The following is a 144,179-nucleotide window of genomic DNA, read 5'->3' as shown; positions in this document are numbered from 1 at the left end:
AGACCAGCCCAGGAAAACAGCAATTTTAAAATTACAAATCAAACCTCAACGTGATGTTTAAAACATTAGCCTGCATACAATACAAGAAGCCTCCAGTCAGCCTGTGTTTCTCACCATGCTAAGCATTTGATAAGCGGAAGTCTTGAATTAATAAATACATCTGAATGCAATCATCTCTGGGCCATTTATTTGTGAGGGTTAGTCCAAACCCACTCGCCTGCTGACCCCCAAAAGCCTAACGCATTTTTCTAGTAAGTCTGTCGGTACCATGAAAGAAGACACTCAGCGGGTTAAAATCAAAGAGAATGAGATGGTGTGTGAGAGCAGGATGCTGGAACACTGTTCTACTGCATCCTCCAGCGGGGTAGAACACCACGCCATCTCGACACTCTTTCCTCCTGTGTCCGGCCAGGTTTGCAAGGCAGAACACAGCAGAGGGGATTAGGGGGAGCAGGGTTGTTATCAAGCTTGGCTGCAGACCCGCTCACAGTATCTCCTGGATGATGTGGTTCTCAGGCTGAGGCGGATGCTACTGACCGCCGCTGGCACTGTTTTCCCGTATGTCCCTGTCGATGAGACCTCCACTTTGTTCAGATCTCAATGTGCTTCGCCTTAGAGATGGGATCATCACTGACTTCTGCTAACTCCTTACTAGAGGTGGCTGAATGACTTAGTGTGACCAATGCGACGTTGGTTGGAGATTGCTACAGTCTCTGAGACAATTTCTGCCTTCGTAAGGCCCACAAGCCTACTGCTATCTTTTCTCCTTTTGAACACTGTGATAGGAAAATGTGATATTTGAATATCCACAAACCTTTGGGTACCCATGAAGGGAAGATGAGCCAATCAGGGAAGTACTCAGCCTCCAGAAACTGGAGACCTCACCCATGCCCTGAACTGCCTCCCGCTAGGTGACTTGTTAATGAATTTATTGGATAAACTATTGTTGGGTTTTTGTTTTTTATAACAAGAATCACCCTAATAGAAGGGTCTTCCACAGAGAATTTCTTCCCCTCATTTTCACTTCCTCCTCTCCCCCATAAATACATGATGCCAAACATGAAGGCCAACGCCGAGAATCCCTGTACATCTTTGCTTCACAGATGCTATAAAGAAATTTAGGAGGGGTTACCTTGTTGGAAGAATCGACTGCGTTGGCTTCCTGTTGGCTCCTGTCAATTCCTTACGGTGTGTCTCTGCTTCTTTATCTTCCCAGCAGCCCCCGATCTTCTCGCTCACTTCTTTTGTTCAGGCCCAGACATACGGTAGGCGCTCTTCTCCCACTCTCACCTATTGAATTACCTGGGAAAAGAAAATCTCCAAATGTGTTCTAAAAAGCAAGTGACTCTTACTCTTATTGCAACTTCGGGGGGAGGGTTGTTGATATAACACTACTGTGCACTGTGTAAAGGTTATCCTTGTATTATTCAAATGCTGATTCCTGATCTTTTTGTTTTTGTTTAATACGTGACACTGGCTGACCTATATAGATCAGGCTGGCCTTGAACTCACTATCTGCCTCTGCAGCCCTAGTGTCAGGAGTAAAGATATGGGTCACCATGCCCTGCTTGAAATACTTTCCGTTGTGCTGGTTAACCTTTTATCTGCAGGGGAGACAGCTTAAGACCCAAGATAAAGTCCAAGAGTGCAGAACAGTGCCACGTACCACAGTTGCCAGTTAGAACATGGGAGGATGGCTGCCAGCCTGCAGCCTGGCCTCTTCCTGGTCTGTGTCTAATCAGAGTATCTGTGTCTTAAATGCCACCGCTCCACTCCACTGCTCTGATAGATGTGCTCATTAAGGTCGAGGGGAAGGATTTAAATACCACGGCTGAGCTCCTGTGCAATCACGCCATTTCTATTGATCACCTCATGCAAATCTATGACGTTTCCCAGGGAAGCGATCCCTTTACACGTACACATACACGCATGCCGAGTTCCACAGCTCAGCTCCTGTATGACTAGGAAAACTCACAAACCGGGTCATCCCTGTGCAATTACGCTTCTTCCCATTGCCGAGGGAGCTCGGGGGGTTCTGTCCAGTCATTTCATTACTAAATGATAAAAATAGAATCAAGACAATGGTTGGCAACACGAGAAACCAGAGGGCTGAGATGCAGAGAGCAAAGCCAAGGGGATATGGAACAGTCACGTGGTCTTTTGGGAAGATTATGTCTGTGGTCCTTTTGGGGAGCCCTGCAGATGTAATGGTTAATAGCAATTCTAGCAGTTAAAAACAAAACATACAAGCAGGATTAATATGGGCCTAGAAACAGTCACATTGAGATAAACTCTGAACTCCTTCGTAAAAGGCAGAGGTTTATCTCATATTAGGAATGGGCATAAATTATGTCACCTACGGAATTTAATGCATTGTCACCACAGTAGAGTAAAATCCCTGAGAACCCACACAACTGTTCTTGGCAGGGAAACTGTGGCTGCTGCTCCTTTGCTACCACACCTTTGTCACCCTTAAAGGAATTTAACAGCACTTGCCAAGCAGGACACTTCCTGTTTCTTTTTCCAATCGATCACGAAGAAGGGGAGGGGATAGCCCCTGCCCTCTGCACCACAGAGTATCCTTTGCATTCTCAAGAGCATGAAGAGTCGTGTAGATGTAACACCTGTCTAGAAAAACCATCGGTGGCTTGTCTGTCTAAAGTGAAACATCACAGATGAGCTGACTCAGCAGGTAAAGGTGCTGGAGACCAACCTCGGTCTCCTGAGTTCATTCCCTAAGCCCCACAGGACGGGAAGCGAGAACTGAATCCTGCAAGCTGTCCTCCAGCCTGCACGTGCAGATCCTCCTCTTCTCACACACTAAATAGCTAGATAAATAAATAAGTAGATTAAATGTTAAAAAAAAAAAGAAAGAAAAGAAAAGAACATGAACCCTGAGAGTCTCCAGTCCTGTACTGTGGACAGAGCCTCTGCGGCTCTCCTGTTTGCACGTTCCCATGTTCCATTTTGCCAGGCAGCCCCGTAAGCATCGGGCCTGCAGTCTGTCTCAGTGCCTTGGTGCTGTGTGACCTGGGGCAAACTCACCCAGAGTGTGTGCTGCATTCTTCTGTGGCCTCCGTTTATTTCACTGGCAGGAGTGTGAACAATGAGTTACTGTGTCAAGCCCTTCGAGCAGGTTCTAGTGCACAGTCAGGCTGTGGAGTCAAGAAACAAAACAGGGAAGGGACTGTTTTGTTACCCGGGGGTAAGGGACGCTGTATGACTCTGGTGTGTCCTGGGTGCTGAGTACAGTGCCTGGGCCCTGGGTGACCTCAAATGCAGAAGGGTTGACCCAGGCCACCACAAGTTTCTTTTCCTTAGGTTCTCTCTCTGGTTTCTTGCCTTCTTGTTCAAATTGCCTCCTTATGCAATCTGGCTTCTCTGTTTAATTAATGAGTCACGGAAAACTTTCACGCCAGCAAATTCTCTAGGAATATAGGTAACTGTTTACGGAGACCTTGCAGTTTAAGGATGTCAGCTCTTCCTGATGCAGCTGTGTGGTCCAGAAATAGCACTCAGCATCCATCTAGCTGTGAGAGAATGAGATGCTGTCTCAGTTAGCACATCAAGCTGGGCCACAGGGCACCAGGTTGGGAGCTCTTGGAAAAGCATTAAAGTCAGGGTTCCAAGGGACTCAGCAATTGTGTGGACTCCGATTTCCACTAAATACTGTTCTTCTGGGCTCATGCCTAACCTCACCCACCTGGCATTCTGGCATCTCTTCCTTCTTTGGGGGGAGGGGAGTTAAGTGTTAGTTCTTCCTAGAACGTTCTGAAGTTCAAAGGTTATAAATCGAACCTTATGAACACCGTTCATACATCCTCTTTTAAAGGAGGCTAAAACTTATACACAGCTTGGTCCCAGAAGAGCTTGGACATGCCTACAGGCACACAGGGCCCTTTGTAGCATAGGACTGAGTGTAGGGAGACAGGGGACAGGCATGAAACCCCCCCTTGCCGATGGGGTGGGCCATTTTTGTAAATTCACTTCGCCAGGAAAATGAAGGGACTAAAATGTGGAACACAGATCAAAGATATCTAGTCCATTTCATCTGACTTCCTCTTGTGCATAATTGAATTCTGAGCTTCAAAAGAAGCGAGCCTGTTTCTGCTAGAGACACTAGATTGCATTCTAGCTATGTCAATTTTCTTCCTGTAAAAAGCATAAAATACATTTGTCACAAATTCTATGACATTCAATCACATTAAGGTGATTGACATAAATATTTAAATCCAAAGTAACTGTGATACCGCCCACTTGGACGGCTGAACAAGCTGTGGACCTGTGATTTGCTTTTACAGCTTTTTGAGCCTTTTCCTTTCCAGGTTACAAAGGCTGTGGAAGGTTTGTTACTATTAGAATTTTATATTGCAAGATACATAGTGTAGTTAAGAAGCAGCACAAGACAAGCCAGCTGGCGGCTGAGGATTACGCATATGGCTTCCAGAGGGCAGCTGCAAAAGGTGTTGACATTGTACTCAGGGATTCTGAGGTATACACACACGCCTCCTCTCAAGACTTCATGACCACAGCATCTGTCCTTGCCAGTGTCTGGGAATGCCCTTCAATGCTGCGTTTGTATGCAGAGAAATGCCCTGAGAGTCAGTCTCTTGAGATACCAAGAAACATTTCATCAAAACACGAAAACACACACAGAGAGGCATACACACACAGAGAATACATTATTCCTCTGAAAAGCTTTTGCTCTTTGACAGACTCAGGCCCCTTCCCTCGAACCACCTTGGAACCTTGTCAGTTGAAAATACTTTCCCTCCAGCGGGTTAGGCATGGCCATTCCATGGCAGCTGACTTCCCTGAACATCTTTGCACAGGGCAGGAAGATAAAATCTGGGTACAGTATGATTTGTCTTGGTGGCAGCTCTGGGGGTTTGGGGACATAGGCCATTCCCCAATGACTGTCCTGCCTTGTAGAAGGTTATCAGGTGCATTTTCCCAACTGCTTCCCTCCCTGGGGATAAAGCCCAGGACTTCCCCTCTGGGCCCCTCCTTCCTGAACAGTTGCTGGATATAAAACCACTCTCCTGAGGCTTAGGGTTGTTCCTCTGCAGCAGACTCACCCACCACTTGTGTCCTGTCTTCTGTCCCTGAGGTCCTGAGTCCAGGGATACAGGATGCTGACCCCTTGCTGGTCTTGTTTGTGTAATGGTCTGTTGTAAGTCATGGGGAGCCCGGGTGTACTTGAGTTTTTCCATTACCAACTAAATCTCTGGAAACATGGCAAGCCAGCTAAATGGCGACTGCTAAATGAAGCAGCAACCTGAGGTCAGGGCTAACGGCACTTAGGAAGATCCTACAGTCGTCTTGGACTCGATGGCTACTGCAGTTCCAGGTGCCACTCTGCCTCTGCCACTCAAAGCACCATGAAACAGTAAAGGCCGGATGTCATCTCCTTGTTTGTTTATTAAGAAAACAGAACCTTTCTCAGAAATGCCCCAAGCTGACTTCCTTTTAATGTATAACTGAACTCCGAAAGAAGCCAGACAAGTTCTGTAAGAGATTCTAGATTCTGTAACTGGCCTGAACTAGACCAGACTGGTCACAACACCACCCCCAGGATGGTCTCCTTGTCACTGTAAAACAAACAGGAGTTCAGATGGTGGAAAGGAACAGGAGGATGAGTTGTGCAGGCAACAGGCCGCATCCACCACTCAACCCTGCTTTGCCAGCTGTGGCTGTGTGAGGAGGAGCACCAGTACTTCCACAATCTCTGTCTTTGCTTGCACCTCAATTCTACCTCATATTTGAACCAACCAGTGAGTGATTGGGGCATCTCAAAGATAATTTCCAGTTCTGGTGAAACCGAAAGGCCACAAGAGAATGATTAGACTCGTTGCAATCAGGGGCTACGAATGAACCAGCCCTTGAACTCTCTTTGTTTCCTTTATTTTGGAGATGAAATGTCAGACTTAGCACTAAGTGTTTAGAAGGGAAGGGTAGTAGGTGGACACAAGGCCTGCAGTGTGTTGGCTTCTGTGGAGCTCGGTCCACACTGTTTCCTGTGGGTAGGAGGAGACAATGGGTATTTGAGATCACTCGCCATGCTTGGTAGATTGATAGAAAGGCTGCCAGCCTATTTGGGCTAGATAGAAGCTGATGAGATGCCAGGATTGGACAGAGTCTTTCAGGGATGAGCCTGTAAGGACTTAGCCTTCCGTCTGTTCTTCCCTTCTTCGATGCTCAAGACCCCTCAAGAATCTGTTTTAAAATAATTCTCTTTAGGAAATCTTTTTGCAATTTTCTATAAGTAGATAAACTTTGTAGGAACCTACAGTCTCTTTTTCCTGTCTCTGCTGCATTCTTAATACTGGTTTGCTGAAACTGTATAGAATTATCTCATCCACTATGTCAGGAAACATTCAACGGCAACAGTATTTTCCTGAGAACTTGGCACATGGTGAGACGCTGAGGAGAAAGCATTCAACACACTTTTGAGAATAAGACATATTCAAGCCATGAATAATTTAACAACACAACCTTTGGTCTTACATCTTAATTTGAGCACGCAGAAGTTGAAAAATGTATTCATAGTTAAAGATATTAAAAAGAAGCATATTCTAGCTAAGAAAAACACCGCCTCTTCCATTACATGAATATAGCTTATTGCTTCACAATATAAACTCTGAAAAAAAATGAGATGAAAAAGACCAACAAGCTGAAAGATAAATGAGCTAAGGCATGAGCAGATAGCACACATGAAAGGCTGTTTAAATAGAGGCTGGAAGTTGTGTCTCAGTGGTAGAGAGCTTGTAGAGGGCTTTCATGGTTTTGATCTCCAGCAACACACACACACACACACACACACACACACACACACCCTTTTAGATGAAATGACATTTGACTTTGCCAATGATTTCTCAGATGCAAATTTAAAATATACAGAGATGTCATTCTCACTTTTCCTATTGGCACACATCCCAAAATTCAGCAACATACTTTGTCAGAGTAACTGGAGAACAGGACCCTGCAAGCATTCCTGAGTAAATAAAAATATGCGGTTCGTAGGGAGGACCTTGCGGTGACATCTGCCCTTTAGCTAATCTCTGATGGGGACTTTACCCTATAGGCATCTTCACATTTACAGGATGGCACAGAGGGGTGGCACACAGGTGCTTCTGTAACAGCATGATAGAAGAGACACGGGCAGGTCAGTAACAGCTGTACATCCTCACAGTGGCTGAAGAAGGGCGATACCTGCTATTTTGTGCTCCAGGCAAGTATCCAGAACAGACATCTCTGTGTAGAAAGAAACTTCAGAATAGCAAAGTATTCTGTCCATTACATCAGGGGTGTGTAGAATACGCCCTTGTTCAGGTTCATAACTTGTTTACCCTAAAGGCATCAGGATCTGGGAGAATGGAACCAATAAATGAGATGTACTAAAGGCTCATGTAATAGCTTTATTCAGAGCATCAGACAATTTATACTCTGAAGGTTAAAAATAATCACCGGAGTAAAGCATCCAACCTCAAGAGCAAGCCGCATGCAGCAGAAACATGGTTTTCCAGAGGCGTATGAAGAAATAACAATAGCCAGTTGTAACGAATAATCTAAAGCAAGCTCACTCCACCCTCTACACCTGGCCGGGGCACGAAAATACATTCCAAGAACAATTCTGTGGTTTGAGGAAAATGTTTCCTTATTTTCTTTGAGTTTTCTCACAAACACTCACAATTCTCCTCACACGACTCCATCCTTGGACTGTGTTCTGACCATCAGTGACTGAGGTAACGTGACAATCCGCTATCAAGAAAGCCAGGGATGCTGGAGAAGGGGGGCAGTGAGCAAAACAAATCATATGCCATTGTTACCTTAAAACCCCACAGACCAGAAATCTTGGCTGGATGGATTATGTGAGAGAAAGACCTAACGGCTTCCAAATTGGAAAGAAGCAAAGCAAATGACCCTTTGTAGATGGCATGATCATAGAAATAATAAAGCCCAAGACCTCATTAAAAACTGTTAGGACAATAAAGTTACAAAATACAAGACGAGTGTGCAAAGGCCAGGAGGATTTTTATACTTCAGTAATTGCCTAACTACAAAAGAAATCAAGAGAGCATTTCCATTCACAAGAGCTACAATTGGACTAAATACCTAGGAACAATTGCAACAAGGAGGTAAATGTGTTATACTTCAAAAACGGTAAAACATTAGCAAAAGATATTGAACAAGATGCAGAAATAACTAAGAGGCCTTTAAAATTAGAATTAATATATGTCCATCTGCCTATAGCAGTCAACAGATTCAGTACAGACCCCATGAATATGCCAGTGACATTCCTCAAGAAGTGGAAAAAAAGACACTCTTAAAATTCATATGGACCCATAATAGCCCATAAACTACAACAATAAAAAGTTCAGAGCAAAAAGAACAAAACCTGAGACATCACGACATCTGACCTCAAGACCTACAACAAAACTCTAGTAGCTGAAACAACATGGCATTGGCATTAAACCGAGCAGAATAGAGAATAAATCTACCTATTTACAGACAGTTGGAGAAAGGACTATCTCTTCAGTAAACAGTACTAGGGAAAGTGGATAGTCATAGGTCGAGGAGATACACTGGGCCACTACATCTCAATAAACAAACAAACAAACAAACAAAAAAAAAAAAAACAAAAACAAGAATCAACCTCAAAACAAAGGCTTCAAGGTTAGACTCCAAACTATGAATCCCCTAAAAGAGAACACAGGAAAAATGCTTCCGGAGCTTTTCTGAGTAAGATCAGCAAGCTCAAAGATAAATCATCAAAGATGAACTCATAATAAAAAAAAAAATAAATATGATACCCAAAGCAAGTCAACCAAAGCCAACCAAACTGAAAAACTGAAGAGTTCCTGAGCACAAGGATGGAGAGCTGACTCAGCAGGTGAAGTGCACGAGACAGTGAGACATCAAGGCTCTTGAGGCAGGACCTGACAATCTGCATTTTATCCTGGGCCCAACAAAGGAGAGAAGCTGGGCCTGCCAGTTGTCTGCTGATGTCCACAACTGCGCACACACACACACATAAATAATAAAAATGTCAGAAAAATTTCAGCGAGTTTTTGTATATCAAAGGCAAAAACAGAGTTGAGAAACAATTTATAGACTAGAAGCAGGTACTTGCAAACTATCTGACCAGGAATGACTAATCCACAACATACAGCAACTCAAGCGACTCAACAGATAAGCACACAAAGCCCAGATAATGTGAGCAAAAGGGGCAAATAATCCAAAAGAAGCTGACAGATAGCGACATGAGTTGGGCACACAAAGGCAAATTCTGCGTGACCTGATTCCTGTGGAATCTGAAAACGTAGACCTCATTAGACAGAGAGGGTAGAACAGCAGTGGCCAGAGCCTGGGGACAGTAGGGAGGGTGGGAAGGAACCAGCCACTAAGCATTGGGTTCTAGGATGAATAACTTACTTTGCTGTGTGGGTCGTGGTTGACAAAAATTAGATGGATACTCCAAAGATAGCTGTTAGGTAAAATCGTGGGTCTTCCCACCACACGAAATGATGAGAGAGATGCTGATTGCCTGCAACTGGTCCTCACACTCCATGCAGTTATTGACACATCATACAGTGGCCAAGAAACATGTGACATTGTATGCCAACTGAGAAGGAGAACATGTGGGTTGAAATAGTTAAAATCTGTGAATTATTGCTTATTTAAAATTAAATCAAAATTTTAGTCTTGTTTCCTATTTGCTATCAGAGCTATTAGCACTGGGTTGTGAATCAGGGGTATCTCTTTTTTTTCCTTTACTACATCTGTGAATTTAGGCAAACTTATTTTTTATTTGTTTACCTAAAAATTTGGATAAAGGGGTCTCCTTCCCTCTCTTCCTTCCTCTTCCTCTCTCTGGCTCTGTCTCTCTGTCTGTCTGTCTGTCTGTCTCTCTCTCTATCTCTATCTCCCTCTCTGTAACCCCCTTCCCTAATAAACCTCCCGCGTGGAAAAAAAAATTTGGATAAAGGGTCTTTTAGTGATGGCCAGACTGGACTGTGACCAGCAATGGTCCTGCAGCACCCTCCTAGTGCTGTGATTACAGAACATATGATTTAAGCGTGTGTCTTTAGCTCTTTGTGCAAAGAATTTGGTGAGTTAATACAGACTGAGAGAGCTAGCCCGAACAGCACTCTACATTGCTATAAGCTGTTGGTAAGACTGTCTTTAATAACAATTTAAAGAGCTATTGGCCCCACCCTGGTTATAAAACTTTCCAAATCGTTTTTGATATTTGTAAACTGTTTGGGTTTTGAAGGTAATAAAAGGAATGGAAGAGAAATAAAGTTAATAATCCCAGAGAGCCATGTCCTGGCTCATGTCACACAGACAAGCTAGATGCAGGGTCATACAGAGAATGTAATTGTTAAACTGTGGATAGTGGGAGTGTGCAGACTCTCCAAAGATGCAGAAGACAGCTGCAAACACAGCCCCTGAAGCATCGCTGGATGCAATCTCTCCGCATGTTCCCCAGACGCCCAGAAAATGGGAGTGGCCGTCGGGCTAGGAGTTCTAGGGAGAAACTTAAATGAACAAAGGTGATATGTCCCGTCATTGTGTTTTCATTTACACCCACCTCGTGATTCTTTTTTTCTTTTTGTCATCGTTGCAGAAACTACGCAATTAGCTGGGCACTCTCGGTAAATATGCCAGCCCCCCCCCTTTTTTGGATGGCTTGCATTGCCATCCTCTGATGGAAACGAATTTGTGGGTGACATTTTGATATCTGGATTATCAGTGAAAAACCAATTCCAAATAACACAAAGAAACAAGCTTAGCTGTTTTTTTCTTCTAATCAAAAGGAACCGTGAAGAAATTGTGCCCCCTGCTGATTTAATTTAATATTAACATCATCCACAAGACAGCTGAAGGAGAGCTCAGTATCCTCAAGGTCACAGTTGAAATTCACCCTCAGAAGCTAGGCAGCCTATGCCAGCGACTGGAAATCCTCCACAAAATTAAAAAACAAACAAACAAACAAAAAACCAGGAAAAAAACCAAAAAACTGAAAAGGAGGGGTGCCTCCTGCAAGCTTTGTCTCTGTGTTTCGTGTTGCACATACGGTTGGTGTCCGCTGCAAGAGCCAAAGGGCATTAGAACCCTGTCCTGAATCCAGAGAAATGCAAACGTCCCTTAGGCTGGAAGAGCAGCCAGAGACAGGCAGCCTGGAAACCATTTAACTGTGAGCCCATGACCCTTACACGCCTCCCTAGGGGCTCTGGTCTGGGACAGTACTGAAAACCAGGAACGCACCAATGGACTCCCCTCCTTTTTCTTCTGTGCAGCTCTCTCCCCCACCCCATCCCACTTCTGTCTTGATGGCTCTTTGCCTCTTCTTTGTCTCTCAGCTTTGGCTGTTTTATTTGTTAACTTAAGAGAGAGATAAAAAAGATTTCTTCATGTGTATCTGTGTGTACATATATTTACCATCTGCTGGCAGAAGAGAGAGGGGGGTGTCAAAAAACAGGTTGTTGGATTGCTTGGAACTGAAGTTACAAATGGTCCTGGGTAGCTGGACGTGGGCCCATGGGAACAGCACAGGTCCCCTTTAAGAACAAAGAGTGCTCTCAACCGTAGGGCCGTCTCTCCAGGCTTTTAGTTTACATTTCTAATTTGTAACTTGTGGCCAACACACTGCCACGAAATCCTACTAGCAAAGTTAACTGCCAAGAATTTGTGTATTTCTGGTCTTCCCTTTTCCGGGAGGATTTTTTTGCACGCAGAAAGCTGCAGTGTGACCTTGAGGAAGATAGCGGAGAAGGTGGGGGCGGGCTTTCTCTCACACAGAGGCCACGGGATAGACGCATAACAGCTTCCCCTCTGGGAAAAGAATGGGGTTCCTCCTCGGATCTGCAGCAGATGCAAAGATTTTGTTCTCGTGTCACTGAACAGCGTAACAGGTACTAGTGAATGATGTCTTTCCTCCTCTGCTCTAACAGTGATTTCATTCTCTTCAGGGTCACTTGATCTGTGATTCTGGTCGCCAGATTTGCCCCAAAAGGAGCCGTGCTCTTGAATATTATTTAAATATAAGTTTCCAAGTGTGGGGGGTGGGATACAAATGACCACCGTAGTCTTGATACTTGTTGTTCTGAAATTCGCCTTTAATTGGTCCTCCGTATTTTATCTGACAGACTTGTTGATTGACCGTGTTTCACACTGTTGGCTTTCGAGAGCATTCTACCCGTACCCTCTGATGGTTGAGCTCATCGGCCACTCGTCTCCGGCTCTCATCTCCCTCTAGCGGCCGCCAAGGATATCTCACTGAGCGGTCAACCGGCCCCAGATAGCGCTCTCGACCAGCATTTCCCTTACCGCACTCTCCTGGACGTATTCCTGGGCGGGGATAGGGAGAAGTATTGAAAATAGGACTTGCTAAAATCAAAGCTGCCTAAACGTATGTCTCTCCTTTGCAGAAGAAAGCGTAGATGTCCACAAAGCAGAGATGTGGTTTCGATTGCATCGGTTGAAAATGCAATGGGCAGGGGCTAAAGAGACGGCTCAGCAGTTAAGAGCATGCACTGAGAGGACCCGAGTTCGGTTCCCAGCTCCCATTTCCGGGGGTCTTACGACTACTGTAAATCCAGTTCCAGGGGAGCCAACTGCCCCCAGCTGGAGGGTGCACACACACACACACGCATAAATGAAAATAAATGCGTTCCGTACACTGATGCATCTCACCGTTAAAATTTGGCATTTCATGCTGAGGGGAAACTCGAGTCCTTCCTCCAGCTGACTCGGGATGGTTTGTCAAGAAGAATTTATTCAGGGGCTGGCCCGAGGTGGAAGGCCAAAGTCGAAGGGCTAGTCTGCCTGCTTCTGAGAATCAAGGGTAAAAAAAAAAAAGATGGGCAGGAGACAACGCCCCCACGCCCCCACGCTAGAGCAATCATCTGGCAGGCGTAAGGCACTGGGTTTGATCTCCTGTACTGAGAAAAGAAAAGAGGAAAGAATGCAGCTCCCAAGTTCGAGAAGGGTGGAGATTCTTATCGGTCATCGGCAAGAAGCCTGATAGTCAATAAGCAATGTTGAAATGAATTGACATTGGAATACGCTAGCGGTTGGAATCCAGCAGTCACTGAGACAAAGCCCATTTCTACACATGGAGAAGGAGCACCTGGCCTGGCAAGGAGATGGTGGCTGAGGGGTGTGGCTTCAACCTCCACCGCCGAACTGGACCTTGTAATTTCACTTCCCTTCTCAGTTATCTGATGACTAGAGCCGGGGAAGCTGAGGCCACGCTAGGGGAGGTGATGTGAGAGATTGCCTTACAATAAGCTGCTTCACATATTTAATAACAAGGGCCCTGTCTAGCCTGGTGGAATTAACCAGAACGTGGTGCCTGGAGTTCAGAGGTGACTTCAGATTGCATCTGGGTTCCTTGAAAGAAGGTTTCCAGTGTGTGTCCCGAGACTGCTTATTGACTGGCTGGACGGATGGATGGACAGATGGATAAATGGAGTGATAGACCTGTATCTGTCCCAGCCATCTCCACGTCAAAGGGCATACATCAGGTGGAAGACATTCATTAGCTTTAGAAAGATCAAAGCAAGCAGAGAACTAGATAAGACTCTCATGATGGGGAAAGCACGGTGAGATGATGGCTGGGAACAAGGATGACCATTGCTTTTCATCATCTCCTCGAGGTCACTTCCAGAACACAAAATCCAACTAAAAAGCAATCATCTTGCTTTGTAGCTTCAAGTGAGGTCCCCTAAGGAGTTGCAGCCTTTAACCTTAGAACCTTCTGTTTCTAAGCCTTTATACACACGCACATTGTTGAATTAAAATTCTGATGGGTGTTTCCTAAGCTGGCAGTTGCAGGTCATAAAGCTGCCTCCTACTTAAGTAAGCTCCCGAAACCCAGTCATTCTTTGAGTTCAATTATGAAAAGGTTGTGTGGAGCAAGAACCTGAAAGTTTTCCAAGGCACAGTTAATCTCATTATTTTGGAATTAAAATATATTGACTGTGTAAGACAGATTTTATTCCGGTCATTTAGACCCATTTTCCTTTCTTTGACCAGCAGACGCTTGTTTTGTTCTGTGTTAAGGCTGGTTTGCTTTAGACCAGATTGGGAGCTGTAGATAAGAACTTCTTGGCTTCATTAGCCTTTGTGTGCATTTCAGTCCTTCAAACCTTGTGGGAAGGGAGTCAAGGTAAACTAAAATCAGCAAGTGAAAATAAAAGACAACACAGATGTTCCCACCGTGAAAAGGCTCACTGGGAACACAGCTGTTTCAAAGACTTGTGGGTAAGAAAGACATCAGCAAAGCTTTGCGTATCACCTGTTACGTGAAGCCTAAAGCTTTGAAAGGAGACAGGAAGGGTGTGTGACTCCTTCACCTGAAAGTAATTGCTGTACCCCGCCTTGCTGAATCAAATAGTCACCTGAATAGGTTTAACATTAGGACCAGGAAAAGAATATACTCCTTTTCCTGAAACTCATTTTCCTTTTCCTATTTATTTAACTCCTGAGACATTTCATGCTTACTTTGCTTAACTATTTACGACATCCATTCTCCCTTAGATAATTAATATTTCCTTCTTTAGTCCCGCCCACAGCACATACATCACACTACCCTTATCTTATCTCCATGTGAGAAACTCATCAAACACACCTCCATACTTCCCTTTGAAGACGGTATCATACGGTGTGTAACTTGTCCTCCTGGTCATTGAACAGGTTACTTATAAAACGGTACGTGTTCTTTTTCGTTTCTTTCCCGACAAAATCCTCCATCTATACTGCTGACACATCAGCTGCTCAGATATCTGCAGGCGGATCTTTACTGCTTGGGCCGGAGAGAAGTTAGCAGCTGACTAACAAACAGGCATTTCTCCTTCGGGAAGCTGGCCATTGCATAACACGCCTGATTCATACCTGCTGCAACTCAAGTGTGTAATAATAGAGCAGCCACAAAGGCCGAGATGATGAAAGTCCAGACACAACCACAGTTTCTCTAGCTGTGCATACCAACAGAGAAATTATGACCCTGGCTAATCCAGTAGCTCTCAGCCATTCCACTCGTTCTAAGAAGGAAGAGTTTTCCTAACATGCCCTTTGGTGGAGAGACCATTGTGTGACTGACGCCTTTGTCCATCGTGTGCACCCTTTGCTCCTATCCTATCCTTCCCTTATAAGGTGCTCTGTGGTTGTATATTATAATTGACGCCCAGCAAAGACTTGTGAGCATCCCCTCCACACTAGGTATCATGCTAAGAGCCTGGAACTCAGCTCTGAAAATATTCCGGTGTATACAGATGTGACTCTCTTCTGGCATATCCTTCTATTTATTTAATTGAATTAATATAGGTAGATATTTTGAGGGGTCAGAATATAGGAGTATGAGCTGGTGAGGTGATGAGATGGCTCGGTTGCTAAAGGCACTCGTCACCAACCTGATGTCTTACTTCAGTTCAGTCCCTAGGATTCTCACGATGGATGGGGAGAATGGACTCCTGCAGGTTGTCCTCGGAGCTCACACACGGACACCCACACAACACACACACAAACACTAAGCAAACAAATACACAAATAAAAGTAATGAAAACTTTTGACAGCAAAACATAAGGCTAAATATGTGGGCTGTGGGGACTCGGCCTCAGGCTTGTCAGGGGAACCTGTATGAGTGTGAACTTGCACGAGCCTTTGTTCTGCATTTCTAAAACAGAGTTCACATATGGGCCTATTTTCCAGGGTAGCTCTGAAGATTAAATAATGTCCATGTGAGTTCTTGTCCCAGAAGCCTGAATGAGCAAGGGCTTAGGGAGAAGAAATTCTTATCAGTTAAAGCATCCCTCCCCCCTCGTATGTGCACACAGGCTCAGTTGGGTCTCTGCCAAGTGAGAGAGAGCCCTCCTTGAGCCATGAGCTGGGCTGAGCTTTTAAAAACGCTCTGGTGGGTGTTGAAAATGATGTGTGGCTCAATTTGCAGCAAGCTGTTGAGTGAGTAGTGAGTCAGGGAATGTCAAAGTTAAGGTTCTTCCTGGCCAATGGGATAAAGAGGATAATCTGGTGCTGCGACCTAAATTTCCCTGTCTTTAGGATGAAAAACGCCTGTAAAATGATGCTCAAATGCCATCAGAAAGTGCTAAGAACGCTGCATTACAGATGCACAACGGACATTGATTTATTTATATCAGAGAAGGCTGGCAGAAAAGGAACCAATTTTTATTTTGTGTCATTTCCCAAAGTCATTTCTCTACAGAATTCTGTTCTAAAAGTATCAGGTGGTGAATTGCCGGATGTTGTCTTATTTATTGCCTCACAATTGTCCTGCAGTAAAAGGCTGCATCCTAGGGCACCAGGTGAAGTTTTTCTGTCCTTAGCCCTTTGTCATAGTGTGACTGTGAATGAATTAATTACAGTTTCTTGTTGTGACCTGACAAGAAGGAACTTAAGAAAAGAAGGCTTTCTTTGGCTCGTGGGTAAGGGATAGAGTCCATCAGGGAAAGAAAGGAATGGCAAAGGGACCAGGTTGTGTCTTTGTCAGCAGGAGGTTGCTTGTTCACATCCACCAGATGAAGAAGCAAAGGAGAAAAATCATGACCTTCTCCATCTCCCCTTAGTCCACATGGGCCCCCAGGCCACAGCATAGTGATGCTCACATCCACTGTTTGTGTTCTTCCCTTAATCTTCCTTGGGATAGTCCTGATAGACACACCCAAAGGCACTTCAGCACTGTCCCAAGTGTTTCTTGTTAATTAAAAGAATAAAGGTGATGATGAAAATTAACCATTGCAATGGGCACGTCACCTGATCCTGCAGATGGAAAATGAAAGGTAGTACAGCTTCCGTAAATAGCTACGCAGAAAAGTCACAAAATGCAGGAAGTGGCAGAAACAGGTGATGATAATTAATAGTGCTTCAAGGTATTTCTTGTGCCACCGTAACTTCAAGGAAGTGGTTCTTAAGAGTCACATTTTTTGATTAGCAAATGTCTGAAGTGAAGTGATTCAATCTGTTTAATCACAGCCATTGACTGATGTGTAAAGTGTGTAAAAGGACAGGGCAGGAATAAAAGTAAGGAAGATGAAGATACAAAGGAAGATAATTCAGTGTGCAGGTACCAACAGCAAGGGCAACAGAAAGGGTGCTGATTAGTGAAATTGGACTTCTTTTTAACACACAAGTCTGAATCGCTAGTCAACCACCCAATTGGCAACCTTGCTCTCTTGATCTTGGGAAAGAGATCATAGCTTAAGAAATAAAGTGAGGAAATGTTATTGGATTATTGTGAAATATTTTGAGAAGAGCCATGTCTTGATATAGGTAGTGGAGGAAAACTTGAGTGAACCAATTCCTGAGTGAATGTGTATTATTGATACGAGCACAGACATGGCAAAGACCAAGGCCTCTGACCCACGGGGAACCCACGGGGAACTGGCTAAGGCCTTTCCCCTATGTAGGGCAGACTTGAAGCTGGCAAAGCCTCCTTTCTCTGGTCCAAGTACAAGTGTTCATGGTTGGTCAGTGTGAAAACCAGCAACTGCATCTTTCTCCTCCATTGTGTTTACAACCTCAAACTGCTCATCTATAGAGGTCTCTGGATGTAATAAACATGCTGAGGTTATGGTTAATGGAGGCACTGGGTGCTCCATCACTGTGTCCTCACTCCACTTGACCCTGACTTTTCCATACATGTGTCTGTGTGTCTGTCCTTTCGCCACCTCACTGTTCCAGTCAGGTTTCCAGATTGAAGCCGCACAGGTCCAGGCACCTTTACTCCGTTTCTATCATCTGTCCAACTTGGCATAACAATTGTTTTACAGTGTTTGGAATGTTAATTAACAAATGAATGAATGAATTGTTCATTTAATAGACAAATTAAATTGTCAGCCTGCAATCCAAACAAGTTAAAGTTGGGCCCAACTCATATAGTCAAAGCAAAGTAAAAATAACTGTATGAGTGAATCATAATTGAAACTGTGGAACTACAAAAGCCAGCAACGGAAGCTGCACAGACAAAAAGAAAGGACTGAGGACAAAGCCAACAGCCACCACTGACATAAAGCTACCTGGGCTAGAGAGAGCATGGAGTCGGGGAGATTAATGGACAGGTGTTTTCCATGAGGCAGTAAGGGAAGGAAAGTAGGAGTCAGTGATAGGAAATGATTCTGGGAAGTCAAGAAAGGTGACAGCCCTCCTGTCAGCTTGCTCTGGGAATGGACTGGCCGTGTCCTGAACTCCTGATGTCCCCCAATGGACAGTGCTGCTGCATACAATGAGCACACTTTGAGAGCTTAAATTTTAGTCTCAGGAAGCCAGAGAACTGATGAATTCTTTTGTTTTGAACACAGACCGCTTTTCAAACTTTTAATTGTGGAAAAATCAAATATGGCTAAAGGTAGAGAGGGCAGAATAATGAGCCTGGTGCATTTGTTGGCAGGCTTGAACCATTATCAGCTGTGTTGGTTTTGCTTTGCTTGTCCTTCCTTCCTCTCCCCTCCCACCCACCCACATTAGATTACTGTGGTGCCACTACCAGACACCATCTCATTTCACACAGAAATAGAGCTGTATGTCTCTCTGGAAGATGAGGGATCCACCTAAAAATTCACCTACAACGTCACTGAGAAATGAGAGCAACCATCTTTTATTAATATCATGAACAATTTTTGAATACTCCCTATTGTCTCTCAAGTACGTCTTGTCATTTCTATAGTCAAGTGACTATGGGAATCCACAAAAGTCTACAAGATGCAACTGGTTGGTCTATCCTCATAATACACTTTAACACACATCGCCTATGGCTGACTCGTGCAGAAGTCTATGGTTAAAGTTGTCTTTTGGAGTAAATCGGCAATATTATCTTTAAGTATAGATTTTAAATGACATATAAATATAGCTTTGAAATACAATTGGCATCAGAAATAAGAATATTTTCCCTCAGTAAGACCAATAATATTGCTTAAATACCTTCTGAATTAGACTTTTCTCTAAAAACATTTCTGTTTACAGTAGTCACACAAATAAGTGATTCATGGACATCTTAATGTCTTGCTAGTTAAATTCTTTTAAGGGTACTACATATGCCAATAAAGACATTGTTACAGTGCGTACACAAGCTCTCTAGGAGGGACAGAGACTCAATCAGGCCTAGACAAGACAGAGAAGAGAAGGGGAGGGGAGGGGAGGAGAGGGGAGGGGAGGGGAAGGGAGGGGAGAGGAGAGGAGAGGAAGAGGCAACAACGTTTTTAAAACCCAGTGGAGGTGCTGAAGACATACACGGCTCTGCACCTAAGAGCACTTGCTGCTCTTGCAGAAGAACCCAGCTTCAATTCCCAGCACACACACACACACACTGGGTAGCTCACAATTGCCAGTTCCAGTTCCAGGGAATCCAATGGCTTATTCCGACCTCTGTGGACACCCAAACGCACATAGAGATTGTCCTGGATATGCACTCGAGCTCACCACACACACATGCTCTCTCTCTCACACACACAACAACAACAACAAAAACTTGAAACAAAACTTTTAACTCATGCTTCCCTGGAAAGGAAAGGAAGACCAAATAAGTGGTGAAGCCGATCAGAGTTGGTAGACACATTACCCATGTTAACACATTCTCCCAGTAACTGCCTCATGTCATTATTGTTTTAGAGACCAGGGAACAGAGGAACACAGAGATTACATATCGCTCTCACCAGAGGAGTATAGAAGTACTATTGAAAGCTGGAGAGAATGGGATGCCATGAGAATCTGCCTTTTCCTGTGAGTAGAGAAGGGCACCAGGGCTCAGGTAACTATGGAGGCTCCGTTGGAGACCAAGTTCTTGGGAACCATGCAGATCTGGGGCCTGAAACATTTGGAGATAGCTGGTGCTCTCTGAGGAAAATGAGGCAATGATGTCACTCCCCACCCAGCCAATGGAAGAGCTGTGGCCTGAAAAAAGACCCATCTGAAAGGAAGGCACTGGAGCACAACCAGCCAAGCCTTGCCTGTGCCAGGGAAGATGAAAATGATTAATATTTGTGCTTGTTGAGACTTGCATGGCTTTGCAGGTACTAACCCAATGCTTTGGTTTCACTTTTACTTGGGTTAGTTTCCTAAATGCTGAGAATTGAACCCATGACTTTGCACATGCTAGGCAAATGCTCTGCACTGAGCTTTCTTTCTTTCTTTCTTTCCTTCTTTCTTTCTTTCTTTCTTTCTTTCTTTCTTTCTTTCTTTCTACCTTCCTTCCCTCCTTCCTTCCCTCCTTCCTTCCTTACTTCCTTCTTTCCTCCTCATCTCTCTATCCTTCTCCTTCTCCCTCTTCCTCTCTTTCTTTTCTCCTTGTGCTCCTCCTCCTTCTTGACCTCCTTCTTCTACTTTTTTCCTTCAGGACAAGGTTTCTGTCTGTGCCCAACTTGCTTTCCTTGGCACAGTGTCCTTTGGATTCATCCAAACAGCAGCAAATAACAGGAACTTGGAGCTCATTCCTTTTTGTGGGTATGAATAATGTTCCATTGTGAACACATGCTTCATTTCCTGCCAGTCAACACTTCCATTGATTCCAAGTCAGAACTGCTGGATCATATAGAAGGTTTGTTTGTTTGTTTGTTCCTTTGTTTTTTTCAAGACAGGGTTTCTCTGTGTAACAACCCTGGCTGTCCTGGAACTCACTCTGTAGACTAGGCTGGCCTCAGACTCAGAAATCTGCCTATCTCTGACTCCTGAGTGCTGGGATTAAAGGTGTGACCAACCACTGCCCAGCCCATCCTTGGTTTCTTAAAAAGGATTTCACTCTGAACACCAAGCTAGCTTTGAACTTGCTATGTATCCCAGGTTGGTCTCTAACTGGTGATCCTTCTACTTCAGCCTCGTGAATGCTGGTAATTACAGCACATCCATTTGCAATGCTTTTATGCCGTATTTGGCATATCCCCCTTGTATGCATTGCTAGATTTCATAAGGACAATGCCTTTCAAATGTGGAATGTCATTTGAAATAAAAGTATTTATCTTCCATACTATCTTCTTCTTCCTTTCTTGAGGCAGTCTCTTTCCTTCCCCAAGTCTCCCTCCCAATTTCACATCATATGTATATGTGTTGTTCTATATAGCTCCACAGAATCTAAGATTCACAAATGGGAGTAAATGTATGACATTTGTCTGTTTGAGTCTAGCTTGTTTGGTTGGACAAGATAAATCCAGTTTCCAGCAAATAACACAATTCCCTTGCTCTTTCCCGTTAAATATGTTATATCCGCTCATCCACTGACAGGCAACTTGGCTGATTCTGTAACTTGCTGAAGGTAAATAGTGCTGTAATAACCACGAACGTTTAAGTCTCTCTGGGGTGTGTTCACTTGGAGTACTTTAAGTATATATCCTCAAATTGTGTCTGCTGGCTCATACAGCAGTTCTTTTCTTTCTTCTTCTTTTTTTTTTTTTTTTGAGGAACTTCTATGCTGATTCCATAAGGATTAGACAAATAACAATTTCTGCAAGCAGTATATAAGGATTTTCCTCCCACATCCAGCATTTACTGTTATTTATTATTTCTATGATCGTTATCCTGTCTAGGGCAAGATGCAATCTCAATGCAGTTTTAATTTGCATTTCCTTGGTGGCTAAATGTGTTAAACATTTTTTTTCACATTATTTATTGGTCATTGATACTTCATCTTTTGAGAATTCTTTGCTCATTTCCCTCGTTTATTCACTGGTCTAGGGTATTGAGTTTTTGAATTCTCTATATGTTATTCACAGTATTATAATAATCCCTTTGCAGGTGTATAATTATTAAAGATTTTCTCCGTAGATTGTCTTTTCATTCAGTTTCTTTTTTGCATATGTATGTGTGATGGGTGTGCATGCATAACATGTGTCCATGTGTGAAGGCCTGAGGTTGACATCAGCTATCTTCTTGAGTGGCTTGCTTTCAGCTGGACCGAGAGCTTGCCAGTGTGGCTAATGCGGCTACTGAGCTTGCTCTGGTGGAAAGCATTTTGACTTATTTTCTTTCGGTATCAGAATGATGCTGATTTCACTGAATGGGCTTTGAAGATCTTTCTGTCTTTCAAGTATTTTGTGGAATTTCAGTAAAACTTGATGCCAATTCTTCTTAAATGTTCCATAAAGTCTGGCAATCAAGACATTCAGTTCTGGGCTTTGCTTTGTGGGAGATGGTTATCGTCATCATCATCATCGACTCTATCTCATTCATTATTGCTCTGTTCAGGCTTTCATTTCCTTCAAGTTCAATTTGAATAGGTTCTATATACTTAGAAGTATCTTCATTTCTTCTAGATTTTCCACCAACATATTGTTGCTCATAATAGTACCTTATTTTTCTTCTGTTTCTGTCAATTTTAAAGTTTCTCTAGGTTTCTTCACTGATTCATTGCACATTCAAGAGTATGTTGTTGAATTTACCTCTATTTATAAAATTTCTGAAGTCACTGTTGCTAATTTCAGGGTTTTATTCCTTGTGTTCAATGAAAATATGTGATGCAGCTCTTAGTTTCTGTTTCTCGAAGCAGTCAAGACTTGCTGTGCAATCTGGCATATACGATCCAGCCTAAAAGAGGATTTCCTGTGCCGATAGGAAGAATGTGTGTTCTGAAGCTGTTGGGTGAAGTGTTCTGTGAGCATCTATGAAGTCACATGTTTTAGCTCTGAAGATTATTAAACTTATTGTCTTAGTCGTATGTCCATGAGTGAGAGTGAGAGGTCGATGGAGTCTGACTTGCTCCAGAGTCATCAGAGGGCCAGCAGCAACTTCAGGAAGCAGCCAGGGGCCACAGCCCATCAACCCTGGTCCTAGAAAGTAGACAGGCAGCTGGTCCTGAGCAGCTAAGCCAGACCTTCGGGTTTAAGGTCTCACTAAAGCTCCAACAAAAGAGCAGAAGCCCTATAACCAAAGGAACAGGCACATAGTCCATCCTGAGGAAGATGGCTGAGTTAGGCCCCAAGAAACAGTTTTAAAGCTCTGCCTGTCCTTTAACACCGCCAAGGAGCAGGCAAGCAGTCTGTTTGGAAAAGATGGTCCACTTAGAGTCCAGAAATTCGATGGACAGATATGCTCACTGACTATTACTCAGGAATGTAGCTTGGAATACAGACCTGAGCAAGCTGGCCTTCTGGGGCCCTGCAGAGATACCAGCACAGCTCCCAGACATGGTAGACCCTTTCCTAAGTGCGCTAGTATGTTTTGGCCCCAATGAACCCTTAGATGCCGACAGGTTCCTGCCTCCACTACCAAGATACGCTGCATTGAACCTACCAGCTCTACCTAAGAAAGCTTCATGGCAGCTAGGAAAATGATCCACAGACTCCCTGAGTTCTTAGCAATTAAAAATCCATAGGCACTGCTGATGTGGGTTAGGCCCAGAAAAGTTACTTGGGTTCCATTTTGTTTTAAGCAAATAGTCTTATAACTAAATGGTCTTTTAACTAAAGAGGGAGATGACGTCCAAAATCTTTCAGTTTGTATCAGAACATTAACCTAAGAAAATTCAATTTTCATAAAACATTCGTTAAAACATGTAACACTTAAACAAGAAACAAAATTAAAAAATGAACTGAAGCAACCAGAGGCAAGACAGACTTCAAGAGGAACTACAAATATTATACAGAAAAGTATGTGATATGTAACAATTTTGGAAAATTGAATAATATAACTAAAAGACTAGTTGTAGAATTGTTAAGTTTATGTTCTGTAAAGAAGTCAGTGATTTTGAAACATGGCAATTTCACAAAAGTTCCTATTCATAGAAATTCCTCAGGCCGGCTTCTCTTAATTACTCCGACTTTAAAAGTCATAAATTAAACAACAGTAGAAAAACAGCCATCCTTAGAAATCTAAATATGCTCAAGGGAATTTGTAGTCAGCATCTATACTGTCGCCAGAACTTCTCCTGCTTGTGAGGTGAATGCTTATGAGGAGTCCAAAGACTACAGTCTACAAGACAATTAGGGTGATGAACAAAGAGTAAATGAGTTTCTAGGGACGTTCACAAAAAGGAGATGAAGCAACGACTGCAATTATCACACTGGTCCAGCAAGCAGTAAGCATCAGGTCATGCAGATGTTCCCATAATTCCAATGCAGAAGACAGGACAGGGCATCCCTGGATTGTTAGCCTGTACACACAGGTAAACCCTAGGTTCCACGGAGAGACCCTTCCTCAGTGAATAAGGCAGACAGCCATCAGCAGAGACTCCTGATGCTGTTGTCAGGCTTCCACACACAGCACACACACCACAGACACACACATACCACACACACCACACACACACACATACATACATCACATCACACCATACACACACACACACACGCACACATGAATTTGAAAAAGAAAAAAAGAGAAGTTACCAGGAGGAGCTTGCACTAGATGTTACAACTCCATGATAATCAAATCACCATCCCTCCAACTCTCCCACTGAAGATGCCGGAGTAGGCTGTACCTCGCCTAGCCATTGTTTGTTTCCTCTTTTTCCTTCACAGCCTCTGTGACAGTTCAACACTTGCCACTAGACCTTGTTCCCTCTGGATTACTGGGAAGTTTATCACAGGATGATGATAAGAGAAATCACATGCAAATCACAAGTCACTCTCTAAGTCACTCCTATGCAGTGTCTTTTGCTAACTGACAATACCCATATCACCTGGACTCGTCAAAAATGCGTGTTTGTAGGCCCCGAGTAGTCCAACTGACCCTGGTCTCAGGGAACGGGGCCCCCTATCTGTGTTAACGCTTAACTCCAGTGATTTCATAATATGGTAGAGTCTGAGACCCATTTTCTTGTCTGTTTCCCCCTTGGTAGCTCAGCTCCTCAGGATACGCAGGCAGGGCTGCCGCCATTAGCTGGATAGTGTTTTCTTTAGATTAGCCATGAGGGTGGGAGCTTGAAACTGGGAAACCAGGCAGCAGGCAGGGGAAATGCAGGCACAGGAAAGGAAGGATGAGCTCACTGGAGTGGGTCCATGTGCCCTCAAAGGCTGTGGTTTTCCAGCCTCCGAATACTGTGGCCCTTTAATGCAGTCCCTGATGTGATGGTGACCCTCAAGCATAAAACTATTATCCCTGCTACTATAACTATAATTTTTCTACTGTTATGAATCATAACCCAAATATCTGATATGCAGGATATTTGATATGTGACCACTGTAAGGGGTCATTCAGCAGCTGAAAGGGTTGGGTTGCGAGCTGCAGGTTGAAAACTGCTGTCTTGAGGAGTGACGCAGTTCCTGAAGCATGTCAGCCAAAGAGGTAAGCAGTCTCTTTAGACCAAATTTAAGTCTGTCATTGGAGTGGAGAACTAGGCACGGACCATCTCCCATTTCAGGGTGTTTGGTCTCCTCTCTTCCTCATCTGGCACCCCAAGACTACTCATGTCCATGGTATTCCATAAACTGTAGCTCAAATTGCTATGATGGTATTTTTGCTTTAGATTCCCACAAACTGAAGAGAATAGTGTTCATCATACTGGGTATCCTTTTCCCATATTTTATTTGTAGGTCTGTCCGGGCTTCAGTGATGCTGTTTCTTTTTAACTTCTTTTTAGTTAGTATTGAAAGTAATGCACTTTATTACGATTTTCATAGACATTAATCATCGCGCTTTGCTCATATTCATATTCCCTCGTTACCAGCTTCCGTCCTTTCTCCTGCTTCCTGCTGCTCCTCTTCCTCCGCACAAATGGTACAGCTTCTGCTTTCACTTTATCCACACTTTACATAACACTGTAGCACCTCCATGGCCCCGTGTTCTTGAAAGCATGTATTGCTATGCGTTGGTGTCTGGGGTGGGGGCTGATTTAAGGGTACCCTATGCCTGCCACAGAGAGCACCATTTTCAAGTGCCCATATTAAATAACATGTTTACATATAGCCTATACACACCCTTCTGTGTACTTTGACCATCTCTAGATTACAAGAGATAACTAATTCAGTGTAGCTTCTATGTAAACAGCTATTACATGAATTATTTGGGGATGACAACAAGACAGAAACCCATGCACATTCAGAGCGCTTCCCCCTCCTCCAAGTGTAGTACTGTTTGAATTTGCAATTTTGTCGGATGCACAGATGCAGAGCATGTACAAAACGACAACCGCACTGCTAAAATCCCGTGTGTGTGTCTGCGTGAGCATGTACGTGCCGGCTTTCTGTGAGAATATCAGCTATTCAAATTCCTATACTATACCAAACATGATGCAGAAACTTATTTGGGTCTTTGGTGTGTGTCTTAGCATGGGTAGCAGGTCACAGCGCTTCCCTTCCCCGGAATGAAGAGAAGTGGCTCCCAGTCTGACACACACTTCACAGAACATCCCCCGTGTTTCCAGGAGTCACCAGGCTTTAGGAAAACTGGTGGATTTTACTGGAGGCATCACGTAATTATTCCACTCCAGTCACTAGGCTTTTCTTTACCTTCCTGACAAGGTCCAGCAGAAACGGGTTAGGTGCCTGTGCCAGCCACAAACCACTCCAGCAATTTCAGCAGTGTTTTAAATACCTGTGAGGAACAGTGGGATTTTTTTTTGGACTGACCTGGAGAAGACACAGAGAGTTTTCTTCTTGCAGACCTTGTAGATGCCGCACATCTATTGGTACCAGTAAGCTGCAGGGCATGGCTGCATTGCTAAACTGTGGGTCTCTGACTCTCAGTACTCTGTTTTGTTTTTTGTTTTTCTCCTATTTAAGAATAACGTCAAGAAAACTCCCTATTGTGCTATCACAGAGTAAGTTGTTCTACATAAAAACTAATAATTAGGGATGAATCAAGCACCAGAAGAAGGGAGTGGGTGGAGCTTAACCAAATCTCAGTTTCATGAGAATGGGAAATTTAAAAGAAGGCACTGTTTTTATTTTTTAAAGCAGGGTCTTTATTTCAAAAGTGAAGGCTTTAGCTTCTAAGCTAAGTTGCAGTCCTACAATTTCAACGTGAATACTTTCAGCATAAATATGTTCAGAGATTATTTGTAAATATTAGTGACTAATTCTTACATCATAGTGTTCCTACTTATCCTTGTTAAGCTGGTCTGTATACTGCAGGCAAAAACAACTGGAGTGAGTAATTCTGGTCTCCCTGACTCCTTAGGAGCCTTCTGTGTGGCCACACCTAACCATGGGAGCCTGGAAATGCCAGTTTTACTAGTCTCAGTACAAATTACCCACACCTGAGACCTACCATCTCAATTTGTTATCTCTTGCCTCTGTTCCTGTGCACCTATTATTTTTCCTTTCTTGTAAACAATATGAATTCTCCGCCTCCTTCTGACCCCTGTATCCTAAACACACTCTTGCAGAACCTGTCCCGACTGTGCCCCAAACGTGGAATTCTGGAGGTCCAAACTCCAGTGGGAAGACTTGCCGTGCACTGGCCCAAGCTCAGATCATTTTTTCTGATCTCTGCTACTCCTCTGAATGAAACGCTTAGCCTTCTTGTCTCACCTCAGACGTGGTACGTGGGAAGACTGGTCTGGACTGCAGCTAATGTCCAATGGCTGGTCCTCTGCTGTTTCCTTTTCACCCTGTCCTCATATGAACTTCTCAGTGGAGGCTCTACAGTCTACGAAGCGCTTCATGCCGCCACTGTTCATAGTCTTTCACACTCAGATCTTTTAGCACCTGAAGGGATACCAGAGAAGACTTGTAAACTTCATCTCAGGAGTGAAGGTGTTTATGATTAACTGCTTGCCTCAACAAATTCGAATGAATGAAACCAGAACCAAGGGCTGAGCCTGGAGCGTATGAAAAAGATTTCGAAGCCCCGAATCAGAGCTCTCAAGCTAAGAAACGGTTGGGCCCTTCTGCTTTCATTTCCCATGGTTGAAAGCACAAAATGTTCTGGCTTTGTCCTTCCTCCGTGTGAAACGCCATTCTAGGGACTGATTCGGAAAATGATCAACATCCATATAGTTATCAAGCACTGCTCCGGTCATCTGAAAGAGGTTAGGAAGAGGTGCCTCAAGCATGACGTTTAGAGACACCAAAAATGGCAATCAGTAACCAAGATGAATATTTTAATGGAATAATATAAAAGTAAAAGCTGACATAAAAGTTCCATGACCAAAAACCCAAACCAAAACAAAACAAAATAAAAAAACATAAGGAAGGAACGTGGGGGGAAAACACTGAAAATTGTTTGAAAAATTACATGGATGACGTTTTCAGCCTGCCAAAATGAGGCCTATGTGCTGCTCATCTTTTCTTTTAATTCCTGGATGCTGTCTAAGCTACCAATTTATTCACGGGATAAACGGTGCATTAATGGCTTTATTACTGGGCAATTCTCAGCAGCCATTGAAAAACTCCTGTTTTTGAAAAACTCATGCTCTTAAACTTTTATTTAAAGACAAAGAACTCAGCACCTCTCGGGAGGTCACAGGTGGGCTTTTCTCCCACTTCCTCTCTCTTTACCGTGGCACCACCGCTCCTAAGTTCCGGTGGCCCTGTTCCACGCTTCTGGAGTTAGTTACAAGGAATGGCTTGGAGCTGAGCAGATTCCTCTGACCAGCTTGGTGTCAGCTACAATACTAGCATTTCACCCGAGGCCTCTGACAGGCTTCTCTTAGGAAAGTACTGTGGAATCTGTTTGGGGCTAAGTGTCAAGTTTAGCTTTTTTTAATTTCTCTTATCTGTGTCCCTAAACTCAACATGTTATGGGTTACAGAGTTTTAACCTGAATATGACCTGGCTTCCACCAGAAGGCCAGGAGAATGAATGAGCAACAAAATTTTAGAACACAGTCCAACAACGGAAGACTACCTGTATTGATTGACCTTAGATGACTTGTATAATATTACAAAAATGCCTTAGGAGCATTTCCATAGTATCAGTCTACACCAGGAGTGACGAATCCAAACTTGCTTAGCAGGACAACTCTGTCATCATTCTTTGTGGGTAGCAAACACCTAGTTAGTTAGTCTTACAGAACATAATAACCGCCTGCATGCTTTGGCTTTCATTGGTCGAAATAAGCTCTGACTTTTCATAGATCAAAACTTTACTTAATTAGTCGCAAGCTCTCGTATCATGGTATGTTTGGCATTTGACCATTTTTGCTACAGTTGCACATGTAAAAGGCAGATTAAAATTTAGTGCATTCCCAAGCATCATATCTGCAGTCTCAAATCTACAAAGGCTTATTATTACATATTTATCACTAGCTATGGAGTTATTAGCTACTTAATGCAAACTTTGTAACCAACAGCGAATACTTTATAACTGACAGTAAATATTCAGTTTGTGTGTTAAATGGTCTTTAAAATTACACCATGTTCTTATAATAACTATAGCTAACATTCCCCACATACTATTTTATCTACTTCATTGACATAGATCATTGGTTTCTAATCATTAATGAACACTGTACAGACTAAGAGATGAAGTGTGGAGTCTAGTTCAGACTCTTAATTGGCTTTTCCCCTGATCATTTTTGTATATATACACAAAATAATGTGATTATAGACTAAATGTTTCATACACACACTTTTGGGTCACTGACTCTTAATATATTTACAGGGAGGAAGAAGCATATGCCACTAACAGTTTATGCCCATCCCAGACACACTGGCTTATATAAAGTTCATGTGCAAATCTGTGCTCTCCAACAGAAAACTCTGTGGCTATATAATATATTAATATTAACATAAATTAATATGTAATATAGTTTTGTATTGTGTATAATAATAAAAGCTGTTTATAAGGAGTTGAAAGGTCTCATGAAGTGGTTCTAACTCTCACGTTTGTCTAGGCTTCAATTATGGTATCATTTGTAATATAATTATTAGTGTCTGCCCAACTTTATAGTCAATGTCTTCTTCAAAGATTTTGGATGTATATCATTATCTTCTTGAGGCTAGTACAATAATTGGTACATACAAGAAATTCATTAAATGTTTGTTGACTGAATGAATTCAAAAGTAACCCAGGAGTACAAAGTATAATTACCGCAAAAATTATAGGACAGGCTTTTTATTATCAAGGATCTGAAACAATCATACCATTTCTTGACAAAGACTCTCTTGTTTCCCAAACTATACTCCTGTTCCTTAAGTGTCTCTATGAACTTGAGCTACAGTGAAGAAAGCTTTGACTTAAGATCTGAATGTGAAATGACAAATACTGCATAAGATGCCATTTAAAGCATCACAGAAACTATTCAAAATAAGTCTTTGAAAGATGCCTAATTTCAGGTTTTGGCAGAATTCCACAGCAAATCAATACCTTCAGCAAAGTGGCTAGATAAAAAAAATAAACTAAAAAAAATAACAGATCTTCTGGAGATATCTACATCCCTGATCTCAAGCTGTACTATAGAGCAATAGTAATAAAAACTGCATGGTACTGGCATAGAAAAAGACTGGTGGATCAATGGAAATGAATCGAAGATCCAGAAATAACCCACATACCTACGGATACTTGATTTTTGACAAAGAAGGCAAAACCATACAATGGAAAAACGATAGCACCTTCAACAAATGGTGTTGGTCTAATTGGATGTCTACATGTAGAAAAATGAAAATTGATTCATATGTATCACACTATATAAAACTAAAGTCTAAGTGGATCAAAGATCTCAACATAAAACCAGACATACTGGACCTGTTATAAGAAAAAGTGGGAAAGAGCCTTGAGCTCATTGGCACGGGACACAACTTCCTGAACAGAACACCAACAGCACAGGCTCTAAGAGCAACAATCAATAAGTGGGACCTCATGAAACTAAAATTCTTCTGTAAAGCAAAGGACACTGTCATCAAAATAAAACGACAGTCTACAGACTGGGAAAGAATCTTCACCAACCCTATACCTGACAGAGGGCTAATATCCAGATTATATAAAGAGCTCAAGAAGTTAAACACTAACAAACCAAATAATCCAATTAAAAAATGGGGTACAGAGCTAAACAGAGAATTCTCAATAGAGGAATATCAAATGACAGAGAAACACTTAAAGAAATGCTCAACATCCGTAGTCATCAGGGAAATATAAATCAAAATGACTCTGAGATTTCACCTTCCATGCATCAGAATGGCTAAGATCAAAAACTCAAGTGACAACACGTGCTGGAGAGGATGTGGAGAAAGGGGAGCCCTTCTGCACTGCTGGTGGGATTGTAAACTTGTACAACCACTTTGGAAATCAATCTGGTGCTTTCTCAGAAAATTAGGAATAGTGCTACCTCAAGATCCAGCTATACCACTCCTAGGCATATATCTGAAATATACAACAAGGACATTTGCTCAACCATATTTGTAGCAGGTTTATTGGTAACAGCCAGAATCTAGAAACAAACTAGATGTCCTCAACTGAGGAATGGATACAGAAATTGTGTATCCATTAACTCAGGAATTAAAAATAAGGAAATCATGAAATTTGCAGGCAAATGGTGGGAACTAGAAAAGAGCATCCTGAATGATGTAACCCAGAAGCAGAAAGACACACATGGTATATATTCACTTGTAAGGGAATATTAGACATATAATATAGGATAAGTATACTAAAATCTATACCCCATGAAGAAGCTAAACAAGAAGGGCCCTAGGGAAGATTCTTAATCTTCATTCAGAAGGCTAACAGGATAGACATCCGAAGTGGGAGAAAACAGGGAACAAGACAGGAGCCCACCACAGATGGTCGCTGAAAGACTCTACTAATAGGGTATCAAAGCAGATGCTGAGACTCATAGCCAATCTTTGGGTAGAGTGCAGGAAATCTTATGAAAGAAAGGCAAATAGTAAGACCTGGAGAGGACAGGAGCTCCACACAGAGACCAAAAAGGCCAAAAATCTGGGCCCAGAAGGCCCTGCAGAGATCAATACTCCAGCCAAGGACCATGCATGGAGAGGACCTAAAACCCCTGCACAGATGTAGCCCATAGACAGCCCAGTCTCCAAGTGGGTTTCCTAGTAAGGGGAACAGGAGCTGTCTCTGACATGAGCTCAGTGGCTGGCTCTTTGATCACCCCCCCCCACCAAGGGGAGCAGCCTTGCCAGGCCACAGAGGAAGGCAATGTAGTCTGTCATAATGGGACCTGATAGGCTAGGGTCAGATAGAAGGGGAGGAGGACCTACCCTATCAGTGAACTAGGAGAGAAGCATAGAGGGAGAAGAGGAAGTGGGGGTGGGACTGGAAGGAAATGAGGGAGGGGGCTACAGCCAGGATACAAAGTGAATAAATTGTAAATAATTTTTTTAAAGAAGAATGTTTTAATTCGACACTGACAGGTGTTTTGAGGGTCCTGTGAATGCACTGCTCATCACTCACAGCTAGCTCTGCAAGTGTCCAAGGGGGTCCACTGCCTTCCTCTAGGCCTTCTTTCAGCCAACAAAGTGAACAGCTGATGACAATAGGTGCAGAGTCACTGAGCAGGTGGGCAGGAGGTGTGACATGATCCAACTGTCCATGCCAGGCAGAAAACATTCCACCTTGGACCATTTTCTCCTCACTGGTCAAAGTTTGCACACACTCAGTCCTCTCATACTGTGAGGAAAAATCACAGACCGCAGCACGTCTACTTAAAATCAGGTGGCTGGGAGAGTGGGTTTAGTGCCATCAAGGCCATTTGAAGTCACACAGGTGGCTATGTTTTTTATTAAAGCTATGTTTTTAAAGTCAGCCTATTTCTGAATGCTGTTTTATGAGTTTGAACATAGTTGGTTTTGTAATTCATATACATTGAGTCCTTCAGGGGAATCTGTATCTTCATACGCAAGAAATGCCACCTTCCCTAGAAAGGCACATCAGCATGTAACAGCTTTGCTTTGTATCTGAGGTGAGTCCCATGCTAGCGTCTTCTACAAGAATGCCTTGTTTTCATTTAAATCTCGGACAATATCATTCTCTCTATCAATGGCCTATTACAAGACTGGTCATTATGTTGTACCTGTTTGTCATTTTTAAGTCCAGAGTAACCTTCTACTCTGCTCTTGTCTTTATTATAACTTGTATTTTGTATCTTGTACAAACTTTCGTAAAAGCCAATCCCAACTTTTGGCAAGTTTTACAATAAAATTTTTTGTCATGATCTAAGCACAGTTCAGTTCAAAAGGGCAGGCAATGTTGTCCCAAAGGTGATGACACAGAAACCAGATCCACCCTTACAAGCATGCCGGCACTCTTAATCATGGAATAATGATTCTCGTGAGGGAGACTTTCATGAATCACCCTGGAGCCAGCCTCTTCCTCTTAGACTTCCACATTAGCCTTGGTATAGGATACAAGGGAATGTGCAGCCAGACAGGAGAGGGACCGTGGACACAAGCAGGTGTCTACAAGATTTGTCACATACACCTGGAGAAAGATCACCTATAGTAATAACTAATGAAAACGATGGTTAAAATATTAACATTTATGGTTGACTTTTTCATGGACTCTAGTAAAAACCAGTTAGATGCATACCCCTAAAACAATAGTTAATTTGCCTCTGACCATTCCACTGTTGCAGGGAAGTAGGCAAATTGACATGATTATGAATGCAAAAGTGAAATACAGAGTAAGCTAAGAAACCTGAGTTCCTCACATGAGAAACCTCCTTATCTTCCCCTCCCGACTTACAACACACTACTTGCAAAGAAAATAATGATTTACTCAACAAACGTTGAGAATAAAAGTGACTAACTGAAAAAACGTAAAAAATGGAGTGGTTAATTCCAAACATCTGTGACTGATCAATCCAAGATGCAGATGCCATAGCTTACAGCCCGATGCCAGCCTCCTTCTTCCTCTTCCCCAAGTCCTGCCCTTACAACCCTCCCCCATTCCCCCTCTCCCTTTTCTCAGAGAAGGGAAAGCCCCCCCAAGGGGTATCAACCCACCCTGACACCTCAAGTCACCAACAGTAGTAAGAACATCCTCTCTCTGGGGCCAGGCAAGGCAGCCCAGCTAGGGAGAAGGGATCCAGTGGCAGGCAACAGAGTCAGAGACAACCCTACTCCCGTTGTTAGGGGACCCGCATGATAGTCATGCTGTACATCTGCCACATTAACATGTAAGGACACAATCATTTAAAACTACAACTGGTCCAGTTTATAGACCCTAAAGGATTATATATATATATTATATATATATATATTTTACCTAACTCAAAAATACAACATGTTAAATGATAAGCCACAGCATAGGAGTAACACTTTTAAGAGATAGATATGATATAGGCCTACTATCCCAAATCCAGAAAGAACTCTTAAAATTCAACAATAAGAAAAATAATGACCCAGGGAAGTTTAAACCAGCAGCAGTCTTGACTAGCATGTTTTAGGTCCAAGTATATCCTGGAAAAGGAGGCAAGGAATTAACCGGGAAAATAGGCAATAAATAAATAAGTTCTTCACCAGAAAAACAAAAAACAAAAAAACAAAAAAAAAAACCAACCTATTAAAGGGGAAAAAAAGTATGCTTAAGATATTTCATAACACATGTCCTCAGAGACAAGCAACTTAAAGCAGCAATGAGATAGTGCCATAAAACCTTTAAGAATGATAAAATGTAGAACATAATACCACCAGAAGCACCAAAAATGATTGGACAACAGGAGCTCTTCGTTACTGGTGGCAATGCCATGATCCCGTCACTACAAAGTAAATTTGGGAGTTCTCACAAAGCTAACTGCTCAGACCAGCAATCATATTTCTTGATATTTACTACAAGAACATGAAAAGTTACATCCATATAAAAACATGAACGCAGATATTAACAAACAGTCATGATTGCCCAAAAGTCCATCAGTAGGTGAATGGTGCTCCATCCAAACAACAGGATACAAGTCAGTGGTTAAGAGGAATTAGCCATCAAGCCATGGGGAACCATGGAAGAGGTCTTAAACACACACTCACTGAAATAGCCCTATCTAAAAAGGCACCGTATGAGCCCAGCCGATGGAACATTCTGCAGAAGGTATAATCATGGAGGCAGCGAAAAGATCAATAGTCGCCAGGCATTTCGGGAAGAGAAGGGTGAGCCAGATGTATCACAAGGGCTCCTGGCACTGGATCATTCTGTATGATAAGGCAATGGTGACTGCGTGACCACGGGGTTTATATAACGCCCAGAGTGAACCCTAACAAACTAGAACTTTTAAGTACGAATCTGTTAAAAACGATGAAAGCCATGAAGCAGGGCAGCTTTTATATGGATCCTCTATGATTTCTGCTCAGTGTTCCTCCATGAACCTGAAATTGCTCTAAAAAGTGAAGTCTGTCTGTAAGGATATTTAAAATAAAATTTTTACAGGCGACTTCAAAGAAACCGAGTATCAAGAATAACACCAATAGTACAATTTTGTTTAGACGATCATTAAGCCTCTTAAAAATTTGTTTTAATTTGTTTGTTTGTTTTTCAAGACAGGGTTTCTCTGTGTCACCCTGGCTGTCCTGAAACTCACTCTGCAGACCAGGCTGGCCTGGAATTCAGAGACTCACTTGCCTCTGCCTCCTGCGTGTTGGGATTAAAGGTGTGTGGTGGTGGCGAGCTGCCAGTGCCGCCGCCGCTGCCGTCACCACCAGCACTACTACTACTCTTCTAGTATGTTTTATTTTTAATGTGTGTGTGTGTGCACATGCCTGTGAGTGAATATGTGCATGTGAATACAGGTACTCTCATAGTTGCAGGCAGTGTGAGCTGGGACATCAACATGGATCTTAGACACTGATCTACCTGTGCTCCCCAGTTTTGAGGCAGAGTGTCAGGCTGCTCACCTGTGCTCAGGTGATCCTTCTGCCTTAATTTCTCAAGCAGCACTAGGCCAAGCTAGCAAATGCTCCTGAGGTCCTAATGCTGGAACTGTAAGAGGTTTGGAACTGCATAGAGCGAAGGGCATGGTATTAGCAACATGCTTTAAGCCCGGGAATCTATGGCAGGCCCCTGAGGATTTACAGTCATTAATTTCTATTATTGTCACAGTGTCTGATCATGAGCCCTTAATCTGATTATCTTTCCTGCTATCCTAACCCCCCCATCTCACAAGGAGAGCACGTTAATTCCTTCTACGAATCAGTAAGTGCTAACACAGAAAGTTATCTAGGTTTTATTTTACTATTAAATAAACTTAAATGCATAAATAATTAATTATTCCTATAGCAATTTTCATTGTCAAAATTCAAATTATAGTCCATCAATCTGCAGCCAACAGTACTTCAGGGGTACAAGTAATGCCTCAATTACTCCCTAACTGGAAAGTTTCTCTCTGCAAAGCAAATTTTTTTATTTGTATTGTGTGTGTGTGTGTATGTGTATTTATTTGTAATGTGTGTGTGTGTTTATTTGTATTGTGTGTGTGTGTGTATTTATTTGTAATGTGTGTGTGTTTATTTGTAATGTGTGTGTGTGTGTGTGTGTATGCATGCATGTGTGTGCACACAGGAGTGCCTGTGTCCTCCAAGGAGGCATCAAATCATAGCACCACCATAACATCTTAAGGATGCCATAATATGCTATGTTATGTAAGTAACAAGGCAGCCAATCTTCTAAGGAGTAGTTAATATACATTACGCATGTTACCTTTTAAATTATTAATAATCATTTTACTAGATCAATTCACTAGAAGAGTTATATCATTTTCTTCAGTATAGCAAAGCTACTTCAAAAGGGTGCTTTAAGCCATGGATAGAAAATTTCTAATATCAACTTAGTAATGCAATGTGTAGTTTCTTACTGCAGCTAGGTAATATAACGCTTTTTGGGAATGAAATTAAAGATCAAGCTGTGGATAATAGAAAATAGAAAATAGCCTAGAGCAATAATTCACTTTCTTTTTCTTACTGTGGAGAGAACAATAACCATGCAATTCCCCCAACTTTCTCCATAACTGTTAGAAAATAAATTAATAATAATAAAAAAGTTATTTTACCAGGTGGAAGATGAGTAGAACTTTTAAGAAGATACTGAGAAAATGCAAAATTTTCCATATTCTGTACAACTCTGAGTCAGGTACAAACTAAAGATCATCTATACAGTTTTATTTAATCCTCTGGTATTTGGTTAGATATTATTAGCTATATTTTACATATAAAGAAACAGACCCAGAAGGGTTTAATGACTTGTTCCAGGTTTCACCTAAGTGGCAAAGCTCGGAGTTGAGTCTCTCTCAGTTAAAAAAAAAAAAAAATGCCTTCAGTTTTCTTTTAAGAGATATCAGTGAGTTTTCTGGTTTTGGATAACAGGTAAGCTCAATACTTGATTTTCTATGCTCTGATATTTCTGTTGAGTATATACTAAGGATGAGGAAGATGTGAAAAAAATTCATGCTAATGGGAAGAATATGAAGGAATCACAACAGATAAATTTCAATAACATCTGATAAGATGAATGCAGGTCTTTACATGGTTGAACCACAAAAATTGCATGAGAAGAGCTGTTGTGAAAGAAGCATTGAGCTTTTTGTCCATAGTCTACAAATCAGAGACCGATGGGCTATCAGAGGGAGAAGCTAGCTGAAGAAAAGAGGACCCAGAAAAGCTTTTACTTTGTGTAACCCGTCACTTCCTGGCTAACATCCTCAGCCATAAAATTAACTTTCACTTTTCATAACTCTTTAAAAACAATTATGTGAGGATGAGGGTTAGTATATGCAGTGGTTTGAATGAGATGTCTTCCCATAGTCTCCATCATTTGAATAGTTTGTGGCACTGTTTGGGGAGGCTTAGGTGAGGCCTCGTTGGAGGTGTGTCACTAGAAGTGGGCTTTGAGGGTTTAAAGACCTGCACTATTTTGAGTTTACTCCTCAGCGTCGTGTTTGTAGTTCAAGATCTAAGCTCTCAGCTGCTCCTGACACTGTGGTTTCCCTCTTCCATAGTGGGCTCTAACCCTCTGGAACTTTAAGTCAGTTAGATTTTCTTTGATAAGTTGTTGTTGGGTTTGATCTGAAGCTGCTATGTGTTCAAATGTTGGTTGCTTGCCCCCTCCCCACCCCTGGGATCCTGTCCTTTGAGCAGATTCTCATGTATTCAGGATGATGTTGTGTGAACCTTGCCTTCCAAATTATCCCTGATCGGATAATAAAAGTGGCTGACAACCTATAGCTGGGCAGGAAACACAAGGTGGGACTTCCTGGTAGGGGGAGGGGAACTCTGGGAAGAAGAAAGAGGAAGGCCGTTTCGCCAGGAGGCATTAAGGGAGACGGACCTGATTATGGGCCTGGGAATATAGCTGGACATGTGGCTGGATGAGGCAAGGTGGACTGGTTAGCTTAGATGAGCTAGTTGAGAGTTCGACCAGCTAAGGCCCAAGCTTTGAAATTTTTTAAAGGTTTTGGTGTCTTTATATTTTTATGGTCTAAAGACTGCCCTGGGGCTTAGGTCTTTCTTTACCAGGAGACATAAGCCATTGGTCTTCAACATGTTGGTTGTGGCATTTTGTCACAGTGATAGAAAAGTAACGTGTGTGTGTGTGTGTGTGTGTGGTTGCCTCATTCTAGCATTGGGAAACCCTTGGTGTGGCAGTCTTACCCACTCATGTGAAGTGTATCTTAACAGTCAGCACACCCTGCATGACTACACAGCCTTTGTCTTATATTGGTTTACTCAAACATGAACATCAGACATAAGTTACACAGCTCTGAGACATAAAGAACTGAACACACACACCGACTATCTGGCCCTAGAAGAAACAAAGGCAAGTAAGTTAACAAGAACATTCTTGCAAAATTCTCCAATTCTGTGTAATGGATGCATGATTGTACACCATTATCCGGAGTCATCAAATTACCCTTTATAAGGATGAATGTATTATATGTAAATAATGTTCAATTATGTTTAATCCTGATCTTTCTGACTCATTCTACTTAATACAGAGTGATATAAGCTGACATCAAATTATTGACCTTGTAACCAAGGAAATAACTGATAATCTCAGAAGTCCCTTCTGTGGCTGTGTCCATAAAACAAGCCATTTTTTCCTTCTATTTATGTTTTCAGAATGCACGTTTGCATGTGTCCATGTCTAGTATTTTCTATAGTACATTGTAAACAGCAAGCACATTATCACTAGAGGAGTAAAAAATCTTCAGAAAAAAAAAAAGAATGTTAGGGGGGAAAAAGCTGGCAATGGTGGCACACACCTTTAATCCCAGCACTTGGGAGGCAGAGGCAGGTGGATCTCTATAAGTGTGAGGCCAGCCTAGTCTAGAAAGCAATGTTAGAAGAAAACAAAACAAAACAACAACAACAACAAAAACCTGGGCCAGAGAGACAGCTCAGCTTGTAAAGTACTTGGTGTGCTTTGGTGTGCAGGATAAAGACTGTAGTTCAGATCCTACAGCTCAGTTCAGAAACTACAATGAAGCCCAGCAGTTATAGAGACCACCCATAATCCCAGCTCCTGGGAGGCAGAGACGGGAGATCCTCTGTATAGCAGAGCGGGCCCCAAACTACTTAGAATGGCAAGTTCTAAAACCAGCGACTGTTGTGTATGTTTGGGTTTATGATGTGTAAGCATGTTTCTGTTAAAATTCCAAGTTGGGGATTCCAGTTTGTCCACACCTGTTATGTGTCTCCTGCAGAGGGTGGTCTTTGCCAGCTGGAATTCGTTGAATCCTGAGGACTTTGAGAGGTGTAACTATGACAGCCCAGAGGAAGAAGGCGCAGCTGCTTGGAGGAGGACTGCTTGCTGCTGGTTCATTCTGCTGCTGAATTTGCTGTTTGCTGATTTGCTGCTTACCTGGACTTCTGGATTTCTGGACGATTGATATTACCCTCAAAAGAATCCTACGACCCTATCCAGTGGGAGGTAGCAGAGAGAACTCTGTCCCCTGTTGCCACTAACCTTCTTTCCCTCCTACCCAGTGGTAGGGGTTTGGAAGGAAAGTAGAGGCATTTAATAACCCTAAATAAAGTTGGTTTGTTTAAAAAAAAAAATCAAGGTCTATAAGTGAGGGACCATGCTTCTTGCTGGAGCTTAAGCAAGGAAAACTATTGGTATTGATTTCAGGTCTCCAACCCTCCATACATGCACAGACACACACACGCACACATGTGCCTACACACATGAAGGACATGCCTACACACATTACCACACATGCATTACAAATGTAAAAAAATATGTTAAAAGTAATCAAGTCTGGTTGTTACAGACCTGTAATCCCAGCTACTAAAAAGGCTGAGATCATTGCAAGCAAGGGAAAATCAGTGAGATTCTGCATAATTTTTTTAAGCTTTAAAAAAAAAAGAAAGAAAAGAAAAGGAAAGAAAAGAAAAAAGCCAGGAATGGCAATGCACACTTTTAAGTTTAGCAGAAGCCAGCAGCTGACAGGTTGATATGAATTTGAGGCCAGCATGACCTACATAAATGAAGTCCAGGTCAGCCAGAGCTGCAAAATGAGACACTGTCTCAAGAAAAACAAAAACAAAACCAAAACAAAGCAGTAAGTAAAAGGCTGGGAAAGTGGCTCAGTGGTAGTGTTTACCCATTATGCATGAAGCCCTGATTTTAATCTCTAGAAAGAAATACAATGATAAGGCATGGTCATCCATGCTTCTAACCACAGGACTTGGGAGGCTCAGGCAGAAGAATCCCAGGTTTAAGCCTAACCTGGGTTACAGAGGAAGACTCTATGTCAAAACAAACAAGACACAGAAACCTAGAACCAAGGCCTATGCTAAGCTCTGTGGGTACTCAAGTGAGAAGAATTATTTGGCATGGCTCTAGACTTTAAGGACCATCTCAGCAATGTAGAAAAGTGAAGGGCTTTCTAGGGAAGCCATGTAATCATCATCATCATCCAAGGAGGGCAAGAGAGATGGCTTAGTGGGTAAAGGTCCGTCTAACTGAGCCTGATGACCAGAGTTTAATCCCTGGGACACCCATAGTGGAAAGAGGGAACCACGTCCTAGTGGGCTTCCTCTGACATCCACTCATGCATCCTGGCACATGCCCAAGCATACCTTCACACAAAACAAATATAAACGGGGAGGGGGCATGCTCGTCAGATTGAATTTATATGTTTATGTGTGCCCCCACACATGCATATGTAACAGTAACAAAGGAAGAGAAGCCATGAATTACTTTAATTAAAATTAAAAAGCATACATACATACATATGATATACATAAAGCTGGGATGTTGCTTTAGTCAGTAAAGTATTTTCTGTGCGAACCTGACCTTAGGTCCTTAGAAACCATGTATAAAGCCAGGCACAGCAACGCCTGTCTATAATCTCATCACCAGGAAGGCAAAGATAGGCAGATCTCTGGAGGTAGCTGCCCAGCCAACTTAGCTAAATCAATAAGCTTCAGCTTCAACGAGAGACCTTGTCTCACAAAATAATATGAAGCTGGGGCTGGGAGATGGCTCCTCAGTTAGAGTGCTTCTCAGGGCAAGCCAGAAGACCAAAGTTCGGATCCCCTCATTTCATGTGTCAGGTGGGCTGGAAGGCTTGCCTGGAATTCCAGCCCGGGGAACACGGAGATAGGAGATACCACCAGCTTGCTGGTTATGAGAGTAGCAACATCAAAAACATCTAGGTTTAACTGGGAGATCCTACCTCAGTGAATAAAGTGGCAGAAAGATAGAAAAGTTTCCTGACAGCAACTCCAGGCCTCTACGTGCGCATGCACACACTTGAGCACATAAACACATGAAAAGAAGAAAAGAACAAAAATGAACAAACAGGGTGAAGAGTGACCAAAGGAGACACTTAAAGTCAGCCTCTGGTCTTCACACGCTTGTGCATATGCCTGCATGCACAACTGCAAGCACACATGCATATACACACAGTCATATAGCATGACACACAGAAAGACAATAGAAAGGCAAGAAGGTTCACCTTTAAAATTAGAACCATTCAATGTTTCAGGGCTATTGCAGTCCGAGACTGGCATAAATTTACATCATATCGCATCTAATTTAAGTGCTTATTGCGTTTCTTATATTCACCTGTAACAATCAACATTTCAGTTCAGAGAACAAAAACTAGAGTTTTTAAGCAGAAAGGTTTTTTGTTGTTGTTGTTATTTTTTTTTCTTTTTCCAAGATAGGGTTTCTCTGTACGTCCTTGGCTATATCCTAGGCTTGCTTTGTAGATCAGGCTGGCCTCAAACTCTTGGATATCCATCTGCCTCTGCCCCTCTGAGAGCTGGGATTAAAGGCGTGCACTACCACTCAAGGCTGAAGCGGAATGGGTTTAAGAGAGGAAATTATGTGCGGACATAAAGGCATTAGGCCAGAGGAAGAGGAGTCGAGGATCCCCCATTCTGCTTTCTTGTCGATGGTGCTATTGCGCAGTGGCCCAGAGGTCAGGAAGTACCGCAGGCAGTTTTGCTGCTGCTGGTGGAGTCAAAGCTGCCACCCGTTAAAGGGGCAAAGGATTCGTGAGAAAACATGGGATCCAACCTCTACCCAGTGAAGTCAGCCTGAGCTGTTGTGTTATCCTTTTCCTCCAAAAAAAACCCCACATTCCCTCATCTCTTGATGACCAAAAGATTAAGTATATTGAAGACCCAGAACTCTGGCCTCAAGTGCTGCTGGGAATGGGCTTTGTTGAGCATTACTCTTGCTGTAGATGAATTAAGAATAGTGTAAGGAAAGACTGAGAAGCGATGCGGAGTCAATAAACAATATCCCACACAGTCTAGCTACCATCCAGGGACTGTCATAAAAAAAAAATACAGAGCAAAATCAACACATGTCATTCACATTTGCATAGTGAAGTTGACCTTCCCACAAACTAGGTGTGTCCAACTCTCAGCCCACAGTCTACATGTGGTCCAGGATATCCATGAATGGGGCCCGCCAAAGTTTAAAATGCGTTTTACACGAGTTTTGTGCTATAATTTGTGACTCACTTGTGTGGTTGTAAGGTATGAACTTTGTAAAACTCACCCCACAATGTCACACAGCACAGAGGAGACATGCATGTTCTCACCGCATGTTCACATGCATGGCTTCAGTTTTACTGTGGTGAGGTGAGCTGCTTCTAGCATATTTTCTTCCAAGTGCACTGCAGACCAGTAGATGTCACATGTGTTTGTGGTGACTCAGGAAGTAAGACAGAGATCCCCAACAGTGTTTGAACCCACCATTGCAAACAGCTGGCATGTAATGCAGACATTTGGAAGACGTAAGTATCCTCCCTTGGTTATTAAGGGCACTTTCCCATCTCAGCGCACTTCAGTCACATCCTGAGGGCTTTACCATCTACTGTTCTCTTCACGCTGCATGAGCAGCTGCCTGTGAAAGAACCCAAACCTTGCCCTCTACATTCCTGTCAATTAATTTTCATAGTAGAAGAAAAAAAAAATAGTCCTTGGGCTGGAGGGATGGTTCAGCAATTAAGAGCAGGTACTGCTCTCTCAAAGGATCCAACTTTAGTCCCCGGGATCCATGCCAAATGATAGCTCCCAGGTGATCTGACACCTACTTCTGGCTTCTCAAGATGCTGCCCCCATGCATATGTACCCACCTTCAGAGACAGACACACATACATAGGGTTCAAATATTTTAAACATTAAAATAATCACTTATCTTATTTTTGTATTGCATCATGGCTTCTATAATGTCCCAAAAGAAAGCAGAAGACCAAGAAGAAAAAAAAAAGTTACACGTGAAAGGAGATTATTCAGTGAGCTGATGACTACGTTTTGTTGTTGTTGTTGGGGTAAGCCATAGGCATTCTATTTAATTTGCAGAGAATTTGTGCAAGTTTTCGGAGGATGTAACCTGAAAAGGTATACAAAAACATGCTACCAAATTTGGTTTGTAGTAGGGATTGTGCCAGGAGAATCAAACAGCAAAACAAGACAAAGAGTCCATCTGCTCATTAAAATTGTTTAAGCTCATAAAAGTTCCTTTGTTACATTGTAATATATTTAGTGGCAAGAGAAACTGAAATCATTTTCTGTTTACCAAACAATGTACAGAGAACGTGGCAGATACACTATGCTCTGGAAAAGGGTAGAGTCTTCTAAAATCAATGTGGCAGTCTGACCAGCCAGAGAAACTAAAGAAACTTGAGAAATCTATCCTTCTCGCTCTGGAAACTTTGGTTCCTCTGCTCATGACCTGTTGACTGAATTTAGCTGGAGGCCAGTTGGCCAGAGGGCTCACTTTCTCTCTCTATTTCCAAAAGAAAACAGTGAATGAGATTTTGGTCTTGGAAGATTGCTTGGCAATTGGAGAGGGTCTTCTTCCTGGGTTAAGAGATGACACTACCTCACATAGCAGAGCAAGCTAGCCAGAGAGTTCACTTATCTACCAAAGCCACTCAACATGACCCATATGACATTGATTCAGGAGGGGCAAACCCCACCGGCCCAAAGTTCCCACCTCCAAACACCATTAGTATGTGCCCTCAGGGCTTACATTCCAAACAACATAGGGATTTGAAAGCTCCACTGAAGGCACAGAGCTGATAAGATGTGCTCCATATGGTTCAGCATTTCAGGATACGTATCACAAGTGTGCAGCCCGTCAGCCGGCATTTGAATACAGCTCTCACCGGCACTGTGATGAGGTGGAACATTTGATATCACGGAGATGCGGCATGCAGGAAGGGCAGGTATAGCGGTAATCTGAGGGCAGCTCGGGCCACGTAACTGTGCCTTCACAACCTCCCACCTGATGAAAGAACACTGCTGTGCCTGTCCTTGCTTATAAGATGGTGGGTCAGATTACACCCAGCTCACTGTGAGCAGCTTTAGTTCACAGAAATAATCATTTCCCATTCTCCGCCAGATGCACAAAGGCACAGCAAAGCCCAGGCATAATCATGGATCTGTTTCTTGATAACATGGCTAGGTCACGGCTTTTACCTAAGGATTGCACCTTGGTTCTAAATTGAGGGCTTTCAGACGCCACCCCCAGAGCTGTTTTTAAGTCATTCACTTCAAGCACCATTTAATCTGTCGGCTCCTCAATCTGAAACAGCAAAGTAGTGCCTTGCACTGCAATTCATGGTACTTGTGAAGGCTCTTCTTGCTTCTGACCCCAGTCAGAACTGGCAGGTTAATAGCCTACCTGCTAAATGGAAAAGAAAAGAAAACAAAAACAAATAAGCAAACAAACAAACCTGGCAACACCTTCAAATGTGTGTTGTTACAAAAGCTAACAAGACGTCAGCCATCTGGTGTCTCTTTAATAGTGATGGTTGGCAGACAGCAGCTATTTTCGTACTCTGGAGGGAGTGTCTGTACCTTCTGTAGGTCAGTGGATTGCTGTAAACATTACTAAAGTCACGACCCTTGGATTCACCATTTATTTTCCCTCCTACATCTGGCATACATTTTCCTTTGCCAAAGAAGCCATGGTATTTGCTACCTCCTCCTCCTCACGGGATCACACCACGGTGACGCTATCCACACAGTGGACCACGGAGACATGTGTCACAATGAGACAAACGAGGCTGCTGTGGTAGACTCTTACTGTAGAGGGATGGCTGGCATTGTTCTGAGCTGACATAGCAACACAGCTTATGCTGCAGGCGTAAAATGGACTCTCTTGAGAATGAAGGAAAATGTCTAACGTATTGATAGCTGTCAGCTCCCAGGATTCTGTTGATTTGCTAATCAACTGACGGCACCTGCAACAGCTCCTGAACCTGGAGCCACACAATGAGTTAATAATGAAGTGTCGCTCTCCAAGACTCCACTATTTCTGTGCTCAGGTAGAGTTAAATGGGAACATGACAAAAACTCATTGAGTCTTTCAGACCTTGGAGGGCAACAGCTGACAAATATCAGGTAATATGGTGCTCATTTACTTGTGGGATATTGTTTCAACTGGGAGAAAATGTCCTAGCTTTGGCTTGGTCCTTCGTACCATTCTTCTCCTAGTTTCTTGAGAAGGGACCTGAGAAAGACAGTGTGTTTAATTAAGCTGTTCAGGTGATAACTGGGAAGGGGTGTATGTGTGTGTGTGTGGGGGGAGATCAATGAGCCCCAGTGGGATGGACTCAGGCCAGAATTCCATTTATCACCTGGCCTCTACAACCCTCAAATACTCACAATGCAGCACTTTGCAAGATCCCTAACCTTTTATAACTAATGTTGCAACAGTCACATAGAAAACTATGGAGGTTGTGGACTTAAGTTTTACCTCTGCAACCCAAAGGAATAAACATTGGATCTTGTTTCAGGTCTGCAACTACGAAGTGTATGAAAGCATCTGGAGTTTCTTGTCCTACTCTGAACCAAGAATTTAAAACATGAGCTAATTTTCTTCCTGTATGCTCAGTAGTACAATAAGGAACAGCCTTATCACTGATCTTCACATTCCTCATTTGCATCACAATAGTACATTTCAGTAGTTTTGGTTTGCCAAATGCTCGACTTTAATTGCAATCTCATTGGTGATGACTGTGGGTCAGAACTTAGCTATGTGCCTCGTGAAAATAGTATCACATTTCTCACTGAACATGAAGTTCCTGCTCCCTAGGAACTCAACTAGGACAGATAGCTAATTCCATATAATCTTTAGAGCCATTTACTGGTCATGTTCAGTGCTGCTATGATGGCTACTACTGCAGCTGTCTGCATCCACAAGATTGATGTAGCCAGCGGAGCCCACAGGCTGGCTGTCGCCAACGTGTCTGGAAGAACCCGTTGTTTTAACTTGACTAGTACAAGGAGATGCATATGTGTGCTTTGCCTTCTTTCAATTATTGCCTTGTGATGACAAACGTTAAAGCTGTCAGAGAAATACAGCTCACAAAGAAATCTAAGAAATGTAAATTCAGTTTTCCAGTCTCTGCAGCGCTGAAGGAGAGCAGAGAACACATCAGCTGGAGTGGATTCATCGTGCCCATCAATGTCTACATGTGAAATCTAGAGGTGTAGCTCAGGGACAGAGCTCTCACTGAGCATGAATGAGGCCTCAGGTTTGATGCCCATCACTGGGAGAGAGAGAGAAAAAAAAAGGAAACTCTGTATGGACAGGTAATACTCTTAACTATGTAATATGCCTGTGGAATGCATTGTCCAGGATGCCCAGATTGAGTACATTACAACGTAAGCCACAAGGTGAGGCACAAACCTGTTAGCATAATGCTTTCATATCACGCAAGAGCCGTCATCTGCCCACTCCCTCGTTTCCAAATAGCTAGGTGATCGTTATTCTCGAAAGACTGGTTCGTGGGATCCTTCCTTCACAGGGAGGGGAGTCTCCTCAGTTAAAACTACTGGATTGCAGGAGACAAAAGAATCCTTACTAGTGCCTTCCTTTCCCTCCTGGCAAAGAGGAAGGGGAAAATTCTGAACTAAGAAAAGGAGCCAAGAGCTGGCGTCTCTAAAACAGGAAGGAAGGTGAGGGGGAAGGGAGGGAAGCCGGAGGGGAGAATTCAGACAGCTGGGGTTAAATTCTAAAGAGGAAAGAGCTGAACAACTCAGTGTGTGAGGTGCCCCATCCCGATGAGATGGACGAGCGTGAAACATTTGTCCCCATAGTCAATATATAGCGCCTGAATTGGTGTGGTATCAATTAGATAGCGCAACAAAATTAAGTTCTACCTCCAGTTTTTCTTTTTTTTTCATACATAGGGTAGTGGCACAGCACATACAGAATAAATCTGTAAATTAAGATTTTCTTTTGAAAGGGGTTCACCTTATTTTTTATTTTAAAAAGCCCAAAGCTTAGCTGTGCCTAAGATATGTGTACAAAACTGAAAACCAAACCAAACTAAATTTTGCTAAATTCTGGTGCATTTGTTAGGAATAATCCCTCTACACTGTCACACAGAAAAACAGTCTCACAACTGACAGGCCATCTCTGCCTGTCACCATCAGCACTGTCTCTTCTGTCTAGGGCTCATTAACACAGTCACCTCAGAAGTGGGAGAGCCTAGAGCAGACAGACACCAGCCTGGTTAGCAGCTTGCAGCCTGGGGAGCAGCTTACAGCCTGCTGAAGCCCACAGACACAAGCCAATGGCCCTGCTAACTTCAGCTTTTATCTCAAGGTGGTGAACCCAGGGGCATGAGTAAGCAACCCCGCCACCAAGTGTCCCCAGAAGGACAGCTGTATGATTCGGCTATGATGTCTGGTTTCTTTCTTCCTGCTCTTCAGGAGATGGAACTGACTGGAGAATCACTGAAAGCCTTAAAAGCCTCTGATGAATACCCACTCAGGCTTGTAGGACTCCTCCTGAGGACACTCCTTCCTGTCCCTCCTGAAGCAGCGGCCCACACCCACAGACAGCAGAATCCACTAGCAAGAACCATGACACTGGGAGAGTCTGTGTTTCAAGATGTGACCAAACATCATCTGTTCTAAAACATGTCCAGATGCCTGGAATGTGGAATAGACACATGAATGAATGAGTGATGCTGAACCTGAAGCTAGCAGCCAGCCAGTGTGTGTCAGGAAACAGATACAAGAGCGAGAGGCAGGGTGTTGGACTATAGTCATTTCCTGTGCTGGGAAGCTGGCTGCTTCAGGTGTTTGTAGCCAAATATTTGAATGGGCAAGTATTTAATAAATTTTCTATTATCTGCTTGAGTATGTTTCCGGGAAAGAGGTTTTACCACAGGGAGGGGCAACTCGTGCTCACCGGGCGTCTGCTGCAGGCAGGTGACTGTTCTGTGATGATTCTGAAACTATCAAAGCCTGTCATGTCAGCATTCACAATCGTCTCCCATAAACCTACACAAAGGACTGAGTGATTTAAATATGAGATTTGGAGAGCCTCTTCAAAATGATTTAAAATGAGGATGTTTTGTGTCTGCAAGAAAACTGAATTGACTTTTCAATAACAAAAACTGTGTGCTCCAGTAATCCTAGCACTCTGGAGGCAGAGGACAGTGGGCAGTGAGTTCATGGCCAGCCTAGCCTATGTAACAGGACCCTGTCTTAAAAATAAACAAATGAATACACACAAAAATAATAAGCTTTGAACCAGAAACTCAGAGACCTCAGACCTAGTTTCATGGCTTTTCTGTGTAACAAGTTGGCAAGAGAAAATAAATTAGAACAGAAACAAATAAGCTGATTAACAAAAAAGAATCACTTTTCCCACAGCATAGTATATTTATTGTGCTGAAATCTCATAGCAGGGAATGAAGGGGTCCGGGAAGCCAGTACAGAATGCTCACAAAGATTTACACATCTCTAGTCATTACACACTGGCAAAAAAAAAAAACAAAGTGTTGATCCTCTTGGACCACACCACTGTATGTGCTGCTAACTTTCTGTAATGTTCGTGACTGCATGCCTTTGGGGAAAAATGTAATCTCAATGCACAATAAATATAATTTACAAAATATTGCAAAAGTCTGTACAAACAGCAGACATCCTATACATGCAGTTTTGACAGGTTGGAAGGGTTAGAAACATCCATGCGATTTTTGTCACATTTGCTCTTTCCATATGATCCCTCTGTGACATCCCATAACAAATCAATCTGGGTGAAAAAAAGAAATGTGGAACAAGGTCTCTTCTTCAGTTTTCCCATCGTCTGATTCTATTACATGAAATACGTCTTTTGTAAACACCAAATTTTACTTGAGAGATCCAACTTGGGTCTCAATTTTCCCATCTTGCATTTATAAATAACACATTGTAACAGCGAGCACTGAATTTAGCCATCATTAGCACCAAGGAGTCAAGGTATTGCACCAAAATGCATTTACACTTCATTTCTACTTAGTACGATTTTTGCAACGTCATCACCAGGGAAGCAAGCATCAGTCAGAATTAGACACATCGAAAGAGGTGGGTAACATCACAGAGATGCTTAGTGGGCGCTATTTGTAAATAAAGAAAGTAAATTTGAAAGTTAAAATCTGCATTAAAGGACTCCTTGATTTTTTTAAGTAAAATTTATTTCATTTTAAATGTTCTTTCCAACAGAAGAGGTAGGTGTATGTCCACATATGAAAAATCAGCAACAGCCACAAATCAAAACAGGGAAAGCCTGATAAAAACAATATGCCCTTAAGAGTTCTAACTGCATGTGAATGTGATGTTACTAACAAAGACATGAGTTGTTTCATGTTTCAATCATACAACAATCTTAATTCTCATAATACATTTCTGCTAATAATAGGAGTATTCAAAGGCTACCTTCCTCATCACAAAATAAAAAAAAAAAATGTTTCCCACAGTGATTTGTGCCATAAGTCATGGTGGCCTTCAGGTCACAATTTTACTGTTATCCTTTCTTATTTTTACCAACACCATCATCATCAAGCCTCTAAGATTCTACAGAGATTTAGCAGAGCTTTCAAATTTAATTACAGCCAAAAGGGAATATTCTGACTAGAGGTGGAGATATTAGACCACAAGGGTCAACAAATGAGTCCAAATTCAAATATATACATGGTTCTGTCTCTGGACGAGAAAACGTCAGGTAACTGATTTGTAACCAGTAGGAAACTAGTGATTTCTGCAAAAAAAAAAAAAAAAAAAAAAAAGTGTTTTTCTTTTCATAAGACTGTGTTTCTGTGATCATCTAAAATTCAGACTGAAAAAGGAGAGCGTGTGATAGGTGACATTTCAGGAGGACGTGAGCAGGGAGAGGGGCTCCAAGGTCACATTGGGATTGCTTTGGTCTGGACAACATCAAGGCTAATAAAAAATGTTTAAAATAAAAACTTCATAAATAAAACATCTGGGTACCATATATTGAAAGGTTTCCTCAGTCAGAAGGTGCAGACAGGCCACATCTGCCTTTCTCCCCACCCCAGACCCTCTGCTTCTGTTGCCCCTGAAATTTTATATGACTCAGGTGTTTCCTCACTGTCAACCAGTTAAGGCCCAGTTCCAGTTACTCTCCTTTTGGCTTTCCGTTTTTCTGGGGTTTCCCATTTTCTAACACTAGCTGCTTTTCTGACTTGTTCACACCGTTTGCTGAAATACCATTCATGGCCGTCTTTCCAGTTTCTGACTGCTTGGGCTCATTGTATGTCCGGGTGTAGAAGTTGAGGAAGAGGAATATGAAGCTGATCGCATAGGCGATAAGACACCAGTGCATCCACTTGGGGAAGGGACAGTCGGTGTAGAGAGACAGTGCTGTGTGCCCAATGGTCACATGGAACTGAACCTGAAAAAGAGAAGCCACAGTGCAGAGATTTAGTCCGAGTAATAAGAGACGTCCAACGCCAGCACCATGCCTTCTACAGAGCGGGTGCTCTGCCCAAATTGTGCTCTACTGTTTGAAAGGTTCGTAGTCTGCCTCTCTCGCTGAGATCACAGTTCAAGTGCTACCTGCTTAGCAAGGGCATTCTGGTGATTCCTGTCGCAAGGCTTTCGTTGTTTTGGTTTTGGTTTTGGTTTTTTGAGACAGGGTTTCTCTGTGTGATAGTCCTGGCTCTGCTCGACTCAATGTGTATACCAGGCTGGACTCAAACTCATGGAGATCTGCCTGCCTCTGCCTCCCGTGTGCTAGGATCAAAGGCATGGGCCACCACACCCGACTTGTGGTCTGTTTTTAAAGTGGTGTGATAGCTATCTGAAGCCAACTTCTGTTATCTGTTGACTTGCCAATTGTTCATCTCTTCATTAGACTATAGGTCCTGGAGACAGGGCTCTGCCTTGCTCATTGGCCATTTCTGAGTCCCTGGCACAGAATTTGGACATTTGAATACTTGCTTGAAGGAGAGGGAACCAATGGCCACTAAAAGAGTGGCAAGTCAACATCTCAATGAACACTGTTCTTTAAAAACTTACATTCCAATTAAAGTCAGTAAATGCAAAAAGAATCACCTTCAATTTTATGAATTCTCAGGAAGAGAAAATTCAAAATGTGAAAGTGTTCAAAAATAAACTTAAATTCTGCTGTACTAGTTGCAAAATAGTCTGAGGCACAAAATCACAACTTCTGTGGCACTAGCAAAGGTTAACTTTTTGCAAGACTTGTGTATTATTTAAGTGTCTGGAAAAAGACTGACTCAAAAATTTAAGTTCAGCATCCTGTCTATAATGGGCAACCACACAGTTTCTTTGAGAAAGAAAGAATATATATATGGGTAATGCTACCTTTCTCAAATATATATTATATATAATATATAGTTATATATAGTTATAGATATATATATATGCCCCATATATATTAGTAAATATTAAGACAATTCATTCTGCACTCTTCAATTTACATTAACTTTTACAATTCCCATGGCAAAAATCCAAATTTTTAGAACTTCTGATTTCACAATGGTCCTTAGAACCTGTACCACCGAAAAAGGGAGTGTACAGGGTGTGACTGAGGATGATGTAGCTCAAAGCCCAGGGGCAAACCCCAACGAAAGAGATTAAATAATTTATACAATCTGGGCCACCTCTTCAAATCTCTTGGGACCACTTAGCTCTCACGGAGAGGAATGAGTTCTACAAACTACATCATGAGCTTCCACAGATGCTGGAAGAGTCTCTTGGAGCATTTCTTTACTAATGAATCCTTCACACCCAGCGTTCCCCCAAGGTTGTGGTTCCTGTTTGGTTAGGCAGCTATCTATGTAGCAACTCAAGGCAGAGATGGATATTTCTAAATGCGATCCCACTGATAAAAGTTGTGTGTACACTATGATTAAACCATATTAGAATACTTTCTGAAGCTTGGCGATTAGGCACCAGCCTCGTATTTGCATTTTGAGTTTGATTACGGGCCACACCCAAGCTGTGAACAGTGCTTTGCTGCATGCGCCCGGGTGCAGTGAGAAGTACTACAGGGAGGAGCTGCTGAGAACTGTCTGCCGGGAACACTGCTGGTTCTAATCCTCGGCTCCTCTCTTCAAGCACTGAGTTTTACAGAAGCAGAAAGAGCTCTCTATCTTGTGCTCAATCCCTTCCCCCACCCCTACCCTTCCTTGGCTCTGCGTTTCCTTTGCTCCATCCACGTATGGGGTCTGTGAACAAGGACCATGGGGAAACTGGGAATGTAAGCAAGAACAAGAAGAGAGAATAAAACGTTAGAAAAACAATAGTCACTCATGGAAAGTACTTGTCCAGGCATACATGCATCTATGTACTTCGCGGCACCGTTACATTTTAACCATCCTTTTCACAGGTAGTTTTTTATAGACTTTCTCTCAGAGGGACAGGTTCTGCACCAAGTCTTTCAGGGCGCTATAAAGCAAGTAGCTATGGCCACTCTGCTCACGAGTGATTAGGCAGAACCAAGCCAGTCTCAACACTGTACCTTGCTTTAAAGTAGATTCTGTGGTGGAAAACAACCTAAAGCAACTTGGCACTTGGCACAAATAATGACTTTCAAATATTTTAAGTATTTTGATTTTTACGTCGACGACAACCAGAAGTAGCCTTTTGAAACATTTAACTCACCAGCTGTAGCATGGTCAGGTATCTCTTCCACCAAAGGTATTTCTGGATCCAGGGGCCGAGTGCAGTCAGCCCATAGTAAGAGTACATGATCACGTGGATGAAGGAGTTCATCTGGGCCCCAAAGAACGCTGCCGAGAAATAAGAAGCAATTTGCAAAGAAAGTGTTACCAAGCAGTGATGACACTGAGATTAAAGAGTGATCCCACTGATAAAACTATGTTTACACTATGATTAAAGCATATTAGAATACGCTCTACATCACTTTCTATTCTGGTCTCAAATAAGAGTCAAAGTAACACTAAGAGAAAAGCCTCTCAAATTAAGCTTGATAACTTTTGCAATTTAGTCTTGATGGTTTCTTTTTAAAAACGTATAAATAAAAATGTGTATTGCTAAAATGCAAAGGGTTTTAGAAGTGGTAAATCCTTAAATGGGAGACGCCAGTGAGCTCTAGCAAACAATGTAAAATGGCTGCTGCCTCCTCTTTTCCCCTAGTTTGATCCTACTTAACAGTAATTCCTTAGAAAGAGGCTATGGTGCATCTAAGTGTTATGGGGACTTGTGCATTACATTATCGTCTCTAGAGACACCAGTGTACATATCAGTGGCAAAATAATACTCATTTCTTACGTGTACATAGTTTTCAACATGACAGCATTACATACATCAACCCACTTGGTTCATACAGATCCCAGAGACATCAAATTCAACAGTCAAATTCAACAGCATCCTTTCCCTTTAGAATACTAAAGTGTGTATACAATAACGCATTTCATCACGATGGGAGCTGAGGGCTCAGTTTAGATTTGCTAATTAGTAAATATTTTAAACTCAGAGTTTAACTTTGCTAGCAAATCAGGAGTGCGAAATGTGTAGGTTGCAACAGTGACATGATGCCACCCTGTGTCCAGAGGAAAAGGGCTATTTCCCGCTCAGCCTGTATCTCACCCTTACTAGAGGAGAGCAAAGCTCTGCCCAGCTGCGACTTCTGAGCCTCTTTAGCACTAATGAGGCCACGCAAAAGTTCACTCAAATAAGAAGCGGTGAGGTCACGCAGGGTCTGCGTCAGAGCGAGACTAAGCTGAGGACTTGGACTGAAAACGAGGCATCATGTCTCAGCTCCGACCGAGCCAGAACTGCCCATCAGTACCTTTCCCCACTCACTAAGTATTGTTTTCTGGCTTATTGGTTTGTGTTCACCTTGGGGGCAGGTCTTCGCAGACCAAAAAGTTCCATTCTTCACAGATAAAAAGGTGAAGTTATTAACAAGTGAGATGACCATGAGTGGAGATGATGATTAACGGTGAAAGCAAGCCGAATGGCGACTCTCCCCAGTGTGCTTGGGCATTCCTCACCTTGGCCCCCTGCCACCCACTTGATGCCAATCCACCACAGCGTGAACATGGTGCAGTGGTGGTACACGTGAAGGAAAGAAACCTGGTTGTTCTTCTTTCTCAGGATAAAGAACACCGTGTCCAAATACTCAACTCCTTTCGATACAAAGTACCACCACAGAGCAGCGGCTATCTGTGAAAGGGAAGAAGAGGCACGCTGTGAAACAAAATCACGCCGCTGTGTGGGCTGTCCCTCTGTGGTCCAAGTGCAGAACACAGCACACAAAATGCAGGAGGTGTTCAGTTATTCCCCGCTAAGCAGGCTTGAGAGCCGACTACGTACTCGCCAGGAAACAAACCCAAAGCTCTCCCTACTTAGAGTCAAGCCGTGCCCAACTGCTGAGCGCGGACCTGGCCCCAGTCGCCGCTGTGCCTTGAATATTGTAGAGAGACCAGCACATCTGTTTGATATTTCAGCAGTTCTGACAGAGCCTAAGTTTACATAAGAGCTAGATTCTTAACATCCCCCCTGCCCCCCCCCCCCGCTTTCCTTAACTGTACAACAAGGTATCTAATCAGTGCAGCCTGTGGTAGCCAAGTCTTTAAAGTGATCAATTAAAACAACAACAAATATTTCCTAGGTCACAATTATAATCCTGTTTACACAAGTAAGTCTTTTCTCAGGCTCTAATTAAGACACCAGATGGTACAAAAAGATTATGTGACATGCTTGAGGATTAAGGATCCAGGAAGAGGTGACCTCTGTATATGTTTTAAATCATTCCTCAAGGATCTGACTGTAACAATGAACAAAATGTAACTTTTGTACAGTAAGCATGTTCTAGAATTATCACAGATAAAACTAAAATAAAATAAATGAGTGCCCAACTGAGTGTATTTATAAACCTTTCTATGACAGAAGGCTAAGATCCCTTCTTCATTTTATACCTGCTCCTAACGCCTATGACTTTTTGTTGGTGTGTTTTGGGTCTTTGCTTTAAAAAAAAAATCATTTTGTAAGTGCTGGTATCATAACCAGTGGTTCATGGCAACCTAAAGCTCTTACCTGGTTATTGCCAGTTCTAGAACCAGGCCTCACTTAGAATAAGCATTCCCTAACATTGCAATTTTAAAATATAGAGGAAGAAAAATAGAGAGGCCAGAAACAAAAGAAAGTCTTGTGTTTGTCAGATGACAAGCATGTAGTCATTCTGAGCAATACTGTTATACACCACAAAATTAGCGGAAAATCTGCTCGACTTACAGACAGTAACACTGTATCTACATTGCTATGTTACTGTAAGATGACGTAACTATGCATTTTAGCATAGTAAACTGGAGGAGCAAAGAGACAGTCTTCTTTTCTCCTCCACGAGGACCTCTAAGCTAGCCCAGTTCACATACAATGATATTGCTGCTTCGTCTGTAAGCTGCACTAGACGTCTGCGAATGTAGGTACATCAAAACGAGGAGTGACACACTGTGGCATATGCAGTGCCAACCAGGAAAGAGCCTTCGAGTGAAATGTTCGCTTCACCACGTTCACCCTTAGACGGCCAAAGGGGGCAGAGGGAATGCAATTTGCTCAATTATCAGATTTTTGTTGTTGTTGTTGTTCTAGGCAAGTTTTCATAACGGATCATTTTTTACTGAAAGAGTGTTTTTGACTTTGACTACCTTGGATATCCACTCACTGAAGTGGGCGCAGTCCATGTGCCAGGAGCGTGGATTCACAACCAGCAGGCTGGTAATGTCGAAGCTTTACCCTGATTACATGGACACACTGCCTCACCCAAAAAGTGTGCTCCTGAGAGATGGCAGGTCCAGCCCTTCTCCTTTCCCTATCTTTATCAGGGAGCCAGCTCTCCAGTAAGGAGACTCTTTGGCAATAGTTATCAGAGGAAAATCTTTTCTCATATCCTGTGAATCTGAATGAAGCAACCTCATTCACTCTCTCAGCCACACCCTGGGTTTTATTTCCTTAAGTTCTTCTTGACATGTTGACTGCCTGCCTCCTTGCCCTCACCACCTCACCTTTGCACCTAAGACTTAGTCTGTCTTCTTACTTTTATGGTCCAGACCCTGCCATTCTATACATAGAATGCAGGCTCAACATACGTGCACTGAGAGAATCAAGCCAATGGGGCACATGGGTGACTTTTCACCAGTCTTATTAAAAAAATAAGGAAATGACATGGACATGAAGTACTAGGTACCTTAGAACAATCTGCTTATGGGTCTTGGTGAATATTTATATTTCCTAAAGTTAATGCTAAAAAGTTATTTTCTCAATAGATGCTATTACATAAATATAGCATTATTACACACATACATAAAACAGACACATGGGACATACAAAGCATGCATATGTATGTAAATTGGCTTTGTTGTGTATAATTTTTATAGAAATCATAGATTTAAGAGTTGGCTAAATACTTAACAATTTGCTATTTTCTTCCACTTAGGTAAAATGATAATTTTACAATGTAGGTGACTGGAAAAGGTAGCCTTATATTATCTTTTACAAATTTAATCAAGACCAACTGTATACCCATACAGATTATCTTGTGCCTTCCTAAATATTATGTAATTAAAACATTTTCCTCAAATAAGTTAGTTTCTTTCTGAGTTTCTAGGTTTGACACAAGAGTTTAAAAACAGAATTGGAGACACAGTCCCACTGTGCAGCTATGACTGGTCTGGAACTTACTATAGAACTGGGTTGGGTTGGTCTTGAACTCACAGAGATTTGCCTGCCTCTCTTTCCCCAGTACTATAATTAAAGTCATGTACTACCATTCCTGGCAAAAATAAAAAAATAAGGTATGGACTTTTTATTTTATTTTATATTTTGGTTTTTTAAGACAGGGATTCTCTGTGTAGCCTAGGCTGCCCTGAAACTCACTCAGTAGACCAGGCTGGCCTCAGATCTGCCTGGGTCTCCCCAATGCTGGGATTAAAGGCGTTCAGCACCACTTCTCTGGTGGAATGAACTATTTTTAAAGTACTGTATACTAGAAATTCAATCATGTCCATTCTTACGACACCAAATAAGAGAGCACAGTGGAAGTAGAAAACAGATTTTTTTTTTTCAATCGTGTGTTCCAAAGGAAGGAAGCGTTTTCTCTTCCCCACTCAACACTGTATCGATTATGGACTGAGAGTCCATAAAGCTGAACTATAGCAATCAACTGGACTCACTGGGATACTTACCCTGACTTCATTAACGTTATTGGAGTAATCCACTGTCTGGCAAATATAGCTGTACCCTGCGTTGTATGATCCCATGAATAGCTGGGGACAAAAGGATTAACATTTGTAGTAAAGGTTTAGTAGTCACAGAACTGAAAATTTCACAGTAAATTTGAATACAGTCTTCCAAAGTATTTTAAAAGCAGCTATTTTCTTAAAAAAAAAAACAAAAAAAAAACATTTCAACTGCATTAAACATACTTAAAGCTATTTTCTTTTCCTTCCTTCCTTCCTTCCTTCCTTCCTTCCTTCCTTCCTTCCTTCCTTCCGGTACTGGGGATCAAACTCAGGACCTCACAAATACTGGGCAAACATTGTATGGCTGCAGCTACATCCTGAGCCCTGAATCAACATGTGCTCTAAAATAAAATACACGGTGTGGTGGCTTTACTATAATCTCAGTAAGGACCAAATAAAAAGCGAGCATACTCTTTTCAGCAAGACATCAACTCCATCAAATACATAATATATTTTTATTATTTACAGACCAGTTTATTAGTTCCTATAATTAAACTCGCATAGGCAAGACCTTACATATCTAGCATAGTGCATCATTCCTATGGAAAAAGGAAAAATACACTTAATGTTTCTAAGCCAATATGGATGCTGATCCTATACAATGCTAACTCAGTAGCAGAGAAATTTTAACTGCCATTGTGCTTGCTAGTTTTATGCATTCTTGACACAAGCTAGAGTCATTTGAGAAGAGGGAATGTCAATTCAGAAAATGCCATCAGACTGCCCTGGGGACAGTTTTGCCACCCCTGGGCAGTTTGTCTTGAGTGCTTTTTTTTTTTTTTTTTAAGGCTGGATGATCAGACCACGGGAGAGCAAGCCAATAAGCATTGTTCCTCAGTGGTTTCTGCCTCAGATCCTGCCTTCAGGTTCCTGCCTTGAGTTCCTGCCCTGACTTCTTGCCTGGGAGTGTAAGATGAAATAAACTGTTTGGATTCTGAGCCAAGAGTTGCCTTGCCTTAACTGATTTATGTCTTGATGTGAAGTGGTGTGTACCCTGCAAACTGAGTAAAGTTGTCCAAATAAAGCAAATCCAAGTGTCTGTGAAAGGAGATTCCATAGGCTAAGTTGTTGTTGTGAGGCTTTTCTGAAGAGTTAATTTTCTTAGTACCCGTGGCAAGTAATCAGCTCATACAGAATTTTAGTAAATGCTTAAACTTTAGCAACTTAAAATGACTGTGGCCATTCCGGCCTCCAGGACTGTCTTTCAAAACATTCTGGAGAATTTGCAAATGTCCAAAAAAGCATGGTGATTAGGAGCCACACCTGCAGGACAGTCAACTCCTTTCCGCTCCGACACAGAACACAGCAAATTACACAGGGCGATTTAACGTAAAATTCAGACTTACAGGTATTTTGATCAGGCCTGAAACTGATGAAGAAGGGTTCTGGGTGACTCCTACGGCTCACTAAAGGGCGGAGATATGCCAACCATCCCAAAAGCTCACCTCTCTCACCTTTAATCATAGCCTTCCTTGCTCGGCAGCTATGTCTCCACAACAAAACAGTTGCTAAGAGTATGCTGAGAATCCATTCTATGATGCTTCAAAGTCCCAGATAAATAGCTATCCTACACATCGTCTCCTACTTCCATTATCTAGAAAGTTTGACGGTTAAAAAATGTTCTGGATACAGAAATTGTGGTACATCTACACAATAGAATATTACTCAGCAATTAAAAACAAAGAAATCATTAAATTTGCAGGTAAAAGGTAGGAAGTAGAAAAGATCATCCTGAGTGAGGTATCCCAGAAGCAGAAAGACACACATGGTATATACTCACTCATAAGTGGATATTAGACATATAATATAGGATAAACATACTAAAATCTATACACCCAAGGAAACTAATCAGGAAGGAGGACTCTGGCTAAGATGCTCAAATCCCATTCAGAAAGGCAAAGAGGATGGACATCGGAGGAGGGAGAAAACAGGGAACAGAGTAGGAGCCTACCACAGAGGGCCTCTGAAAGGCTCTACCCTGTAAGGTATTGAGGCAGATGCTGAGACTCATAGCCAAACCTTGGGCAGAGTACAGGGAAGCTTATGAAAGAAGTGGGAGATAATATGACCTGGAGAGGACAGGAGCTCCACAAGGAGAGCAACAGATCCAAAAAGTCTGGGCACAGGGGTCTTTTCTGAAATTGAATACCCCAGCCAAGGACCACTCATGGAGATGGCCTGGAACCCCTGTACGGAGGTAGCCTATGGCAGTTCAGGGTCCAAGTGGCCTCCATAGTAATGGGGACAGGGACTGTCTCTGACATGAACTGATTGGCCTGCTCTTTGATCACCTCCCCCTAAGGGGGGAGCAGCCTTACCAGGCCACAGAATAAGACAATGCAGCCAGTCCTGATGAGACCTAATAGACTAGCATCAGAGGGAAGGGGAGGAGAACCTCCCTTATCACTGGACTGGGAGAGGGAAGAGGGAGGGTGGGATTGGGAGAGGAGGAGGGAGGGATTTACAGGGGGGATTCAAAGTGAATAAACTGTAATTAATAAAAGTAAAACAAATTAAATAAAAAATAATTGAAAAAAAAGTTCTCTTAGGGTAGCCATCCTGAGGTGCAAGGCTGCAAACAGCAGTTTCGTGGGGTCTCAGTTTTAAATTGTTTCCAAATATCCTGGGGAATCATGATGGTGACATTAATGAACCTACCTCTCTGAAGATGAAAAGGTTAAGCAAAACCATGCCAAAATTATAGATGATGAGCACTGAGCGCATTTGAAATGGCTCCCGGTCTTTCATCCACTTTGGGCCCAGCCACACAAACAGGAGATAGAGCGTGCTTATGCTTAGCGTTGGCCATGGAGACTGCATCAGCGGCCAGTCTTCTACTCGTTTATCTACGGAGAGAGCAAAGCGACATGAAATTTACCGAACAATGCACATTTTACAAAACAAAAATTTTCTTAGGAATCAAAAGGTCCTAATTTTATAATCAGAGTAAGCACAGATCACTGTCCCCGTGAACATACACGGTATACAAAAACAAATACAGACACAACTGACTCCTACAGTTATCATTGGAAAAAATCATTTCTTATGTCACATGACATGTTTTATAGGGAATCAAAGAAACAAAGACAAGAAATGCACTGAAAATATGAAATAAGCTTGAGTTGAAAGTGAAATAAAGACTTCTTACCTTAAAAACATAACTATTTCCAGGAAATGCTAGTTTTCTGTATTAAGATGTGAAATTTATCAGGCAGTGTGGCACTGCTTTTTCTATATCCACCCCTAACACAAGTACAAATCAGACTAATGAGGTTTGGGGTAAAGGAGGTCATGAGTTAGAATAATTCTAGAAACGGGAGTTACCATGCAGCCATACTTGAGGAATTAAGGTAATCTCTATACAATCTTACTTTCTCCTAAACAGTAGCCATATTCAAGATTGTTTACTACTTTCCCATGGATAGTGTGTATCAATTTTACTATCTATGAAAAACTGATTTTATGCTTAACTTCACTTAATTCACATATGTGTAAAAACTTATAATGGAACAAGTCATTTCACTTAAAGTAAATTGATTGTCCACATTATTTAAATAGGCAACCATCAATTAATTTTATAATTTAATATTTTAAAGATGAGAACATTGATTAAATAAGAAGTTATAATAAAATAATGGATCAAGAAAATTCTATTTATTTATAAAGTATATTAAGATTAAAGTTTACATTTATAATGTTAAGTAGCATTTCATTTTTTATAATCAAATGCCTACTTTTATGCTTGGAAATACAAAACACATTTAACATTGTATTTTCAGCATAAATAGTTTATATATATATACAGTTAATAAAGAAAAATAGTCCTTTAGCCAGTTCCTAGAATCCATCCTAATTTAATGTACTGTTATTTACAGTAACTTCTATTAAAACTGACTTGTTTACTAAAACTATATATGCAAAATGGCTCTGGATTAGATCACTACATACTAGAATACTGTTTTAAAACATACTAATCAGGCTGGGGGTGTCTCTCAGAAGAGAAAGCTTGTGTGTGTGAGAGAGAGTGAATGTGTGTATACATATATGTGCACACGTATCTATACATAAAAATAAGCACACACTAATCTATTTCTATAGACTGTCAGCTGAAAAATAAGATGCAGAATATTATTAGGTTTCATCAAATACTCTTTCAAGTCAGGAAGTGCCATAATTACTCCGGTTTCAGTGAAATAACTTGATAAAAAAGGGAGATGAGAAGGGGGACAGTCAGGCAGAAGGACTGTGAGTTTGAGGCCAGTCTACTAAATTGTGAGAGATATCCCGTCTCAACAAAACAAAGAAGGGGCATTCTTCTCTAGGGTCTACCTGGATAGTTATCCCATTCCAGAGGTCATTACAGAAAACTAGAATAGACCAAAATGTAGAGTTGTATAACCCAGTCCCAAAGGACACATGCACAACACAACTCCTGCACCTGAGACTCAGGAATCATTGCAAGAGAATGGGGTAGAAAGACTGTAAAAGCTGGGAGATTATGTCTCCTAGAAATGTCAGAAGCTATACCCGTAAAGTCTCACCAATATGACTGCCCAACGATGACCTGAATAAGGGTGATACCAAGGGACGTGATAACATGGACAGGGGCAAAACCTGTGAGGAGGCCTGTAACACTACACGATGCACTGCAGACAACGAAGGGATTTTGAGAGCGGGGAGGAGAACCTTCCCCAGGAAGAGCACACCAACTGGTTATCCAATACCAAATGATCAGCCCTGAAAACATATGCATACAAGGAATAGACACACACCACCTCTAACAACAACAGTTAAGGAAAAAGCGATGGCTGTGAATTTGAAAGCCAGAGAGAGGACAGTACATGTGAGAGTTTGGAGAGAGGAAGGAGAAGAGAGAAATGATATAATTACATACAATCTCAAGTAATAAAAAGCATATTAGAAACCAAAAGAGGAAGGAGAGATCATTAATTTAAGAAAAGTGTATGTGGAAAAAAAACCCGCAAACAGATTTTATTTCCTACTTTACAAAGGAGGTCTACTGCTCATGGTAATAATGATTATATTGATCAAATCGAATACAATATAAAACTCTTAAGCCACATTGACTTGTGCTGGCATTTGTCAAAGGCCACGTGACTGTCATGTTTGCTTGTGGCTTAGAAAATATGTTATCCTTCAATGGTAATTACCTTCCTCTAATTGCAACTTTTCCCTGACAGAAGCCCCCATATAACACAGGATGCTCATCAACACAGGTCTTGTCTGAAGTAGACAAACTCCTGAAGCCTAAAGTCTTGTTCTAAGTCACAGCAGAGTATTGGGTCCTGTTCTCCACAAATGCTTGGGCAAATGCTGACCTTTCTGGTGGAAGTCAAGAGCCAAAGCATTGTTAATGGGACAGTCAGCATGGCGAAGAAAGAAAGATGAATGTCTGAAACCCAGGATTATGTCTCAACTTTTATCTCACCACACAGACGATTCCTACTGACTTCAAAGAAAGTTCTGAGCAACAAGCGCACGCGCGTGCGTGTACACACACACACACAGAGACACAAAACAGAGAAACAGGTTCAGGGGCTGCAGGGACGGCTCAGTCTATGCAGCACTTGCCACACAAGTATGAGGATCTGAATTTGATCCCTAGAATTCTTGCAAATCTGGGAGTGGCACACTTATAATCCAAGTGCTGGGGAAGCAGAGGTAGGAGGACTGCTGGAGCTTGCTGGACCGACAGTCTAGCCCCATCTGTGACCTCCACATCTAGTGAGAGATGCTGTCTCAAAAACTGAGGTGCCAAGAAATTAAGCAAGACACACAGCATCAACCTTTGCCTACCACACACGAATACCACACACGAATACATATACGCACATTACCTTCTACACAGAGACACATACAGAAGAAAGAAAATTGGAAAAGAAAACCAGGTTCTTGAATTTGCCAGAAATTAATAGCAAGAAATGTATTTCTTCAATTTTTGAGACAGAAAAGTAGGGGTTCTCACTCTGCTGTCCGGCCTGGGCTTGAACATGTTAGCTCGGGTGACACTCCTGGTCTAGGCCTCCCAAACAGTAGCTAGAACTATGGATGTCCCGCTAAGTGTAGCTTGCTGGTACACAGTCTCATTCTCTCACTCAGCAAAGAGAGGATTATCAAGGCCAGGCAGAGGGAGACGTAAGAGAGAAGCTGAGGGCTCTACAGCGTCAAACACCGAGGGAGGCCTACAGCGTCAAACACCGAGGGAGGCTGAGACACAATTAGGAAACCAGAGGACAAGAGGAAACAACAGGTAGCATACAGGAGCAGCCAGTGAATGACAGCTCCAGCCCTGGCCCTGTTACAGTGCACAGTCCCCTTCATTTCCTTCACCTACAAGCGGGGGGGAGAGGAGGGTGGACTAGTTCAGTGATTCTCCAGCTCTAACGAAACAGCAGCAAGCTCCAGGAGTAGCTGACATGATCACTGGCACGTTGGTCTCTGCTGCAATCATTTCCGGGGACTATGCATTTTCTTCTGTGAGGCTTAGGATGCTCCATATTCTTATGTGTCACTTCAAAAGAGTGTGTACGTTTTGTTTTGTTTTGTTTTGTTTTGTTTTGTTTCGTTTATTCCCTTTGGGACAAGGTCTCACTGGCCTGGAACCCATGATTCTCTTACCTCAACTTCTTGGGTTTGAAATGAACAGGCCTGTGTCATCATGCCTCATTCTTAAAGGTTATGATGGTTTTCATCTGTAACACATTTACTACTTCATGAAGCTCCTGGTGAGCTGAACCAATCTGTTTAAAGATGCCAGTTTAGACAATAAGCACATAATTTTACCTATACTAAAAACTCATACCACGTTGTCAAAGTTTTCAAAATGTTTGTTAATTGTATAAAAACAAAAGGAGGTATGTCTATCTGAAATGAGTATTTATTTATTTGTTTGTTTATTTATTTATTTATTTATTGTGGCACTGGCTCACAGTGTGTCCCTGGCTAGTCTGGACCTCCCTATGTGGAGCAGGATGGCATTAAACTCACAGAGATCCACCTGTCTCTACCTCCCCAGTGCTAGAATTAAAGATGTTTGCCACCACAGCCAGCAAATGGGATTTCTTGAACATACCACTGACACACTTTTGTCTCTGATTTAATCTTTACCTTTATGGTCACACAGCACTGAAACCAAAAAACTCTACCTTTGTGGCTATTGTGTGCGTGCGTGCATGTGTGTGTGTGTGTGTGTGTGTGTGTGTGTGTGTGTGTGGAGGTGCAGATCACTTGGTCAGTGACCTATCAAAGTTCACCATTTATAGGAGAAAGGGGCAGCCCTGAAAACTCATCTTCTTTGCTGCAGAATGAGAGTCCAAGTTGAGCAACACAACAGGAAGATGGACAAGACACGGCTCAACCACAGACATCTGAACTTTTACTCAGTAAATAAAAGTGCGCCAGGTAGACAGGTAGGTTTCTGAGGATGGAAACAGAGAAACTGACCAACAGCTGCCTCAGTTGATTGACAAGACCCTGGTAGCCATGAAGGATAGCGACTGTAGGGGAAAGGAGTTGTCAGGAAGCACGGACACCACGTCAGGACCCCCTCCACTGGAGACATAAGGAGCAAGTGCTGTTCAATGTGTTGATTCCCAGGCCCACCCCACGCTCTGAACTGACGCCACAGCAGCTGGCCGAGAAAGTGTGTTCACAGTGCTTCCACGGATTCTGGCATGGCTCCACCATGCATGAGGCGATGGAATCCCAGGCTCCCGGTATTGCTCCGGACAGGAGACAAGAGGAAAGTCACCAAGGTAACTTCTGTAGATCCAGAGACAATCATAGAGGAAGGAGGGAAAGGGGAAAGCAAAAGTCGGGATTCCTGCCTTATTTCCGGCCAGGAATATTTCCCAGTGGGAGAGTCGGACAGTGTAGACTATACCAGCAAGAAGAGAAGGTCCAGGAAGTTAGCAGGAAACGCTAAACACCCCTGTGAGAGGTCTATCGCTGTGTAAGGTCCATTCTCGTGTGAGGTCCATCCCTATGTGACAACATCCCTGTGAGAGGTCCATCCCTGTGTGAGGTTCATCCTTGTGTGACAACATCCCTGTGTGAGAAGTCCATCCCTGTGTGAGGTCTATCCTTGTGGGAGGTCCATCCCTGTGTGACAACATCCCTGTGCTAGAAGTCCATCCCTGTATGAGGTCTATCCCTGTGTGACAACTTCCCTGTGGGAGGTCCATCCCTCTTTGTGGTCCTGAGGTAGGGCTGCAGGAGGCTCTGGGGCTGCAGAGGAACTGCCAGGGCAGGAGATAGGGGGAGGAGCCACTGACCGTGAGAATCACATCAGAGACTAAGGTCACAAGCAAGTGCACAGAGAGTGAGGGAAAGAACTGAAATGAAATGCCTGGAGTCACACAGGGAGAGAGGGCAAAATGGCAACAAATCAGCCACGGAGGTGGGGGAGAGAAAAGAGCCAGACAGTTGCATTCCCTCCATCCCTTCCTTTCTTCCTTTCTTCTTTTCTTTCTTTCTTTCTTTCTTTCTTTCTTTCTTTCTTTCTTTCTTTCTTTCTTTCTTTCTTTCTTCTTTCTCTTCCTTTCTTTCTCTCTCTTTCTTCCTTTTTTCCTTCCTTCCTTCCTTCCTTCCTTCCTTCCTTCCTTCCTTCCTTCCTTCCTTCCTTCCTTCTTTCCTTGCTTTCTTTTTTTTCTTTTGAACTCATTACCTCAATGCTTGATAAGGGAAGCTTCTATGCATTAAAGTGTTCCCAGCCTGTAAGGATTCTACAAAGTCCCTCCTTCCTTTTCACACGTCATGCCATGTGTGTGAAGGTCAGAGGATGACGCTCTGAAGTCAGTTCTCTCCTCCCACCTTTATACACAGGATCTGGGGATTGAACTCGGGTTGTCCAGCCTGCACAGCAAGCCCCTTTACCTGATGAGCCATTCTTCCAGACCTCTCTGGCTTAATTTTCAAATTATGCTGAAAGGCCACTTTCAAAATCTTTTTTTACAGGCAACATAAAACAAATGTTAATAAAGAATAAAATACTGGTAATCCAGTAGTTTTTTAAGTAGCTCAGGTAATCTGCACTTATAAACAAGTTATCACAATGAATCCTTGGAAAACCTTAATGGTCTACTTCTTCTCTGAAAGGCTGATCCGAAGTTGTTGGGTTGTTTTGTTTGTGTTTGTTTGTTTGTTTGTTTGTTTCTTGTAGCTCAGGATTTCCACTACCCAAAATGAACTTTTTTTTTTCTAGTAAAATTCTATCACACACAGCCCAGAAAAAAAAAATGGTAAAAATTAAACCTTTTTAGAATGTCCAGATTCCTAGAATTGATGGCATCAGGATTGCAGGGAGGAAAGAGTCATGGGTGATGCCTTGGGAAGGCTCACAAAATATTTGGGCAAATGATAAGACTTACATCAAGAAGAACTGGATCCTAGGGTGTGGCACATTCCCATAGTCCCAGCTAATCAAGATGCTAAGGCAAGAAAATGACACATTCCCTGCCAACCTGGATAGCATAAGCAACAAAGAGAGCTTCAGAGTGGTGGAGGGAGGGAGTATCGGGTTACAGCCATGCACCTCCATGCCTGGTCCATTATTTGTTTTCCAAAGTAATAACTTCAGCTCATTTAACGCTTCTACTTTTTCTACAGTATTGAACAGTGTGAGACCATAAAGGTAAGTAGCAATACTCTCTTCCTTTTTCTATTAAAGTGTGGTCCATAAACCAGTGAAATGCCATCACCTGGGACTGGCAGAAAACAGAATCTCACGCCTTAGCCCAGAGCATTAACTCAGAATCCTCATCCTGCCAAAACACAGCCCCAGATTTGTTAGATTTAGTTGTTGATTCTACCTGGAGAAACCAGCCACTTTCTCTTTTCTTCTGACAGCATCTACATCTGTGTCATCTGCCATTATCAAAAGACAAATACAAGTCTAATGACCACTAACCAGACTAGCCTTGGGAGCTCGCTTGATGTCAGAACCACATCCTCAGCAGTACTCTCAAAAACACTACATCCTTCTCCGGGAACTAAAACACACAGCTGTAAGTGAGCTCAGTGTATGGACCAGGCTGGCTTCAGGCTCACAGAGCTCAGCCTGCCTTTGCCTGCTGAGCATCGGGATTAAAGGCGTGTGCCACCACTCCTGGCTGAACTCCAGGATTTTGGTTTTTGCTTTTTATTATATCTGTTTCCGCTAATATTCTAAGTGATGATGTGGATTGTCGATTTCTCTTTACAGAAAAAGAAAGGCTACATTCACTATACAGAATCACAGTGATAAAAAAAAAGAATCACAGTCATGTTGAAATCTCTCCCAAAGGCTGATTTCAAGTCTTTTCCTTAAGAAGGCTTTGTGTCTTCATCTACCTCTTAATGAACAATCTTCTCTTTGTGAAGAAGAGTGAACAAAGTCTTCCCTTAAGGCCTCTTCTAGTGTATGGCCTAACACACGATTCTCAATGTACAAAGTCAGTCACATAAGAGATCCTGAGGTGAACCTAGGAAGGGGCTCTCAATACTTGAACAGAAGAGGACAAGGATCTGAGAGGCACTCAAGAAATCAAGAACAGGTTCCGCACGGGGCGGTGAGGTGGGACCGAGGATCCTCAGAACCTCTTCCCCTTCCATAAGGGGAACTTCTGTTTTAACTCTTAATGCCCTGAAGAGTGGAGACAGAAAATGCACCATTTGAATGAACAGTGAGGGAAAATCGGTTTTCACAGAGCATAGTGGTAGACACAGACCTAGAGTGGGACAGAGAAAGCAGCAGGAGGTCAGTGCAGTTGGCAGCCTAGGAGGAAGGATCATCTGGTAACCAGAGGGGGCAGATGACCTTCAGAGTACTTCAGACTGGCCTCCTAACCCAGTTGTGTACCAGTCACCTGGGGGGGGGGAGGGGAAAATGGAGAAAAAAGCTAAAGCGCAGAGAGAAAAGTATTTCGGTTGTGAGTCTAAAACAGCTGTCATAGTAAAACTTAAGGGGAGAAAAGGAGAAAAGCACACAGTTTCCTGCAGAATGCAGACAAAAAAAAAAAGTGGCTTTAGAAGTTGCAAAGGACAAAACAAAAGACTGTAGGGAGAGCTGATCACTGTGAGATACCCGCCAAAGGCTGCTTAGACTGAGTTTTAACTTGGGAGGGTTAAGTTTTTGATGTATAAGCTCTGGGGAAAGTCAGTTTGCTCCCTGAGAAGATGAGGATGACAATAGCACCCAAGCCAAAGAACGTAAGTATTAAACAAATGTGACGGTAAGGTCAACACACTGGCATTGCCTGACATTCAATAAGCAGCCACCAACCACTCAGTAGTCGTGATAACGAATAGGTAGGCAGTGCTGCCTTACAGAAACGAAACCATCACAGGAAAAGGATCTTCCTTCCATCCCGGTTCTGAGATTCTGGTTGTGTGGCTCTAAGCCATTCTTCATCTCCAGACAGTTAAATAATACCTAACCTGAAGGGATACTATGAGGAACGGATATACGGGGCTCAAGAAGCACAACTGCAGCCTCACAAAGTCCTGAGTTGCCGCAGTAGCTTCTCCATGGATGGCAGTTTACGGTTTGCCGGAGATGTCTGACTCAGAGTTTCAAAACTAGCACGTCCATTAAAGCCAGTTTAAGAGAAAAGGAAACATATCGTGGGAAAAGCATTTGTGTCCTCGGAGAGATCTGAAAACAAAAATGGTGTTGTGTATCTTGAACGTCAAGGCCAGAAGACGGACAAGCAGTTCCCTCCTTTCCCTGTTCCGTGGGGTCTCCTTGGATGAGTCTGGGGGCTACCAGCCCAGGCAACACTGAGCATTGCCAGTGATCTCAAAGCTTTAAGGAAACCACAGCGACGCTTCCCCCATGTTAAAGGGCTTGCAGCATTTGCATGCGCATGTGCACATGCATGGTCCATGCGTGCGGGGGAGGACGCACTTTGGCTTTAACAGTTCTATGAACTAAGTACTCACTGGGTAAAATACTATCCTGTCCTGAATTTTCACTAATTAACAGTAGTTGGTAGCTCTTGTCTCTCGCCATTTGGCAAATAAGTTCGTAATCCCTTTGAACATAATTTTTAACAGTTCTAAGTACTCTACCTTATGGAAGACAACTTCATCTCAGGATACATGTTTTATATCTTAAATATATATTCCCATATGTACTGTCAAGCGTATAGATTTATCTAAGAAAATACTTCTTAGTTTCTGTTTAAAAAAATAAGTATGCATCTTTTTCTTACATATATGTCTGTAACAGTGCACACATGCCTGGTGTCTACAGAGACCAGAAGCAGGCATTGGAGCCACTGGAACTGGAATCACAGATGTCTATGAGCTGCCATGTAGGTGCTAGGAACTGAACTTCAGCTCTCTGAAGGAGCAACAAGGCTCTTTACTGCTGAGCACCTCCAGCCCACTAGTTTAATTTTATAGACTAGCTTAACAGTGTCATTTGCTTTTCTGTTACCCGTGTTAGTACTATGATTTAGGTCAGATTTAGTATCTTACAGAAATACAAATTTAGTACTGCTAAATAGGTAAGGTGGCAGTGAAAAAAGATAAACTAAAAACTTGCATGGGTAAGAGGCCATGAAGACCTTTCTCTTGACGGGTGTGATGATGTCACGAACATCAATCAGGCTAAGAATGAAACAACACATTACCTCATTTCTATGAGCCCCAGGGACGTGTAAGCATAGAGAAGAAAATAAAATGTTTCTGGCCAATATTCTAGTATTTCTGTAAAGCTACAGCAAAATGAAAAGCCAAAACTTTCTGCCTCCTTGCTCTCTGCTTGCTAGCCAAGCAGGCATTTCTTTAAGTCAGTCAGCCCCCCCCCACCCATAATCTCTTTATAAAGCTATTTTATATTAGGCGAAAAACAAGCATTTGTTTTGCCAGCCAATACTGAAGTAAGGCCAAGTTTCAGAATGCCATTATATTAATTTTTACAGTAAGTAGAACCCTGCCTGTTTATTAGCCTATATTAATTATACATAATAATGGTTTCATTTCTGTTTTTTTCATACATGCATATGATATGCTTTAATCACAGTTTCCCCATTCCCTTTCTAGCACCTACTTCTCACTTCCACAGAACCCTTTCCACTTCTATAATGTCTTGCTTCTTTTGTTTTACTTTGTTCTTTTAAGTGTCCCAACGAATTTTCCTGGGTGTGAAACATGAAATTTACCATGGTAATTGTGTTACGTATACATGCTGGTGTTAGCAAGCATGCTCATAATGTCATACAGCCAATCTCCACAGCTAGTTTCTCATTGCAAAACGGAAACTTCATACCTCTCAAACACCATTTCCCCAGTCCCTTTCCAGCCCTGGCAAGAAATCACTGCTTTGATTTCTGTTTCTATTAATTACTTTAGCAAGCCCATGTGAGTGGGGTGACATATCTTTGTTCTCTTGTGTTGGAACTCAATGCCCCTTGGAATCACCCACAAATAGTGCCAAAATTTCCTTCCAAACAGAAAAACATTCTTTTATCTCCACGTTCCGCATTCAGCAGCTCATTCATCATTGGTATATTACAGTTGTTCCTACCTCTTGGCTGTGGTACAGTGCAACTATCAACACAGAATGACCAGTGTGAAATGCTTTAATACACGTATGTGTGCCTGAGTTTGCATTTGATAAATAAAAAAGAAAACAGAAATGCTGACTCCTTCAAACGTTCCAATTCAGAATTGCAAAAGCTTGTCTGAGTTCATCAGAGCTTGTCGTGATTTCTTCAGGGGACTGATGAATTTCGTCTTATAAATCCCAAGGTATACATGAAACATGATCACAAACAAAATACCATACTAAGATATTTGCTTAGCAATGGCAATCTTCTGTAGGAAAATGACAGAAGAGTTTTTAAATAAATATAGTGATTCATTGAGGCACAGACTTACATCAAAATCATTTAGTTTCTTTTGTTTTTCCCTTCCTGTGAGACATACATATGTTAGCAGTTTTATAAATAGTTTAAGCCATACTTCCAATTTTTTTGGAAATTATCAAATACAAAATACATATCTTTGAAAGGTTTAGTATTGATATAGAAAATTAAGTATTTTTCTAAAATAAAAATAAAGCTAATAATAATGAGTTTTGGCTTATATTTGTTATTGTTCTATGAAAATTTGAGAAAAAACAGATTACATTGAGGATCTCACAGTAGATGTCATGTACTCTGTAGTTAAATTTTCATATGGTACAGGTAGCAATGAGAGACCTGAAGGATGGCAGTGGTTAGGCAGATTTGCTGCTCTTGTATAGGAACCAAGTTGATTTCCAGCACCTAGATGGGTGGGTAGGTCACAACCACCTGTAACTCCAGCTCCAAGTGCTCTAGCGCCCCCTTCTGGCTGCCAAAGGTATACTTACACACGAACACAAACACATGCTCACTCAGAGACACACATACACAAGTAAAAATCAAATCCTTTAAAAAAAGAAAAAAGACAGAAAGAAATGATGTTAACTTGTCCAGAGTACATAAGAAGCCATCTTTAGAAGCTGCACACCACATGATAGAATTACTATGCAACTGAGATCACTTTATATTTTTTTCTGTTACTAGCCCTGTTTTTGGCAAATTAGCTCACTCTGTTATTCGTGCAATGCTGAGATACTTAAACAACTGTGGTTATGTGGCATCACACACAGAGCTGTTTCAGGCAGTTGCCGGTGACCTTTATTTCTCTACTCCTCTACCTGGCAGAACAAGCGAGGCAAAGCAAAAATGACTAATTACAAATCTACTGTTTTTACTAATGCGGATGTACTGAAAAGGTTTTGGAAAGCAATGAAGTAATAAAAAAAATTTTAAATTAATAACTGAGATATATGTCTCTGAAATTGCTCTCTATTCAAAGAACAGAAAAGTAGCATTTACACAGAACTATGGATCCAGATGGGCGTGGTGACACATGTTTTCAATCACTACTCTCAGGAGGCAGAGGCAAGTAGATTTCTCTGAGTTCAAGGCCAGCCTGAACTCTACATAATACAACTTTGGAGCCAGGAAGATCCTAAAAGATTATTACTTAATTCAGTGGACTTAATTCAGTCCTCTAGATTTATAGGTGAAAATGCTGAGGACATTGGGGGGAAAGGCTTGTCCAAACTCTCATTATACTCAGCACCGGTGGCCTCATGACTGAAGCTGGATCAGCTGAATCTCAGACCCTAAGTCTTTCCACTCACGGTGTCATGCTACCCTTAACTCCCACATCACAATGTTTCTGCATGTGCAATGGGAAGAAAAGAACAATTATCTGACTGTGTATCTCTGCTGTGTGCTACTAAATGATTTGATAGTTAATTCATTAGATTTAGTAGGCATCGACTGAAATTATGACTGATGAAAGTAATTTAAAAAAAAAAACTTTCTGCAGGGCTGGGGGTGAAAGTCAATGGTAGAGTGCTTGCTTGGCATGTGTGAGGGCCTGAAGCTTGATGCCCACCTCCTCACACACATACAGAGTGTGGGGAAGAGGGCACACTGCCTGCAATTTAGTGTTATCTACAACTTTATTACCAGTAGATATCACTAATCAAAACTACGTGAGATTGCCAGGTGTGGTGGGAACTGACTGTAGTGTTGGCACTCGGGAAACTGAGGCAGGAGAATCACAAGCTCAAGGATTGGACTACATCACTGACACTGTCTCTCAAAGATGAAAACCAAAGCTAAAATAAGGGGGTCCTCTCTTGCCACTGTGTTAAGAGCAAGAGAGACATTCTCTTGGGCATGTTGATGGGAAAGCATAAAATGAAGAGGCAGCTCATGAGGATGGTGTACATCATTCAGGACTAGAGTCATTTAAAAAAATGGCACAAGCTAACAGGCAAGTGATTGCTAAAAACAAGGTTCCATGTCAGAACCCACAGCTGCTCCAGCCTCCCATGTGGGCAACGGTTTGGGAAGCAGAGTTCTATGGTGTCTGGAGAGGTAAACGGAGGGAAATGAGCACGAGAATGCTGAAAGGAGAAAGGGAAGTGGGCAAGCATTCTTTTCACTCCGGGATAAGGACATTCCCAAGCTGGCTACAGCTACAGGCCTGTGTGTGGAGAAATACCTCCTGAGCACATTAGAAAGCTAATCTAGAAACAGATTCTAGAAGCTATGTTTTTCTCGTCTTCTCTGAGTGTCAAGACCCATATGATTTTTAAATTGTAGACTGATACAGAAAAACTTTGGTTTATTTATAGACAAAATGTTGTACTAGCTGAAAAAAAAACATGCATGGAAATTGAGGAATGATATACTTCATTAGATAACTTCTCTTCACAGAAACATATGCTTAATACAAGAGCAGGGGCTCAGACGAAAAGTCATACTTATGTTAAATCATTCATATTATTTATGAGGTATGTAACATGACTAGTACTAGTGCCACGTGACATTATTAAATCTCTTAAAAACACACTGAATTTTAAAAAGGATGACCAAGAACTTTGTACCTTAGAAGATCACAAAGCCATTGTCTAAGACTTTTATATTCTTAAAACCTGTCTCCCTAAGTGAAAGAATCTAATCACAAAAAACCGTCCTGACACCATTCTAAAAACTGTGCTAGGATCTGTCCAGGAGGGGTGTTCTGCTACAGGCTGTGCATGGAGAGTGCACAGGAGTATCAGGCATTTCAGTTTAAGTGTGTGCTGTCTCAAGTAGGACAGTGATAAAGGAAAACTATCAACATACCAAAACCCCTAAAGTTGTCTGGCCTTCACTGAAGCTTCACAGAGGGTATGACACAAGACTTCAGTAACAACACTGACTACGGGAGATTCTAGAAGCTGGCCATATTCCACACTTTTGTTTTCATGCCAGTGTGCATGCCTGTATTCACAGTACTTGGGAAATGAAAGCATAAAAATCATGAGGCTAGCCTTGGCTACATGGTGAGTTCAGAGCTGGCCTGATTCGTGCATCAAGACCCTGCCTTAAACCCTAACCCTTGCTGAGAAAGAGAGAGAGAGAGAGAGAGAGAGAGAGAGAGAGAGAGAACGAGTGTTCTCTCACATATGCATATCTCCCATCTAATCCAAACATAAAGCCTACTTTAGAAATTAGCACAGATGAAAACTGCACATTAACTGTGTCAAATAAAATGAATATCAACATGCCATAAGACATTTTAAAAGCCTGTGTTCCTCCCCTGCAGCCTGGGAAGCCATAGGATAAACCTCCTCTGACTCCAGCTTATTATGGCTGAATCAAGCATCCCTGCCCACAAGTCCAGATGACTCACTGGTCCTTTCGAAGTCCTGGTTTCCCTGGTTCAGTCGGCACCTGCTCCCTTTGCCTCTGCCACCTTCACCCCAGCCTACCAACTCAAACATTCTCTGACTGTCCTCACTGCTGGCCTAAGGAGCCTGTGGAAAATTGCTTAAAAAAAAAAATTATCAGAAAACCGAGCCAATTGGTTCAGCTGCTTTCGCCACTCATGATTGACACATAGGGTGGGGACACTGAGATAACAGCAGACAAGGACCCCAATTGTCCTGGGGCCCTCAAACAAGGATCTCAAGAGGGGCAGAATGGCAATGACTCCCTTAGACTTCATAAGCGTCAACCTAGTGGCCTATTGTCTCTGTCCCTGACCTTTATTTCCCATGGCAAGTACATGTTGGCCTAAACAGCCATGTAAGTTCAGTGACAACACAAGCCTGGCTTCTAAAGTCTGTCATCATCTTTTAGGAGACACCCTCCCTCCTACACTACTGGCCGCATTCCCTTTTTCCTTCTGCCTCTTCAAGAGCAAATTCATGAAGCTAGATCAGTCCGAACTTCAGTGACACATAAGCATGGATCCATGTTCCATGAAGAAACCAGGTAGCCAGAAGAAAAATGGCAGAAACAGATAAAGTGGACAATGTAGCCCTTACCAGAGGAGAGAGATTAGTTGAATATTTCAGTTGAACGTTTTAGTTGAATGTTGCAGTTTTTACATATGAGTTTAATTAGTTATACTTTTTGAATCTAATCATTTTCACAAATATGAAGTAAAATCAAGAAGAAACAAACGCAGGGGCATCTGGAGCTCCAACTCCAAGATGGGCAACTGAAATGAAGTGTCCCATCAGCCCATGCTTTCCTCTGGTATAAGCAACAGTAACGTCATTGTTGCAAGCATCTAAATGTTTAGGAAAGTCAAATTTATTTTCATTGTTCTTTTCTAAAAGTGAGGTCTTTTAGATCTTAAATTCTATATAAAAAGTGTAAGTGATACAAGGAAAGTGACTTGTTCCTGGGAGCACAAAAGTTCATTATTTGCTAGATATGGCTGCTGTTGAAAAGTCTGGTTTGTAGCTCTCCCTTTGGCTGTGTTTTATTAAATAGCACTCTGTGATAGAAGAGTTCAAAGTTATATTTTTCCAGAAGCTATTTGTTCTAAGGAGAAAAAAAAAAGTCTTAGGTTGTCAAACATACTCTACAAACCTGTAGCCTTCTTAATAAAATAATGCAAAATAGGATTACTTTCCTTTGCTCATGTAGGAACCTCAAGGAGAGAAAAATCCATGGAGCTAGTAAAAAGAAGAGAAGTCACTGCACACCTACAGTGAGCCACTCAGGGCATGGCGCCTAGCTCAGCTTGCTCTTCCTGAATAATTTCATCCTTTCATCACACTCTGCAACATTTCTCAAGAGCACCTCTGTCTCCCACCCATTTTTATGTCCCTCTTTCCAAACATCTGACTCACCCACTTTTCTTCAACATCCCTGAATAAGCCTCCCTTTCTACCCTGCAGCCCCCCTTCAACATCCATGGGAGAAGTAAGTGCTCTTTGAAGAGGAGCAGAAGGAACATGGAGCACACAGAATGAGGGGAGTGAGCACGGGAGCTCCAGGTGTATTAAAAACAGACAGACAGACAAACAAACAAACACAAACTTGAACAATGCTGCAGCAAGGCCGAACAGGCTCCAGCCACCCAGCCTGGAGTGGGTTAAGAAGCAGCTCTCCCTGCATAAGACAGCTCATCACAGAGACAAGGAAGCAGTCTCGGGTTTCGTAAGTGGATAGTCAAGAGCATGGATGAATACCTTCCCACTGACCTGCTACTAAGAGGTCACTTGAGTGTCCCTATGTATACTCATTTCTCAAACCTGGCCCATGACAGCAGAGGAGCAAGCTTTCACACGAGTGAACACACAAAACTTCCAACTCCATTCAGGATCTTTTTCTGATGAACCAGGAAAGGAAGCTGTGTTCTAGCTGTGCTCTCCACTTTTCTTTCTGTGGCTGTGGAGCTGAGAACTCGCTTGGATGGGAAGGAGCTGAGAGACAGGACTGAGAACTCCTAGGTGTGGCTCTGGGTGCAAGGCAGCTGGAAGGCCTCGACCACATCACCACCTGCCCGCGAGCTTGTCTGATGTTCTGCACAGTTGTGTAAGGGGAAGCTCTGATGCAATGTTCGGAGCGGTATCACAGAGATGAAGGGAAGGGTGCTTCTTCCCTGGGCATTGCAGGTATCAGTGAGATAGCACTAAAGACAAACCCAAGGAGGAGCCGTCCCATTGCAGCTGCCTCGAACACATCTCCAGCTGCCCTGCTTGGGAGCTACTGCCTCTCCTGGCATCAAATGTGTGATCTCAGGAGACACACCGGGGTTTTCTAAACAAACCAATGAAACCTATGTGTAAAAAAGAAAAAATCATTTGTCTCACACAGAGACAACTCCAGCAAGCATTTTGTCCACAGCACAGACCTCAAAAAGCCTACTGTATTCATGCCTTAGCCCACTGTCTTGTTTGCCCTAGCAACAAAGACTACAAGAAGAAACTTTTCACTTCTAAAGAAGACAGCTATCATAGCCTATATTGTTAACATCTCCTGCCAGAATACAGGACCACGCTGCAAACACACAACAGAAATTTAAATCATAAATCCACTCCTAGAATCCTTTAAACGTAATGTTTAAGATTTTGAAAACTTTTTAAAGCAACAACAACAAAAAAAAAAAAAAAGGAAACGAAGAAACGGTAAACCGTGAACATTTATGGCACAATTAACCTGAGAACATTTATGTTACAATTACTTCTGCTAGGAAAACTACGCGACGGTCCTGCTCTGAAAACTGAACAGCTAAAGGGAAAGTTTCAGCTCACTGTACTTACGCAGGCTTCGGGGCCAACCTCTAGGTGCTGCTGCGGAGACCCCCTTCCCAAAGATTGCCTCCCCTCCCCTCCCCTCCCCCTGACGGCACTGCACTGCGCAAAGCCATCGCAGACGCTCGCCGACCGCATTTGCTACTGGAGAGCAACAACAACAAAAAACAAAACAAATACAAACAAACAAACAAACCCAAAAACTAACGTTCTTCGGGGAGCTAAATAATGCTATTTTACTTTTTAGTCCAAATTTTACTACAAAGAGGTTAGCTAAACGGAAGAAGATATGGGTGTTTTGTGAAAGCCTTCATGAAGTAGCAGAGACAGGTACTGGTCGGAGTCCTCCTCTGTCTCCAGGCCTCACTCTCTCTACAAGGAGTACCAGAACCTAAGAGAAGTCCTAGGCGAGCTCGGGAACTGCGGGCGTCAGGGCGGGGTGGTTCTTTGGCTACACTGGCAGCATCTGGTAAGTCAGCTCCCGCATCCAAGGGGCTGAAGAGATGGGAGTGTAGGGGGAGGAAGGAGGACGCCTTAACGCTGGCATCCCATTAACCAGTGCACAGCCGTTGCGCCCACGCCGCCGTGTCTGCGGGGACCCCGGGCGCCCCCAATAGCCTCAGGGTACCGGGTAGGGGGCGCAGGGCCTTGCCGGGCGCTGAGGCCGGGGGCTGGCGTCTGCGCCGTGGGCAGCCCACCGGAGCACCCAGCGAAGATGGGTGAGGCCCCTCGCCTGTACCTGCGATGGACCAGGTCCAGCGGTAGAACTCCACGGTGTCGTTGAGAGCCGTGGACACCGCGTTCAGGACGCTGCCGGGCTCCGAGTCCAGCAGCCCCATAGTGGCGCGGAGAGGTGCGAGCAGCGGGCGAGAGGAGAGGCCCCGGGGGACGGCGGGCGGCTGCGGCGAGGACCCTGCTGGCAGGCGGCGTCTCCTCCTCCTCCCGGCGCGCCGCGGCTGGGGATGCGGGCGGCGAGCAGTGGCGAGCAGCCGAGACAAGAAGCCGGAGGGCGGAGGAGGAGGAGGAGGAGGAGGAGGAGGACCCGCCACGAGCGCCCAGCGCTGCTCCTCTCTGTCGCCGCGCGCTGCCGCAGCTCCAATCCCCTCGCCCGCATCACGTGGCCGCGCGGGGCGGGGCGGTGCCTCCTCTCGCCCGGGGCGCGGGGATGCTGCGGTCGCGAGTGGTGGCCGGCCTGCGCAGGCGCGCTGAGGCCTGCCCCCGGCCGCCACCTGGCCCACAGGAACGCCGGAGGGGGACACCTCGTGCCCAGTCCACCTCCCCGCGCCTGTGTCCTCCTTCCCTGCCCGCCTGCCCACGGTCACCTCTGCTCTGCCGGATGCAACGTGGGAAACCGGGAGGGGAAAAAAGAACGGGGGGGGGGCAGTTTGTGGACAAAGATGAAGTCGGGGAGGCGTTTCTGGTCCTTGCCTGTCATTCACCTCCATTTCACTTGTGCTTTTTTGCTGTCTTCGCCTTTGGCACGTGTTTGTCGCCCAGACAAGGAAATGCAGGTGGCTTTGCTCTAAAGGAATGTCATTTGTCTTCTGCAGCGGCCAAGGAGAGCAGTCTGTGGTCACCCCATAAATAACACTAGCGGGTAGTTAAATCCTTGCAAGTATTGGAACAGTAGACTCAACACGCATGGACCGGTCAAGGCGATGTAATTGTGCCAGATATTAGGCTGCCGGTAGTTTAGAGACAGGGGAGCCCTTAAGAATAGGTTAAAAAGTATGTTTGGAGCCGAAGACCTTCAGGTCAATCTGAAAGAATGGTGCTGAGGAGACAAAGGGCAATTGACTTGAAAGAAGAAAGCCATCCCTGTGAAAAGTAACCAAATAACATTTTTTACCCTGTATTATTTTAGGGTTAGTGAGTGGTCCAATAACACTTTCATCTGCTCTTTAATTAGACGTGCTCTTCTTCACTTGCTGATTTAGAGTGTTTATTTTAAAGGTCACTGAGTCAAATGCCTGACACTGTTTGACATGAGTAGTACCTGAGCCCTAACTCAGTGCTATATATAGCAAGTCGTAAGTATTTATGGTTACAAAGTTATAACTTACACCTTTCAGAGTGTAATAGGAGTTATTTAAGTAGAAAGAGCTTGGGGAGAAAAGGTAATGAAAAGTCGTGGCTTTGTTGTGTAACTCAGGCCACCCATAGCCTTCTTTAAATGCTCTATTCTGAAATCAACCAAACGATATATGATTTATTAATTTGTCAAGTCTGCTTGGCAAACATATGTCTATTCCTAGTTATGATTCTATTAACTATAAAGAATTCTAGTCAAGTCCCATTTTTTTTTTTTGGTAGCCCAACTGTTAGTTTTTCATTTGCTTGTAGTATTGATTGCTGCCTCTCTATTGTCTTGGAGTCATGGGTATTTTTAGGGAGAACAGACTCCTACCTTTACCTCACAAATCCTCACAGTCTTTGCTTATTTGATATAATGTGAAATTGTTAAAGCAGCTTTATTCCAGAGTTTCGTTGATGCCTCTCTTCTACGGTGGAGGACAATTTAAGTTCCTTATTCACTAGGGGGCGCCTGTCTCACAAGGAAATCTTCGAAACGCCCTGATCAATGTCAAGGGCGAAGTAGCAACTATGCTTTATCTCTTTGTCTGCCTTACTTCAGAGCAGTGTAATTTTTATTTATACTTATGAACTGTTCAAGAAGAAGCATACAAGCATACAAGAAGAAACAAAGTCTTAGGACGTATCCACTCTTGAGCTCTACTACCTAGAGTGAAGATTATAGTCATTACTTAATTCACACGTGGTTTACAGGTACCAATGATTGTACAGAACCAAAGCTTGCTGCTATGGTTTGAGTAGATCTCTCAAAGTTCATTCGTTGGACCTTAAACCCCAATACAGCAAGGTAGAGAGGTGAAGCCTACAAGCAGTTGTGTGAGTCATGAAGGCTCTGCCTTCATGAATAGATTAAGTTACAAAGCATTTTAAATTGTGAGTTTGGTCTCTCACAGCAAACACTTCTTAGTTGTCTATTTTTTAAAAAAACTATTTTATTTCATGTGTATTAGTGTTCTGCCTGCATGTATGTCTGCGTGAGGGTGTTGAATCCCCTAGGACCGGAGTTACAGACAGCTGTGAGCTGCCAGGTGGGACCTGGGAATTGAACGGGTCTTCTGGAAGAGCAGTCAGTGTTCTTAACCAATGATCCATCTCTCCAGCCCTAGTTGTCTACTTTTTTCCATGGAGGTTGGGGGTGGACCTCATTGGTTCTTGATGGTAGGCTTCCTAGTTTTCAGGTCTGTAATAAATCTGTGTTCTCTACAAGTTATTCAGTCTTTGATATTCTTTTATAGCAGCATGAACCAGACTAAGACAGAAAATAATGAGAACTGGGGCTATGGTTATTTCAGATACCTGGAAATATGGAAATGGCTTTGGAGTAGGGTAATGGGTAGAGACTAGAAGAGCTTCAAGGATTAGCTACAAAAAAAACCTAGAATTCCCAGGAACAGTTAGAGCTGCTGTGATGCAGAAGAGAGAATTTGGGGAAGAATGGCTGAAATATCTTTATACCTAAATGGTCACCAGCAGCAGAAATACAGACAACATAGGCCATTCTGATGACACATCAGATGGAAATAAAGAGCAAAGCACTGGAAACCGAAGCTAAGTGAAATTGGCTAAATGTGCTCATGCCCAGGGATGCATGGGGGTAGGGGGAGGACAGATTAGGAGTGATGCGCTGGGATATATGTATGGTAGAAGAATTTTTAAGTCAAAGGATGGTGGCAGTTTTTTTTTAATTGGTTTTGGTTAGATATTAGAGACCTTGACACTCTCCTGACTTAAAAACATGTAATCATCCCAAAAGCTGCACGTGACTCCATCTCAATTCCCACTGAGGCCTTCTGGGACTAGGACTTTTAGAAGGAACCTGGGTCTGCCTGGAAGTCTGGTTCAAGGCTGTCTGTTTGTTTGTTTTGTCGGTTTGTTTTGGTTTTTGGACAGATACAAGTAAATTTCCTAGGAGCAGCAAGAGCACACAGCTTTAAAAATTTTTTTGTTATTTATTCTCTGGTGAAACCAAATTTCACCAGAGCAAGAGATACACTGTGTGTCCAAAACAAAGAATGACACAGGGACATGGTGACTCCTGGCAGCAAACCAGACAAAAGGAAAGCAATCTGGAGAAAGGTAACTCTCTCATGATTGATTAACTCCCATGACTTAGTGGTATGACTTTATCAAATTACAAGTCTCATTTCTGCTAAGGACGTCAAACTCAGAATGTATCTGATAGTGTTCCTTCAACTAAAGGAAAGTTGGATAAATAGAAGTGTATTTATCCTTCACACAGGTATTTGTAACAGTTTTACTTATAATCACTGCATGCTGCAAACAGCCACAGTGCCCTTTAAGAGTTAAATAAATAAATAACTACAGACTGCCACAAGAGAATGTAGTTATGTTACAAGATACTGAGAACTACTATCAAGTGAAGGGTTCCCCTGGTTCTTCTTAAAAGAAAGAATTCAGAGAAGACACAGACAATTTCAGCAGCAGCTTATTTAACAAAGCAGGGCAAAGAGAATAGTACATGCCATGCAAAGATGAGAACAGACTGACCTCAAGCGCATTGTAAAATTTTAAGAAGAATTTTGTATGAGTATTTCTGAAGTGGGTAGCATATTTACTGGGGTAAGATGACCTTTTCCTCTTTGCCCAAATCTTGGTGCATTATCATACTTTTAAGGTGATTCTTCCCATAATCCTCTTTAAATGCCACAGTGAGATAGGGATGCGAAACAACCATGTAAATATTATAATAATGTCAGGGTCTTTGGGAGATGCTAATTCTTCATTAGTGTGCATGTATGTCAAATTTGAAAGTTCCCCGGTGCCTTTATTTTTACTATTTCAAGAAGAACCTAATTTCAGGTTCAAGGATATTTAGCCAGAATGAGACATTCTGTTGATAGACAAATCTGTCTAGATGTATCTGAAATTACCTTTCATTCCTTCACATCTTAGTTAGTTAGTTAGTTAGTTAGTTAGTACTTATTTGTTTTTCAAGACAAGGTTTTTCTGTGTGGTCCTGCCTGTCCTGAAACTGCTCAGGCTGTTCCTTGAACTCAGAGATCTGCCCGCCTCTGCCTCCCAAGTGCTACCAGATCCACATCTAATTTCTCATCTAACCGGAAACATAGTCATCAATATACAACCTTTCTTGGTTACCTCATACCTAACTCTTTGTCTTCCTTATCTCAGAAGAACCTCACGGAATGGGGTCAGAGTATAATTTGCTGGCCGAAACGAATACTCAGTTAGATTAAGGCAAAATGGTCTTTGCCATCAGTTAGCCTGAACAAGCTGATGATAAGACCCTATCGATGCAGACAACACATACTTAATGAAATAGGACATGGAGAAAGCAAGTAGGCATTCCACAGCAAGCTCCACCCCACCCCTACTGGCCAGCATTCACAGTGCTGGAAGACGCTACTCACGATAGCAGAGTGGAAAAGTGATCACCAATCTGTGAGCCCTGTGAACTATGACAGCAACCTGTCTGCAAGATATGTCCCCTGGCATAATAATGGCAGGAAATGTTATTGGGGTAACAAGATAACTTCTAAAATTGGATTTAAAGCACCTGGATTTAAAGATATTACTCATATTTGACAATTTTAATGAGGCCAGAAACCTGAGACTAGATAGCTCATAAGCTGTAGGGGAATCCCTACTACATTTTTTTTTCTGATAAATGAACACAGCAATAAAACCACTCTTAACGATGTATTGCTGTACCCATAGAAAAGTGCATTGATGAACCCTCCTCAGAAACACCTTTTTGTTCAGTAGACAGTAATTAGTGTAGAGACCCATGAATAGGCAATGTGTAGAGGGTGAGAGATCTTGGATCACTCTGCCCTACATTGGATATCTTCATCATCCCTCTTCCCTCAAAGCTCAGGAAAATAGAAAGATTGTAAGAGCCAGAGGTGGTGGACAACTTCAAGAGGGTTAAGAGTATGATCAAAATATAGTTTTTGAAATTCTCATAAAATAAACAACAACAACAACAAAAAAAAACATTTTAAAATTCAAAGACAAACTGACTGCCTACAGGCAGCATCTTCTGTTTCCCACAGTGGAATGACCCAATAGTTCTGGTACATTTGTAGCTTTACACTAGAACTCAATAGTAAAGTAAGTGGATGTCACATGGTAGAAGGCAAGTTTCTTAATAAAGAAGTAAATTTGTGGGGAAGCATAAGAAGGAGGCTGGAATGATCACGTGACACTAGATTAAAATTGGCCCAGCAGTACAAATTTATTTAGAGATTCACATAGACATTAATGATTGTGCATAGGTGCACCTGTCATGTGAGGGCTGAGGGTTTAGCTGGGGGTAGAATATAGAGTACAAAAAGCATGCATGATGCTCTGACTTTTATCCTTAGCACTGAAAATGTGCTAAGTGTTTGAAAATTTTTAAAAAATTGTGGGACTTTTTAATATCGATGCCATGCTTTAATACTGTGGATTAACACGAGGTCTTGGGGATGAACCAGAAAGAATCAGTTGTGTTTTAGTAGTGATGTACTTGTGTTTTGAACTGACAAGAGGTTAGTTGCTCTGGCTAGGTTTTGTTAAGTTGGCACAAACTAGACAGAAGGAACCTAAACTGAGGAATTGTCTTTATCAGATTGGCCCATGGGCGTGTCTGCAGGACATTTTCTTGATTACTGATTGATGTGGGAGGGCCCAGCCCACTGTGGGTGGTGTCACCCCTGGGCAATTGGGCCTGGGGTGTGTAAGAAATCCAATTGAGCAAGCTGTAGAAAACTAGCCAGAAAGCAATATTCCTCCACGGTCTCTGCTCCAGTTCCTGCCTCCAAGTTCCTGCCTTGAGTTCCTGCCCCAACTTCCCCCAGTAATGGAGTGTGACCTGAATAGTATGATGAAATAATACCTTTCCCTTTATAACTTGTTTTTAGTCAGTGTTTCGTGACAACAAAAGAGAAGCAAACTGTGACTGATCATCATGTAACACCAAGTAAATCATCAAGTATAAGCTCTATATCTTTTCAGTAATTGTGATAAAGTTGTCATACTTGATAATACAGAAACTGAAGATGGGCTATATGGACACTTTATTTTATTCTTGCAAAATCTACATGTATCTTAAGCTCTTCTAACTGATAAATATTTTAAATAGTAAATAAAAAGTGAAAATATGAAATTTTGGGGTAATTTTGAGTCTGGTAATTTATTCTGAAGAAATAACTATTATATCTTAATGTAGGTTTGATAATGCTATCTATTGGAATAACACACTGAGATGTTTAGATGATATCAGCAATAAGAAGTAGTATGCATTCTCAATAAATTTTGCTACTGGAATTTTGTTATGATTCATAACTGTTAATATTTTATTTAAAACTGGCTCTGAGTAAGGCACAATCCTCAAAGAACTGACAGTCTTGTTGAAATAAGCAAAAGAGTAGCTACCATAAAGGGCAAGAATTTAATAATAAAAAACTCTGAGTTTGCTATTTGACATCATAAAAATAGTTAATCCCACTGCCTAGGCCTGTAACATTGAATAAATGTAGCAAAAATGATGATATCGATAACATTACCCTCTACAACAATATTGATGAGGCCAAAGGAGTGATGGACTAAAACAAAAGTATCTCCCAATTTGGGTGGAGGATATTCCTGGTTTATTGGAAAATGTAGTGTCTGACATGCATGTTAAATATTAAATAGTTGGTTACTAAATAAATACCCATCCAGTTTCTGTGTATGTAGAGCTTGGAGTACATGCCAGGCTGTCCTTCTCCTGAGGATTCTTAGAGGGAAAGAATGAGTAATATTTCAATATAATGACATAAGTATAATCAGTGGCCTTGTGTGTAGAGGTTAGAACTCACAATGTAGCCATTGTGAGGAGGGAGGAATCATGTATGACTTTCCAAAACAATGGTCAATGTGATCAGTGGTTTATGTATCCTAGTTTCATTTCTGTTGCTTATGATTAAAATACCCCAGCTAAGGTAAATTTAAGATAGAAAGAGTTTACTCAAATTACAATTCAAGTTTGTCACTGCAGGGGAGCAGAGCAGGAACTTGAAGCACCCACAGTCAAGAGCAGAAAGAAATATATCCCTGCATGCCTACTTGTGCTCACCCCTCCATATTCTACACAGCCAGAACCCAAACACGAAGAGTGGTGCCCACAGTGGGCGACGTCTTCTTCCCACACCAATCAATATAATTAAGACAATCCCCCACAGACATGATCACAGGCCAACTTCAACCCGACCTTCATTGAGACTCTCTTCCCAGGAGATTCTAGAGTGAGTCAAGTTAGCAATTAGAACTAACCATCACAGTGCAGGATAACATCTCACACAGTGGAGACATTATGACCCAATCTTTGGGAAGGGAAAGTTGGAGTTAGAAGCGATCAAGACACATTGTATATATGTATAAATTATCAACAAATAAATGCAAGATATTCTAAAACAACAATCTCAAAAGTGACAAATAGAATGTGTACTTATCTCAACAACACTGAACATAGAATAAGAAGTAATGAAAGGTTGCTGGGTGTTAAGACGAAAGCTGGAATATTGGTGGGAGAGAGGATAAAGACCTGCGGAAATCATGCTGAGGAGTGTGGGCCATTTCTGTATATAATTGGTATAAAAGATAACGAACGCAAGTGTGCTCATTATGTATTTTAGAAAACAGTTCTTGATATGATTAAACTATGCATTTCATGGGTCAACACTCTCAACATGCAGACCAGGAACCTTGTGAGTGATATAAGAAAGAGATAATTAGGCTGCAAACAGGGGCAGTAGATGTTGAAGAGTAAGGTTTGAGCAGAGTTTAAGGACGGAATTTTAAGAACTGAGCCTGAGTGCACAGAAGGAGGACTCTACCTCTTCAAACCCTGTTCAAAACTACACACACACACACACACACACACACACACACACACACACTGCCATAGACGTACTGATAAATATTCATCTGGGCTTGGGGATAAGAGGCCTCAGAGGCTTCATTTACAGCATTTTCCAGTTTCTATGATTAAATGCTCTTTCTACAGCTAAGACCAGGAACATTTCATCAGTGAATGTAGAGCGGAAAGGAGATGCTCACAGTTGGCATCCATGAGCTAGCAAAAGGCTGCCCTAGCATGCTGCTGCCGCCCTGACCCTTCACTCAGTGTAACTATTCCCACAGAGTACATTGTCTCTATGTTGCACTACTTTGTAACAGCCCACCATCATCTGCTTGGATTTCTCCCATGAATCTCTGTCCTCTATGCCAGTTCATTCCAATCTCACACTAAATGCTACAGGCAAACACTAGTTCTGCCACACGACGCCTTTTACAACTTTTTTGCTTCCCATGGAGTAATTGATGTGACCTATCAGTGCCCAGTGAAAATTCTTTGGAAAAAGAAAAGCAAAATTTTGTAACTTGCATTGTCTTTACCACAAGACACAAAGAATTAAGTTGCAGTGGTTTAACAATGCCATACTTCACACATGATCACAAACTTTTTTTCTAGCTATGAATTTGAAGAAGGTGGAAGAAATACCATGTCTTCATTATCTACTGAGAAAATCACTTTGTTGAGAATTGAAATCAGTATCAGTGGTCAAGTTTGTCTGGGAGAGCTGGCAACTCAGTACACACATTCACAAAGTTTTATTGCAATGCAAATTAGATTCAGCCACAGTCCATATATTATTAGAAATATTTTTTTGGAAAGAGCAATCTAAGCCATTTTCCAATAAGAAGTGACATGTGAGTTACTGTTAGATCATAAAATTGTATACTTTCAGCAAGTTTCGGATAGGTTGCATTTACTTACTCCTTTGTGACTTATAATAAATAAGAGAACATACATTTTGAGCACATGTTATTGGATTGTAGCTAGAGAAGTGTTCATATTTTACACATGGGAGTCTATTTTCAAACATTATGGGCAAAGATCACAGGACAGTACTGTGGCATCGTAGAAAGCGTCCTTCACCAGGAACTGCAAGGCACCTTGGTTCTGTTTATATCTAGTATGTGTGGGCACAGGCAAGTCACAGGCTTAGTCTCTCCGCCTCATAAGTGAAGATAATGCGCTCTCTACTTTGCACAGTTGTGTGGGACTTAAATTTATTTGAATTTAAGTTTATTTAAAGAATTATATTTTTACTACTGTAATAGTTCACCACCATAGGTTACATTAAAATTGATAATTTTTAGAGATAAATTATATGTTTTCATTAATAATTGAACTAAATAACCACATATAATGCTCTAAAACATACTTAAAATGTACAAAAAAAAAGCCATTGAAAACTATTTCTTTCCATGTGGAAAAGTTACACCTGTCTAAGTATTCTACAGTATATTTTTGTGTTGAAACCACACCTTCAATCATAATGATATAAAATAATTGTACAGATTTGGTCACTACAAATGTAACTTGGGTTACTTAAATTGTTTGTTGCCTTTTATAATTTTCTTAAATAACATCTTTCATTGGATGTAGGGGTAGCATTATTTCTCTTTCTTTTCCATTACATATAGCTCAGAATTATCTGACAAGTACTTCTCCCCCCTTTGCTATGCCATGCATTCTACTCAAACATGGAGAATTTATAATTCCTTCAACAAGTGTCCTTAAAAGGAGTCTCCTTGAAATGTTACATGGCGATTTCCAGTTCCCCCCCCACACACACACACAAAGAACACCTCCCACAGTCGCCTTGGTCTGCACCAGCATTGATGATGTTGACAGTACAATCACATGTTCACATTTGGAGAAATTACTAGTGAAGGAAAGAAAGAAGGCCAAGTGGGGTTGATTCCTATACTGTGACAAGAGCTATTGATGGGTAGCAATGGCATCTGAGGCATCTTTGTGCTGTCATCCTAAGACCCATCTTCCAACAAGTAAATGTTCAAGACAGATGACAAGTGTTGAATAAAGAAATAGACTGCTAGGTAATTTAAAACATGGAAGTGGCCACTGGAGTAATTTGTATCTTTATTTAGATAACTGACTACTGTGAAAAACTAGGTCGACAGAAGTTAATTTATCATGTGCATCAACAGTTTTTCAAACAAAGCCAAGTGGACAGGCTCTTCCACCTTGCCTTGCCATTCATTTAATTCTTGAAATACTGCTCTTGCCATGAGGACATTCAAAGTCCAACTCATCTTTCTTCCTCTAGCACATTCCTGAGACGCCTGAGTGCATCTCAGTCACTTCCTGTCCTACCGGGCTCCTAGAAAATCTGGCTAGTCTTGGGGCTGCCCTGATCCAGATCCTTCCTCATATCTATGAAAGTGCAACCCAGGGCCCAGTCTTACACAAGCATGCCATCCCATAAATTAGTGTACACACTGATCTCCACTATTCATTAGCTGGTGCTCAGTTATGCACACCAAGGCCTAAAATAATTAAACATAAACCTTCATGGCTAACTGCACTTGGGCCCCAAAAAATACTTTTTCAAAATTCCTGTCCTGTGTCTTTTAAAAACAAACAACCCCCACCCCCCCACACACATTCAGGGAAGCATAGGGATCCTGCCAGTGTTGGCATGGACAATGGATTCTGCTCAGAGAGCTGGAGTGGTAAAAAGGCTGGGTAAAAGGAAAGACCAAAAAAATAACAAGTTGAGTTTTGCTCCTCACAGCCATTCCCAGGAGTGAAAACTCACATTCTTGCTTCTTCTCAGGTATCAGTTCATGGATCTGAAAACTTCACCAATAAATGCGATACTTGCAGTGATTGCACACAGGCGGCCACGAATACTTGCCGCATTAGAAATTGTGTTTGTTGGACATCTGAATTGTAACTCATCCAGTGAGAATGTCATTGCTGTAGACTGTACTTACCGGGTTTTAAAATTTTTTTTTTGAAGATTTAGTTTAAAAAAGACTATAAGAAAGTTTACTGTTTTATTTTGGTTATATGTCAAAATAATGTTTTGTCCGTACAGGAATAAAACATTAAAATTATGAATTGCTCAGTGACTTCACTATACTTTTACTTTCTAAACATAGGTAAAGTTTTAACATAAAATATTTTAAAATGGACATATGTCCTGCACTATTCTTTATTAGACAAAACCAGTACAAACATATGATGAACTATGATCTACAAAAGTTAGATATTTTGAAGAGTGAGTTATAAGTTTAAGTCTAGATAATTTAAATTACAGTTTTCATGTGCATCGATTTGTGTGTGATTCTTCATTTTAATAGCTCACTTTAAAGAAAAATTATTTTTTTAGAAGAAAAGTGTAAAATAAATTTAATCATTTAATTTTTCTGAAGACATATTTAGAGTAAATTTATTTGTGTTGATAGTCATAAATTATGTGAAAATCCTTCTTTAAAATTTGCATTCATTTTGTTTTGTTTTGTTTATGGGGAGATAGGGTCTAACTTTGCAGCTAGCATCCAACTCACCATGGAACTTAAGCAAGCCTCCAACTCACAGGAATCCTGCCATGTTAACCTCTCAAGTGCTGGTACCACAGACATGAACCAGCAGATCCAGTAAAAACCTCACTTATGGAGACATAATAAGTGATAATTTTCTCAGGAAAATAAGAACAAATTTATGAAGAAACTCAATTTGTAAATATGTTTGTAAATTATATGCTTTCATGTTATTGATCTTGCAGATACTGCTGGCTCATTAACAAAACAGCTAAAGTGTTGAGAAATAATAACATTTGAGTGTGTCTTATATCTTGCCAAATATCAGAACATAAAAATTATAGCTTTAAACTTATACTTTAATTTGACTAATATTTAACAGTTTGGTCTCAGTAGGAGGAAAGGGCATATTTTATAGCTATTTAGTCTGACATTTAAATATTTCAACAAGTAGAATGTGGAATTCTTTTTGTACTCTTCTTATGGACCTCACAAATGTTGGCATCCTACCTTTTTCAGTCACAAAGTGGACCGAAGTTACCAGAAAGTTCTCAGCTAAACAGACTCTTCTTCACGGCAAGCCATCATATCAGAAGCCTCTGAAGTGTCTTCTGGAGTTCTGTCACAGATAATATCTCCATGACCTTTGAAGGTCTGTGTGAATCTCCCTAGCCTGGGTGGAAAATAATGAACCTGAGAAATAAGCGGAGAAGAAAATGAGTCCGGTAACATCCTTGCAAGCATGGTTCACACCTCAGCTTTTTCCGGGGTGAATTAGATAGTCTGAAAGTTGCTGAGACAGATTTTTGAACAAGTGGAAAGCATCTGCAGTGTGCTCAATGTGACACTCGTGGTGCCAACTTTTGGGAGAAACTGGGTCAAAGGGTGGAGTTAGAACTGATGTCCTTCAAAAGGAGCAAGTGCCAACTGAACTACAACAGGAGAGGGCCTCCTGGAAATTCACAGGAGAGTAGATCACTTGCCTACTAGGCTGGTTCACACATTATTTTATTGGTGCTGGAATATGCACCACCATGTCCAGAAGGGATACATATGTGAATTTTACTTACTGGCCTACAAACCAACATGTACCACCATAAAATACATCAGTCCATCAGGAACAAGTATGTGAATCTTGCCTACCTGCTATAAACCAACCACCTCTGTACACTGATAGCTATTTTCAGTTACCAAATATATAGATTTAAATAATATTTGCACCAGAAATAGTAAAAAAATGGACTGAGAAACAATGTCCAATTGTTTTGATTTTTTGTTTTTGTTTTTGTTTTTTTTCTTAGAGGGAAACTAAAGTGCCAGCGTCTTGCTTTTGCAAACTGCTTTGTGGTGATCAAGGTGTGTTACCATAAACAGTCCCATTGGATCCTAATACTAGTTTACAAAGTAGGCAATATAATTTTCTCATCTATTTTTTTTCCCAGATAGGAGACTGTAGAGGGTTTTTAATCTAGCAATATGGCCACTCTGACTGGAATACACACACACACACACACACACACACACACACACACACACACACGTCTTTTAATCCCAAGAGACAGAGGCAAGAAGATCTCTAAACTCAAGGCCAGTCTGGTATAGAGCAAGTTTCAGATAAAGAAAAGCTTAAATCCAGGATGGTGATACACGCCTTTAACCCCAGCACTCTAGAGACAGAGGCATGCAGATCTCTGAGTCCTAGTCAGTGCTGTTTAGGCAGTTTGGTTGAGTCAGTGAGTTGAGAGGCAGTGCAGTGAAGTTGAATCCATGGCAGTCCAGTTTGTGGAATTCGAAGGCAGTTTTACTGGGAGAGATTTACAGAGGGCAGGTTGAAGAGAGAACAAGCTAGACACTGGTGAAGACAGAATGAACCAGAGGATGAGAAGGTGCCGTAAGATTAGAACAGGTTGCTAGAGTTAGTTTGAGGCCAAGCAGAGCAATTCAGTGAGAAACTGAGAGAAGTCAGGTTGAATCAGACATCTTGGAGAGGAGTTTGAGCTAGAACAGCTGAGTGGAACCAGCCAGCCAGAGGTCAGAAAGAACTAGAAAGGGTAAGCTTAATCAGCAGTAAGTCTTTAACATTCTAGGCTTAGATTAGATTGTACAGAAGCTAGAAGCATCCAGGACTAGGCCTACGTTAGCAGACAGAGACAGTAACAATTACACCAGGAGAATAAAAGATAACTTTTTACAGGAGACTTGCCCTCTGTGAGGTTTCCTCCCTAGGACCAATTGCTCATCTGCTGTTATTATCATTTTTTTTGGGGGGTGTCATGTAATGAGATTCCCTGATATGATGTACTTCATTTTCAAATGACTGAAGCCCAGAGTTTAATTTAATTCATTTGTTTAATTATTTGTTTGGGTTTTTCGTTTGTTAGTTTTTCAAGACAAGGTTTCTCTGTGTAACACTGACTGTCCTGGATCTCTGTAGATTAGCTGGCCCTGAACTCAGAGATCTGCTTGCCTCCTTCACCTTTCTGAGTGCTGTGATTAAAGGCGTGCAGCATCACTTCCGTCACAGCCCAGAACTTTAAATCACCCAAATTAAATATCAAAACCATTAAGGTATGATTCCAAAATAATTGTTTCAAAATCTCACAGAGTTTATTCAGTGTGCACTGGTTGCCTTTCGAGTCCCTATTACTCCACCTTTCTCTCTTGATTTTTACAAATCAGATAAATGTCACAATTTACCAGCATCTGTTTTTCTTCCATCCACATCTACCTTGTACTTCTCTATGGCCTTGGTGGGGAAAGGGACTATTAGCTTTTCTCATCCTTGCTGGTTTTTTTTGTTTTTGTTTTTTTTTTTTCAAAGAAAGCCCCCCTGGCTGCCCACCCTAGAAACATCTGTGGTTCTGACTAGCCAGGCTACAGGAGATTCCCTGACAAGCTTGCCCTGTCAGATAAAGCAGGGAGTGAGCCTCTGATAGATGCCTCAGGCTCTGTGCTGTGTGTCCATGATACAAGCTGGTCAGAGCTGTTATACAAGAGGCTAATGTGGGTGACTTCTAGCCTACACTCTGTGTGTTTTGCTGCATCTGAGCACAGGGCAAATAAATCCTCAGGAAGCTTTCTCTGCAATGAAAGGAATCCAGCAAAAGAAAAATGTCAGGAAATTAAATCACATTTTATTATTTAGGAAGGAAACTCCAAACCACAACACAGTAGAATGAACTGGTGATTTTTTTTTTTTTTTCTAGCCAACATAAGAAAGGATTTGGGCTCTTACAATTCAAAAGCAAGTTATGTCAGGCCCCCAAATAGAAGAGACAAAAGACCATTTTCTTTCTGGTGACACTGTCTTTAACGCCAAGGGTGTGGGTGGCTTTATGTGACTTCAAGCTTGTCACTGCTGAGTTCATGTGCAGATTTTCTTGTGCATCAGGATGGCACAGACTTGGCTATAACCTGGGTTGAGGCTTTCACAGGGTTCTGCCTGCCTGAGCATGTCTGGAGAAACTGTAATACCAGCCTCAGAGAGCACATGGGACAGGCTTGAGCTTCGCATACTGATTGGGCCACTAGGCATTTTGGATAAATTGTGAAAGACCATGGTGGATTTATAACTGAAGGAAGGCTCTTGAGTCTCCTCTAAGGATGGGAGAAGGGAAATACAGGCACCTCAGCAGAGTATCCTTATGTACCAGAAGGGAAAACAGATTCATGGAGAGCTTTGTGCCTGGTTCTCACTCAAAGCCCAGTCCCACCTACAGTCTGGGTAAAATGAGGATGAGAACTACAAGGGCAATCACTGAGCATTCCTTAGATCAGAGGTTCTTTCAGTTTTGGAGAGTCAAATGACCCCTTCACAGAGGTCATATATCAAATATCCTGCATACCAGATATTTACATTGTGATTCATAACTGTAACAAAATTACAGTAGCAACAAAAACAATTTTATGGTTGAGGGTTACCACAACATGAAGAACTGTATTAAAGGATCACAACATTTGGAAGGTGAGAACCACCACCAGAGACCATCAAAGTACACAAAAAGATGCTCCAAGTGTTTGTATGAAAAGAGGAGGAAGGACAGAGGGGGGTGTTTAAAGAATAGTTCAACCTAATAAAGCATATTTGGACAAGGAATACATTCTGGGATGGGACATTTTGTATCAAAGATGGGCTCAGAATGTCTCACCATGAGACAGAGATCAACTGTATGTCTAGCCAAAAAAAAGGTAGTGACAAACAGAAGCAACCTGATTGGCTGCAATTCCCCTGTTTTTCATAGGGTCATGGTCTAATACACTGGAAGCCAATAATTGGCTAGATCTCAAGTAATGACACACTTGCTTGGTTTGTTTGCTGTCCAGTCAGGTTTCAGCTCTCTTTGTAGTGATACTGGTTAGACTCCCTTTACCATTCAAGCATGAAGACTTGTTGAGGCAAATGTGCTTCAGTACTTCGGTTTACTTGTGATGGTTGCCTACCTATCATGGGTCACCAAGCTTGTTGCTGTACATTTTAAGCTACTTGTGGAGGGTGGTAAAGTTCTTTGTAGTTGGTGTGTTAGCAGTAGGGTTTACTGATGATGGGATGCTTACAGGACCGCCGCCTGGCAGAACAGTGGTGGCCCTTGGAGGAGAAGGGGTATCTCTAGGGCAGGCTCATTACTGGGGCTAGATTTGTTTCTGATCACAAGTGAGAAACATCCTGAGGGTGTGAGTGACAGTCTTAGGAGCAAAGAACCAGCCTTGCAGCCTAAGTAAACAAGAAAAACACATTCTAATATCTGGGTAGTCTTCCTGTGATCTTAAATGTAAAAACAACCTAGAGGGACTTTGGGCTATTTGCATTTCACTACTGTTTTCCTGGTTATTGTAAAGCTAGACACAGGTTCATGACCCAACAAAACAGAGGATGCTATTGGCAGTTAACCAGTATTTGGTCAAAATAATGTCGCCTTATTAGGTTTTTACAGTGTCCTTAGCTTTACAACTACTATTATCACTGCTGCTTGTCCCGCCGCAGCCACCACGGTCGCTTTCATTTGTATTCGGCACATAACAAAGCAATGAGAAAAATAGACTCTGGCCCTGTTCTTACTGAAGTGATAGTCTGCCGTACAGGGTGGATAAACAGACATTAATTGAACATTTTGTGACAGCTACTTCTTCTAAACTAAGTGACGTTTAGTGGTTTGGGCAAGGCAGTAAAAAAGTTGAAGAATAAGGATCTCATACTCAAAGTACATGTAGTTAGGGGAAACAGTCTATAAAGATAAATAAATCAACAAGATTACTATAGATAGTAACCTAAAAAAATCTATGAAGCATAGGGATGAGATGAACACTTAGGAGAAAATTGTGGAGGGCTTGTATTAGTGCACTCATTAAAAACATGACATTGGTGGTGGGGTCATGGGACACTAGAGAGCATCTATGCTTGGTAAAGGCTCATGATGGCTTGTAACTCCAGCTCCAAGGGGATAACATGCTACTGTGAGTGCCTGTACTTATGTGCAACCCTCCTAAAGTACACATAATTTAAAATAAATATTTTTTAGAAAGAAAAGACAAACATTTGAACCTAAAAAGATGAACTAAGGGAAACTCCTAAATGTCTAAAGACCTGTGGGTAAGTGTTTGGGCAGAAACTGCAACAAAATGAAAGCACCCTTGGGCTGGAAACTATCCTATTGTGTTGAAGGAAGTGAGGCAGCCAGTGAGCTAGAAGCTATCTAGGGAGAAGAAAGTGAAATGAAGTTGGTTTGAAGAATTGGAAAGGGCTACCTGGGATTGGAATGTAGATCAGAGGTCAAGTGCTTGCTCAATATATTCAAATATCTAAACTCCTGCCTACACAGGGTGGGGTGGGGGGCCAAACTGGGAGACATCAGTGTGGATTTGGTCTCCTCTTCTCTATTGAAGGATTCCCTTCTTCAGATCGGCTATCTAGCAACTACTGCCTTTCCAAAGGCTCATGGGAAACAAAGTTCTCTTGGCTTGTATCTCACACTAAGGGCTATTTTATGATAACTTTATATATGCACATACAACCTGTGATATAACAGAATCTCAATAATAATGACGCAACAAAGGAGAAGATAGGTCTTTCAGACTCAGTGTGGTCCAAGGAGCAATAGAGTGAGATGATGAAAAGAACCACAGTATTATGTAGGAAACACAATTCCACTATGGGAACACTTGTGAAAAGTTCCAAAAGCTTTTAGAAATAGTGAAGGAATATAACCCAATGGCTAAAATTGAAAAGAATAACTGTGCCAAGTGATGGAATGAATATGGAGAGATTGTAACTGCCATACAAGGCTGGCTGGAGGAATGTACAATATAATAACTTTGAAAAAAAATTTGAAGCTATATCTACCACATGATGGAGCTTCTCCATTCCTAGCTAATTGTGCCATAGAAAGTCAACTATATGAATTCTTTTAACAGCTTTATAAGTAACAGCTCCAAACTGAAAAAAAAATAAAACAAACAAACAAAAAAACCCAAGTGTGGACAATCATGGAAATGGATTAGCAAACTGTGTTACTATCATAAAGTGGAATAATATTGACAATAAAATGGAGTGTACATCAGTACACATAACCCCATGAGTGAATCTCAAAATCAGCACGAACTCAGACAAAATAAAGCAAAAATAAAACATTATTGTACGATTCCATCTACCATAAATTATTCAAAATGCAAGCTGATGCATTTTAAGCAGATCCATGTGTTCCTGGGGCACAGGTGGAGAGATATGCGTGAGGGAGGAATAGTCAAGGGCCCAAGAAAAATTTGGAGAATGTCAAGATAGTCACTTCTTTGTAATCAAATGTAAACATTTAGCAAAATATGTAATTTAAATATGAATGTTTATTGCATATACCACCTGTATAAAACTATTCTTTTAATCATGGCTGTTTTAGATATTCATTTCTTCAAGAGTGTACTACAGAATTGATATATATTCTTCTTCATTGCTGAGGTAGCAATATTTAACCTATGGCTTTTTTTTTTTATGTAGTTAAGCCTTTGACCTCTGCCCTTGCACTCTCCCCACTCACCACATATTCACAGGACACAGCTGTGCACTTGTGTCTTCCTGCTACAAAATGCTATAAAGGACTCTAACACTCTGAGTGGTGATTTCCGTGGGTGAGTCTGCTCTTTATTAGGCCTTTCCACTTGCAGACTTTGTGGTGTGTCAGTGCTAAATATCTACGAGAATTTATTCTGAAAAGTGCCCTTTTGACATTATTCAGTCCTCTCATAGAGCTGGTAGCTCAGGAATCCCAGAAAAAAAAAAAAAAAAAAGGTAGTGACGTAGACAAGTATTAAGGCTTGAAGCTAAGCATCCAAGACCTTTTTCAAGACCTTGAGCCAAATATGTAAAGATAAGGTAGTGAGGAGACTAGACACCAAGGTGCTCCCCTGAAGAAAAGGCATGCAAATGAAGAGTTGATAGCCTATGCTTGTAATCCCTACATTTGGGGAAATAAAAACTGGGACTCCCAGGGGCTGCCTGGTTAGCCTGTCTAGCCTAATTGTCAAGTAGCAGCCCAATTGAGAGAACCTGTGTTAAGAGAAAGGGAATGATATTTGTGGCTGGCCTCTAGCCTAACACACACACACACACACCACACAAACACACAAGGCTTAAAAGGGAGACAGAGCTGATAGATACAACAGGAAAGACATCAAAAACTTTAAAAACCTGACTTATTCTTTTAGAGGGTCATTTGAAAGAGGACAGAGTAAATCTAAAGGAGGTAAATTGTGAAGGCATTATTATGTTGTATGTCAAGGAGAACCCAAATTGTTTAAGAGTAATGACAGGAGAAATGTGCAACCGAGTGGTAGAGTATTCGCCTAGTATCCATGAGAGGCCAATTCTAAACATCAACTCCACATTAAAATAAATGGGGTTGCATTGAGTCAAGAAACATAATGAAAATATCAGTATAAGCTTAGGACACAATGAAGACATAATGTGGTTGCATGTGTGGGTTGGTGGTCATGAGTGATGCCTTGGGTTTGATCTTTAGCACTGTAAAATAAAGGGAAAGGGAGGGTTAAAAGTGTCATTAAAACTGGAAGCAGAGGTCATTTAGCATTGTTTGGTTTTGCTTTGTTAGTTGTTCCACAGCCTTTTAGTACAGCCTCCAGTATCTCTTTACAGCACATATCCATTAAATGCTAAACCTTACTTCGATGCTTATTAATAATCACCAATTTGTCAGGAATGTCTGTGAGGGAGATTCTAGATCGGGTTGATCAAGGTGAGAAAACTTACATGTAGGTGGCACCATTTCACGGGCTGGGCTCCTGGACTGAATGGAAGGGACAATGGCTGGCGGAACCATTATTCTCCTCTCTCTCTCTCTCTCTCTCTCTGTTTTCTGACAGTGGTCAGACTACTCTCAAATTCTTGCTGCCAAGACTTCCATGATGGACTATGCCCTAAATTTCGAGCCAAATAAACCCTTCCTTAAATGGTTTTCCTTGGGGATTTTGTAACAGTAATGGTAAAGTGACCAACAATACTTCCGTAGGGATGGGCTGCAGCTTAGTAGTAGAGCTCCTGCTTAGCATACTCAAGGCTCTGGGATTTGATCCCTAGCATTGCCAACAAAATTTCAATGCAATAAATATCACAGAGAGACAGTCTGTTTGCCAACACTAGGCTAATTTTTCCATTCAACCTAGACATAATTCCTTCTGGACTGAATTATATTTTCCCCAAACACAATCCTCAATGTGATTACTTTTAGCAGTAAGGCCGGTAAAGAGGTAATTAAGATGGAATGAAGTCATAAGGGTGGAGTTCTAATCCAAGAGGATTAGTGTCCTTACAGAAAGTTGATTTGTCTCTGCCCTCACACAGGAAACAAACAGCAACAAAAAACAAAAAAAACAAAAAAACAAAAAAACGCCTGTGTGGACAGAGGAGTGACACCTCCTTCATTCTAAGGGAAGAGGCTTCCCAGGAAACTATCCCTGTTGGTATCTCACCTTGGGCTTCCAGCCTCCAGACTGAGAAAAACGCATTTTCTGTTTAGGCCACACGTTCTCTGGAATACTGTTCTGGCAACAAAGCTCCTGAGTTCATGCTCTATCATGAAGATGCAAGACGGTCTGTCTGGTTCACCTGAAATGTGAGCATTCTAAGTAAACCAGAAAGGGACATCATCTCACTGCTCCACAGCATTTTGTCTGCTGTTTTCCTTTCTCTCCTTGTTCTGCTTTCAGTTCCCTGCAGACAAGCTGCTGGGGTCTAGGTAAAATGCAGAATGGAAAGGTGATGCTGTGCAATCAGCATGTTCCAATGCAAGGCAGATTAGTTATTCCGGTTATCTTCCATTTCTCCGCTCTGAAGTTTTGGCAGGGACATTGCAGCTATTAGTGTTTGGACCTGTCTGGGGGTGTCTTTGTAAATTGGGCATTGGAATTTAAAACAAAAACAAAAACAAAAAAAAACAAAAAACAAAACAAACAAACAAAAAAAAAAAAAAAAACCAACTACTTGTATCCATCAGAGAATGATGTCTGTTTTTATAACTAAATGAAGATTTGTGAAATAGACTCTGTAACTAGGCTTCAAAGCATTTTATCTCAACTTCCTGTGGACACACTCACCTCTGGGTTCATGTGTGAAGACACTTTCCATCAGAGATCAGAGACCATTTACTTCTATAAGCCAGATAATAAGTCCATTATTAGAGACCTCTGCCTCGTTAGCTTTTCTAGTTTCCGTATTTTACCAGTTTAGGATGATACCTTTCTTTATTTTCTTTATTCTTTCATTTTTATCCAATTTTGTATCTTTATATTTAAACTAGATACTTGACATGGTTGTTTCAGCCACTATGGAAACGGAACGAAGATGAGGATTGCTTCAGACCGGGAGTTTGAGACCTACATAGAGACAGCCATCTCAAAACAAAATGGAATGAAACAAAATAACAACAAAATCTCCAAATTGGATTTTTTGCAGGTAATGAATTGTGATCTGCTTTTTTTCTGAGATTATTTTTTGATCATGCACATTTAATAAAATTATTGTTATAGCTGGATTTCAATCTACTGTTTTGATGTTTTTTTTTCCTGCTTCTTTAAATTTTATTTTGTATTATTTTTGGATTGTCTACTATTTCATTCTTTTGCTCACCTGTAGCAATAACTTTTTGTTTGCTTGTTAGTTTTTGTCATTTTTTGCTTTTAGTGATATTAGTAATGCTATAGATATATAATATGGATCAAATTATCTTGATGTGTAGATATGTGTGCATACTTGTAGATATTCTATCTGAAGAACTTTAACTGTATCCTGTATTCTAGTACTACTAGTGATAAGTTCTTTCATCTTTGTGTGTGTGTGTGAAAATATCTTTATTTTCTCCTGATAATGAAGAATACTTTTGATGGATGTAGAATTTGTCTAGGCTGGCTTTTTTTTTTCTTTTTTCTTTTCAGTTTTCTCCTATATTTTTCATTGATTCTGACAAGAAGTCTGCTGTCATCCTTATGATTGTTTTCCTATATGTAATTGTCTTTTATCCTTCAGTTGCTTTTAAGATTTTTTTCTTTCAATACCCAATTTCAAACAATTATGTACCTATAACATTAATAGAATTTTATGTTTGAGGTATTCTGGAAGTTATTCAATTTGTTCGTTTATAGTTTTGATCACAGTTGAACAAACTGTGATCAGCTTTTCAGTTTTCTCTCCTTTCCTTTAAAAGTTCCAATTTTACGTTCATCAGACCATTTTGTTTCACAACCCACCAATGCTTTTGTTCACTTTTATCTCTATGTTTAATTTTACGTATTTTAAAATAAAGATTTCTTTTTATTGTTTTTAGGTGTGTGTGTGTGTGTGTCGCACTAGCGCACGTGTTCTCCGTGGTATACACACACGAGCATGGGTGCCTCAGAGCACCAGAACCCCACTGGAGCTGGAGCTCCAGAAGACTGTGAGCACCATGTGGGGCTTCAGGAAAAGCAAGAAGTGCTCTCAGCTGCCGAGCCAGCTCTCCAGTTTTTACATTGTGTTTACAAGCCTACTGATTTTTTTTTCCTTTCCCCAACAAATTGGCTGCTAACCCTATATAATGTTAATGGATAATTCGTTTCTACACATTTATTTATTTATTTTCTCACACACTCTTTCTCCTTAACATGCTTTTGGAATGCATGAAATACAGTAAAAATTACCATCGGTATCATTTCTGTGGCTGTTTTAATTGACCCCACCCCCCAACACACACACACACACACTTAACAGTTAAATTTTCTTGTTTTTAGAGTTTGGTGGGTTTTTTGGTTGGTTGGTTTTGGTTTTTTGTTTGTTTCAATTAGATAGCAGACAGTGTAAAGACGACGCTGTTGAGTTTTCTTGTATTTCTGTAAATATTGCTGAACTGTGTTCCGGTCTGTAGTTAAATTGCATGGAGATAGTCGTATCTTTTTAAGGTTTGCTTTTATGCTTGACCAAAGAAAGCTTTAGTTTAAAGACTAACTTTGCATTAAACCTTCTATCTCCTTGGGTCCCACATCCATAAATATAACCAACTGTTGATGAAAAAAAAATTTTTTTTACTTGCATCTGTCATCTGTATTGAACAGACTTTTCTTGTCGATATTCCCTAAGTAATACATCTATCCATATAATATCTACATTGAACCATATAATACATCTGTATTGATGTAGAGATGACCCAGGAAGCCAGGACTCGTGGCACAAGCCTTTAATCCCAGAACTCTGGAGGCGGAGGCAGGTGGATCTCTATGCGTTCAAGTACAACCTGGCTGGCACAGGGAGTTCCAGGGCAGCAAGAGATACACAGTAAGGCCCTGCCTCGAAAACAAAAGCAAACAAGCCTCCCTCCCCGCAAGAAAACAAATGTATATAGGAGTAAAGCATAAATTATGGATAAAGACCAGGCCACTTTGTTTTAAATAGCATGGTCTTCCTACACCCACGGATTTGGGTACCAGCAAGGGCTGACAGAGACAAGGCATCTCATGCTGCCTGAAGAATTCTGGCCCCGCGTAGCTTATTACACATAGCAAAACCGATCGTCAAACCCGACCATTCGTTATCCGCCCTCTTCTTCTTTTTCGCCACAGCCACTCACAGGGTAGCAGTGAGGAAGGCTAGAGAAGCTTTTCCCCTTGGAGCAGCTCAGCTCGTAACTGGGACAGCAGCACAGGGAGGCGGGGTGGGGAGCGATGAGCTCAGCTCGGGTAGTCTTAACAGCCAGGGGATCAGAGTCCTAACAAAGGAAAAGGCGGGTCTCGGGTTGAAGACCAGGCCGCTTGCAGGTGGGTGTGCCCCACCTCAACGTAGGAGGCGTGGCGGCGCAAGGAGCCAGCCAATCAGGACTGACGCCGCCACGTGACGAGCCGTAGCCAATAGGAGGAGGCCGTGGAGGCAGCGGGGAAATTCAAACGTGGTTCCGGACAGGGGTTAGGGTTCCGCTGTTTTTGTCTGCAGCTTGGCCTTCGGAGGTGAGGGCGTTGCGGGAGTGGCGGCTGCCGGCGGGAGGCTGCCGGGAGGTGAGGGCGGCGGCGGGCGGGCGCTGGGGACCCCGGGCCAGGCGGGCCGGAGCGCAGGGTGGAGGGTGCGGCCTGCGGGACCCCGGCTGGAGGTGGGAGAGCGGGGCCCGGAAGTGAGCGGAGTTCCGGGCAGGACTGGCTGCTGCACAGCGCAGCGCCGCGCCTGTGCTTGCCTGGGAGCTGGGCGGAGGTGGGGGACCCCCTGCTGCCATCCTGCAGCTCGGCCTCCGAGTACGCTCCGCGGTGGCGAAGACCTTGAGTTACCGCGTTGTGGAGAGTCGCAGTCCCGAGTGACAGGAAGGCAGACCGCAGTCTGTAGGCCTGCGGTACCAAAACACCGTCATGCAAATGAGCCGAGCGTGTGCTCAGTGCTGTCTACAGTGCCTTAGTCCTTGCGTTGGAGTGATAAAATCGCAGATGATGGTTTTGTTAGGGACAAAGTCCGTTATCAGTAGGAGGACTTTTTCTGCTTGCACAGCACTCTCAATGTCAATATTTACGCAGGCAGAGTAGGTGACCAAAGGGACAGTCATTACCAAACATTCCTTATGTCTCCTTTATCACTGCCAGAAGCACAGAACCCCAGGCCCCCTCCTTTTAGTGATGAACTCTTCAGACAGCCTAGAGAAAATAACTCTGGGCAAAAATGAAAGGAAGACATTCAGTGAAATGAAGTTTTAAAGGGCATCAGCTGGACATGGTGCTGCATATATTTACTCCTCGAACTTGGGAGGTGAAACAAGACCAGACAGCAGCCACCTAGAGAGATCAAGGCCATCATAGGCCGTTTGACACCCTTACTCAAAACACAAACAAAACTCATGGGAAGCAAATTTTTGGGGGGAGGTTGGGAGGAGTTCATGACAGTTTTTTTGTGCAGCCCTGGCTGTCCTCCAACTCGCAGCTATCCCCTTGAGTCTGCCTCCCAAGTGTTGCGATCAAAGATGTGCACCACCAAGCCTATCGGAAAGCAATTTTTATGTGTGCTGTGTCGTTCAGTGGAACCTCATTGTTATTATATTGGGAAGAATAGATGTGTTTGGCTCACTGGAACTTTTCTGATAAGTTACAAAGCTATGTCTCTCGCGGTTTTTGTTGTTTTGGCTTGATGTGGGCGCCCCACTAACACTTACCTAATATCAATTACATTTAGACGTGTTTCCAAAAGTAATGTTTTGTCTTCATTCTGAAAGATGAGTTATAATTTAGAAATGGAGGCTGAAGAATTAAATGGCAGAAATTTGACAATTGACTCCATAATGAACAAAGTGAGAGATATTAAAAATAAGATAAATGAAGACCTTACGGATGAGCTAAGCTTGAGTAAAGTCTGTGCTGATCCCACAGGTGAGTTTTTCTTTTCTTTAAAAAAAAAAAAAATTAAGTGCCTCTAAGGTAAAAGCAAGAGATATTAACCACCATGTGTTGCCTAATGGAGATTTTCCCCCCCTCAGTAATTGATGGTTATCCATTAGGACTGTACTTCATACTTTAACTTGTTTGTCTGGATATATTACAAACTGTTCTGCTGTGTGGAGATAGACAGACAGACAGACAGACAGACATGGGCATGGTAGCTTATACCTGTAATCCCACACTTGGGAATCTGAGACAGAAAGATCTCAAGTTTATGGCCAGTGTGGGAAACACAGTAAGAAGGAAAAACGACAGAAAAGAATCATTGTTTACCTGTGTGCTCACAGGTAGTCTCCCTAAGTCTTTTGTTACTTGTGACTGCCACTGAGTTATGTTGGCTGATTGTTAGCTGATCTGCCTGGCATCTATCCATACACATGTAAAGTTTTTTGCTTTTGTTTTTCCTTTTCCTTTTTTTGTTGTGAACTGAGGAAGGCTCACCAATCTTACTGAAGATTTAATTATTTAATTAATTAATTGGTTTTTTTTTTTTTGTTTTGTTTTGTTTTGTTTTGTGTTTTTTTTTTGGAGACAGGGTTTCTCTGTGTAGCCTTGGCTGTCCTGGACTCGCTTTGAAGACCGGGCTGGCCTCAAACTCACAAAAATACACCTGCTTCTCTTTCCCAGAGTACTTGGATTATAGGTGGGCACCACCATGACTGGCTTTCTTTTCTTTTCTTTTCTATTTTATTTTATGTGTGAATGTTTTACCTACATGTGTAAGTGTATACCGCTTTCATGCTTGGTGCCCTTCAAGGTCAGAACAGCCATGGGGTCCCCTGGAACTGCAGTTATGGATGGTTGTGAGCCACCTGGGGGGGGCTAGGAATGGAACCTGGGTCCTCTGCAAGAGCAGCAAATGCGTAACTGCTGAGGCACCTCTCAAGTCCCCTCAAGTTATAGTTAATTTTAACACCAACGCTAGGTTTGAAGGATCTTACTGTTTGTCTTGTAGCTATAGCACCCACCTTTCTGTGTTGACACTGTTTTAGCCAGGGCTCGAAATTATTCCCAAACAGGTGTTTACTCTTACCTCTTCAGGTCTTTACATGTCTCTGTCTGTGGCCTTGCTAATAGGCTTGTTTCAGATAGCTACTTTCTAAGATTGGAGTGTGGCCCCTATTTTCTTTCTTGTATTGTTCACACAACCCTATCTCACTTTATGTATAATTTAGTCGTGTATTTGGTTATTGTTCTGTTGTCCACTAGAATGATGTTTCTGTGAGGGCAGAGTTTCCCGTCTGTTGTTATATCCAGTTCTTAGAATGTAGACTGGTATGAAGTTGCCACTTACTGGATGATGTGATTGAGTGAAAATCCCCATAATGCTAGTTTTATAAGAAGCATTAGCTTACAAGCTAGTCTTTTCTTAGTTTCACATGGTTGATATTTGAATGGTGGGTCAGGAAAAAATTGACAACAGTGTTTGAATGTTTAATGAAATTTAATTCAAAAGCAAATGTGCAATAAATCCAAGGTGTTTCTGCCTGTGTCACCCACATTGCATTGCTCAGCTGCTCAGGGACTGTGGTTCCAAGCAGACAGTACTTTGTACTATACACAGTGCCCTATTGCTCGGTGCCAGCAAACTCTGCCTGTAAAACCTTGGCTTAGATTTTAGATGATTGCATAGTATAAGTTTTCAGATTTTACTGTACATACAGAGCTTCTTGCTCTTATGGAAATGGAATTTTTTAATGATAAAAAAACAAAACTTTTAATATTTTCCTACTGTTATTTCCTAAGTAGAAGATTGGTGCTCATGATTCTTTCTTAAAAACAAAACAAAAACAAAATCAAACAAACAAAAAGACAGCACTAAATAAGTTCAGTAAGTTGTGAAAATTATGTTTGGAGGACTTAACCCAGGACTGTGTATACTAGGCAAAGCAGACATGCTTGTCATGCCTTGAAACTCAACAGCCAGAAGGCAGAGCATCAGATTCAAGGTCATTCTTAGCTATGTATATGTATTGAATTGAAGACCACTCTTGGCTACTTGGTCCTGTTACAAACACAAAACAAAATGACCTGTAGTTTTTTGTTTGTTTGGTTGGTTTTGTCTTGTTTGTTTTGAGACAGGGTTTCTTTATGTAGTCCTGGCTGTTCTGGAACTTCTGTGTAGACCAGGGTGATCTCAAACTCATGGTGATCCACCTACCGCTGCCTCCTCAGTGCTGGGCTTAAGGTGTGAAACACCTTGCCTAGCTTGAAGCTTATTCTTGCTGTTACTATGTATGGTGGAATTTCACAGCGAGAAAGCTGATGCCCACAACAAGTCCTGTAGGTTCTGAAGGCATGATTGGTAAGATTAGGAAATTAGCAGAGTATTTAAGAGAAATGTAGGTAACTTGGAAGAAGAAAGCCATCTTGGTTTTTTTACTTTTGTATTTCTTTGGTTGTATTATAACTAAGTTTGAGATACATGGAACTAATGTTGGATATTATTACTGTTACCCAGCAAATGTTATGACTAGCCTAACACATAACACTTCTAAAAAATGTTAATGATTAGATGATTGATAGAGAATTTTCCAGTGTGAATTCTTAGTCACAAATAGTGAGAGATAAGAACTGGTGAGATGGCTCAGTTAAGAGAACTGGCAAAAGACGCATGTTCAAATTCTAGCAACCATATTGTAGTTCACAACTGTTTCTGTCATATGTTTGTAGTTACATAGTTTAGACGTTCCTAAAAAGATAGCCAAAGATCTTCTGGCTTGCATGTTGTACAGACATACATGAAAGCAAAATACTTGTACAATAAACTAACAATAAAATAATTAGAAAATAGATAAAATCAGGAACATATAATTAAAATAACATTGCTTATGTACACTGACAGTATTGTAAACACTTAACTGTAATTTGAGGAAAATGCAATTTGTCATGTTGTTTATTTCTCTGTTGTGATTTTTTTTCAAATTTATTCATTTAATTAGAAACTGTTAACCAAATTATGATGGTGGCGAACACCCCAGAGAACTGGTTGAATTTCTTGCTGAAACTAGAGAAAACCAGCGCCCCCCTCAATGATGTTCTTTTAAATAAGCTGATTGGTCGGTATAGTCAAGCAATTGAAGCGCTTCCTCCAGATAAATATGGCCAGAATGAGAGCTTTGCTCGAATCCAAGTGAGACTTGCTGAATTAAAAGCGTAAGTATTAGAATTGAAACTATACATAAGCAACTATATATGTACTATATTACAAAGAAAGAAGGTAAAAACATGTAATTCATATTTTTTAACCCAATACTTTTTAATGTAAACATTTTTCTGTGGGCATAGATGCCTCAAAGTTACAGTTTTGGTTTTTTTGTTTGTTTGTTTGTTTGTTTGTTTGTTTTCACATAAAAAGGGAATATTCCACATCCTTGGAAAGAGAAGTTATTAAGTGTAGGTGGTTGTGTCCTTGATTTTTTTTTTTTTTTAAGTTTGGGTCTAATCTTTTGTTGCAGCATCCAAGAGCCTGATGATGCGCAGGACTACTTTCAAATGGCCAGAGAAAACTGCAAGAAGTTTGCTTTTGTGCATGTGTCTTTTGCACAGTTTGAACTGTCGCAAGGTAATCCGAAAACAGCAAGTTTACCTTTTAAGTGAAAGCACGTCCTATTGTAGCATTAATACTGGGTCATCGATTTGAAGTGAAAAAACAAAAATATTACGGTTGGTGAGATGAGAACATGGAACAGAGGTGCGATACAGCAGAAGTCCAGAGTCTTCAGTGAGCCATCTTTATTCTTATAAGGAATGTTCTGTGGAGATAAGTGCAGACTTTCTTTGTGTCCTTCACTCAGGAAACATCTGAAGGAAAGCTTTTTCGTTGAGTATTTGTAGAATAAAGGATGAGCATTTTAGCTGGAACTTAGTTCGTGGCACTGGAGGATGTGTTTGCTGTACCACTGAGCTGCGGTTCTCCTTGTTCACCAGTGCAAGACCATTCCTTCTTGCTTACGTGGTTCCTCATAGTCTGCCTTTTGATATAGATCATCTTTTTTCTGAGTCATCTTTAACCGAGCTAATCCTTATTCCCCCTGCACCTCCTTCCCCACCTCATTTTCTGGGAATCTTCAGCTATATCCTTAGAGTACCCTCTGGCCAAATGTTCCTCCCCTGACCCCTGCTTATTTGCGCTGATGCCATGTACTAACCAGTTAAACATTACCACAGCTAGCAGCATCCTGAGTTGACCAGTGGGATTCCTAAATTCTAGTGATTTAAATCTGTAGTCTACTGTATACTTGTAGAGCATATTTTTTTTTTCTTTGTAGAGGAATTCATTCCTCTTACTTGCTTGTTATGGTAAGTCTGGTCAGGCCTTAAAGACCGTTTGGCCTTTCAATGCTCACTGTAACTCTTAGATCTTAGAACAAGTAAATTGAGCTGTTTATGAAAATAGTTAAGTCACAGAAGTGTGCCAGTAGCCATCACTTGTGTGTCTTGAGCAGGGTAGCTAGATAGGCTGTTAGGAGATAATGCAGCTTCCTAGGGCTCGTATATAGTCTGCTGTGTGCATTTAGAGGGTAAGGGGTTTCCAGAGTTTTTATCAGATTAGCTAATGGATTTTTGACCTGATAACTCTTAAATTACTGTTGCTTTTCTAAGGCTTTAGGTGTACCAAAGTACTCAATTTTATTGCTATTCTCAATAGACATATGGATTTAGTCATTACCATATATATTCTTTAAAAATTTGTAAATTGTGAGTAATTAGAGAGATCTCTTATTAACTATATCATTTAGTTTTTAAAGGTTTTCTTATGGACATATATGGTATGCTGAGGATATCTCCCTGATCCCAGTTCTTCCCACTCTCTGTTTCCCTCTTTAATCACCTTTATTGCCCTAGACAATTTCACTTCTACTTGCATATACATAATGATTTTATATTACTGTATAAAATCTAGGACCATAAAAATGAGGGAAAAAAGACATCTAAGGTTGACTTAAGTTGCTTAATATGATTGTCTCTGGTTGCATCCATATTCCTGCACAGGTTATAACTTTGTTCTTTATGGCTGAAAATAATTTTCTTGTGTATATGTACCATATATTTGTCATCCATTTCTCTGTTAGGTATCCATATTGTCTTCACAGCTTAGCTGTTGTGAATAATTTCTTGTTTTATGTGTGTGAGTGTTTTGCCTGCATGTATGTACTTAAACCGTGTGCATACATGGCCCCCACAGAGGTAAGAAGGCTCCTGGAGAGGGTTGTGAGCTACCATGTGGGGGCCGTGAACCAAATTCTGTCTTCTACAAGAACTGTTACATGTGCTCATAAACAATGAGTCATATCTCTAGCTCTGTATATAATTCTGCAGTAAACATTGATGTATCTTTATGATACATTGAGTTGCAGTAAACATTAAAGTATCTTTGTGATATATTGAGTTGCAGTCCTTTGTGTAAATAAATGTCCAGGAGAGGTATGTTTGACCTGTTTCTGGTGTTTTGAAAAAACTTGGTACTGATTTCCACAGAGGTTGAGCTAGTTTATATTCCCATTAGTGGTGTATAAGAATTCTCTTTTATCCATATCTGTGCTAGCATTTATTGTTTGCTTTCTTAATAACTCTCATTCTGACTGGAGTAAGATGGATTCTTGATTTGTTTCTCTAGTAGCTAGTGACATTAAACATTTTTCATTTATTTGTTGGCCATTTGTAATTTTTCCTTTATGACTGTCTTTTCATTAGTGTATTTATTAATTTGGTTGTTTTCTTATTGATAAGTTCTTAAAGTTATTTGTATATTCTAAGTATTAGGCCTCTTTTAGATGCATAACTGTCAAAGATAATTATTTTTTATTTTTTACAATTTCTTTACTTTATATCGAGTTGTAACCCTCCCATCTCCCATGCCCCCCTTCCTCTCCTCTTCCCCTTTTGTCCACATCCCCTTGTTGACTGAAAAGGGGGAGTCATCCTCCCCTACCATCTGACCCTAGCCTATCAAGTCTCATCAGGACTGCCTGAGTCCTCTTCCTCTGTGGACTGGCAAGGCTGTCCCAGAGGGGGGTATAATCAAAGAGTGGGCAATAGAGTTCATGTCAGAGACAGCCCCTGTTCCCCTACTAGGGAGCCCACATGGAGACTGATTGCTTATGGGCTACATCTGAGCAGGGGGTCTGGGTCCTCTCCATCCATCAGTATCTGCAGGATAGATCTTGAAGTGTTGTCCCTACTTTTTCTAGTTGATTCTCTTCATACCCTAGGTGCCACATTAATAGCCCTCAGCTCGTCAGTTCTATAACTGTTGATAATATCCTGTGTGGTACATGATGTACACATTCAGTGTTTATCAAATATTAGGGGTAAAGTTTGTATTTGAAAGAAAATTTAGTAATCTCTGTAGTTGGGTAATGGTTTGTGGTTATTTTGTTTTGACAGTGGTAACAGTGGGGTAGAGTATCTAACAGCAGGGTAGTTAGTTCTTTACCCTTCTTTTTATATAAATACTTTTGCTAGAACAGCCTGTTTAACAAATTTTCAGTCTTGATGAGTAAATGTTACTATGAATATTAAATGTTTGCTATTAGGACCACTTTAATATGTAGAGTGGTCAGGATGCTGTAATCGGGGTGTGTGTGTGTGTGCGCGCGCATAGGCAAGCTGAACTTCAGGTTTTGCGGAGGAGGTTGGTGTTTGAGGCAGGGTTTCTCTGTGTAACCTTGGCTGTCCTGGAATTCACTCAGTAGACCAGACTGGCCCTGAACTCATAGAGATCTGCCTGCCTTTGCCTCCCGAGTGCCGCAAAGAAAGACATGTGTCACCACTACTGGCTTATTAAACTTTTCAATGATGAATAGGAATTGGTATAGAGGTGTCAATTGTATGTGTGAGAAGTCAGAAATTGCTTATTTGCTTTTGCGATAACGTGAGTAAATCTTAATTTAGCCCCTAGGTCCTAAAAATAAATAACCTGGGGGTGGTGGGCGAAGAGTGCTGCATCAAATAACAGCTCGCTTTTTCCTCTTTTAGGCAATCTGAAAAAAAGTGAACAGCTTCTGCATAAAGCTGTAGAGAGCGGAGCAGTGCCACTGCAGATGCTGGAGGTTGCCATCCGCAACCTGCACCTCCAGAAGAAGCAGCTGCTTTCAGAGCAGGACAAGAAGAGCTTCTCAGGTGACTGTTGGTGTGTGCTGCTAAAATTAAGATTCAGAGTACTTGAAAGAAAAAAAATCATTTAGGTATAGTGCTTAAAACCTAAAGATAAATTGTAGCTGTATAGGAGGAAAGTAAGATGTTCAGAAACAAAGATTCTTCCTGCACTAACTTTGTGTTTCTGACTCCTTACCAATGACTTGGTCAAAGTAGAAGATATTTCAAGTGATAGTCGGAAAGAAATGTACTGATGACATCATCGTGATTCCATATCCTGCATGAGGGCTCTTACTGTTAGAAGTTGTCTTTTAAAATACTCCTATTTGTAAGATTACTCTTTTTTGTAAAGGTAATTATATTGTGAGATTTTTACCACATCTACAGTACTAACTGCCCAAGAGTCATTCGCCAGTTCACTTGGAAATTTACAGAATAGGAGCATCAGTTGTGATTCCAGAGGACAGGCTCCTGCAGCCAGGATTTTATATGGGTAAGAAAATGAATTCAGTTCCTTACAGGGTTAGCTTTTGTATATCTACATATGTATATTTTCACACAAGTGTAATAAGTAGACTTAGCAGTAAAATGAAGATATGTTTTAATAGTATTCTCTGAATATTATCTTTCCATTCAGAGAAAACATGCCTCCTCAAGATGCAGAAATAAGTCATCAAAATCCCTTAAAGCAAACTACCAAAACTAAGCGGGTAAGTCATTTGTGGTCTGCTTTAAGGAAGGTCATGGATGTGGTAGATTCTTTATGTGCCTAGTTGGTTACTTAATTTTTCGAATAATTTCTAGTCCTGCCCCTTTGGAAGAGTCCCAGTTAACCTTCTAAACAGCCCAGATTACCATGTGAAGACAGATGGTTCATCAGGGCCAAATTTTACAAAAAGGTATGTTTCAGTTTGGCTTTTTAAAGTTTGTTTATATGTAAAGATTGTTGTCAGACTATCTTACTTTTTTACTGAGTAATACTAACTAATAGAGTTAATTTATTTTTCTTTGTAGTTCTAGGAATTGAGCCTAGGCCTTACATCTGCTAGGCAAGTTATATATGCCATTGAGCTACATTCATGTCCCTCTTTTTACTGTTGATGTATTTGAGACTAAGTTCACTAATTTTCCTGGGCTAGCCTTAAACTCTATACCCCAGTCATAATCTATGCCTTCTGCAATTATGGATGATTGTGTCCAAACAGGCTTGGCATAATTAATTGTGTCTTTGGTGGTAGAAGCTACTGGGTTTCCTTTTAGTTTGTTTTTATTATTTGAGATATATACTCCCAAGATATCTGGTGGTCTTCCTGCCTCTGTCCTTTGAGTTCTGGGTTTACAGATATGTACCACCATGCCTGGCTAAAAGTGAATTTAGGACTGTTGTCAGGAACAAATTTGTGACTAGAAGAAATGACTTCAGTTTTTTTCTTATTAAAAATATTTGAGGAGATATTATTTAAAAGAAAATATCTTGGAAAACTACCAAGTGAACATGGCGTGTGGAAGCTATGAAGAGAGAAACTTGTGGCATTTGAGTATTTCTTCTGAACGAGAAGAGGTGGGATGCCTACAGCGTGTGTGAGAAGCTCCAGGGCAGGGATTGAAGGTGGTCTGCAAACAGACTGTTTTTAATCCACTTAAGGGGCTGACTGGGGGATGGTGGTGAGTTCATTTTGCTTCAGAGCTCAGGGCCTCCAGAAGTGGGATAGAGGCTAGGGGCATAGCTCTGATAGAGTACACACTAAACATGCAGTGGCCTGGGCTAGTCCCGCAGCACCGAGAAAGAAGTAGAATCAGCTAACTGGCGGCTGAGTGAAGCGGCGCAGACCTGTAATCCCAGCCAGCAGGGTGCTGAGCTTTAAAAACAAGCACTTGGTCACCGTGGGCAGCATAGCAAGAAGCCATCTCTTAAAGCAGATATGCTACGCTCAGTAACGAAGCATTATTCATCACATCTCATCTATTCTACTCTCAATTTGGGTAGACACCCATAGAAGAAATGGGAATGTGCTGGAGGGGGTGGTGTGTGCTAATAAACTTGAGAAACACAACTGTTTTAGTTGGTGATTTCAGTAATTGAAGTTCTGTTTTATTTAGTCTTTGAATAATATTGAAGGTGAAAACTGCATTTGCATATTCCTGTTTTTATCTTGCTCTTCCATTTCAAGTACTTAGTTAAGGCATGTAGTAGTTTCCCTATTACTCTAAAACTGTATTTTTTAAACTCCTCGGGGCTCACTTAGCCAGGTTCTGCATCCTTTTTAAGGCAGACTGTATGCCAGATTACAGAGGGCCACGTGGCAGTGCGTGGTGTGTTCTTATCCTCGATCTGTGTGCAGCCTGAAATGTAGTTTCACCTACATTCTTTTCCTTTCCCACATTCTTATCTTAGTTCCAGCTGTAACTTATTAGGTAATGAAAACACCTGCAATCATCTATCTGTTCATCAATTTTGTCATTGCCCAGTACCTAATTTTTAAGTACAGTCACCTTTGCATTAGAATTATGTCACTATTAAAGATGCCTTTTAAAGAGATTCTTCCAATTCAAAGTGTGTGTATACACCAACTATGTGTATTTAAAATGAAAAATGAAATAATTTCATGTTAACTGTTAAAATATTTTTGTCTCATGGGTAATAGAAAGATATCTGGATCAGAATACCGAGATTTGATTGTGCCTGGATCCAAATCAAGTGGAAATGATTCCTATGAATTGAGAGGTTTAAAGGTATTTCAATTTTTAATGTATGTGAAGCAAAGGTTCCTAGTCTAGAGATCATAGAGCTTTCTTTTTAGTTTTTTGGGACAGGGTTTCTCTGTGTAGTCTTGGCTTTCCTGGAATTGCTTTGAAGACCAGACTGGCTTTGAACTCACAGAGGTCTACCTGCCTCTGCCTCCCCAAATGCTGGGACTACAGGCATGTGCTACCACACCCAGCTCATAGAGCTTTCTTTAGGGAAAGGATCTAGTGTTTCTTAATCTTCAAAGTGTCGGTGAAGGCAGGAGGCATTTGAGATTGCCGCTGAAAGGTACCATAGCAGTTTTGGGCTGTTCCTCAGAGACTAAGGTATTAAAGCAAGTATCAACCATCTTTTAGAAGAAGCATGAGGTCCATTAAGTAGGCATATGTGTAAATGGATTAGTAGGCCTGGGTCTGGGAATCAACATGAAAGCTCTTCCCCAGGTTTTGTTTATTGGAATGCTTAATCACCTGATTCTGACAAAGCACCTTAAAACCCAGAGCATATGTTGGTGAAGAGGTGAGGGCATAAGTATCTAAGCTGATCTGCTGTGGCCCCACCTTTGTTAACTTTACGCAGGAAGTGACTAGTTCCAAATGCACTGATTTGTAGGGGTTCTAATATTCTTGGTACACTTGGCTTCAATTCCTGGCATTGTGATGTGAATTTTAAACATTAGAAGCTTTGAAGATCTTTGCTTTAAAATACTAATTTTCTCTACTTTCAGGGAATGGTTCTTAATTGTTTTAAAAAGATCAGTCTAATTTATAATAACTACTCTTTTGAGGTTATATACATGCTAATTTTTACTAATGCTATATTACTTTGGTAATATAGTAAAATTGGGAGGGGGGATTTGGCTCAGTGGTAGGGTGCTTAACTACCATTTGTGAGGCTCTTGAGTTCAGTTCCAGCACTGCAAAACCTATAAACACATACTAAATAAAGAGTAGAGTCATGTAAACAAAATACTTTGTTCTGAGACAGGGTTTTCCACTGTAGCTGTGTCTGGACTCAGTTTATAGACTATGCTGGCTTGAACTCATAGATATCTGCCTGCCTCTGGCTCTGTGAGTGATGGGATTACAGGCGTGTGCTACCACGCCTTTCAAGATGCTTACTTTTTTTTTTTTTTTTTTTTTGTCATCAGGCTTATTCTATGTTGGATACAAATTTTCTAACACTTTAAATTTTGAGTGAAGTATACTGTAGCAATTAAGTAATATTTATATTTATGTCCTCTGAAAGCAAATTACCCAGGTTAATGGTTATGACCCGTCCTGATACTGTAATCAGTAAATGAAGAAGTTAATATTTTCTGGGGTTTTCAAATATGAGAGATTGTTTTGCAAGCAATCTTTTCACATAGATAAAACTTTATTATATTGAATAGCAAGACAAATTTGAGCTACTGTGATTGATGGTACATTATCTTATTTGAAATCTCTCAATGCTTTTTGTGTAGCCCATTCAAACTGTCCATTTTAAAGACTCTCTGATATCCAATGAGAAGAGTCCTGAACTTATGTCTGACTTAGTAACCTTGAAGAATAAAACAGAATCAAGTCTTCTAACAAAATTGGAAGGTAAGTGTTCATACAAGCAACCTGACTGAACTCAGTGGGCTGTTTACAAAAGAAGGACATGAAAGTCAGAGGGAAACTTGTTGGGAATAAAAAGGATATCTATGGGGGAGAGGGAGGGTTAAGAGAAGGTAACCATGACATGAAAATGACTAAAATTTATTCTGTGTCTATTTGAAACTATCAAAGAATAAAGGGCACTCATGCACACACACAGAGACACACACAGACGGCAGAGATGGCTCTGTGGGTGAAGTGCTTGCTATGTATGCATGCGGACCCAAATGCAAACCTTCAGAACCAACATAAAGCACAGGTCTGTAACCCTCACACCTACAGTAAGAGGGGAGGCGATACCCCGAAACTCACAGGCTTTTTATTTTTATTTTATTTAATACACACAGACAAGAACAATGAGAGACCCTGTCTCAAACAAAATGGAAGGCGAGAACTGGTACCTGAGGTTTTTCTCTGACTTCTGTGTGCTGGCAAACACAAATGTGCGCACATACCTTACAAATCCATGTAGCTTGAAAAACAGTAATGACCAAATTGTGCTGAACTATTTTGTCCTCCTTTATTTTCTATTTTTTGTTTTTACAGAATGCATGAGAAGTATTGTATCCTATAGGAGAGGAAGATATTTGCTTAAAGGGTGCAAAAAAATGAAGATAGGAGGGACAATACATTGGAACTGAGTTATTTTTCTTAGTTGGCTTGACAGCTATTATTACTAGAGAACAAAAATGCAATTTCTTTTTTTCCTTAAAAAATTTTTTCTTATTAATTACAGTTTATTCATTTTATATCCCAGCTCTAGTCCCTCCCAATCCCACCTTCCTCCCTCATCTCCTCCTATGTCCCTCCCTGAGTCCACTGATAGAGGAGGTCCTCCTCCCCTTCCCTCTGACCCTAGCTTATCGGGTCAGCGGGTCTCATCAGGACTGGCTGCATTGTCTTCCTCTGTGGCTTTGTAAGGCTGCTTCCCCCTCCGGGGGAGGTGATCAAAGAGCCAACCACTGAGTTCATGTCAGAGACAGCCCCTATATCCCTTAATAGGGAACCCACTTGGAGACTGAGCTGCCATGGGCTACATCTGTGCAGGGGTTCTAGGTTATCTCCATGAAAGGTCCTGGGCTGGAGTATCAGTCTCAGAAAAGACCCCTTTACCCAAATATTTTGGTTCTGTTGCTCTCCTTGTGGAACTCCTGTCCCCTCCAGGTCTTTTTATCTCTCCCTTATTTCATAAGATTCCCTGCACTCTGCCCAAAGTTTGTCTATGAGTCTCAGCATCTGCTTTGATACTTTGCTGAGTAGTCTTTCTGTGGTAGGCTCCTGTCCTGTTCCCTATTTTCTCCCTCTTCCAGTGTCTGTCCTGTTTGCCTATCTAAGTGTGGATTGATCATCTTACCCAGAGTCCTCCTTCTTGCACAGCTTCCTTAGGCGTACAGATTTTAGTATGTTTGTCCTATATTATATGTCTAATATCACCTTATAAGTGAGTATATACTATGTGTGTCTTTTTGCTTCTGGGATACCTAATTCAGAATGATCTTTTCTAGTTCCCACCATTTGCCTGCAAATTTCATGATTTCCTTGTTTTTAGTTGCTGAGTAGTATTCCATTGTGTAAATGTACCACAATTTCTGTATCCATTCCTCTGGATTATTTCCAGATTCTGGCTCGAATAAAGTTGCTACGAACATGGTTGAACAAATGTACTTGTTGTGTACTTGAACCTCTTTTGGATATATGCATAGGAGTGATATAGCTGGATCTTGAGGAAGTACTATTCCTAATTGTCTGAGAAAGTACCAGATTGATTTCTATTTTGCAGCCCACTTTCATTTTTCTTTTAAATCAGACTTTGGCTTTCCACTACGTAGTTACTGTAATAAATGCTCTAGGGACCTAATAATTTTAGGAACTGGGTCTCAAAATTGCAAATAAATTTTTGGGATGTATATAGAATAGGTAACATCTAATGTGGAATAAAATATAAAGATTGTTAAGAGAGATGCAAGTAAAATGCTATGAGAATTTAGGAGAAGGGAAATTTTAGGAACCTAATTTGGATTAGGAAAAATGTTTGAAAGAGAAGAAATTTGAAAACCTTTCAGCCATCTTGGGGGGATAGCTTAGGCTAAAGAATAAAACACATAAACAGGGCTGTCCAGTGGCTCTGACACTGGAAGACAAATGGTGCACAAGTAGGAAGTGAGACTAACTTTAGTGGCATGCTCACACTTCACGTCTTTTTACGCCTCCAGCGTAAGCAGCCGGTTGCAGGGGAGGACTGGGGTTTATCAGGTGACTCTGAGTGTGTTCTAATGCTTTCCTCAAGATGTGATCATATTTTAATATTCATGGGAAGCCCATAGTCTAGGTTGCAGTGCTTTTCTCTTTACTTGTCAAGGAGGGAATTTGAAGCCAAGTAAGGCCCTCCTGTTTGCCTGGTGCTTCCATGGTTTTAATCCTGGAAACCTAGTGCCCAGGAAAGCATCTGTTCCAAGTCGTGTTTCATCTGTAGAATAGTCTTTTATTCTTTACCTCGACGTTGATTTGGGACAGATTCCTAACATTGGTGTTTGTTAGAAGCTATATTTCATGTTTTCTTGTCTTTTGATACCATTGGGAAAGTCACCCTTAGCTAATTTGATGAAACAGACTTCTGAATTTCTGTACATTCTGACTTCCCAGTCTTTGCCTTTATACTTTGTCTTTATTTTGAACAAGGTTTATGGCAGGATCCTAAACATATTTGCAGATTTTAGGCAATCATTTTGTCTTTCATTTTTAATTCACTTTTTCCTGAACTTGACATGAATGTAAATATCTATGTGTAAGATAAAGTGTCTTGATTTGTTTTTTATTTTTCTCATACAAATGTCTACCTGACACAGTGCTATGTTTTCATACCCTCTTTTCCCTGTCTGGAAACTTGGGTGATTCTATTTTGGTATTTGGTTTGGGCTTTTTTTCTGTGTTTCATGGTTACTTATCTTATAGTGAATCTTGATGTCCATTAGTGCTATTGTGTGTTCAGTTTTCTTCTTTAGGATTATTTTAGTTCTTATAAGCATTTTGAATTTACATAAAAAAATACAAGGTTCTATGTTTCAGTTTCCATTGGAAAATGGAAGTTTGTTTGAGAAGCAGTTGAGCCTGTAAAGATATCTGAGGTAAATTGTCATCTCCACTCTTGAGCTTTTGAGATCACTAGCCTGGCCTGTTTTCATCCACTTGATACACTAAGGACACTTGTTTTCTAGACCTTTTGTGTATGTTGCAATAGATTTATCTTAGGATAGCTGATAGTTTTGGGCTTGTGATAATGAAGGTACCCTTTGCTTTACAAAATTTTTGTGTTCAACTTTATTGCTAGTTTATAAAATTGATTTATTCTTTTTTTTAAAGGGTAAATTGTCATTGCTAAATTAACTGAATGATTCTAATAATTTCCCTGTGTATTTTTTAGGGTGGTTCTTATATGTATGCCTGTTTTATTTATTCTTTATTGAGACAAGTTCTCATTTTAGGCTCCCTAGCTGTCTTCAAACTCAAAATTTTTCCTGCCTCAGTCTATTAAGGGCTGGAATTATAGGCATGTTCTACAATGTCCAGTTTGTGGGTATTGATAGGTTCACGATCATGTTTGAAAATAATGTGTCCCTTTTTCTTTCTAATCCTTTCATTTTGTTATTCTGTAACTTTAAGATGTTAGGGTTAGGATTTCTCAGGGGGGGATGGTAGGTGAACTTTTTGCTTCACTCTTTTAAGTAGACATTTTCAGTTTCAGTATCATAACTCTTATAATGATAGCTGCTGTAAAGTTTTATTGTTGCTTTTTTATTTGATTCTGTTAGGTCTATTTTGGGCCTACATTATTAATATCTTTTGTGTACGGGTGTGTGGATGAACATTGAATTTTATCATGGCCTTTTGTTGCTTAGTTATTGCTTTCTGATTGTAACAAGATACACTGATTTTTTTTTTTCCAGGTATTTAGCTAACAGCATTTAGGGACAAATCATATATGGGTATAATTTATTAGTCTTATCAGTTGTTAATGTTTGCTTAGTTTAGAGTTTTGATACTCATCAAATAGCAAATGCTATTGACATTTTTGTTTATAAGTCTTTGAGACAGTTGATTATAAGCTAGTGTAAAATAAAATCTGTATTTTTAAATGGAGATCTGAGAACAGTGGTAAGACTTTTTAATATTTGTTAAAAGCCAGAAGCACTTAAGTCTCGATTGGTCTAGGCAAGTTAGTTCCTTACAGTTTGTAAACCTGACTCCTTCCTTCCTTTCCACTTTTTAATAACATGTTATTTTCAGAGTAAAAATGAAGCATAGTTTATATCACATTCCTATTGCTTAAGCTTGCTTGTTTATTTGGGGTTTATTCTGTTTTGAACTTGGGTCTTGCTGCATTGCCCAAGCTGTTTCAGACTCGCTGGTTCAAGTCATCCTCTCCTATCTCAGCCTCCTGAGTCACTGAGACTACAGGTGAATGCCACCACACCTGGCCTTAAATATTTTTATATCAAATATTAATTTTTAATGTTAACAATAAAATTTCAGAAACTAAAGTGTGTCAAGAACCAGAGATTCCCGAAAGAAAGCACAGACAGTGGCAGTCTGCAAGAAAGCCAGAGTGTGTGAGCCAGAACCCTGCTGCATTTTCACACCAGTGGCACATTCCAGATGCAACCCCAAAGGCTGAGAAAGAGGTGACTTTCTGTTCACTTTACTAATTTACTGTCTTTAGTAATATGTGTCTGAAATTTGATGGATATGTTGGGTGTTCGTTTTGAAGTGTTTGTGCCATATTTAGTGTAATAGTTTATTTATAAGATGTTATTTTTCAGAATACTATGATCAGTAGCACATACAGGATCAGTAAGAGCACACATGAGGATAAATTCTGTTTTCGTCAGTATTACTAATAGATGGTTGTAGCTTTGTTGTTTGTTTGTTTGTTGTATGTGGGTGGTATGTGCCTGTGAATGCAGGTGCTTATGGAGGCCAGTCAGTGGACTAGAGTTACAGGTGGTTGAGAGGGACCCAATATGGGTGCTGAAAATCTAACTCAGATCTTTTACAAGAGTAACAGAGCATTGAGCCCTTTCTCTAACCCTACACCTAAATTTATAGTCAAGAGAATCGAACAAGTGTATCCATAAAAATGTCTGGAAATGAGTATTGTTCATGGTAGAATGTTCATAGCTGTGCCAAAAATATTTATATCATGTGGTACATCTGTGTAATGGAGTATTACTAATACATCAGTGAAGTACTGATATACACTTATAATCTAAATGAATCTTGAAAAATTGGTAAGTGTAAGAAACCTATTACAAGAGGCCTTTGGTTCTATGAGCTAATGTTAGATGTTGCAAATAGATAAAACCATAGACATAGAAAGTAGGTTAATTGTTGGTGGAAGTGGGTGCCATAAGAAATGAGTGACTTGTAGATGTGGGGTTTCTTCTTGCTAGGAGATGAAAATATTCTAAATTCACTACTGTAAACTTGAAAAGCATTCTTAGAACCAACAAGGGAAAAGCAGCCAGGTTCTTGTGATCCCTGCTGATTGAGCAGCCTTCCTAAAAGAAGTTTATTTTTGTCACACATGTTACTTTATACCCATGAGTTTTCCATTTCTGTGTTAGGCTGCTTCTCCCTAACTTTCTTATAAAAGCCCTGCTCTTCTGAGGCTTCTGCCTTCTTAGTATGCCATCGTGTTCTTTACTCATTGCTGTCCTATCTGGAAATCCTGGTGACTCCACATTATTCCTTAAAAATACTCTGGGCCAGACATGGTGGTACACACCTTTAGTCCTATCCCTTGAGAGGCAGAGACAAGCATATCTCTGTGAGTTCAAGGCCAGTTTGGTCTAAGTATTTAGCTCCAGGCTAGCCAAGGCTACATAGTGAGACCTTTAGAACAATGGTTCTCAACCTTCCTAATGCTGTAACCCTTTAATATAGGTTTCTCCTATTATAGTAACCCCTAACTATAAAAATATCATCATTGCTACTTTGTATCTGTAATTTAGCTACTTTTATGAATGATAATTTAAATGTTTTTGGTGATGGGGGTTTGTCAGATGAGTCATGACCCACAGGTTGAGAAGCCCTTATCTAGAACAAAATAAAACAAAAACAAGTAATAGAGCTTCGCATCATACAAAAGCAAGCAACTTCCTGGTTTCTTCTTGCTTCTGCACCCATGCCTAACATCATCAGTATTATAGCTGGCCTTCAAACTCATAACTCTCCTCTAATTGGTAGCCACATGCACATATATCCTTAGTTCTTATTTCCAAAATACCAAAAGCAAACATCCCACTCTGACCACTATCCTCAACATTTTCATTGCTCAGTGACTGCTAGAGCAGTTTCTTAATCACATCTTCTTCACTAATCCTAGTAAACATGTACACACTCATATATATATGTGAGGAGATCTTCAATGAAAGGAAATGTGTGTGAGAGGCCTCTTAGCCATTTTGAACAATTAAGAAGACTCCGTAACAGAAAGTAGAATAGATTTACCCTGTGTTGACTTCCGGGCTCCATCTGTGCTTGTGTTCTTGTGCACGAATACCTGCGTGCATGCACACAAGCATGTATATGTGTCTAATTTAAAAACTAAGTCATGGAATTTAATTGTTCTTTTAGCAGAAGTGCACCGCTGTTGAGCAGCTTGCCCTTTCGGTTTCAAAGCAATCACCACCGATGTCAGTTCCTAAGTGGATGGATCGAAAGTCTGTCAGTGAGACACCTAGTAACAATTCCTTGGATGATTACATGAGCTGGTATGAGCAATTCCTTGGATGATTACGTGACCTTTTGCACTGAGCTCAGATTGCAAGGTGGTACATAGAAATAAGACAGGCTTTGGGACCAAACTAAATTGGGTTGAACCTGTTCTCTTATTTAAAATTACTGTTTTCCCCAACATTAGTTTTTGTTACCTGTTAAATGCAAAGGGGAAAGTAGTTATGATTACATGTATATTGTCTTCATGTATAATTATTATTTTTAAGGATTGTTGTGGAAGTAGCCTTTTCACATTATACTCTTAATTACAGCTTGGAAAGCTAGGAATGCTGTCAGTCTTTTGCTTGTGAACATGTATGCCTCTCTGATTGAGAAACATTTTAAAGGAAGTTTTAGCATTCTTAGAATGGATGCATAGATATTTCATTGGATGAAGTGGCATTTAGAATGGCATGTGTTCTGAATGAGATCAGGTGTATAATTCACATAGTTTAGAGAGTATTCAAAGATACAGGACTTGGAAGAGGAGTGTTGGATGTGTGAGGAAATTGGATGGTCAGTGCTGATAAAAAGGGACTATAAAAGATATTGTAAAAGAAAATGAGTGACATTTAAAAAAAAAAAAAGAGTCTGCACCCATTGGACTTACTTTTAATGTTTTAAGGAATAACATAACTCCATAATGGTTTTGGTTTTTTATTTTCAGAATGTCTTTTTTTTTTTTTTGTTTTGGCTTTTTAGGTTTTTTTGTTTTGTTTTGTTTTTTTGTTTTTTTTTTTTGTTTTTTTTTTTTGTTTTTGCTTGCTCTTTTTGAGGCAAGGTTTTCTCTGTGTAGCCCTGGTTGCCGTGGAATTCACTCTGTAGACCAGGCTGGCCTTGAACTCTTGTCTGCTGGGATTAAAGGCAAGTGCCACCACCATCTGTCGAAAATATCATTTTTTTACCCTAATTATAACTATCCTTTCTATAACCAGTGTCTTATCTATTTAACAATTTTTTTGTTTCCCATTTTATTAAATTTAGGATATCTCAAAGAATGATTGCTAGCTAAAAAAAAAATGCATCTCACTCTCTCTTGCTCTCTTTCTCTTTCTCTCTCTTTTTCTCTCTCAACAGAATTTCTCTGTTTAGCCTGGGTTCACTTTGTAGACCAGGATGACCTTGAACTCAGAGATGTGCCTGCCTCTGCCTCCTTGAGTGCTGGAATTAGATGCGTGTGCCACCACACCCCGCTAATAATGCATTTTCTATTTTATTTACTTATATGTGTATGCTGTATGCTCAAATAAATATGAAGGTGCATGTGGATTTCCCTGCAGGCCAGAGGGGGGATGTCGCTCTCTGCCTTACTCCCTTTAGATAGTATCTCATAGATGTGGAGCTAGGCTGGCAGCTAGCAAGCCTTAGCAGTACCTGCGCCCCTACCCCCACATTCCCCTTTGTGGTTTCAGGCCTGTACATAGCTGTGCGTGCCCAACTTTTTACATGGGTAATGGGGATTTTGACTCAGGTCCTTATGTTTACACAGCAGGTGCTCTTACCCTCTGAGCCATGTTTCCAGCCCCAGATTATTTATTGTTAAATATATATATATATATATATTTTTTTTTTTTTTTAGATTTTTTTTTGTACCAACTGCTGTTACCAATATCGAGGGTAGATTTACATACAAAGGAAACAAAATGTAAATGTGTGCTGAATAGACACAAACTGGAAGACCAAACCGTTTTGGTGACATAATTGGCTCTTTGCTATTTCTAGAAGACTGTCAATAGAACATTATTGTTTAAAAATCTGTGGTCACTTATAAGCCAACCTTTGTTTTGGCTAAACTGTTATAAAAATTTCCTTACTCCCTATTTTTAATTCCATCTTGTTTATTTTATTAACAAGGATTTGTTGGGGGATTAAAAAATTGAAATTAGAACAGTTTTTTCCAAATAAAATATCCGTTGGTGACATAAGTAGAACACATAAATATTAGCTCTTATGAAAAACTAGTTAATATGACACTTTTAGGTTTATGTGATTTCTTTTAGAATACATGAAGACTTAAAAATATTTTTAATTTTTTAATATTTTATATTAAAGAAAATAAAAATCTTTTTTAGTTTTAAGTCTTCAGTTGTAAAGAATGACTTTCCACCTGCCTGTCCATCATCCACACCTTACAGCCAGCTTGCCTGCCTGCAGCAGCAACAGCAGCAAGGACTCAGTACTCCTCTTCAGAACCTACAGGTTTGATAAGCATGGTTTACAGTGGCATATGTTAGGGTGCAGTCAGTTTCATAGATTTTGCTTTCACGGTATCAGGTTGTTGGGGAAGGTCTTCAGAACCTGTCTGTTTATAGGAAACTTTTTGACATTTTGATAAGGGTGTGTCTCCCACATGTTCTCAGCAAGTAGGCCCAAGGATCCAGTTTAAATAGTTTAATAAAACTTGTCTTGTAATGGAGCTTACTTTCTATTTTTGAGCAGCTTTATTCCCTTTGTTACTATGTAATTCAGTTAGAAAAGATAATCTTCTGGATAAGCAGAATAGCAGTATGAGGTACTTAGAATGTATTATAATTGTTGTAAACTTAACAGATTTTGCTGACATGTAAGTTACCATTTGACAAAAAACTACCAAGTAATTGGAATTATTGTGTAGTATTTCTGAGCACAGTGTGAACATGAGTCTGATAGACTTCATGGATGTCATTCTTGGCTTCACTATTCACCAGCTGTGTGATCTTTGGCAAGTTACAAGAGCTCTTTGTACCCATTTCATCATGTATAAAATGGAGAAATAACTACCTGCTGCTAGAATTGTTGTGGAGGTTACTTCTGCCAAATCCCAAGCATCATCATTTTTTATTAACCAATCATCTTTAAATTAGGTAGAGCAAGGTTTACACAACAAGGACAGGTATACTGGAAAATGTTAGAGCAGAGACAAGATCTTGGGAGCCAGTAATTAACACTAAAATACATATCACCAGGCCAACCCCCAACAGACCAGTGTACCTAATACCACTGAACTGTACTTAAAAAGGCAAAGTTGGACTATATATATACATACATATATATATATATATATATATATATATATATTGCCCTTATTTTAAAAATGAACAAAAGATTACTTGACAATAGGTTATATAACACTAGCTATGGAATGAGTAGCCACAGGCTGGAAATGATATAAGTTACAAAGTGAAAGGAGAAGCCTGGCATGGTGGCACATAGTGCTTGGGAGACAGAGGCAGGAGCATCCCTGTGAATTTGAGGCCAGCCTGGTCTTCATAGTAGGTTCCAGGGCATCCAGGCTTAAATAGAAAGACCCTATCTCCAAAGAGAGAGATTTCTGTTGATTTGAGATCTGTTTTTTGACCTTTTAGTGCTAACAGGTCCTGTTCTGGTTAAAATCTAGAAAGCAATTCAGAAGTGACTGGAAAGGGGGCTTGAAAATGTTCTAGAGGAGGCCACTGTCAGGAGGGATTTCAAAAGGAGTCAGGTGTGCCCTAGAGCTCAGGAAACAAATGCAGTGGTCAAGGCTTCGCTGGCCTTAGCAGTTGTGGGTGGGATAGAGAAGCTGACTAAAATGATCTACGTAGTAGTTTGGAAGGTCTGGCCCCAGTGAAGAGGTGGACAGGGATGAGGGAACCATTCTTAGCCTGGCATTGAAGTAGAGTTCACCAGTGTTAACTGTATTACGGAAAGTGCCCTCAGTATTGTTAAGGATGTCAAATGATTATTTCCCAAGAAATGCTTTTTGAAAAGGAACAAAAAGAACACATGGGAGACAGCTTTGTCTTAAAAGTCCCAAGAATAGGAAATTAGAATCCATCTGTCTGTTTCTATAGAAGATTACATGAAAATTTTATCATTTTGGATTTAAAACATGATTCAGTTAAACTGAAGTTTATTCAGACTTTGACTGATTGGCTAAATCAAAACCTCCCTGTTTCAGCTTTACTATATCAAAATAAGGCCTCTTATTTTGTAAGCACAAGGCAAGACCACCCAGGTATAAGAGAAGGAAGGAAATGGCAACTAATATGCATCAGTTGATAGATTGCCTGGAACAATGCTGAGGTTTAGAGAAATTACATGACTTCTTGGACTTTACTCAAGACAGAAGAGTAAACAGCCATGATGAAATACTGTCTAATTGATTGGAGCTCACTGTACCTTGGCACATTGCTTTTATATCTTATTAAATGGGAGAGGGTGGTAAAACAAAATGACTGTGGATCTGTATATGGAAGAGGGGCAAGGAAAAGAAATAGGAAAGAAAAATGAAATGGGTAGCTCATAAGTTTGTCCATTGGATATTAAATGGCATTCTTAAATTTTCTATTCAGATTAACTAAAAATCATTTAAATGGGGAGACCCTATAGAAGTTTGTTTCTGAGTTAGTTTTTTTTTTGTTTTTTTTTTGTTTTTTTTTGAGAGTGTCTTTTGTAGCCCAGGCTGCCCAAAATTGGGAGCATTTCACTACACCTAATGCAAACCAATTTCTTAGACGTGTTTTTTTTACTTATATTTACATATTTTAATTGTTTAGATTTCAGGATCCCCATCAATGAACGAATGCATTTCAGTTAAAGGAAGAATTTATTCCATATTAAAACAGATAGGCAGTGGAGGTTCAAGTAAGGTAAGTAACAAATGAATAAAAATATTCTGTCTTTTAAAGTATGGGATCTTTTTTATCTTCAGAGCCCATGTTGCTCTGGAGCCAGAAAAACTGCCTCATCATTCTTCCCTCCTCCTTCCCCTAAAATAATCTCAGTCTCATGCCTTTCCTCCAGTGTACTGTGCTTTCTGATTCCTTCTATGCCACAGTAACATTGGTTTGCAGTGCCCAGAAACCAGTCTTATTACAGAGACTGGAAAGTTATGAGAACATGACATGATCTGGTGTGCTTAGGGTCATTCAGGAAGAGTTTTTACTAGTGAGTTTGTTTTATTTGAGGTTTTCCATGTTCTAGTAACATGAATTTCTGGAATTAGATAATTTTCTAAGGTTTTCTGAGTGGTTATTTTTAAATGTATTTTTAGTGTACAGGATTATGGCCTTTCATTTCCATCCATTTCCTGTTGATGATTATTAATATTTAATATTGATTTATTTTTTTAGTTAAAATCAGCTGTATACCCAAATCACCACACAGAGAGTAGGATTTAGTTAATTATCCTAGAACACAATGCTGGGCAATAATTACTTCATCCTAAACCTCCAAGCCTGCAGAACTTTCTCCCATTCAGATTTCCCACATTATACTTGCTTTTCAGTCATATCTTTAGGTCCGGTTCATTTCTCCTGATGTTTCTCTGTCCTCTCGGATTTCTCTTCCCATTCCGTCTTTCTCCTCCCCTTCAGACCTGGATGCCCCACCCTATTCTCTCCATTGGTCAGCATTGGCTGGTTATTTTTATTGGCAATACAGAGAACAAATTGTAGCATATTAACACAAACTTGAGACGGGTGATGCTTATTCTAAGCAATGTCCAAATTGAAACAAGATAGTGGGGTAGAGAAATCAGCATTTGAATGAACAAGGGTAAATTTCCCTATAGATTTCATTTTTCTTTATAGCTAACTGAAATCTCATTATGGATATCTGTTTCTCATCCATTCATCTGTTGATGAACATTTAGGCTGGTTTCATTTTTGCTGTTGTGAATAGAATGGCAGTAAGCGTGGATGCCGGAAGTATCTGTGTTGTAGGATGAGCCCTTTGGGTAGATGCCTACAAATGACCTAGCTAGGCCATATTAAGACCTCCTATTGACTTTCACAATGCCTGCAACAATTTGTGCTCCCACCAGCAGTGAATAAGGGTTCCTCTTTCCCTACATCCTCACCAGCATTTGTTGTTCGATTTCTTGATAATATCTATTCTGACTGGGTTAAGGCAGTGTCTCAAGTAATATATATTTCCTAGGGCTTTGATCACACCTAAAATATTATTTAGCTATTTGTGTTTCTTTGTAATATTTTTTATTTTAAATATATGACCTTTTGCCTGCCTGTTTGTGCACCACAGAGATCCTTTGCCTGCCAAGTATAGGGTGCCTGTGGAGGCCAGAGGAGGGTATTGAATGTTCTGGAACTAGAGTTACAGACAGTTGTTAACCACCATGTAGGTGCTGGGAGTTGAACCATGTTCATGTAAAAGCATTATTTCCTCTCCAAGTATTTTTGTAGTTTCTCTTGTTTTGATTTCTATTTTTATTCTGATATGATTCAAGGAGTTACCAACATTCGTCTGATTTGTTACGGTTTGCTGTATGATGTGTGACGTGATCAGTTTGGGGAGTTTACATATGCTGAGAATATGATTCCGTATTGTTGGGCAGAATGTTCTGGATACTGCATTTAGTCCATGGTATAATTTAGCTCTGAAGTTTATTTTTAGCTTGGGGTGCTACCTAAATTAAAGAGTGAGGTAGCAAAGATTCCTACTGTGGCCTTTTATGTCTTTTGGTGTTTGTGTTTTGAATTGTGAGCAACAGTATTTAGCCCATAAATGTTTATAAGTGTTCTATTTCTTGATGGATTGTTTCTTTTTTTAACATGTAACATCCCTGATTGTTCCTTCTGTTCAGTTTTGGTTTGAATTCTACTTTATCAGATACAAGAATAACTATGTGTACTTGTTTATACTTATGTTTACTTGGGGCTCTGATTTCTCTCCTTCAAAACTGAGAGGGTTTGCTTTATTTGTTTGATGTCTTTGTTCATTACAGGTGTTTCTTGTAGGAAAAAAAAAGTTGATTCTTGTTTTCTAATCAGTCAACCTGCTTGCTTGTTAGTGAGTTGAGGATATTTACACTAAGATTATTATTGAAAGAAGCTTGCTGTTTCTTAAGAATTAGGTGGTGTTCTGGTCAGCAGAATTTTTTTTTTTCTTCTCTTCTAATTTTGGGAGTTTGCTAGTTTTCTACATTGTACAAAGGTGATTCTTTTCCTGGCTGCTTCTTTATCAGTGTTGCTTTTGTGGAATATGTACTTTCATGTGTTCCCTTGGAGGAAGCTGTATTAATTTTTTTTTCTGTTGTGATAAAACCCTGTGATCTGCCTGGTGTTGTGGTGCACATGGGAGGCAGAGGCAGATGGATCTCTGTAAGTTTGAGATCTTTCATCTACAGAGTCTAGGACCCGCCAGGGCTGTTACAGAAAGAAACCTTGTCTCAAAAAACCCAAAACAAACAAACAAAAACCCAATAAGGCAAACTTGAGAGAGAGTTTATTTTGGCTTACTGTTCAGGAAGGAGCGGAGTCCACAAGCAGAGCATAAGCCTGACAAGTGATAAACATGGTGGCGGGAATAGGAAGCAGAGAGCTCACATCTGGAACCACAAACACAAAGCACAGAGTGCATGCTGGCAGTAGGGCAAGGCCTTCAGCTCTCAAAGCCTGTCCCAGTGACACACTTCCTCCAGCGAGGCCGAATCCCCTAAACCTTTCCAAACTGTGACTGTCTTAAGTGTCTGAGGCTACAGGAGACAGTACTCACTCAAATCACCACAGAAGCTTTTTTCTTCTTTCTTATATAATAGTTCTTTTAAAAAAATTTTCTGGAGTGCTGTCTTGGTTTATATGAGTTGCTCTAATTTATGTTTGTCTTAAAATATCCTTTCTCTGTCAGTTTTGAAGAATAACTTTGCAGGGGATGGCATTCTTGGTTCTCAGTTGCTTCTGGATTTGAAGTACGTCATTTTAAGCTTTTCTTTGCTTTCAGAATTGCAGAGGACACAGATTATTCTGTGACCTTTATGTGTGAGCAACGTTTTTTTCTGTGCTGCTTTCATTCTGTTTCTTTGTCTTGTGTTCTGAAATCTTGACCGTGACGTCGTGTGGCATTCTCCATGCCTCTTCTATTTGGATATCTACGTCTTTCTCCAGCTTTGGGACATTTTCTGCTATAATTTCATTTGTCTATTTTCCAATTTATCACAGATATTTTTTTCTATTCTCTGAATTCTCAGGTTTAGCTTCTTGAATGTATCACAGACTTTTTGGAGTATTGCCTGTGTACATTAATGTCTTGTCTTATGTATGTCTGAGTGTATTATGGTCTCAATTTTGTCTTCCAAATCTTGTTTAGTAATGATACTTTTTGGTGTAGTTTTTATTTGATTGAACATTTGTTCTCAGTATTTATTTGGTTTCTTTTCCGTGTTAATTTCCATGTCAATTTTTTTCTTCCATGTTCTCCACTTTGTCCTCCAATTTATTGTTTTCTTCACTTTGGAGACTGTCTTGTCAGAATATTGGATTGATTTCCTTAGTTGTGCACGCGTTTGTTTGAGTCTTTTCATCTGGTCATTAATTCGTTTTAAAAGTGGGCCTCTGAGTCATTTCAGTCTCAGTGATTTTGTTTTTTCTGGGACTGCTTGGAGCACTGACTTCAGTTCTTATTCCCTGACTAAGGAGGAGGATGTCATATACTATCTATACACGATGGTTCTCTCCCCAAGCAGTCCCTCCTGCCTTTATCACTAACCAAGACAGGGAAAGCATCGTGGGTGCTCTCTACAAACCTTGGTTCTCACCTCACCAGGGTCACTTTTGCCTTCGTCTCTAACCAACACAGCTACCCTCAGAATCATTCAGGCTTCTATATTTTTGTTAAATCTGGTTCTATGCTCTGGTTTTTAGGTTTCTTGGTGGACAGTTGGGTTTAATTTTATTGTGGTTCTTGCCATTGATGACCACACTCAGACACATGCAAACACTTTCTGTTATTCTCTCAGACTGACCAATCTTTCTCAGTCTTCCTCATGTTCCTGAACTTCAGGTACACTACCTCAGGACTCAGGCTTTGACCTCTTTTCTTCTCTCTCTAAACTCAAGCCTTCCTTTGGTGTTTTCATCCAGTGTTGAAGTTGTAAATGCTGTGTTTATGCTTACAGTTGCCAAACTTGTATTTCTAGTTCAGCACTCTCAATTCCAGACTAACTTTACAAACTTGACTGCTCAGCATCTCTTCTTGGTTACCAGGTGTTTAGGACAGAATGTGTAAACATGCACTCTCTAGTCTTTCCAGTTGCAGTAAGTATTCATTCTTATAGTTATTGTCTAAAACCTACTGACTGCTCTTATTCTCGTGTACACATTTAGATGGTCAACAAGCCTTGCTGTTCTACTTACCTCTTCAGTAGCTTCAATTTTTTTTTTTTTTTAATGTTGTCACTTTGTCTGAAGCAGCTCTTATCTTTTTACTTGGTTTATTACAGTAGATAATAAACTCACTCAGTCTTTGTCGTTCTGTTCTGGTCTATATTGTTTCTCCTCTTCCCTCCTTCCATCCTTCCTTTGCAGAGCGTCTTGCTCTATATAATCCAGCTAGCCTTGAATTTGCAGCAGTTTCGCCTCAGCCTCCCAAATGCTGGGATTACAGGTGTGTACCACCATACCATCTTTGTCCTCATGTCTTTTCTAGAGTGTCTTCTAAAACTGCAGATCCCACCTTCCAATCACCAATGTTGTCCATTCTCCTCTCTTTACTGTAGTTTCCTTTTTCTTCTTTCTTTCTCTCTCTCTCTTTCCTTTTTTTTGAAGGCTAGCCTCAAACGCAGAGATCATCCTGCTTCTGCCTCCTAAGCTTAAAGTGTGTGCAGCCATGCCTATCTGTAGCTTCACTGTTAACTATATTCGTGAAGGTTGTTTGTTGTGTGTGTTTCACCCTGTACCTAACATCAAGATGGCAATGTACACAGCTCAGTGATGTTAGCTCTGGTAACTAGAACTGGATAGAGATCTCATTCGTTTTCTGAATGTTTCTCCTGGGCTGTAAGGCCATTCTGTGTTATGCTCATACACAAAACAGGGCTATTGTGCTCACTTTAAGCTTTGCTGTAGTTCTCTAAGGCAGCTAATAATAACTAGACTTGCTAGAAGCTATTTTATTAACTAACTGCAAATAAGGAAAGCATCACATGTGGCACTCATCTGTAATTCCAGCCTTGGGTAGACTGACGCGGGAAGATCTCCTTGGACCTAAGATATACAGGCTGATGATATGACTCTGGTGCAAGGCCCTGGGTTTAATCCCCAACATCAAAACCATAAGCAAAAAATAAAAATAAATTAAAAAAAGAGTGTATATTACCACATGTAGCAGGTCTTCCAATAAATATTTTACTTTTCATGTCCCCTTTATCAAATTTTCAGCTATAAGCATAAGGAAGGAAGTGGGGTTAAGAGAGTAATTAAATAGGAGTGACAGAAAAGAAGGGCCAGGGGAAGGAAGTGAAGGGGGAAGACGGTATGGATGAGATGTCATAATGAAACACTTTGTACATTCCTCTTAGAGAAACTGGTGTTGAAAAAGTGAGCTCTTCTTAAGACCTGATGGGCCTTATGTATGCAGTCTTAGCCCTCAAGCCTCACACACATTTGGACTCATCTATGGGGTAGTCACAGTTAAACGACACACTTTTCAATGTCAGAGGGTGCAAGTGAATGCGTACTATAGGCACTGTGTTCTGGCTTTGAATTACTAAAGTTACAAGGCGCCACTGCTGTGCTGTGTGTGCTGGCCTCTTTCAGAACATTATCTCATAAGAATGTTACTGCTCCTGCCAACCTAACTGAAATGTGACTTATCCTGCTTTCCACAAATGAATATAATAATGATGGCTTACAATTACTGTAATTTTAAAAATATTGTTTATCAAACAAATGAACTTTTTGATGTTAGGCACAATGAAAAAGGGGGGAAAAGTGTCTATTACAGCAGTCCTCATCCTTATAATTTCTGAATGTCTTTTTCTCAAAGTTATTTCCCTGGATAAGGCATCCTAAGAGTCTTGTAAACATAGCAAATCTCAGTTGCTTTTCTTAGATGTTCATGTAGAAAACTAGGGGTTTGCGCCTTTGAGTTATTTGAATGTCCATTGTCACAAAGGCTGGGAATGGGCACTTCCTATCTCATCATCACTTTTATTTATTTATTTCTACACTTAAAATAGGCCCAGAAACTTCCAGTTATTCATGTTGGTATTTCTTTCAGACTTTTCTCAGCCTACGAACATTAGCGTTAAATTCAAAAGCGCTGTGATGGTTTACAGAGGGAAGGCGTGTCCTAAGCTTGTCTCTCTGCTTTCTGTGCAGGTGTTTCAGGTATTGAATGAGAAGAAACATATATATGCTATCAAATACGTGAACCTAGAAGACGCAGATAGCCAAACTATTGACAGCTACCGCAATGAGATAGCATATTTGAATAAACTACAGCAACACTGTGATAAGATCATCCGGCTTTATGATTAGTATGAATTTGTTTTTATTTTTAAAGTAAAACTTTGATTTTGCCATAATTCTTAGGCAAATAGTAAGTCTTTATTGATATACTGTAGGCATTTATTGTTTTGTTGCTTCTGTGTGTTTTTAATTCCAGTGAAATCACAGAACAGTACATCTACATGGTCATGGAATGTGGAAACATTGACCTGAATAGTTGGCTTAAAAAGAAAAAATCCATCAACCCATGGGAACGCAAGAGCTACTGGAAAAACATGTTGGAGGCAGTACACACAATCCATCAGCACGGTATTTTAAACTCTCTCCATCTATGTAAAGTTAAAACAGTTGCTAATTGTGTCATCTTAGAAAAAAACATATTTCATCAGTTCCTACCTTTGATAATTAACCGGAAGTTCATTTAGAGGTGAAGGCACAAAGCCATTTTTTAAGACTGGGTACGCATAAGATACAGAATACAAATGTAAGTCCTTACATATATAATACAGCCTTATCCTCCTCAATATTAACTGGTGATTTTTACCTTCTATCCTTGGATTCAAGTAGGGCCTAGACTTGAGGATTTGGGCATCCCCAAAATAGGGCGATGGTCAGTGCTTCAAGTCTCCAAAAGATTTTCTCTTTTGTGCCTTGTGTGAGAGATGGTTCGTTCTTGGTTTTGTGTCTTACTATCAGCCCCTGGTTCATGTTCTTTAAAACAAGCATGTTCAGTTTAATGCATTTCCTCTGCTTCTCCTTTTACAAACAATAACCAACTAGTCAGAGGTTAGGGACCTTGGGTGATGCAGGAGACCCTTCGATTTTTACTGCCTGACCTTGTTTTGTGGTACACTCCCAGTCAGTGCGTGGCAAGCAGTGTGCAGCAAACACCTACAGGCTAGGTAGGCCCTGTAATCCTGAACACTTTACTTAAACTCAAATTGCATGAGTGTCCTCACCCTTAAAATGACAACGATGATACTGCTATTTCTTCAGTATTGCTGTAGAGCGGTGCCTGGCACACAGTGTTTGCTAAGAAGGTGTAGAGTGTGTAATAAATGATTATTAATGTGTTGACTAATTGAAAGGATTAGCTGGACCCAGAGATTGTGAAATGTTTTCTGTCCATCGAATGGTTTACTTCATTTAACATACTGGATTTTATTTTGAAGGCATTGTTCATAGTGATCTGAAGCCTGCTAACTTTGTAATAGTTGATGGAATGCTAAAGCTAATTGATTTTGGGATTGCAAACCAAATGCAGCCAGATACAACAAGTATTGTTAAAGATTCTCAGGTAGGACTCTTTTTTTTTTTTTGCTGTCTTGGTTGTATTTTGGTGTTTTACACTAGGGCTTCACATAACCTAGAATGGCCTTAACTTTGTTCTGATTAGTGACTTTCAATTCCTGATCCTGCTGCTTATGTTTCCCAGGGGTGGGATTACAGGTGTGAGCCCTAACACCTAGCTTCAGGTAGAATTTTTTGTTTGTTTTTGTTTTTCAAGTCAGGGCAGCCTTGGTTGTCCTGGACTCTCTTTGTACACCAGGCTGGCCTTGAACTCACAGAGATTCACCTGACTCTGCTTCCCCCAGTTCTGGGATTACAGGTGTGTGCCACCACGCCTGGCTCAGCTAGAAATTTTAATGATGGTTGGTTACTACAAAATTTATTTCCTTTTTGTCTGTTAAGTATTTCGCTAATGTTATATTTTTTTACCAGCCATTTCTTCAAAAAATTTGAACTCTTTTTAAAAGAACAGAAACTATGATTATAAAAGATTCAAGGCCATGGTCAATTTAATTAAGAAAAGCAGTTCAAGATCAGACAACTATATCTATCAGTTTTGAATGATTTTCACATAGCTGAGGGCAAAGCAAAGAGGAATTGTAGCTGCATGTTCTCCGTTGTCTTTTTTTTTTTTTTTTTTTTTTTTCTTATTGCTTACATTTGGGGCAAAATTTTAAGAGTGCCTTATTGGAAATACCGACGCATTGTAGTCAGCTACATTTAAAAAGAAATAGTTTACTTATTGCATGTGTCTGTTCAAGTGCAAGCATGCCATTGTAGAGATGAGAAGATAGCTTTGGAATCCAGCTCTCTCCTTCCTCTGTGGGTTCTGGGAACCAAAGTCACGTTGTCTTGTGCAGAAGCTCATTTCTCCAGCCCCCAGCTAGGTTTTCATAACAAGATCTGCAGTAGCAAGAGTAATGATACTGTTTCATAAAAAACTAAAATAGTTGCATGAAAAAAGAGCTGGACCTCACATGTTGTATCCATGAATGAAGATTTCTGGTGTAGGTAGGTCTGTCAATTCTTGAAGCAAAATCAGACTTTGTTAGGAATAATCAGTGGACAACAGTCAAAGTAATTCTACCTGACAGTCATTACTTTTTGTATCAAAAAAAAAAACATTGTGAACATTGTTTGTAGATAAGCCTGAAGTTACATGTTGCAAGGTCCTAGCAGGCATTTTCGTTACCTTAGAACTAAAGGATGTGCTGTACCATTTCCACCACCAGACTGTAGAAACTCTTGCACAACTTAGCTTTCCAGCCCGTCTCAGTCTGCACACAGGGGCCAAAGAATATTGGGAGATGAGGCTAGCTGGTTCTTTTTATTTACATATCAATCTGTTGGTTGTTTTACTGAAGAGGAAAATGTTGAATTTATTCAAACATGGAAGTGAATGGTAGTCAAATCCTTCAGAGTTCAGAATTAGCCTAGACAGTTACAAAAGCAGACACCACACAGTTGTAGGCAAAGCACAGCCTTTCAGAAGCCTTTCAGTTCATTGTCATCCCAACCTTTTTTGTTGGAGCTCTGATGTGATCTTATATGTATTTTTATATTGTTGGCAGTTATTTGAATTTTTCAAGTCTCACTTAAATCACTAGTTATACATGTTCCAAGAATCTGACATTTGTGTATGTACAAATCTAGAAAGATGTTTCCATTGATCTCCTTGTTTTCTGTGATTGGCAAATAGGTCGGTACAGTTAACTACATGGCTCCAGAAGCTATCAGAGATATGTCTTCTTCAAGAGAAAATGGGAAAATCAAGACCAAGGTATTGGAAACAGCTTGCACACCTGGCACCAGGGAACTCCCACCAATGGTTATGGATTCGCTTTCAGTTTTTGTTGTTGTGGGGTTTTTTTGTTTGTTTGTTTTTTGTTTTTTCATTTTTTTTTATGTGTCTATGGTTGTTATTTCTTTCTCAGTGTGTACTTTTTGCCTCCTTAATTCCCTTATCACGGGCCCATTTTCTCTGTTGGGATACATCAAGCTCCAGGGCTAATCTTTCTTTCACTGCCACGGTGTACAGAAGCACAAGCATGCTTGGGTCCCAGCAGCCTTCATGCCAAAACCCTGCTTCTTCAGCAGTGCTTTCCCTCTGAGAGTTGGGCTTGTTCAATGGTGTGTATTTACAAGAAAACAAGGAGTAGCAGAGAAAGAAATTTCTCAGTTCAGCATCCATCTCACTGCTGCATAAATTTGCTTTTCTTCTCTAGAAAACCATGGGTTCTAGGTAGTTTTTCAAATAGCTCATGTCTGTCTGTCTGCATGTATGTGGTGTGTTTGCACATTTATGTTCTGAGCGTGGGCACATTTGTGCCATAACACATATATAGAGGGCATAGAACAACTCTGAGTATCTATTCTCACTACCTGTCTTGTTCGGAATAATCTTTTGTTGTTGTTTGCCGAAGTGTATGCCAGGCTAGCTGACCCCCAGGCTTTGGAGTCTCTTCTGACTCCTCCAACGCCTGCCTTTCCTGGGTTGCCGTGCCTGCTTTTGTGTAGGTTCTGAGGGTTTAGTCAGGTCTTCACACTTGGGTGGCACGTGCCATCTCCCCAGCCCAACATGCAGAAAACCTGCCGAGTATTTTATCTAACAAAGCTGATTTCATAATTGTTTGCCTTCTATTTTCTCCTCTGATTTATATTTGCTGCTTTTTTATTACGTTTTCTTCACGCTTCTCATAGTTTTGTTGAAGTTAAAAACCACCAGATCTTTATTTCACTCACAAATCCTATTTTTCTTCACTTTCCAGCTGTGTTTTTGTCTTTGTTAGGGTTTTTTGTTTTTGTATTTACTCAGGGTTTTGTTTTGTTGTTTTTCTTAGAGATAGGGTCTAACTTTGAAGCCTTGGCTGGCCTTGCACTTGTGTCAATTCTTCTGCCTGAGTTAGCACTGACAGTGCCCAGCTAAATATTTTCACTTTTTTTAATTTTTTTTTTTGGGGGGGTGGTGGCAGTAGTTTGGGGAACTTTAAGGATCTTGTGTTTGCCACTTGAGCTGTCTCTCCTGTGTGTCCTGGTTATTCCCCCCGTCTTAAGTTAAATCATTGATTTTAGTGTTTGTATTTGGATTAAAACTACTAATCTAGCTGGACGTGGTGGTGCTTGCCTGTGATCTTCCACTGGAAAGCTAACGCTAGAGGATCAAGAGTTCAGTAATATCTGGGTTCTGTAACACAACCATCCTTTTTAAAAGATAAAATGTTTACTGAGTCTTACTTTGATTATTATTTACAGGCTTCATTATAATATTTTAATGCCTATTAATTTCTAAGTTTTGTAATTTCAGTTTAACATTGTCTTTTTTACTTTAAGGTTTTGAATTATACCTAGAGGTTATAATTTTTTTGAATTGTCAACTCACTGATTTAATATGAAATGGCTCCCTCTTCTTTCCTGCTTCTCATTTTTTGAGACATAATCTCATTATATTATCCAGGCTAGCCATGAACTCTGAAATCTCCTACCTTAGCTTTCCAAATGCTGGAATTTCAGATGTGTGCCACCACACCTACCTGGCTCAGTTTTCAAAGATAGAATAACATTTTAAAAAGAAAATCATCTTTGTGGCTAAAGAGTTGGCTTATTGCTCTTGAACAAGTTGTGGTCTTACCCAGGCCCCAAGTTCAGATCCCAGCATCCCTTTCGGTTAGCTCATATCTGCATGTAACTCCAGTGACAGGGAATCCTATGCCCTCTTCTGGCTTCTGTGGACAACTATACAACTCGTGTGGCACATGCCTGCACGAGTTATGGTTTTTGTTTTTTTAAGTTTATTCCTTTTCTTAGTTGGTAACACTTTATCAGGGTTAAATTTTTGTTGTTGTTGTTGTTCTTTTTTCCTAATATTAAATTGTAGTTTCTACTTTCATTTCTCCCCCTCCCACCCCTTAAGGTCATGGTTTTTGTTTTTGTTTTAATGGTACTTTGCCTGCATATATGTCTGAGTAAGGTTGATGAATACCCTGGAACTGGAGTTACAGATAGTTGTAAGCTGCCATGTGGGTGCTAGGAACTGAACTCGGGTCCTTTGGAAGAGCAGTGAGTGAGTGCTCTTAACCACTGAGTCATCTCTCTAGCCCCAAGGTCAGGTTTTTGTACTTCTGTTTCTTTTTCTTTCCCAGCCTTCACCAACTTTCTATATCATTTGGTTTCGATTTATTCTTTATAGAAAATATATGTGTTTTTGTTCGTTTTTCATTTTCTATTTTCCTATTGCTGTGATTATTCCTACTGTGATTTTAACTCAGTGAACATTTAATAGTCTTGGGCTTGGGGAAAATGAGTGATACTTATTCGAACTTACTCAGAAAATCTTCTGGGCTAAAGAGGTGGCTCAGCAGCTAAAAGTATTTGCTGCTATTACACAGGAGCTGGGCTCAGTTCCCAGATCTCAGGTCCATGTACATACACAGAAAACAAACAAACAAGCCTACAAAGAAAAATAAACTCTACTCTGTGATTATCCATACTCAATCCCATTTAATACCCATTAGCACTGTACTTTATTTTTGCTGTTAGGGATTAGACTTAGGGTGTGGTGTGTGCTGGCCGAGTGGTATTCACCTGACTTTTTGTGCAGTCTGGTTCATGCTGTAGAGATTACAGTTACACAGTTTAAATGACCTTTCAAAATATGGACATGGATTCAGTTTCAGTGTATTACAACCTCATCATTCGGGGACAAACAAGTATATACAAACTTATGGGATTTTTGTTTGTTTGTTTTTTAGTATTGTGGTATTATGTTATCACAAGGTACCAAGAATTTAATACGTTATTCCCTATAAAATAATTTTGAGTTTTTTAAGCCTTTAAAGTTCTCTATAAAATGATCAAATGTAATGAAAAGTAGGAAACAATGTTTTGTCATGTAAGCATATCTTGTACTTTAATATTCATTGAGGTTTTAATTATTATTATATAATTAGGATTACAGACATAATATTTTATGTTACCTTTTAAATTAAAATAAAGCAACTTTCCCTCTTCTCCCATTTAGATAAGCCCCAGAAGTGATGTTTGGTCCTTGGGGTGCATTTTGTACTATATGACTTATGGAAAAACACCATTTCAGCATATCATTAATCAGATCTCTAAACTGCAAGCCATAATTGACCCTAGTTATGAAATTGAATTTCCTGAGATTTCAGAGAAAGATCTTCAAGACGTGCTAAAGGTAACACTAATAGTATGTGAATATAGAAAGAGAATGTCTCCTGGTTTCACGTTTGTTTAAAAGAAGTAATTGAGGTGATTGGAATTTTTCACCTATCCTGAATGAAGCTGGTTTACTGAAAGCAGTTGCTAACTGAGGTTATTTTTAAAGCATGCTTATTGTAAAAGGTGTTTTTAATTTAATGGATACTGGGACTTTCTAAAAGGTGACTCGGAGAAAACCTGTTGCCATTGTCTGGCAGGATGTCTAGAGCAGCCTCTGCAGTATCATGCCATTGGAAAGCCGCTTTGTCAGCATAATGTATGGAAACTTGCTTTGTTTATTTTCAGTGCTGCTTAGTAAGGAACCCAAAAGAGAGGATATCCATCCCTGAGCTCCTCGCACATCCGTATGTTCAAATCTCCCACCCAGGTACTGCTTACGTAAAGGTCACTGTTTCCTAGGTTACCAGCATAATCGAATAGTGTGTTAACTGTAGAAAACCAGAATCTAAATTGGCCACTCTCTTATAGCATGTTTGCTAATTAATAAAGTTAATAACATTGCCTTTCTTTAAACTTCATTATTTAATCTTAACTGTCCTACATAGAGGATTGTGATAAATTACAATAATGCTAGTTAGCTTACAGTTTATTAAGTAGAATATTTTTGTTGTTGTTGTTGTTCTTTTTGAATAGCCTAGGCTGGCCTTGATTGAATTCATGATCCCTCTCCCCAGCCTCCAGAATGTGGTTTTTAGTTTGTTTGTTTTGGTTTTTTTGAGACAGGGTTTTGCCTCAAACTTAGCAATAGGGCTGGAATTATAGGCATGTACCTGGCCAGAATGTATACTTGTATATAATGTATACAAATTAATTTGTTATTCCTATTAATACCAGGATTTTATTTTGTTGATTTTTTTTTTAATAGGCAACCAGATGGCTAGGGAAACCACCGATGAGATGAAATATGTTCTGGGTCAACTTGTTGGTCTGAATTCTCCTAACTCAATTTTGAAAGCTGCAAAAGTAAGTGCATCTGCATTCATGTTAGCTGTTTTAATGTAGTACAGTGAGTTAAGCACTTAAGGAAACACAACCAGAAGGAAAGTTGGTCTAGTGCTCACATCTGTGGTCAGATACAGTTCTGGGATGAGTCACCTACCAAGTGTGTTTAAAGTGCGGGCCTTTCTGATTGGTGTCGCTATTCTCGGGGTTTCACCTGCAATAGATAAATTTAGATTTTAGTCTTATCTCAACAACGTTCTTTGTCCAGCTTTAAAAACCATTCCTTCTAGTCCATTTTTAATACAGCCTTAGGAAAGTGACACTTGTCACATGCCATATCTTCTGGAGCAACTGGTGCATTCCCCAAGCACAGCCCACACTGGCCAGCTTCCTGGCGCTTTCTATCTCCATGTCACCGCGACATGAGGCTTGTTTTGTTTTGAGACATCATTTCCCTGTGCAGCCTAGCTAGCATGGAACTTAGAATGCAGATCAGGCTTGCCTTGAAGTCGCTTAGAGATCCACCTGCCTCTATCCTCAAGTGCTGGAACTAAAAGTGTGTGATACCACACTGTGTGTGATCCACAGTGATGTTTGGATCTCATTGTCATCAAATACTTTCGTAATTTCTAATACCTATGATTGCTTATCAACTAAGTTAGCTACCACACAACTACAAATTTGATATTCTGGTTATATTATTATTAAAGTATGGACTGATAACACTTTTCTCTGGATGCGGCTCAGATCAACCTATATTGCTGATGTGGAGCCATCTTGGAATGAATCTGTTATATATTCTCTATAGTACATATATTCATAGGTTCTTAGGGTTTTTTTCTCAGATGCTGATGACTGAACTAGTAACTTTGATGTGTTTTGAGTTGTACAGAATGCCTATATAGTCATTGCTTTTTCGTGTTTCCATGTTTTCTGGGTAATATATTCAAAATGTTCTCTTGAATAGAATTAAAGTGAATTAATCATGCTATCACTGGGATTTCATGTTACCTGATGGCAGAATTATTTGTCACCTTCATAAGTTAGATGTTGACTTACATTTAGTCTTTTTTTAATACACAGCTTTCAGCTTCAGTTGCATCTTGAGTTTATCGGTTCCATAGCTGTAGTCAATCAGGTGCAAATCAAAAACATTCTGAAAAATAAGTTACGTCTACTTGTTATTCCATTAAAATGCAGCAGAAGAATTATATTTACATTGTATTAGCTATTATAAGTATGAACTAAAATGTTCAGCAAGATGCCTATACATATATGCATATAGTATGCACATTCTGTAAAGGTCTGAAGCATCTATCAGCTAAGAATCTTGTTGTTGTGTTTTTTTTTTTTTTCTTTTTTTTATCAGTTACATTTTATTAACTCTGTATCCCAGCCGTGTCCCGATCCTTTATTCCCTCCCAGTCCCTCCCTCATCTCCACCATGCCCCTTTCCAAGTCCACTGATAGGGGGGGACCTCCTCAGCTAAGAATCTTGTTGACCAGCACTTCAAAGGTACACTGAAGGACAAGAACCTAATTAGATGTATTTACATAGTAATTTTAATGTTCTGATCATTAGTGTAAATAGCTTCTGAGATTATATATTGTTTCCTTGTGAATATTTGATATATAAGAATTTTTTACTAAGCTACTTTAAGGAAAAGTAAGCAGGCATGCAGTGGTCTTAAAGGTCTGCCTATGTGCTAGTTTGTGATATATGTTTGGAGTACATCATTATCTTTACTAATCTAATAATACATTGAATGAAATGTTTAAAAATGGATTTGTGTTTTTCATTTCAGACTTTATATGAGCGTTATAATTGTGGTGAAAGTCAAGATTCTTCATCATCCAAGCCTTTTGACAAGAAGAGAGAAAGAAAGTGATGCACAGCTACTCACAACCAAAAACACTAAATTAACTCACCTGCTCTATGCTTGAGTCTGGAAATCTACCTTAGGAAACAACCTTGCCTGGCTGTTCTCAGAAACAAACCTCAGGAGATTATCCTTGAAAGAAAACTGTAAACTTAACCACTAATGGCACTGTACATATTAAATTATAGAGTTGCCCTTTTGTTTTATGCTTTTCTGTAAATGTAATCTGTCTGGTAACATTTCACACTTGAAGCAGTGGGTGGACAGCTGAAATGTGGAAGACCTGTAAATAAAGAGGATGTTTTCTCTGAAGATCCATGTAAATAAAGCTTTATAGAATGAGAGACACCAACGTTTTAGAGGTGTACAATTTTCTTCAATCAAATGTATTATTGCCATGGTAGCAAAATTCTTAGAACAACTGGATTAAGAGTAGACCTTAGTAAATAAAGTATAACAAATTTCCAAAGGATTTAGGATTGTAAATAGGGTGGGCTATGGTGGCACATGCTTTTAATTCCAGTACTTGGAGGCAGAGGCAGGCGGATCTCTGAGTTTGATGTCAGCCTGGTTTAGAGCCAGTTCTAAGACAGCCAAGGCTACACAAACAACCTCCCCAGCCCCACAAATTTCATAATTACCCATGGCCCTGATACCATCTGTATAATATCTGGTCTGCTTGTGGCCTTTGACTCTTCTTTGCACAAATAGGGCTTGCTGTTCAGAGTACTGTGCTGGAGTTTGTGCTCTAAGTTGTATAGTTAAGGCATTCCACAACTGTTTGGTAATGGATTGTTGTAAATGCGATCTCAGTGTGTGATCCTGTATTTCTTCCTCTCTCCTCTCTTTCTCTTCCCCTCTCCTTCCCTCCCACCTTATGCTAGGGATCAAAACCAGAACCTTTCAAGAATCACAAAGTATATATGCAAATATTCCCAAACCGGAATTCAAAATACTTTTCTCAAATATTTCCAAATATAGATAACTTCACCTTGCAACAACACAGTATTTGTTTCTAAAATAATAATATATTTTAAGAAATAAACTTCCTTTTTTCAGAGCAGTTTTATCTCCACACCAAAATTAAGCAGAAAATACAGAACTCCTATGTGT

General features: G+C 40.8%; 2 protein-coding genes across 6 annotated transcripts; one reads left to right on the top strand and one right to left on the bottom strand.

The window, feature by feature from the left end:
* Window positions 1–48,889: 48,889 nt before the first annotated feature.
* Window positions 48,890–102,598, bottom strand: Elovl4 (ELOVL fatty acid elongase 4). 2 transcript variants are annotated; one of them, XM_060384681.1, is made up of 6 exons: window positions 102,415–102,598; window positions 60,427–60,614; window positions 57,712–57,792; window positions 54,520–54,691; window positions 53,165–53,292; window positions 48,890–50,927 (listed from the first exon to the last, which is right to left on the bottom strand). In XM_060384681.1, the coding sequence occupies exons 2-6, from the start codon at window positions 60,586–60,588 to the stop codon at window positions 50,652–50,654; spliced, it is 819 nt and encodes a 272-aa protein (XP_060240664.1). In that variant the 5' UTR covers window positions 60,589–60,614; window positions 102,415–102,598; the 3' UTR covers window positions 48,890–50,651. The 2 variants fall into 2 exon arrangements, with proteins under 2 accessions (XP_060240664.1, XP_021488970.1); XM_021633295.2 differs by lacking the exon at window positions 102,415–102,598 and adding an exon at window positions 78,600–79,032.
* Window positions 102,599–102,652: 54 nt separating this feature from the next.
* Window positions 102,653–143,828, top strand: Ttk (TTK protein kinase). 4 transcript variants are annotated; one of them, XM_060384680.1, is made up of 23 exons: window positions 102,653–102,787; window positions 103,989–104,182; window positions 104,787–104,894; window positions 107,194–107,407; window positions 107,710–107,816; window positions 111,233–111,376; window positions 111,740–111,845; window positions 111,990–112,062; window positions 112,157–112,251; window positions 113,998–114,085; window positions 115,564–115,684; window positions 120,269–120,417; window positions 122,372–122,508; window positions 124,585–124,711; window positions 127,027–127,119; window positions 133,588–133,745; window positions 133,874–134,025; window positions 134,889–135,013; window positions 136,706–136,786; window positions 140,024–140,200; window positions 140,530–140,611; window positions 141,110–141,207; window positions 142,992–143,828. In XM_060384680.1, the coding sequence occupies exons 4-23, from the start codon at window positions 107,211–107,213 to the stop codon at window positions 143,073–143,075; spliced, it is 2,394 nt and encodes a 797-aa protein (XP_060240663.1). In that variant the 5' UTR covers window positions 102,653–102,787; window positions 103,989–104,182; window positions 104,787–104,894; window positions 107,194–107,210; the 3' UTR covers window positions 143,076–143,828. The 4 variants fall into 4 exon arrangements, with proteins under 4 accessions (XP_060240663.1, XP_060240662.1, XP_021488954.1 ...); XM_060384679.1 differs by lacking the exon at window positions 104,787–104,894; XM_021633279.2 differs by lacking the exon at window positions 104,787–104,894 and having other exon boundaries at window positions 102,654–102,787; window positions 122,375–122,508.
* Window positions 143,829–144,179: the final 351 nt, after the last annotated feature.

This window comes from Meriones unguiculatus, chromosome 6 (assembly GCF_030254825.1).
Source record: "Meriones unguiculatus strain TT.TT164.6M chromosome 6, Bangor_MerUng_6.1, whole genome shotgun sequence".
In the NCBI taxonomy this organism is placed as follows: Eukaryota; Metazoa; Chordata; class Mammalia; order Rodentia; family Muridae; genus Meriones; species Meriones unguiculatus.
The sequence above is the reverse complement of the archived record's forward strand: the minus strand, read 5'-3'. Positions and strand labels throughout refer to the sequence as shown.

Excerpts from the sequence above, each read along its gene's own strand:
- Ttk (XM_060384679.1), top strand. The coding sequence starts at position 104,029 with ATGAGTTATAATTTAGAAATGGAGGCTGAAGAATTAAATGGCAGAAAT. Across the intron at positions 111,377-111,739 it reads GGACAAGAAGAGCTTCTCAG|TACTAACTGCCCAAGAGTCA; the intron begins GTGACTGTTGGT and ends CCACATCTACAG. Across the intron at positions 111,846-111,989 it reads GCAGCCAGGATTTTATATGG|AGAAAACATGCCTCCTCAAG; the intron begins GTAAGAAAATGA and ends CTTTCCATTCAG.
- Elovl4 (XM_021633295.2), bottom strand. The coding sequence starts at position 78,699 with ATGGGGCTGCTGGACTCGGAGCCCGGCAGCGTCCTGAACGCGGTGTCC. Across the intron at positions 60,615-78,599 it reads CTGGACCTGGTCCATCGCAG|ATAAACGAGTAGAAGACTGG; the intron begins GTACAGGCGAGG and ends CTCTCTCCGTAG. Across the intron at positions 53,293-54,519 it reads GTGGGTGGCAGGGGGCCAAG|CGTTCTTTGGGGCCCAGATG; the intron begins GTGAGGAATGCC and ends ATTTCTCGGCAG.